This window comes from Pezoporus flaviventris, unplaced genomic scaffold (genome assembly GCF_033815535.1).
Source record: "Pezoporus flaviventris isolate CSIRO_AGI_PZ_B2104156 unplaced genomic scaffold, CSIRO_AGI_Pfla_v1 ptg000066l, whole genome shotgun sequence".
NCBI lineage: Eukaryota > Metazoa > Chordata > Aves > Psittaciformes > Psittacidae > Pezoporus > Pezoporus flaviventris.
The window spans coordinates 14,264,314-14,408,492 of record NW_026892614.1 but is presented as its reverse complement, the minus strand read 5'-3'; the positions used below and the strand labels follow the sequence as shown (position 1 = coordinate 14,408,492).

At 41.7% G+C, this 144,179-nt stretch overlaps 2 protein-coding genes and 2 long non-coding RNA genes across 8 annotated transcripts in view; 1 reads left to right on the top strand and 3 right to left on the bottom strand.

Annotated features, from left to right (window-relative positions):
- The window catches only part of LOC133278430 (uncharacterized), a 1,351-nt gene extending 7 nt beyond the window's left edge, over positions 1–1,344 (bottom strand). Inside the window, exons 1-2 of the long non-coding RNA XR_009746553.1 lie at positions 1,120–1,344; positions 1–221 (exon numbers count right to left, since the gene is read on the bottom strand). The exon at positions 1–221 is cut by the window's left edge and continues 7 nt beyond it. This is a non-coding gene — a long non-coding RNA (uncharacterized LOC133278430). The remainder of the gene's footprint in view (positions 222–1,119) is intronic.
- A 25,762-nt stretch (positions 1,345–27,106) lies between these two features.
- LOC133278292 (uncharacterized) lies at positions 27,107–31,372 on the bottom strand. Its single transcript, XR_009746499.1, has 3 exons — positions 31,123–31,372; positions 29,999–30,161; positions 27,107–27,903 (listed from the first exon to the last, which is right to left on the bottom strand). It is a non-coding gene; the product is annotated as an uncharacterized LOC133278292 (long non-coding RNA).
- A 33,326-nt stretch (positions 31,373–64,698) lies between these two features.
- On the bottom strand, positions 64,699–74,001 carry DLL1 (delta like canonical Notch ligand 1). Its single transcript, XM_061471334.1, has 11 exons — positions 72,605–74,001; positions 72,077–72,388; positions 71,738–71,798; positions 71,208–71,465; positions 68,716–68,776; positions 68,113–68,243; positions 67,819–67,988; positions 67,463–67,679; positions 65,952–66,744; positions 65,720–65,834; positions 64,699–65,339 (listed from the first exon to the last, which is right to left on the bottom strand). The coding sequence occupies exons 1-11, from the start codon at positions 72,662–72,664 to the stop codon at positions 65,334–65,336; spliced, it is 2,184 nt and encodes a 727-aa protein (XP_061327318.1). The 5' UTR covers positions 72,665–74,001; the 3' UTR covers positions 64,699–65,333.
- Positions 74,002–79,830: 5,829 nt separating this feature from the next.
- FAM120B (family with sequence similarity 120 member B) lies at positions 79,831–132,578 on the top strand. 5 transcript variants are annotated; one of them, XM_061471330.1, is made up of 11 exons: positions 79,831–79,888; positions 82,866–83,911; positions 86,903–87,083; positions 93,885–93,977; positions 100,022–100,194; positions 104,297–104,389; positions 121,068–121,274; positions 124,205–124,313; positions 125,558–125,671; positions 129,149–129,227; positions 131,388–132,578. In XM_061471330.1, exons 2-10 carry the CDS (start codon positions 82,892–82,894, stop codon positions 129,208–129,210), a joined length of 2,052 nt encoding a protein of 683 aa, XP_061327314.1. In that variant the 5' UTR covers positions 79,831–79,888; positions 82,866–82,891; the 3' UTR covers positions 129,211–129,227; positions 131,388–132,578. The 5 variants fall into 5 exon arrangements, with proteins under 5 accessions (XP_061327314.1, XP_061327317.1, XP_061327316.1 ...); XM_061471333.1 differs by lacking the exon at positions 82,866–83,911 and having other exon boundaries at positions 79,841–79,888; XM_061471331.1 differs by lacking the exon at positions 79,831–79,888 and having other exon boundaries at positions 82,542–83,911; positions 129,149–129,206.
- The last annotated feature ends 11,601 nt before the right edge of the window (positions 132,579–144,179 follow it).

Here is a 144,179-nt window from a genome sequence, read left to right as displayed (position 1 = left end):
TTAGTCCCGGTGTCTCTTTTCACAAACCACGGGAAGCAATAAACCACAAACCACAGAGAGTGTAACAAAATTCAAGCAGGCTACCAGTTTAAACCTTGGAGCAGGCAGGGAGACATTCTATTTATCCTGGCACTCGCGAGATCAGCATCTCAACCTGTTTCTTTCTCAGCAGCCTGCTAGGTGTGATCAGAGTTCACACATGGGATTTGCTGCTTTTAGTGCTGTAAAATAAAGTGCAGAAAAGCAAGTACAAAAGTCACACACAGACACAAGAAAGAAAGGCAAGATCATTTACTATAACCAAAACTTTGCACTTCTTGTCACCAAGTGGACTTGTCAGTCTCACGTGCATAGCCAAGGAAATCAACCCTAGACCCCAGAAATTATGCTGTGTATCATATGACCTACTGGCATATTAATACCCTTTCCTTTTTAAATCTTTGCTCTCCCTTTGGAGCCTGCCCTCTCAGTGGGGATCAGGCTGACACATTATAGGCTCAGTTTTCTTTCTGAGCTGACAACTCATCCAGGAAGAGCTGGCTTGGATGTCAGTCTTCGGAGGATACATAGAAAATTCCAATGTGTAATTTGCATATCATCACTTTACTGGAAAGTATCGTAAAAAGAAATAAATATTTCTCTCTTTCAGGGCAATACCTTCAGCTTTTAGCCAGCATGTCATACTTGAAATAAAAACAGCCTATGCACGAGTTTCACCGGGTGACAGTCTTCTCAATAATGCTGAGCTGAGGAAAAGCCAGTGCAGAGACAGCCCCTCTGGTCATCTTGCTCGTCCCTTCTTCCCGCATCTATTTATGGAAATATTTGAAAATTGCAGTATAGTCCTTATTTTAGGTGACTCCAGTTGTTACCTTTGGAAACCTTCCTGGAAGGCTGCCTTCCTAAAAGAGCTCGTTATAAAATGCAGTCTAGAAAGACAGCATAGGAAACAAAAAGCCTGAGAAACAGATTAGTTTCTTCCATCATCTTCCCCATAGATAGACTGTGATAGTAGGAAAACCACACCTGAATTCAGTATTGGGTGGCCTCATTACTGAAAATGTTAATTTTCTTTTAAGTAGAGCAGATGATTACGTAATTATGGCAATATAATATTACCTTGTAGTTATACAAGAATGATCATCTCATGAGTGTTTTTACTATGCAACAGGGGCTTCATTTCCCAAATCATGTTGTAATTATACACTGCATGGATAATACATCTAGAGGAAGAGCTGCACCTGGACAACAGAAACCATATAATCATACCAGTGAACTTCTCAAGGCAGCCCTCTTGTTGGAGCCCAGATTGACTGCTGTTTGGAAAACATATGCCTCTCTTCTCCACAGCTGGGTCCTCTAACTTCGCAATGAGACTCAAGTGCATATACAGGCCAGCTACTAGTAGTGCCTAATTTAGAAATAAGCCTTTGGACAATGTCATGGTCAAGATGGGAACGAGTAAAAATCTTCTCTTCCAGTGCTGTCCTGCCTCAACCGAGAGAATTGGTCCTGGGACCCCAGCAGGCCTAGCAGGTAGCCCAGTAATGTAGGGAGACGGGAAAGCACCACCAGCAGCCATGGAAGGAACATGCTCAAGTGCAGAAACCTTGATAGCTCTTTTTGAGTAGTGTCCACTGCAGCTGATGCCAAAAAAGAACAAGGTTATGATCTGTCATTTTCCACAATCCCCTGCCTTGTACCACACTGGAAAGACAAACTGCTCTCTCCTGCTGAAGAATAGATGTGAAAACAGGGGTTATTTGCACCTTCTCAGACACCACCATGTACCCCCATAAAACCTGTCACAATACAGCCCTCAGTGACCTAATTTACAAGGGGCAGGATACAGAAGTGTTAAAAAGTGAAGAATTTGGGAAGCTACCTACGTCTGTGCTTATTCTGTCATCTGCTTGTACATGTTTTGGAGCTCCTTTCAGTGGAAACCCAGAGACTTGCCACCAGAACAGCAAGCTCTTCAAGCAGCACAGATGAAGGATCAGAAGTGTATGAACTCTTTGCCCCCAGCTTTTGTTGAGCAAATTAATTTCTTCTATTGTTACTTGCAGAAGTGGTTCTGGGTAACTGTTTGCAGAGACCTTGCTACTGGAGAGCAATGCCCACATGAACACAGGAGTCCCAGTCTGCTTAAAAGACCAGCATGACTTACATCAAGGAGAGACCGCTGTGTGTCCAAGAACAGTTTCTTATGGTTTGCTTCTTAAAAGGAAGGTCAGTCTTCAAAAACATGATGTGCTCAATGTTAAACCCTTACCTGTGTATCCTTCTATCCATAAAGCAGAAAGTAAGCAGGCTGTGGCTCCTTAAAGCAGCTTTAAGTACAGACATAATCCTCCAAGGCTGGGACCATCAAGGGGCTTTTAGTCCTGCAGTTTTAAATCTGCCTGCCTCAGTGGCTTTGTCCACACCGGTCTTGACATGTTTTTGCTGCAGTCCTGGCCAGCTGAGGGACCGACGTGTCAGACAAAAGCACTCTAAAACCTCATTCCAAGCTTCTGTAGGCCATGCTGTACGCTGCTACTGCAGTGATAAGAGCAGAGTTAGGTGGACAAGGACAGAGCTACAAGCTGATGACAGAATCTCTCATTCACTGAATACTGGAAAAGTCCATGTCTCTTCAGCAAGCACCCAGGTAATTTCATTGTGAGAAGGCTTTTTTCCTCTAAGATTAAACAAAAATTAACCCAAGTCAATTAACTGACTGGTAATAAATGTACCTTTCTTGCAGTTTCTTTCCTATTATGCCCAGTTTCTTTTCCCATGATGCCCTTGCAGCTTCTTTTCCCATTCATTGCAGAAAGAAGCCATGCAGATGGGCAGATTTATTTAGGTTGAATAAAATGTTGTGGAAAGACCCATATCCATGACATTGCCGTTGTTCTCCAAAGACCCCTTTCAGAGGTCCTCTTAATGTTAAAGTTGCATCCTTCAGGTTTGGGGAAGGGTATGTTAGCAGCACAACTTTGAGATACTTCCTTCCTCTGACTTCTGTTAAAGTTGACCAAAGAGTCCACAGGGGCCAAGATGTCAAGGCAACATCACCCCATGCTGCTCTGCCTGAAGCCACTCCAATAGTAGGATAAAATCACATCTGTCAGAATTGCTACTGAAGAGAGAGCCCAAAGAATATCTGAGGAGAAAGCCATATACCTTGCTTTTTTTTTTTTTTTTTTTTTACCAGGAAGCATGAGAAATGCCTGCAGTTTCTTGGGTCATTTTAACTCCTTCTTTAGAGCTTGCCATGTTAATAGGCAAAGGAAGTTCAGCTTTGATTGCCTGACACCTGGAAGCCCAGCAGAGGAGCACTTTAAACTGCAGGCTGTCAGATTGCCACCAACATACAGTGCTCCACCTCCAAAACTGATAGGCGTCACCAGCCTGCATTTTGTGTGTTTGTTTTTTCCTAGAGGACATAACCTGGTCTGTGGTGTTTTCCCTGTACAGTAAGCTCACACCATGTTTGAGGAGGAGCTGTGATTTCAGTCAGGAAATCTCTGAACAGTAACTAAGTACTTCCTACATTGGCTATGGTTGGCTCTGTAGTTTCATTTACAGATGAATCATCCTCAAGAATAAACACCCTGGGTGGGGCATGGATGGGTCTCCCTCCTTGCCCCCACCCCCAGTGCTTTGAATACTGCAGTGTTTTGATTTTTAAAACATATGTCTAACAAATGTAGCAGTGATAATGAGGAACATGTCAATCTGCCATGCTTCCTGTTCAAATTTCTGTTTTCTTTTCTAAGGTTCAAGTACATCTTAATCCCCACGAGATAAATGTGAGCAAGTACAACAGAAGTGTAGAGCGGAGAAGAGGTGAGAGCTCAGAGCCGCAATGAAAAGCATTGCACATGACAGCTGGGGTCTGCTACGGGGTAAGGCTGGTCCAGCAGTCCTATCTCACCCTGATGGACCAGTTGGTCAAAGGACCTGACCCCCACTTTTGGAAGAGCCTGTGCACTGCCCCAGTGGTGTCTGACAAATTTGCTTTCTGCTGCCAAAGAGACAGTGAAAGTTTCTGTGGCCAAACTCTCCATGTCTCTCTCCTTTCCAGACTGCATCTAACAATTCTGTCAAACTTTTTTGACTGCTGAAGGCCACATAAACTATTGTTTTACATGTCTGAACTGCCCTGTGCTATGTCTTCTGCTGCCCAGATCCCTGCCTGCCTCAGTGGATGGTGCTGAGACCTCACAACTACAACAGGACATTGCCACAGATTACATAAACATGCACACTATCCTTCCATGCAGGAAGGGAGATGTTTCAGATGCTTCAGGAGAGATAATTTACTCTTTTTCATACACAGCATGCATGGAGCACCCTTCTCTATCACCAGCCTCACAGCTAAAATTTTACCTGAAATAGCCTGAAAATGCTATTCCAGCCTCTTAGCATTCACTCTTTGGTTTTTATAGTACAAAAAGAGCACTTTGACTCATTCTTTCATTCACAGGCCAGTATCTAGATTTTGTGAGTCAATTCAGATCAGTCCATCCTGACAGACTTTTGTCTGATATTTATTCTAAGAACATCTTTACTAACTTTCAGATTAGAAATTACAAGAAATACAAAAATCATGGGGGGAAGGGGAAAGGAAGAGAAAGAAGATCATTATCTAGGGTTGTATGATAACATTTCAGAGATTTCCAAAAAGTGGCAAACAGACCTACAGAAAAGCTGACTGGTTTTGCCAAAAACTTTACTGAAAAAAGGACAGTCCATATGTCATGCAATTAAAGGCAAGGAGATAAAACATGGGAGTGCTATAAAGAGATGACATTTGACATGAAATCTCATCCTGCTTCCCATTCATGAGGAGTTAAATTAGGCAACCAAATTCTGGCTATGACCAACAGGTTGGTATAGATATGGACAGTTCACTTTAGCTATTGTCCATCTGTTCATGGACATGAACATATTTGAGACCAGCCAACCCACTGATAAACAACATGACTTACTTCCATAAGCTCCTCCTAGCTCTTGTCATAAGCATGTGTTTCATTATGTAGGAAAAAGTCAAGAGACACCCTTGACCACAGTGCCAGACAGCATTTAGAGTTACCTCTTCCTCCAAAGGAGGCTCAGCCATTATTGACAGTTTCAGCAATCCTCCAACTTCATGTGATTAGAGAGGGTTTCCACTGACCCGCTATCCTCAGCTGCAGCTAGTGAACAAGCCTAACAAAGCCATATAACCAGTCTAACAAACAGTTTAAACACATTTGTCCTCTACCTCAACTTCACCAGTGCTGTGATTTTGCCACACTTCTCAAAATTGGGCCACTAGCTTAGGTCTAACACATAGATGTCCAGTGCCATTTTGGATGTCTTTGGGTTTCTAGAACAAGCAGGGGAGAGCTGCACCATTTAGGAGTGGGAGCTGGGTGCCAGGAGGGTGTGGAGAAGTGCGCTGAGTGCCTTTGTGTAGGCACCATATTGCTTCCTCCCTCTGGGCTGTGGTACCAGTCTCTAAGTAACCACACTTGCTTTTCCTAGTCTAAAAATGCTGATGTTGTCTTTAATTAAAAACAGTTGTACTTCAGAATAATCTTATCTGATAGACCTTGGCAAGCCATGATTAAGCATTTTCTCCCCTGTATCACCATGGGGAAATGGTAAACACCAAGAGAGCAAGTCCCAAGACAAAACTGCAGAATCTGGTAAGGGAGCACCCAAAGCAACATCCATTTAATGCACCAGCTATTGTATTAGCAATAAACTTTCGTCTGGCAAATTTTTAAAATACACAGCACTCATAATGATGCTGATTACTAATTAGAAATGCACCAGCAACCAGGTGTTAATCATTGCATAGTAATTTATCAACAAATACTTCAGCTGGGGAAAGGGAAGCATCATTTAAAATGCTGGATGCTGTGACAGTTGGGCTGGCAGGGGACAGCCTGGCTGCCTCTTGCCTAAGGTTGAGCAGACTGATCAAGTGTCACACTCTAGGTCACCCTGCAAGCCCATGGCTCAGGAGGGATTACAGCATGGCAAGATCCTTTGTGACACCCGCTTTTGCCCTCTGACCTCTAGACCTCATGGCTCCTCATCAAAATATGACCTGCTTAGATAAAAATATCCAGTATTGTTTCACTCTCGAGCAACTGGTATGCAAAATGACTACAGCCTGTTTTTGCTTTGCTCTCAGTGAGCAGCACAGGTTTTCTGCCCTGCCTGTGCTACTTCCATCATGGTGTTACTGGCAAAATTACACAGCTAAATTGCTAGCCAGAATCAATAGAAATAAGAATAAGCCCAATCAGCATATATTGACATAAACACACCTCACCATGTCATCAACATCTGGTAAGATCAAACCAGTCAATCCTTACAGAAAAATCTGGCTGAGAGCACAGGAGGAGGCAGGCAGCACACTGGGCTCACTGGGATTAGGGTGCCTCAAAAAGTGCTGGCATCACAAGCTGTGTGCATGCGCACTGAACAGATCAAGTTTTGTGAGCAAGCAGTTCAAGGGTTCAGACACACAGTCTGTGTACAGGGCTTAAGGAGTTACTATACGTCAGCCAAACCTCTGTAACTGTCCATGTCTGCACTTTTAATCTGTTTCAGTCTAAGCTTCTTTCATCAGGTTTTCAGCTAAGTGGCATTACCTCACATCTAGGGCAGACCAAGAGCATACATGACAAACAGCTACTGAGGCTACCACGACTCAGCTGACACATGGTGATTTGCTGTGCCACTGTTACTTGCTTGTATGGAGGAGCATTATGTATAGGAGACTCACACAGTTAGCCGAAAACAAAGAGTGGTGGGTGCAAACTACCTCACTCCTTTGATATTTTCTTTCTGAAATTCAGAAGGCTCGGGAAGTTTCTTTAACAAAGTATAGATCTTTGGAGTGGGAATCAAATCTCAGGTTGGGTTATTAAGATGATGCTACTCAAATGCATTTTCAGCATGAAATCTTCCAATAGAAGTTTTGCTGCCTGGAACTAGAGAGACCTAAGAGCTGGTAGTGTGTAGTGACGTACTCCCTGTCTCAAAGAAAAGCACTCTGCGGAGTGTTTAATGTGTAATGGGTGATCTTTACAATGAAGTCGTAAACCTAAAGACATTGAACTTCGGGGCTCCACAGGAACTGAGTCCTCAAGAGGCACTCACGACTGATTACAAAAAACAGCTGATGTCATGACATTTCTGAATTTCCTCTAAAATGCTCAGTTTTGACTAAGGCTGCAATACAGCCCATGCATCAACAGTGACTTCCTGTAAGTGAGAAGTACTCATGGCAATTCAAAGCTCAAGAAGAGACCATCACTCTGCCAGGAGGAGTTTAATAGAACTGTACTATTATCTGAGGACAAGGGAGCTTGAAGAGGCTGTTTAAGCTGGAAAGAGATCATTCATTTCTCACCCAAAACACCTAGGAGTCTCAAATGTGGAAGTCTCTTTAGCTTTCATCTGCTTTCAGGGATTACTGCAATCACAGCTCCTCACCACAACTTTAAGAACTCACTTTTCTTTCTGTACTTTGACATCCCTTCTCTAAAGGGAAAAGCAGTAACTCTAGAAATCCCCATTGGAGGTGTTCAGAGGTTTGTTTTATGCCTGCTCAGAAGCTTAAGGCCTTCAGATGGAAACTGAAAAGAAACACAAAGGAGGGTCGTTATTAACAGGTATGGTCCCCTTGTGGCAGAATATCTTCTGCTACAGAAAAAACCTCTGCACTTTCTAACTGTTATTACTTGAAGTTATGACGTAGTATGGAGCTCCTGATTTTCTCAGAAGTTAAATCTCAGCTCTTACCAAAAACATTCCCATGGTGGAGGAACAAACACAAATACCTAGTGCTTTACTAGCAAAAAAAAAAGAAGCGTTTGCTAGCAAGGCTTTGAACAACAGGCTGAAAATGTACTTGGTTAAACCAACACATTGTGGTGTGATAAAGACAGTTGAGTATTCAAAAACTGAAACAAATGGGGTTGGTTTTTTTTCCTTCTCTTTAGACCTGCACATTCTGGTGATGAGAAAGCCACCTGAGGTGAAAAGAATCATAACAGGGCCTCCATTAGCTTTGGGTTCCTGACACGATCTCCCTCTTTCATGTTCTACTACTCTGTCACTCTCATAACAGAGCAATGTGGAGCCAGCCCAGTCAGTAGGTTTTGCCAGCCAGAGAAACTGAGGTATCCTCCCAGAGCATCCCAAGCCAAGGGCTGTGCTGGATCCAGTTGTCCAAGGAGTCAAACAGAAAAAAGACTGTTTTTGTCAAAGCATCTGGTTAGTGGCAAGGTGAACCACCTTAATTCCTCAAAAAAGAGCTCATGAACACTGTCTCAGGGTACCCCAGTACAGGTTTCTGGCTGGCAATAAGGTCACAGCTTCTTTATACCTCATCAAAAATGTGGCCTTGTGCCACCAACATTGTCAACAGTCCTTATCACTTCCACCAGGACTGACCAAAACATGCAGAGCCTCCATTCAGCCACACTCTGCCTTTCCCCAAGGCAATCACCCATCTCTTCAAGCATTTCAGGAACGCAATAAGTCATTCTAGACAAGCTTTACTATCCAGCTAAAGAAATGACCCCTTCTGAGCACCAAGCAAAATAAGGGCTTGGGAACAATTGGAGGAAGTGCACTAAACAGACACTCCTGCAGTAATTATCATCATTCACTTGGGGAGAGGGGGAGCAGGAGAGCACCCTAGCTAGGACCACCCTCTCCTCTGAGGCAGGGGTCTGCTCCCATTGTTCTCACCTAGAGCCATGCCACCGCCTCCAGCAGGAGCAGGAGCAGGCCTTTAATCCTCATTTCCTCTTGGCCGAATGAACTGCAGTGTATGCCAGTGACAGCTAAATGAAGGATTCCTTTTTCCAGAGGACCGGCAACAGCTCTTAACTCATAAACTCAAGGTAATTGACATTACAAACAAGCTTTACCCACAGGGACCCCAGAGCAGTCAACAATTGTGCTTTAATGAGTAGGAAGGGAGAAGGGGGGAAGTCTTTGCACGCCGCAGTAGGACATTCTAAGAAAAGCTCTTTCCCTTTTCCAGGCAAGGCAATGATTAAAGTCTGTGCACGAAACCCGGCAAGGAGGGAGGCCTTGCTGAAAAGGCCTTTCTTCCTGGCTTTCCTGTGGAAAAAACCAAGGGGGATGAAAAATGGTTACTGGGACTTGAGAAGGATGACAGCAGTCAGTTAACAAACCCAAACAATGAAAGAGGAAGCCAAGCTTAGATGAAAAAGTTGAAGATCCCAGAGCTCTGGAGTTTTGCATACAAAGGACATCTAACAGAATTGGAATACTAGCATGGACTGCCACAGAAGGGCAGAATGTAGGGTAGAAGTGCCAACCCAGCTATTTTATGAACTCAACAAACCAACTTAAGAGGTATCCTGCCTCTCATTCCCTCTTCTGTTTCTCCTCCTGACTCTCATTCCCTCTTCTGTTTCTCCTCCTGACTCAGGAAAGCCATGGTTGGTTGGGAGCGCTGTATAAGCGCTTCACAGAGTAACACTGGTCCTGACCACAGAAGGGAAATGAAGTAAAAGAGCGGTACACTAGACCATTGCTGTTTGCAGGACTGCACTTATCAATGTTTACACGGCACTACTCAATCTCCATTTAACCTGTTGGGCACAAAAACACATTCGTACTTCATAAGGATGTGTTTGTTTGAATGGCTTCTTCTCCTGAAAGCCTAAATCAAAGAGAGCTGACCCAGAAACTGACGAAATATTTAAGCATATATTCCATTCTACATATTACCAATTTATTGGAAAAAGAATGGCATAATGAAAAATACTATTGTTCATCTTTATCAAAATGTTAGTGTTGCTGACCATGAGGGTCCCTGCCTAGCAGGATTTTCACTTAGATTAGGAATGACGGGGAGATATAGACAGAGGCAGAGAAGCAGAGGACAGCTGGGGTAATGGGCAGTGGCCTTAGCCCACCAGCTACCTAATGGATATTGTTCTCTGAAGAAAACGCTGTTTGTTTTTTTTTTTGAGAATTAGCAAATATTCAGTCAGGACAAACTTTACTGAATGACGTAACTGAGATTTGGTCACTTCCAGGGGGCTGAGGGGCAAAGACAGACTGCACAAATGGCATGAATGGTTTTGGAAAGCGGGAAGCAGACCACAGCTATTACAAATGCTGTGTGCTGGCTGATGGTAACAGATCAACACCAGGCAACTGTGGCCAGTAACAGCAGTTTTCTGGGTTGATATGGCTATTTGGCAGATGTAATGGACATCTGTTTGCTCCACCAGAACTGAGGTCAGTGGCAGGACCATCATGTTCAGTGAAGGTAGCTAGGGCTGATGTAGCACCATACCTTTGCTAGCATTGTGCTCTAAATACAGCAACCCTGCGCAGAGCAAATGAGAGGCAAATGTACAGCATACAATCTATTGTACAAAAAAAGACTGTGAATTACCTAGACGGGTAATATCATTTTGCTTGAGACCTCAAACTGAACCCAGACATCCCTTACAACTTTGAAAGGCCAGTGCATTATCTGCTAAGCCACCCATCCTACTGGAAAATCTTCTCCATGTTCATGCAAAAGGAAAACAAAACCCAGACTGCTCTGGGCTCTAAGCCAAATCTGAACACAACACACACACTCCCCAATAGGCAGGGAAAGTGCTGCACTAGGGTTTGACTTATGAACAGGCATTGATGGTTGCAAACTAGGATTTGCCACAAAAGCCTTTGTGGACAGCCTGGGTTTGTAAGCTGCAGGTACATTTCCTTACTAGTGCTATTGTATTCCTCCAGAAGGGAAGGCAAAGCTGGAGTATACCAGCCTTCAGTGGATCAGCGGCATTTGCAAAGAGACTCCTGGAATGCAGGGCACTATCTTGTTTGTACCTTTATTCTCTGCTCTTACACATTTTGTTTTATGAAAACAGGTACAGAGAGCAGCCAGGCACTCAGAACAAGATTTTCTCTTGCTTTGTTCCTTGCTTTGTAACCTCTGGTCACTGCAGTCACCTGTGAAAACTGTTTCCCACATTCCACCATGGGACCTTCCTCTTAGTTGGTGTTCAGCTGTTCCTCAACAACATACCCATGTGAGGACCCATCATATTGTAGATCTGTTGCTGCTTATATCTTAATGATTTCTTGGTTTGTTCCATACCAAAGCAAGGCACTGTTTATTACCCTTTACCTATATGCAAGACTCCCCTTGAGGTCACAAAAGAACGTGTCCATAGTCAGCTGAGTTATATTGCAAATAAGCTGCTGCAGCACCAATGCTTTGGTTAATAGTGCTGGGCTGGCACTTACAGAATTGGGTTACTGAAGAAGGACCCTGGGTTTCCTAGCTAGTCCTTGAGCCGGAAGCTGAGGACATCTGTGTCTATCCCTGACTCTGACAAAGATTTCTGACTTGACTATTGAACAATTGCTATGTTAACCCTGCACAAACTGTAAGAACAAAGTAAACAATATTAATCTACCTGAGCTGAGGATCAGAAGAGTCCAGTCATCATGGCTGGCAACATGGGTTCCAGTCTTCACATGAAGGTTAGTGCAGGTGCCACTGTACATCCCTGTCAGGAAAACCAGGGAGTCCCACCGCAACAGCAGGGGCCACTTTCCCTAGGGAGAGTGAGAGTTTCTCAGCTCAGTTTATCAGGGCATTAACACAGGCTTCCCCAAATTCTGCTTCAGAAAAAAACAGACCCATTGATCTTCCTAGTGGTATGTCCAAGGAAAACAGCCACAGTAATGAGGGATGGCAACATCTGTGGGGCTGAAGGCAAACCCCTGCAAATGAACCACCTCCATCGGCACCAGAGGGTACCATCTTCATGGTCACATAATGACTTCTGATGGGATTTGTTTATCATGGAAAGACTTTTCCATAAAGGTAAACTAGGTGCATACACAGTGCTGGAAGAAGCCTGCCAGTATCACAAATAGCAGAATGGAGGGGTTATTTTTTGGATCCATGAATAAAGACTAAGCCACGGAAAGAGCAGGAGCTGTTCGCATCTTTGAAAGAACTGCAGTACTGTTCTGCATTAATCGTATTTATATTTATACAGCACAGACATCCTGGAAGGCTTGAAAATTCATGCATAACATTGCACATTGCGTATCAAGAAAGCTAAGGAGCTGAAGTCAAAGTGCATGCAGCAGACGAGCCTGATTCAGAGAAAAAGAAATTTACTCAGAGGCCTTCCAATTAAACCTCTATAAGAAACGCATGAACTACATGTATCAGCCACTTCTGCATAGCAAACTGCTCGGTTTATCAGTTTCAGAGTGGTGGAAGGCAGTATTAGTTCTGTCTAGATTTATATCTACAGCCCCAGAATAGAGAGATAAAACAAACTTCTGTTTAGATTGCAAGGCCAATACCTTTCCTCTCTTATTAAAGTTATTGGATCTTTTACCATTTACGCATTGCATGAAAGAGATGACACTGTTTCAAAAACCATTAAAATGCACATTAGTAAGCAGCGGACATCATCACTGAAGCTGTACCTGTGGGTTCTTTGTTCACGCTGAAAGAGTAACGTGAGGCCTTAAGGCTTGTCAGGGGAAGTGAGATGCTTCCCAGGCACCTATGCTTGGAAGAGAAGTGAGTTTGCATCTGGCAGAGTGGAAACCTTCCTAAACCTTGGCATTTGGGAACACTGACCCCCAACCAATCTTTGCTGCTCACTGGGAAATAGCTACTAGCTTGGGAATTGCCACAGATTAGTCCCCTGGAGCACAGTTCCCATTGGGAGTGTCTTCGTGTACTACCTCATTTGAATTTCTTGCATCCTTGGAGACAGAGAGTCCTATGGGTGGAACTCACCTGGCCTGCCCCTGGCTGCTGGATGTGCTTGGGCTGGGCGTAGGTCCAACAGGGATGGACTTGAGAGAGCCCACAGATCTTTGGCATTTCCAGATCTCTGACCAGTGACTCCCAAATCCAGGCCAAGCTTCCATCCTGGTAATGCAGGAAACAGCAAATGCTGCATACCACTTGCATGTACCTTCACCCAGGCTTGAAGTCTGGAACAGGACCAGCTTTACAGGGATTCAGCAATAGGCTGCTTTAGATGAATATGATTTTAAAAGAGGGCTCCCTTCCTTCTCCGAAATACAGCTTGTTCCCTGAGATCCCGGGCAGAAACAAAGTAAGTTTCCTCATCTTCCTGCCCATCACTAAGTAATCCTGTGGTTACCTAAGAAAGGCTTCAGTTTCTCAGAGCCACTGAAGAGTCCCTGTGTCTGCTCTGAGCAGTGGCAACCATAGGCACTCAGCACCTGAATCATATGGATTTAGGAGCCTAACCGTTGTTCCCTGTGATCAATCATTTTAACCCAGCCACAGCGTACAGAGACTTAGCTGGACGGGCATGCACCAAATAGGGATCAGGCTTCTGTGTGCTGCAGCTTCCACAATGGAGCATGTAAATGTCTCATCAGCAATGTGAGCTATATAAAACTGATGCAGACATTTGGAGAAAAAGAGAACAGCAGTTTGAAATCAGCATCTTCTGCTGACCATGCTGGGCCAGCACAGTGCTGGTGCATACTCCACTGCCGCTCATCAGCCACGAGATGCACGCACTGCCTGCAAGAGCAACTGCTATTCAGAGAGATGGAAGGAGCCATTTCTTTGTCATTAATAAAAGGCAGAGTGTCTATTAAAAAATAAAAGGCATCACAAAACAAACAAAATGATTCATTGGGATTTTAGAACTCACCTCCAGACACAGCAGGAGGGGAAGAGCTTGGCATTGCCCATTCTGGCTGCAGAATGGGATCAGCCCAAGAAAAATCATGTTCCCACAGTAGACAGTTTGAGCTTGTTTTGTCAGACACTGAGGTTCAAATGACCTTTCTTTTTTGGCACAGAATTTTGGCAGCCTGGAGAGTGCTGGTGCTAAATAACAGTAACATCAGCTTTTCCCTGGTACCACATACAGTAAACAATGCAAACAGTGTTTCAGGGACTTGGTGGGGCCGAGTTGCTGATTGGGATCCAGAGATGGATCAAACTTTGGTTGGCAAATGAATAGCTCCTATTTACTCGTAATCTCCCATCATCGTGGGGGATACAAATACACACGAGAATAACTTCTTCTGCAAAAAAATTTTTCACCTTTCTTGTGATCGTGCTCTGCTTCTTCAAATGCCCTCTTAGATGGCATCTCTACAGCTAATATGTCATGTAGAAAAGGTATCCAGTCACAGGAACACTATTGAGAAGCAAATGTACACTGTTAACAGCTACAGGAAAAGCAACCATAATACTGCACTGCAGGTTTTCTAGTGGAAATTACCTTTTAGTTCAGCTGTTGTCTGCTTGTGTCTTTATGTCAACTTTTTGTTTAACAACTTTTGAATACATAGGACAATTTCAAGGAATTTTGACAGAGGGATAGAGATATTTTGCACATAACCTTCTCACAAGGTTTGTGAAAAGCTGTGTGAGGAAATAGTCCTTCTTAAGGGCTGATACAGAAGGATCTCACTGTCTGGAGTCTCTCAATCATTATTAGTCATTAAAGAGCCCAAGAAGAGGCTGGGTCAGCATCCTGCCTGGTCAGGGTCTTACTGAATGGTGCTCCACTCCAGAAGACTCAGCATGCAGGTACCTGCAGCTCACTCAGCTTCCTACCAGGAGCAGACATCTCAGAAGACCAACAGAAAGCAAGAGCAGACATTTCAGTTGGAAAAAAAAAAAAAATAATCAATCAAAAAAGCTAAGTGGCATTATCTGTTGATCAGCTTAGCTTTAGATTTGCCCCAGGCAGCAGGGCAAAAGGTCTGCTAGGAACCCTCAAAGACACAATAAAGGTATTGCATGGCTAAATGTCACCTGGAAATGTTTGATTGCCTAAAGACACTGTCCCTCTCAAATACTCCAACAGGTTTACTTCCCATTTGGCTGAATTTCAGACTGCTCTGCTCCCAACCTCGCTGCTAAAAGACACCTTTCTAATTAATCGTTTTACACATCATTACAAAGTTTAAATGATTCCAGGTGGGAGCTCTCAAAGGAGCTGAAGGTGGAAAGTCAACACCTCATTTCCTTTTAGAACCTTTGAAGATCACATCTAATGGAGCCTGAGGATTTTAAAAGTTGAAAACAAAATTGTAAATAGTCCAACATACTCTCTCAGTTCAGTACTCAACAAAGCTAGAGCCCAGAAGGCAGATTTGCAGTACCTGAGTCGTTGACTGAATTTAGGAAAGTGTCAGAGGACATGAAGATAGCTACAGTCTGTCTGCATGTGGGTTTACATCCAATCGCCTAAAGTTTACACCACCTTGTATTTGTGTTCTGCTTTTGCTATAAAGTCACAGCAGTATGGTGAAAACTTGGCATCCTATGGAGGCAGTCCTGGAGATGTGAACCGTAACACCACTCTGACCATCTTCTAGAGAGGGAGCGTGTCATCCCCATCATATCCATCACCCATCCTCATACCTAGTGGTAAGTCAGCTTGACACTGCTGGTTGGAAGGCAGGTCCACCTTTCCAGCCAAAGGTCATGGCCCTTGACAGCACTGATCAGTGTTGGATCACTACTGGTGACCTAAACTGGGTCACACTGCCAGGCAGAAGCGTCTCCCTTATGCCTCCTCCTGGGATGCTTCTGCCTGCGGATGTACCTACGCATCTGGGTCTCCTGTGGGGCTTGGCAGTGGGAGGTGTTTGCATGTTTGCTGAGTGGTTTGTGTCTGGGCACTCAGCTTTATTATGCATTTTGAAAAGGAAATATGTAAAAGAACTGTTTTCTAGCATGTGGTACTTGGACCCCTCCAACTCTGAATTAAAAACAGCAGAAGAGAGACCAGTGCCAGGCCTCATCTGTCCGGTGTACCTCTTGGCAAAGGAGAGAGAAGGAGCAGGGAACACACCAGCACCTTCCACTTTCCACAGAGAAATCAGATGTGAAAGTCCTCCTTTGAAAGTGAAATTTCTTTTTGTATTGACCTGAAATATAGTGAGGCACATCAGGAGGTATTTGTCTTCTGCTGAAAACTGATGGTACTATTTTTTCCACAGAGAGCACATATGTGCATTACTACTTTTGATCTGCTCAAGTATAACAAATACTGCCTTAACCCCGTGGCAGAAAAAAACGTTAAGATTCATTTAAGAAAAACTTGCACAGGATCAAACCCCACTACATCCTGCATAACTTCTAAGGAAGGTACTTATTTTGCAATACCAAACCACTGCTCCTTCTCACAACATAAAATTATTTTTCTGAGAATAGTGAGTGCCAGGCATTTCTTATAATCTGGCCATAGATTATCTCTCTGTGTATCTTTCTGTCTGTCCATCTACTGATCTATGTGGTACTATTCATGTAGAACTAGTCATGTCTCACCACTGAGATAATTGTAACACCTCAAATATAAATAACCTAAAACACCTCAGAAAGGTGAGAGCAACACATGCTCTTCCTTGGTGAGAAACACCAGTTCCCTTCTGTGGATACAGCTTTCATGAGGTAGAGCACTGAACAGAATCATCCAGGAGTCCCACTGGCAGTGGAATCAGAAGGGAGCTATACTAAATGAAATAACATATTTTTCTATTTGTCTGATAGAAAGCACAAAAAGGAAAGGCCAGAGGCTATCTGTGGGATCAGGTAGACCATGGGTCAACTTAGCTAACAACAGACATTCGGTCATCTTATGTAAAAATAAGTCACTCATATTCAGAAATGTAAGCAAAAACATCATCTCAGAAAATAGCTCTCTTATCAAACCGTGGTGCAGGCACAGTGTGTCCACATAGAAGTCAGCAGCACAGGTCGCATTTGCTTGGGTATGGTCAGATGAGTCAGGAGTATGAGCAATAAATTTTCAGGACCAAAGGGGTACTGGAGGTGGCTTGGTCAGGTGTTAAGCCACAGCCCATTCAAATGCTAAGAGAGCATTTGAACATTCCTTCAATTAAACCCAACCAACACTTCCTCTGTTTTCTCCTCTGCTTTCCACCCAAACACAGCCTGATCCCTCCTGCACCCATTTTGCCTAGCCCTGTCCCCAGCTCCCAGTGAGTGATATAATTGCATCCAATCCCTCTTGTTCTTGTCTGTAACCTACCATTCTCTCTGTTTCATCTTCTGTGAACTCCTGCCAGTTAGCCCTCATCCTAGCCCAAAGCTGCTGTAAACATTAGGTCATCCTTCCCAACACACCAGCAAACCAACTGTGGTGAAAACATCCCGCCAGGTTGATGATCCCTGTGCCGCAGACACCACGCTCAGTGTCTCCTGCCTCATCCACAGGGATGAGACCACTTGAAGTCGCTTGGGACCCCCAGAGGAAAGAGGTGGAGGTGTCCGGAGGATTACCTTAATTGTTGCTTTGGGTGTTACAATGAGCTGCTTGTCCTGCCCTTGCCCTGGCCTCTGTTATTCTCAGCATGCTGGCCATACTTTAATTTGGATTGTCATTTATACTTGGTGTCTCGGTATGACCCTGTAAAATTCAAGTTCCTGTTGTGAGCAGTACGCCGCATGTTTATGGAGATAAGTTGCAAGGCACTCATCGACAGATGCTTGTTGCTCAGGCTGGCAAATGATGTCTGAGATCGTACACTGTGTTTTGGCTATGGTTTTTTATTCAGTCTCAATTCAAGATGACTTTTTGCCAGTTTCAAAACACAGCTGAACTACCAGAGGGACTCGTGCTTCACTTGGGTATATTTACTGTTGAGTATACAATTATAGCTCCTGTTTTTATAAATTCTCTGACCTTGTGCATTTCTCTTGATTAAGGAGCCTCTCCAAATATTCTTCTGTTTTGAAAGAGATGTTCAAGGGGAATAGGAGCTCTTAAATGCTCTAGTGAGACTTAGTCGTCTCTGAGTCCTGTTTAAAGAAGTTACCCTGCAGACTCTTCTGGTATAAGCAGAGAGTCTGGCTCCAGCATCATGCCCTCCCAATGGCAGGGCCAAAGCAAGAAGTGATGGTCAGCTGCTTGGCCAAGGACTTTCAGCTAGCCACGTCAGGATTTCTCCAGCCACATGCATTTCTAGTCAGCACCGGAGAAGTAACAAAATCCTGTCTCAGCACAGGGAATGTTTAAGTCTTCCAAAGAGTTTGTTTAGTTTTACAATTCTGCAAGAAAAACATGGGGGGTTGACCTATTTCACGTTGCTTCTTCTGTATTTTTCTATCAGCTGTTCTTCCGTTACATGCTGTTGCTCGATCAGCAAAGTTTCTCCATTGAAAGAATGTCATTATCATTTCTGCAGCCTGACCAGGCTCCTTTCTCTTTGTTGCAATGTGCCCCACCAGGAACTGGGAGGATGAGCTCCACGGCAGGACCCCTGCCCAGAAAGCACCGGGGTGCACGTGTGCATGAGCGTGTGTGCAGAAAGGGAATGCGAGAGGGAGAAAACGTGTGTGTCCTCAGTTTAATTAGAAAATTTAATTGGATGGAGTTTGGGTCATTTCCCCCCTACCCCCCTTTAGAGCTGGCTGCAATAAACAGACTTTTCTCTTTCCCTTTCATCCTTCAGTGGTTTGTAGTTCTGCATCTGCTCTGCTGGCATTGTCTCCGCTAACGGCCATACCGATCAGGAAGCCAGAGCCAGGAGGCAAATGAAGGGACTGCATTGATACCACTGATCACTGAGCCCCACATAACTGGCAACTGTTTCTGTCTTTTACCTCTGGAGATGAGTTGAACAGATTGTGTAAAATTTGGTGGCTTCCAGAAAAGAAAAAGGGGGTTGGTTAAGAGAAGGAACATCTCACTGCCTCAGCCCTCTCATTACCTGGTACCCAGGGGTCTGCTGGAAAAACATCCTCAGCACAGGAAGCAGAAGTGAAAAATTCATGGAAGTGAGCAAATCCGCTGATTTCAGGGAATGTTTGTACAAAAGAGTGAGAGACTAAACACACTGCGCCCTTTTCTCTAGGGGCGGATGCTACAGGCTTAAATCCTACTGAACAACCATCTACCTCCCAGCTCTGGCTCTTCTGTGGCAAGAGAGCAGGCAAAGCCTTGCACCGTATGCTCAGGAGAGCGCTCAGCTTGGACACAGGGGACATGGTGCCAGGAACAGTGACTAATATTTGAGAGAGGCTGAAGATGTGGGACACTTCTCACAGATGCCATTCTCCCTTGCTCAGCAGCATCTCATCACACAGGATATGGGACACACTCATAAAGTGAGATGGGTATTTGTCATCTCTACCCAGAAAAGTTGGCCTGGGGAAGCTGACTGATGGGTTTCTCCCTCACCACGTCCTGCCACCTTTCTGCACGTGTTCACAGCTCTCCTAGTGTTTGGCATGTGCTTGGGTATGCAGGTGAATGACATGTAGGTGGATGTTTGCCCATCATTGCCTGGCTTTGAGAAGGATTATGATAAAACAAACCTGTAATACAGGACAAATTTTGAAGCAAACAGTTTCTTCCTCCTAATTTTAGGATGACAGGAACAAGGTGGGCCCCCACCGCATCATCCTGCTGGTTCCTCAAGTGGATCAGGTTCAGACACAGGCATTATAGAGTCCGCACACCCTATAATCTCTTTTTCTTTTTCTTCTTGCTCTCCCTCCCCCCCACTACACCACATTACACAGTCAGGCTGGGATCAAATTCAGCTTACTTGAATGTATATCATTTCCAAGTTGAAGTCTAATCTGCAGCCTTGTCCCCAGTGAGATACTCAGTTTACCCCTCCTGTAACTAAAGCTCATTGTTACGCCTATAATAATCAAATGTATCATTTTCCTAAAGGATACTTCTGGTCAATGTTTTGCATTTTCAATGAAGTTTTCTATAAAACTCTTCTCTTTGTTATGTCACACGCAGGCTTCCCTCTCCATTCAACCTTGCTTTTTATTTCGGTGTCCCATTCATTAGCCAATGTGGAGGAAAAAAAATAATTATATTTCCCCTTGGAAGAATCAAAACCATTCATGTCTATGAAAGAATAATAGCATGACCAGGGGACTACAGATCAATGTTATCCATCCATTCCACTTAAATGGAAATCACTCCGCATGAAAAATTCACGATGCCCTCTATCCTTTACATAGATAATGGGGACATCTGGTTACAGCAGTCAGAATCATTTTACCTATGTATATACGTGAGATACACACTTGTGTGCTTTCGGTGCAATTCAGATAATGACTCACATTGCCAGAATTAGTTATTTTGTAACCACTTTGAGAAGTCTAATGCACCTTCTTCTAATGAACACAAGTCCCTAATAGGAGCAGCAACAGAGATAAGATACTGAGCTAGATAAGATCACTGGTGAGACCCCGTGATGCCTGTGGATTACCTGCTGCTATATTTTTACTGATGTTTTTAATATTGATAAAAGGCTTGGTGGCCAATCCTCCTGACCATTCATGTCTCTGTCTTTGATCTCAGCTTGGGTGAGGTTTCCACTGCCCTGGGAATCTTGGCATCACTGCACAAAGAAGGAGGGATCGATCACAGAGCCTCTCCATGCTGCAACCACTTTGCACGCCTTTTGCCCACTGGTGGCAAAAGCAGTTTATGCTGTGGCAGCTTTACAAAGCAGCTAGTGGAAAACTGGGGAAACGCAAGTGTATCCTAAATCTTTAAAGGCATACTCAAGTCTCAATTTCTCAGCCCTATCCCACTGTGGATTTATACTTAACATGATATGGTCTTTGGACAGAAGTTGCTAGTTCTGATTTGTGATGGGGATATCTCCGTCTTTAGCTAGGCTTTTGGAAAAGATATTAGGCTTATATTGTATTTCCTCTCACAAAACACAGCTACTTCAGTCTTGTCTGAAAACACATCAGAAGTTTAAGGAAATCAGTGATCTTTCCTCCTCTTTCTTGGGAATTCAGGGGTCAGTGTGCAGTTCTGCATAGCACCCCAGAGTCCAGGGAGCATCTCCTGCCCATACCCACCAGCAGCCAAGGCCAGAGAACAAGAGGAAAATTTCCATGTCTGTGAAGGGGAACAGCAGCACCCTTGTCAGCATGCAGTACCACAGAGAAAGGAAAGGTGGGCAGCTATGCCACTTTTAGTTTCTGGGCATGAAATGTGAAGACAGAGGCCAGAATGGAAAGAAGAGTGATCCAAGTGGTTTCAGGATATACATATGCAAAGGTGCACATATGTTAGCATTAGAGATTAATGCAAAAAACTGTCTCATACATAGAGAAAAGACATGAACAAAAGAAGTACAAACTCAGCAATCTAGGGATTGACATGGTAACAGATGAATCAAGATTATCTCCCACTATAGAGGAAAATTAAGTTGTATATTAGCTGTTCAAGACAATGATATATCAGCATATGCTTTTATTATCTATATATTTAGCTGTCTTGTGTAATACAACCACATTAGATCAGCAGATGAGGATCCCATACTACGTACTTATGTCCTAATAAATATGCACAAGAACTACTTCACACACTGCTTAGGCCAGAAGCTGCTCTCTCCATTGCCATTAATATTGATTGGCGGTTAAGTGGATCTCACTGTCAGTCCATTGCACCAACTCTAACGTGACAGCCACGGTTTGTGCAATTTCTGTTTTTAACACAGACTTTAACCTTTCTGAACTTCCTGATTCCTTCTGTCTCCTCAGGAGTGCTGCCTCAATCAAATGAAGGCCCATGAAGCAGTTTACAGAAAAGAGATGAGAATTTTTTTACATGAAGAACATAAAATTTTTCCCCACCACTCACATCATTTTAAACATTCAAATGAGGAAATTAACTGTTGAGTGGTACGGACTAGATCTAGTCTCATTAATCCAACAATAATTGAAATACAGGACTTCCCCTGAGGCCATGGATTAATGACCAGCTAGGTGGAGCTGCTGACATGAAGCACAGCCAAGTGCCATTAACCCCAGCCAGGCATTATTTAATCCCAGAGGAAATGTCCTGTGCAAACTTTGTTACCACTCGAGTGAGAGGAAGAGGGAGGAGAGGGTTCACGTGGGCTGGGTGCATGGAGAGCACCCTTCCGCTTACCACCCACGGGGCATCCCCGCATGCGCTCCTCATCTCCTGGCATCCCATTCATCAACCTGCATCTCCGCAGCTCCCGCTGACCAGTGGACACATAATTAAAAGGACTTAATGATCTGAAGCAGAAACTGTGTTTAATGAAGCCCCACTCAGACTTGTGTGCCAATGCCAACCCTGTTTGCTGACAAATATTTGCTAACCCTCTGTGCACCTGCCTTCCCCACTCATTACGTCTCCCTAAGTCTAAAGGTAGCACTGTCTGGTTAGACCTGCAAAGTCCAAGCCACTTGAGGGGCTCATAAATGTCTCTGACAAAGCTGAGTCAGATCTGCCAAGCTCCATTTGTTTCAGTCTCCTTCTTTTTTAACACCAGCCATTGTTCACTTCCTACATGTAAACTCAACTAAATGCTGTTGCCTCTTTTAGCATAAGAGGTAATTTCCTGGCTAAAGGTTCCCACCAAAATAATTTCTGTCTTCCAGCCAGGAATTGGAAATCCCTGAAGCCGCTTATGTTCCTCTCAGCCTTTACAAAATGCTCTAAAGAAGAAAAGAAATAGGTAATAAATCATATTATTAGTAGTAATAGCGATATACTAGCAATACTAGTAATAGCTGTAGTAGACATAGTAGTCATAGCCATAGTAATTAGCATCATTGTAATGAGATTAATAATAGTAATGGTTTAAGAGCCTACTCTTGCTTTCACTGAACTTGATGAGAGTTTCAGGATTTACTACAATGGGAACAGGGTCAGATCCTAAACAAGCAAGGGTTAGGCTACAGAAAAAAAAAGGAAGTGGTATAGGATTATGTCTCCCTCCCCTTTCCACTCCAAGTAAAGAAAACCAGGGAAGATTAGAAAGCTGTAAGGAAGACAGACAAGCAAGAGACAAGCAGAGGTTAAAAAGCAAACAAAGCTGCACACACAGCTCTGGGTGGTGCCCCTATTCACACCAGTAAGGGAATGTCCACCTGAGCCACCACAGCAGAATTGGGCTGGCAAGCCATTCCTTACCAATGAGAGTGAGAGATTCCACACACAGTTCATCTGAAAGAATAAGTATGTGCCTCACATTTCACCTCTCTGCTTTGACACTGCACTGAGATGTTAGATGCTCCTACACATTCAAGCTGCCCGTCCATCCCAACATGTGAATGCAGGAAGATCTGGCATCCACAGGAGGAGACAACGATCCCACACAGGGAGGGAACTTCTCCTTTGGCACATGGGTTGGAGCTTCCTGGACACAGACAAGCAGCCACACCAAGGTGAGCAACTACAGCTTGAATGTTCAAGTGACACCAACCAACCGAACACATCTTTCTGTACAGCAGGCCAAGTCTGAGCTCACAACAGCCAAAGCTGAACCACATAGGACCCTGTCAGAGGCCAGGAATAAGACCCCTACAGGCAGCCCTTGCTCACACTGCATCATGCTCTGCGCAATTTTAGGGAAGCTAGACTCAGAGGGGAAACTCTGGCAATGGAGGTAGACTGAATAATACAATCCTGGTGAGAGAAGGAAGAATGGTTTTGAGCGCAAAATGCACTCTGATCCTGCCACTGGCCACAAAACATTCTGTTTCACATCCGTATTTTTCTGGGAATGGCATGACACAAAGCAAAGTCCCATAGTATTACAAGGTCATAAAAAAAAAAAAAAAAAAAGAGTAAGAAAAAAATGCTCAGCCTGCTTGTTCCTCCATCTAACCATAGCCAAACATTAACAACCGATTGTTCCTTTGTAGATAGTTGGCTGCTTCCAGTCCTGACGTGTAATTGCTTTCTGGTCTCCCACCCGACAAAGCACAGTGTGAAAGGATGTACACATGAAAGCTAGGGTAAATTCAAAAACATCAGTCCCAGGCTGCAAGGGAGCTGAATTCAATATCAGCAAAACATACAGGAAAGGACAATGTATAATGGAAGTGGAGGGGGACGGAGGGGGGAGTGTGCAGGGGGAGGGGATAATGTAAACATTCACGCATGAAAATATTAGATTATTCTTGTTGCACAGTGACTTGAATTCCAAGTATTTATGTGGTCATTTCCATTTCTTTTCCCAAGAGGGTGCTGCGACTGGCATGGCTGTCAGAGGAGTGTGAGAAGATGCCAGCACAGGCAAGCAGTTTCCAAGGCAGAACTACAGCAATGCCTGATATTGTATTAATGTGAGTGCTGGCCATCTGGCCATTAGGGACAAGCTGCTGCCAGGGTGTCTCTCTTTTTCCATCTCATTTCAGAAGCTCTGGAGCCTAGGACTGAGACCCCTAGGGAGATTCTGGCTAAAGATCATTCCAGCATCCACTCAGATGTTGTAGAGAAAGGGCCAGAGAGCTGATAAGGCAGGATAATGTGCTCACACCCACACAGAAAAAAACAACGGAGAATAACACTGAATGGGGGGGAGCTAGAGGCAGAAAGAAAATGAGAGCAGATGAACAAGGGAATGGTTTAAACAAATAAGAGGGAGGAAGCAGGCAAAGGAAAAGAAAAACAAGAGGCACAGCACTGCTCAAAGGAGGCCTTAAAAGGAGGTGAGAGGAACAGAGAAGAAAAGGAATAGAAAGGGCTCAATAAGGAGAAATGGCTATCATTAAAGAGGCAGGGGTTATGAAAGGACTACTAGCACAATGCACCTTTTCGGATTTTAACTACTCAGGGCTAAAGTAAGGGCTTTGAGTTCACCCTCTTGAATAGTACCTTGTCCCAGGCCTGCTGAAGTCAGTGCTCAGCAAAAGGGATCAGGGAGCGTGGGTAAAGGTGCCAAAACTTTGTCTTGTCAAAATAAATGCTCTCCCTTATGCTTGTTTATCTATTTTTTATTGCCCATTGGAGATGCTTAGACTAATCCCTTGGATTTTTTTAAATGTACAGAAAGCTTAATACAAAGTTAAGAGTCACCATTTTATATCGATATGGAAGATTACATTCCTGGAAATGTCAGCAGCTTTACCAGATTGCTGCTAAATCAGCAAACTGAAAGGAAGAAATGAGGGCACTCAGCTTTTCTGTAAAAGAAAGCAAAACATCTGCCTACAATATAAATCTCATCTAATGGGTGAGGAAGTGGCATGGAAGAGCGAGAGTACTAAAATGACAGCCTGTGAAGCCTCGCTTCCTTCAAAAGCTGCTCAAGAACCAGTGTTATAGTGTGATTTCCTGAGTATATTACTGAAAAGCAGGCATCATACGCAACTGTTATTTCTGTTGCTGTTATTATTATACCACTGTTATTTGGATCCATATCCTCCAAGAGGATCTGAGGGCGGATCTGGAAGTCTGAAAACAGGATCCCTTCTGAGATTTCCCATACTTCCTCATTTTACCTAAAGTTTGTTTGATGACATTTAAGGGATGCCTTTCATGAAGATGTTTCTGGCATGAAAGCTGGGGTATTAACTCCACACTGAAGAACCTAAATACATCTCTGGGTCAGGCCATACTAGGGGAGGGGAATATGAACTGCACCACTGCACAAAGGAAGTGCAGGTTTGGGTAGCGAGTCTGGTGTGGATCTCACAGCTAGGACTTACCCGTAGCTTCAGAGAAAGCAGATTGCAAGAACCTTTCTGTAAGGGGATCTGCAGGGCCTCACCTTTCACATCAGCAACTTGTGCCACATGGAACACTACCAGTCGTTACAAAACTGAGTGCAGGGAGGCAACTCAATAAGAAATGATTTCAGAAGAAAAAATAGTTGACAGCATTTGGTATGGGAGTGGCTGTTTGTGTACATGACACTTACTTGAATTTAGAGCAATAGAAATACTTGATGTCCATTGCTAATTAAAACCAAACCAAATTAAGTACTAGTATAGTATTACCCTGGAGCTAAACCAGTGTAAAGGGGACCAAACCCGAGGTTATGTTACTGCAAACCCTCCCATGCAAGTCATTCTTGTTCACCAGAGCAACCCACTTACTTGTGATTACTTGTACTACTTCCCCTAAGTGAAGCAGCAGAGAAGCACGTCCTTAATGAATAACAAGATGTTTTTCTGGACCTTTTGGAGTATGGAGTGGGTTTTTTTACATTCAACTAGACATTCCTACCATAGCTTCCGTGTAGCAGAAGTGAAGGTTGTTGGCAGCGGGCATGGGGCTGTGAGGGACAATGCTGCGGAGCTGCAAAGCTGGGACTGGTAGCTGATCAGGTCACCTCTCAAAGGCAGCCAAGAGCCCCTGTCCCAGGGGAGGCAGCTTTGGAGGAAGGCGTCTTGACAAAGAACCTCAAACAATGCTGAGGAGGGGAAGTAGGATGGCCAGAAACCTACTTGTGTCCGTGGAGCACAGCTATGTGCTGTATCATACAGGGGAAACGGGGTTTCTCCAGTGAAACCATGTTACAACACACTTATTCTAACAATTTGTTCTGTGATCATTTCTTTTAAAAAGATTTTCCAGCCACCTACACAGATTTCAGTGGGAAAAAAAAATCTACAGGAAGCATACTGATCATTGCATTCATTCCCATTAAAATGCTCATCTAATTTAGAGTGCCTTTGCAGGGATAGCCCCCTCACTAAAACACTGAGGGATGATCCTGGTCAGCAGTCTTAAGTAGACATAGAAAATGAAATATTTCAAAGAGAGGTAAACTGATTGAAATGAACTGAAATAAAACCGATCTCAATGTCTTTACTTTCCTGAGTATTTTTAATGCTGCAGAGGGAGTGCCTTAGCTCCCTTTATCTTTTATTTTATTAGCCAAAGTGAAATTGATAGCACTCATAAAGATTTTATATCTTTTTAACGTCCATAATTACTTCTGTGAAAAATTGTCCTGGCTGGGAGAAAGCCTACTATAGGAAGATACAGGGCAGGAAGAGGAAAAAATTCTCTGTCTCCCACAAAAAGAAGAACAAAATGACATCAAAGGTTTTCTTCACTTCTAGATTCTAAGATTCAATCTATCCACTTTACATTTCTCAAGCAGAAGTGACCAAAACTTGGGAAAATGATTTTACTAAATAGGAATGCAAATCAAAACTGGGTTTGGTTTACAGAATTTTCAGTAGATATCTTCTGGCCCATTTTGCTAGGATATTTTTCAGATATTCTTTTTTGTATCAAAATTTTTACAAAGTTTTTAGCTGAAGGTAGATTTTTATAATTCCAAATTCAAAAAAATTGTTGGATGAAAAGTTATTTTCGACTGAGAAAACCCATTGTGGTTGGTCTAAAAAAAAATCAATTATAGTTCTGATAAGAAATACTGGAGAAGAATCTTGCAGAGTCAGACCATTCTGACAACGATTTGGGGTTTTCATCATGTTTAAAAAGCTTTGAAAATAAAAATATGTAGCCTGAGAATTAGAAAAAATGCTTTCTAGGACTAGCTTCTTCAATTCTACCTTCATGCAAGAACATAACAGCTCCCATGTGGCCATGCTTTCTTTCTCTATTGTTTGAAACAACCATGGATTAGAAAACAGTGCATTGTGAGGGAGGGATGTGAGTTATTAATCAAGTATCACCGTTTGTATTTTCTCACTGTATTAAATCACAGGCACCCAGGAAGCTATTTCATCTGTTGACATCTAAGTGGGATGATAGAAAAAATAAGACAAGTCAGTGCAGAAGGCCAGGACAAAGACCTATGTGGCTAATGGAGTGCAACCCTTGCACACGGGGATTGAGGAGGAATCAAGTGGCAGGGGGACGCAGTGCTGTATCCTCTGCACAGGGCTGGACTTCACTTCTGGCAACAGAGGCAGCAGGGAAAGGCCAGGTGGCACTCAGCAGGCTTCCTCGGCTCCCCACCTGCACAGGTGAATGCATGGTGCTCCTGTTCCTTCTGATGACACCAGGCAGCCACTACTGCTCTGTGGCAGCGGTCACTCAGCTGGGGCACAGATACTGTTGTTTGCTTTGCAGGAGTCCACTTTTTTGCAGCTGTGGGGGAAACAGCTCTCTCTTGCCTCATCTGCTTGAGACAGCAAAGAGAACGAGCAGAAGAAGGAGCAGAAGTGAGATGCAGACAAATTGCAGGAAAATAGACCAGAATCCAGCCAGGGCCTACTAAAAGAGGAATCCGCAATGGAAGTTTTGCAGAGCAGCCCTAAAAGTGGTTTTAAGACCTTATCAGTGTGGTCCTGCAATCTTGGCTGGACACAGAAATATGACACAGAAAGCAGTGACAAAGCTCTCCACAAGGTCAGTTGCATTAGGTCAGGTCCACAGCACAGGTGAAAGCTGAGGATCATTCTGCAGGAAAGCACAAGCCTCTATGTAACAGTTAGTGCTGAAGCCAGCTTTACAATATCTACACCCCATGATTATGATATTCCCTGGATAGAAGAACCAGCTAACAGATGGGTAAATAATGGATTACACCTACTGCTTGGGATTTGATTTTACCCAGTCCTGTGAAGGCAGAAAAACTATGCACTTTGAAGAATTTCTTGTTTGGAAATAATATAATTCACATTCAAAGAAAATCAAGCCCAGTGCAAACATTTGCAAATAAATATGACCTTCTTCATAAAATGCACTTTAACATTAGAGCCCAACCTTGGCAAGTCCTGAAAAACCGAGTTCTTCAAAAACTAAAGGTTCTCATTACCTTTCAGGACCAGCCCTTAACCTCGGTCTCTCCTCAATGTCCATATGGAACTTTCTTCCCTTTTAGGCTTATTTTTGTTTTTAACCAAGAGCCAATTAGACAGATTTTGAATAAGGCTGGAGCACTTTTTGTTCAAATGAGAAATTTTAGTCCCTTGAAGTATAATGGTTTTTCAATAGAAATCCTCTCCTGCTGTGCATTGATCAGCTATTGATTGGTGAGGGTTTAAACCAAATTATCACTGCCAAATAAAAGACCTTCAGGATGAAGGAACTGAGCTGAGCACACTGTTATATGAAAAGTAAGCCAATCCTTTGTGGTGGAATCGAAAGGCCCTGGTCACTCTTGAAGAAAAAAAATGTTAATTGAAAAATTCCTTAAATAGGTAACAGCTCTGAAAGTCTGCTTTACATAAAAGATATGAAATCACAATCAGCCAACAAGGAGAAAAGGATCCTGGAGCTCAAGTGGTTTTTCTCTCTAAATGGTGCTGATTACTTTCCCATTCATGGATGACATGGAGTGATGGAAATTAGTCATTTCAGAAGAAAGGACTAATGACAGCTGAATTTGTGGGCACTGGGGGAAGTTTGACGATTGGCTCCTCGAGACAGAAAGTTAAAACAAATGAACTTCCTATTGGGTGGAAAGATTTATCCCAAACCTAGCAGGAAAAGAGATACACAAACTTGATCGGGCTTTGAAAGATCCAATGTTTTTCATTTCTGCTCTCACTAGCAGTAGCAAGGGTTTTGAACTTTGTTGAAAGAACAATGAAGGAGAAATGTGATGATTACACAAAATTGGCTAGTAATAAGAAATAAATTCCCAAACAAGTCTTTTCCTTTACAATTTGGAAATTAACAGAATGCATCTTACTGATCCTCTTAGGCAGGTGTGGGAGGTGGAAGCTCCATCCAGCTGTTGGAATTCCAACCAAAGGTCCACAGAGGCATTAGAAAGCTTTTGGTAGGCTCCATATAAGTTAAAAGAGATGTCAGCACTCTTAAGGTCAGGCCAGATCTTTGAGGAGCTAACTCTATATACCAGTATCTCAACATGTGCAGGACTGCAAGAATGAGGCAGGATTATACCCTGCCAGAGCCACAGAACACTGCAGTCCAAGTTGCTCCAAAGTCTCCAAAGCTGCAGTCCCCCTGGATCATGGACATGTCTTGCCTTGGCCACATCTGTGCCTGCACTCAGCTCTGCCTCCACACTGAGAAACTCACCTGCATCACCCTGGCATGGCTCTGTCTCTTCTGCTGGGAGAGCAGAAGTCTCTTCTCCTTTCTTAAGGATCAGGTGCCAAGTACTTTATATATAGCATTTTTCTTAGCATGTCAGAAAGCAACACGGAATAGGATCATTTAGCCATCATGTTTAAGTGTGACATTATATTACAAAGGTATTTCAGGAAAACTAACCTATAACCCCGTTTGCAAGATTTCAGTACCTTAAAGTTCAGGATTGTTCAGTTTCAGGGACAGGTTTTTCCCACTCCTGAATAGCTGGCTCCATAACTAAACTCATATTCCAAAACATCACCATTCAAATTCGTATCTGCAGGGCTCTGTAGTGTCTGGTTCAGGGGTCAGTTTAGTTTGTTTTCCAGATCTCTTGGAAGAGAAAGGTCTGGTTAGGACTCCATGAAAATTCACTTTGTACAACAAAATCATGTGTATTTCAAGACTTTAAAGAAGTCAGAGCCAATATGGTTGCTTGACTTCTTTCAGTGAGAAGAACCATATTTATTTAGTAAAAGCACTCTCTTTGATTATGCTACTCTGTAGGCATTTAGCTGCTGGTAGTTGTAAATTGAGCTCTTGCCCAGATTTTGATGATACAAACATTTCATCCAACATGATCCAACAGAGGTCTGCCATACCTTCTTTGTCAAGCAGGATACCACAGCAGTAACAGAGTAAATATGTTTGTCATGACTTTGCTAGTATAGTAAATACGGTGGCCAACGCCAGAGACTACAAAAGGTCAACAAAATGCCTCATAAAACCCCCAGTTTTGTAACTGTAGATACCTTGAATGTTAATGTCCCAGCAGAGCTTTATCATTCTTAACCAAAGACCAGATAGATGGAATTCATGTGGGTAATATTTTTATCTATACAGATGAATATTGTTTTTTCTTTATTTTATTTATTAATATCCCAGAGCTGAGAGTTTCATCAGATAACCACATGTGCATCAGCCAAGCACAAGATATGCTTTAGGCAAGCGTGCATTCAACCAGGCTTGAAAGAGAGGTAACTGGGAAAAATGTAGTCATTTCTGATAAACAGGAGGTTAAACTAAGTTGCCTAGTTGTCACAACAGGCTCAGAGTTAAGTGAAATAACTTAGCATAAAGAAAGAATTGTGCCTTTCCATTCCTTTTACACCTGCAGCCTTTTGACTGAGAGAATTCCTCGGTGTGAAAAAGTAAGTAGGAAGTAACATATAACTCCAGTGCAATCTGCTGTTGAACACACAAATTTCCCCATTTCTGTTAAATAATTACCATGGAAGAGTATATTGGATAACGAAAGCACAGTCTTCTTACCATTTCAGTGGTGATGAGTCACCTGGCTTTGGTAGGAGAAAGATCAGTCCATAGACTGAGAGGCAAAGAAATCTGATGATGCTGAAGATAGCAATCTGGGAGAAGGAAAACTTATGCAGAAGAGCCTAGAAATATTTTCTTTGCCTGTTGCCCACAGAATATCTTCTTCATCTTTGCTCAACCTAGTGTATTTATACAACAGATTAATACATTAAATAGTGCCTCCCTAATCTCCAGTTTATCGCCAACATATGGATACAAGATGCTTCAAGTCCTAATTCACTGATAATTAGGTTGAATTTTACAGTAAGAATTCAAGGAAAAACCTCTAATAAAGGTGTAGAAGTTTATCATTCACAAAACAAATATCTAATATCAAATATTGCATAAAGTAAAATCTAGTGTTTTGATTGGAGGACCTGATTTGACCCACAACTTCTTGCCAGATTCTCTGTTATGTCTCTAGAGAATCAGTGCTTTGGGTGGCCAGAAAGGTCCACTGGCTTGAAAAGGCAGGGTGCTGCAGCAATGCTGGGCTGCTTCCCAGAATTCACAGCACAAGCCTAGGACCAGAGCTTCCAAACAGAAATTGAGTAAAGAGAAGTCAGGTCTCACCTCTCCTGCACCCTGAATTTCAGAACTTACATTTTATGTGTCAAAGTTTCATATTACAACCACCAAACTGTCAGACTTTGGCATCTGACACAACATGCCTACTGGGCATGTTTTTCAGACTCCACAAACTCACTGGGCAAATGAAGAATAATTTGTTTAACCATCCACACTTCTCCTTTGATGCAGGTATAATGAAAATCTCTGTTTCATAACAGAGAAAACGGAGCAATGGAAAAAATATCACCTACCTAAGGTGAGGAAACCAGCCTCACAGACAATGCTAGAACACAGATTGTCTAATTACTAGGCTGTGTTCTCCTAATTGCCAAATAAACCCATAACCCTGGCAGAAGAATGATTACGCCTTCATCACCATCCTGTTTACTCAACAGTCCAGTAATAGAGCAATGGCTGGGAGAAAATGCATTCTGGTTTTGCAAAACTGTCTCAGAGATTTGACAAGTCATCACACAGAGACCTGTAATGAGTTCAAACCGCTCTTAAAGTAAAACTAAAATCTGAAACAAACTTCTGAAAAGGAATCTGTGTCACTTTCTGATACAAACTGTTCATTTACATTCCTTTAATGATCTGACTGTATTGAACCCAACGCACAGAGCAACACATGCAAGAAAGCTCATTTACACTTCCAACTTTGTTTTTCCAAGGGAGCTGTATTATTTACCTCCTCATTTCCTTTGCAGCATTTACAACAGGAGCTATAAGCTAAATGTTCGAGCAATAGATGGAAGATGAAAGGTGACCAAATATATTCAAGCCAATAATAAACAGAGAGCGTTTGTAGGTGAAAACAACCAGCTTGGCACAAGAGAGAGAGAGATAATGCAGTGGGTTTAATAGGAGGCTTTTAACGTTTCCTGTTCGGGATTGGCTGGCTTATTAATGATTTAAGCACAAATTGAATTAACCAAATATTGAACATATGTTCTTTTAAACTCTCTTAAATCTACTAGAGCATTACACGAGAGAGCTATGCGGCCATGCTGTTGAAGTGGGGGGGGGAGGATGACAAGGGATATTGAGGGTAACTGGGTAAGTAAAACATAACCTGAAGGTGGTCAATTTAATGCTGTGTTAGTGGCCTGAACTTTCAGTTCCCAAAGGGAAAGGATGATTAATGCCACTACCAAATGTATACCCATACCTGACCCTGATCTCATCAAATCCTGCTGCCACCATCTGCTGTTTTTAATTCCTCTGCAATATTTGTATTTGCTACCTCCCTCCTACAAAGAGAGGGAGAAAAAAAAATGTTCCCTGCTTATGAATGGTGTGATCTGGTTGTACTGGCTGAACGCTGGCCAGGAGGCATCTGTTGCTTATAGTCCTGACAGCATCTGCTACTATTTCTCACTTTTCCCAGCATGCTGTGAGATATGGTTTCTCCCAAAGGTGGCCTTTGTATGCACCATTGTCAATTCCATCATTGTCTGCCACAGCCTGTTCCCACGATGCAGTGATAGTTATTACCACGCTGCAAAACCTTTTCTTGCAGGCTATCTGTAATCTAAGATATTGTGTGATTGAGTTATGCAGTTAACCCTTTTCCTATGCATCAAACCATTAAAATAAAAAGAAACAGGCTGGACCATTTTTAGAAGGAAAACCTTCAGGACTTGCAATAGATGGGAAAGTGAAACTTTTTTTTTTATTATTTTTATTTTTTTTTGTTTTAGAATAGTAAATTTGGCAATAACTACACTCAAGGTTTAAAAACAAACAAACAAAAAGACTAAAAGCAAAAGTTGTCCTAACTAGCTGTTTTAATTCCTTTAAAAATACTATAAAGGATGCATTGTTTTTTCTCCTGATTCCTGATACGGCTATTAAGCATTGTAACCAAATGTGTGTGAATGCTATTATTTATGTGTCTGATCTTTAAATACCCTTTGCTAGTGGGATACAGACTGAGACTTCTGATGGACATAGGCGTCCCAAGCTGTCATCTTGGCCTTGTCCTTCTGTCAAAGAGTTAGTATGTCAAACGCTTCTCCTGGGAACTTTTAGGGTAAGAGACTGTAAGCACAGAACAGCCCGGTCTCCAGAGAGCAACTTTTAACTCGCGACAATATCCTTGGTGTCAGCTCAGAATAGCCCACTATGGGGCAAGGAGAAAGAAAGCGCAACAGATGTTACTAGTAAAACCATGTTTACAATTCTGTAAAGTTATTGCCCTTATGTATGTACCTTCTGACCAAAACCCACTTAAAAGATGGCCATGTTCCTAGTGGTTGGATTTTTAAGTCAATTCTGTTCAAGTAAATCTTCACATAGAGAATCAGTGCAATTAAAATAGGCATCACATCTAGCACGTGTATGAGCTCCCCCCATTCCCCCTAGATCATCTGTAACAGTGTGGACTCTCAAATAACAGTTATCACTTCCAGACGTATTTATGGCAATTTCTATTTCTGCATAACAATTGTTTTATCCCTCCTTATATATATATCCCTGAATAGCCCTCCTGAAAATACACAAAACATGAGTGATATTTTATCTCCCCAAATGCATTCATATATCCTTTATCTTCTTTTTCTAACTCTTCTTTATAACTTTTCATTAATTTGTGGCTATTTATTACATACAGAATCATACCTAAATCCCCTTAAAGGTACTTCCACAATTTTGCAATAGTTAAAGTAAGCAAGTTATCTGGAAACAATAATGATAATTAGCTGATTTTTTTTAAATCTATCTTATGCCAAAATATTGGCAAAAAAAATGGAGGGGAAAGAACCATGGAACTTGTGAAGCAGGATTTTAAAATTATGCCCCCCTCAAAATCCGCATCTCTCCTTCTGCCCAGTCCTGAGGATCTCTCGGGTGGTGCAATACAGCACTTGGTGACAGAGCAAATATCAAGAAAGCATTTACAAGACTACATTTGGCTACTGTTCCCCTGTTAGCCTCATTTCTGTTATATTTCTCATCACCTATATTACATTTTTGGGGAGGAGGGCTTCTGTGGAAGGGGAATATTGTGTTATTTTATACCTCTGTGATTCCTATTTTAAGTGGGGACTCATGTTTTTTCAACTGTGGGTTTATGCTGTCTCCTCTAGTAATGCCAAATGTAGTACCAGCATGGAAGGAACATAAAGACCATGTACTCTACAGAGGTACTACTGTCTTCGGCACCAGCTCATCTTGCCTTCACACTTTTGCTAGTTATTTAAAGTCCATTTTCAGTGTTATCATAAATTTAAACGAGGAATTCTGATTTAAAACTGTTTCACTTTCTCTCTGTGCACATAAAAGTTTAGGGAGAATAAGTTACTTTACATGCTAAGCCAGGTATGACGTTAGATAACAGATCTGCTGAGCTGCCATTGGTAAGGACTGTTAAAAATATATTGTTGAATCCAAGAATTCCTCTCTGCACCCTGAAATCCTTTCTCCAGAAGCAACAGATAACAAGGAAAACCATGTCTGGGTGACTCACTTGCAATCTTCTATCTCTAAGGCAGGATGAGGCCAGGGAAGCAAAGAAAGTACCTAGAGGTGGACCACTGTACTTGTAGCACCTGGTCTCCATGCTGGCTGCAAATTCTGCACAGGCAGATTTTTGTGGAGAAATTTAAGATTTCATAAAAAAGAAAGAACGGAGCATGTGCCTCTGAAGAAATCCATAGGTACAAATTGTGTGTGGTATCTATAGATGGAAAGCAATAAAATTATCCTAGCAGCCAGATAACATGATTTGTAACAGAATCATTGTGCAGAACCACGATATACAAATGCTCTGAACAACACATTTCAAACTACAGATTGCACCCAAGTTGGCTGTGGAAGCTCAACTGCTGCAAACTTACCACCATTTCTGAGTCTGTAGTTCCCTGAGGCACTACCTTATCCTTTGCTATTTCCATTAGGATATAATATCCTTTACTGACAGCTTTTTTGCAGGAGGAGCTGTGTGTTTATCATTTCCTGTAACAAGGTGAACCAAGGTAAAAGCTACCATGAAGGGCACTATGATCTCCCTGAGATCTTCAGTAAGATACAGCAAACCCTAGGTGTGAGGTAAGGAGACACAAAAGCACTGCCTTCAACAGAGATCTGCACACTAACGGCATAACATGGCTTAGACAAGCCTCACTGAATATTTGTTCCTATTTCAGGTGAATCACAAGGGCTCTGTTGCTCTCCTTTGACTCTGCTCGTGGTCTGGACGAAGAACAGTGGATGGCTCCTGTGAGAAGCGGTAGGTGCACTCTGCCCCTCTGACACCCAAGCCTCACCAGGGTTATAAACCAGAACTAGCTTCAGGCCTGCCAGCAGGGTCCCTCAATGAAAAGCAGCACTGGCACGTTTACAGACAAGCGTGTGTGTTTTCCTGCATCAGGAAATACTGCGAGGAGGCAGCAATATTTCTTTCCCTGTTTGTTACAACAACAGGAACAAGTATGGACAAAAATCCTTTATTATGGGTGAGCAGGGTATTTAGGCTAGGATCTGTTGCTCCTCTTCTCCCTCCAGTGTTATTGTTAGCAGATCAGTTTGCAAACTAAACTCCTGCCGTGTGCAGGTAGGTTTTGATAGCATGAGCTGGAAGCTGCTCTCACTCACCCACTCTTTGTTTATAATTTAGCCAGGCAGCTATAGCTCCCACCATGCAAAACAGATGCTAAAATAAAGCAAAGCAGAGGCAGGAGTACTCAGATGGGGATGGGTTTACTGGAGGAGGAGATCACACACCAGGGGAGATCAGCCACTGGACCTCAGCAGCGTGCCCCAAGCCTCACGGCCACGAGTGACCTGCTCCCCACTACCTGCCGGCTGCACCGCGCCATTGCCTCGTGCCTGGGTCTGCTGTCATCCAGTCTCCCTTCCCCGGCCTCCCTGCCCTGCTCTGGCCTTTCCTGGCCTTCCCCGGCCTCTTCCGGGCCTTCCTTCCCTGGCAACAGCGGTGCGGCAGCCAATGGGGCCAGGCCAGGTCAGGGCGGCACAGCGGCGGCAGCAGCGGCGGCGTGGGCCTTTGTGCGGGGTGGCAGGTGACCACGGCGGGGGAACAAAGAGGGGTCAGGGCGGGAGCCGGGTCCCTTTTCTCAGGCCCATGTTCTCCACTCCTCACAATCTGTCTGAATTTAACTTGCCATTGAGGGCCCTGGCTGTAGAAAACAGCTTTATGTCGACTAATCCAGGCAGAAGTAAGGGTAGACACAGAGACAGGTTTGAAGGCGGGGCCGTGGCTATTCTGCTGCCTCTTTCTTTTTTTTTTTTTGGCTTTTTTTTTCCCTCCCCCTCCCTTCCCCTCTGCCTCCAGTGAAAAGTTTTCTGAACAAAAAAAAAATGGTGACAAGATTAATCAGCCCGTGGAGCTGAAACACATGCTTGACTTAAACAACCTCTTTGCTGTTATTAACAACTGCTCCAGCATTTCTCTTGTTATGCTAATGGTACAGATTAGAGTAAAATCTATTCCTTCTTTGCTGAACAGGCCAATTGGTAGAGGCTGATCTATTTTTCTGCCCCGTTTTAATTCTTTTTTCTCCAGGCACAAGTGTTTGCAGCAGCAAGAACAACAGAACGTGAAAAAGAAATAAAAATAAGAGGGAAGAAAAACCTGCATACAGAAGTGACTAGCCCCCACAAGCACTAAAATCATTAATAAATACAAATCTATACTAGCCTGGAAAGAATGTCTGGGTGTTGTAAGATAGGATGACCACAAAAGACAGGAAATTCAACACAGTGGCCGATGATTTACCTTTAACTCATTCCTTTTTTTTTCTCTTTCCTGCGCAGACACCGAGTGCCCAGTAAAGGAGACAGTTTAGTTTTCATACATTCCTGGGCTGAAAAATGAAGGAACAAGGAGCATTGCTGGCAAGTCATGAAGAGGGCAACTTGACTCAACAGCACATCACATGCTGGAGCATCGTACGCATGGAATGAGACTGTCCTGTTGCCATCACAGGCCATAGGACTGTTTGCTCTGTGGCATCTAGGGAGCAGGATAGGTGCTTGGTAGTTTGTGCTTCCTGTTAGCTTGGGTCAGGTCCTAAACATTCTTGAGTTGTTCTGTATTTACCCCCAGCTTTTTAGTAGTTAAAGACTACTAATATAGTCAAAGTTTCCAAAAGTAGTCAAAGACAAGTACCCTTTTCACACACAATAGCAAAGATGACATTGCAACCTATGAGTTTATGATATGCTAAATATTTAAAAGCCTAATATGTCTGACATCTCAGAGAGGAGCTTTCAACAGGTAGTAGCCACTGAGAGAGAATGAATGCACCATCAACTTCCATGTGGAGCACTCATATAGTGTTTATATTAAAGCCTGCATCACTTCCTCTGGATTTGAATTGTTCCTATATAAATAAGTGGAAACAGCATGATTCTGGTTCTGCCTCATCCTAAGCCAACTTAAGTTAGTGAGACTCTTCCCATTGATTTTGCTGATTTCAACATTTAGCCTCTGCCGCTGTCTCTATACAGTCACTGCCAAGCAGCAAACATCTGCTGCTGTTACCACCTTCTTCAGCCTCCCCAGACCCATTCACAGTTGGTTAGTGCTGTAAACTTGTCTGAGTTCAACGCTGTATGATTTCAGTGAGTTCAGTGGATTTCCAGGATCCACTTGTGAAGCTTGCAGTAAAAGCAGTAACATCTAGAGATACTAAGGACTCTCCTGGGTCAAACCTGGATTTGGATATCAGCACTTTGCCAGCACTAAATTTTATCGAACAGATTTCATAATTTCAGAACCAAAGACCTAGGGGATTGTTAGATCATCTGCTCTGACTTTCTGCCTACCATATGCCATCATACTTTGCCCAGTTATTCCCATATTGAGCCTAATTACCTGTACTTGATTAAAACAGATCACCCATCCTGTCCTAATGAAATGAAATGTAAAAATGGGAAGCTACTACCTCCTGTAGTAGTTTGCACCAGTATTTGAATGACCTTCATTCTTTAAAAACATGTGCCTAGCTTCTCATTTCAGTAAGCCTGGCTTCAATGTTTGGTTTTGACAGATTTGGCTCTACTGGAGTAAAAGAGCCTTCCTGAACATGGTATTTTCATCTTGTGAAAGAATGTCTTTGCAATCTTTGTGTCTTTATGCCTTTTTTATTTTCTTTAATATATAAACTGGTTGAACTCCTTAGGGTGTTCACTGCAAGCCACTTTCTTGATCTTTCTTTGCTGTTAATTGGAAATTGCCTACTCTCACTTGCTAATCTGTCCTGTAGTGACAGGACAAGGGGTAACAGGTTAAACCTTAAACAGGGGAAGTTTAGATTGGATATAAGGAGGAAATTCTTTCCTGTTAGGGTGGTGAGGCACTGGAGTAGGTTGCCAAGGGAGGTTGTGAATGCTCCATCCCTGGCAGTGTTCAAGACCAGGCTGGATAAAGCCTTGGGTGAGATGGTTTAGTGTGAGGTGTTCCTGCCCATTGCAGGGGGCTTGGAACTAGATGATCTTAAGGTCCTTTCCAACCCTAACCATTCTATGATTCTATGAATCCTGTGCAAGCACCCAAGGACTGCTTTGACCCATTTACCATAGCCATGCTCAGGCAGCTTGTTTACTGCCAGCCCTCTCCAAAATTGCCATATTGCAGGAGGTAACCTCACTTTCTCAAGGAGTGGTCTTACTTCCTTGCTCCTAAGTGTGCACCATTTTGCAGCTTTAAACACCTTGTGTTTTTCAGACACATGATCATATTGCTGCATGTAACTGCTGTGTCCTCAACCATTCTGCTGATCTTTGTATGTAACTATATTTAGAAGGCTAATTATTTTCACTCCAAGATGAGCAGGATGAGGCTTGCATCTGGCTGCTGTCAAGCACACTTGGAATAATCTCATTGAAAGAAAATTACCCAGGGATAACTTCTCTTCAACACAGGCTAGTTTCCAGCTATTAACTTATTTATCCCATGGTCGAGTGGTATTTTAAATAAATTTAGGTTCCCTTAGCATGAATCCTGCATGAAGTATATCTCTGTAGTTATCTTTAAAAGTTGAACCTTGAAACTCATTGAGGAAGGAGTTGGCAGTTAGTTGACAAGATCAGCCTTCTTTGGTGTCATTGATCCAAAGGTATATCCATCTCCTAATTCTTTATTGATTAAAATCTATATCAGTCTAAGCATTATTTCCCCTCAGATAAATGGTATGCTAATTGGGTCACTGTTACTTGGGTCACCATTACTTGGATCACCCTACTTGCCCTCCTTGAATATCAGCAGGCCATTTCCACTCTGTACAGCTGGAGTATCCTTGGTACTCTGATATGAATTGAATACCAACAAGCTGAAGATTTCCTCAGTCAATGATTTCTGAACTTCCAGGTATAAGTTACTGAGCCCTGATGGTTTATAAATGATTGTCACTAAAAGATGATGCCTTGTTTTCCTTCCAGTAACTCAGTGTCTGAAAGGAGTTTCTGTGATATTCATAAAATAGAAATATATCAGGAAAAGAAAAAAAAAAAAAAACAGTGAAATATCTATTTTTCCACATCCAGAGAATCTTTTCTTGTAATCTCCAGCTGCTAATACTTATATCCCATCATTAGGATTTATTTTATTCCTACTGTAGTTTAAAAAATATTGCTGTTCATGGTCTTCAGAAACTCCAGATAGGGATTTACCCAACTTTGGCTTTCACTTACCATTTTTGCATTTCACCCCTTATTATAGCCTTTGCTATCAATTTTATCTTTTTCATCACACTTTCTTATTTCTGACTTCTGTTTTCAATATTTTTCCAATGCTTTGTTTATTCCTCTTATAAGTGCACAGTTACAGTAAAATATCACTTCTAACCAGAACAAATATGACAATGCGCTGCATTTTTAGCATATCAACCCTGTGATAGACTCCCTAAAGAAAATGAAAGAAATAACAGACTTTAAAGTCCAAAGCACTGCACCACTGCATTGGTGCAAAAAGGTGTGACAGAGACAGGGCCTACAGCTGGTTTAGGGTACTGCCACTCCTTCTTCTCACCCCAAAGTAGGTAGGCTTGGCTTCCCCACATTTCATGTGTGAAATGAGCATCAGAGCACATTTTGTATTAGCTGGGTTTTAATCAGAGAGAGAAATCCAGGCATTTTGAGCCACCTACTAGGTAAAAGAAGTTTTTATTCTGCACTGAAGAAACAGTGTTCCCAGGAGAAATATCCTCCCTTAAACTCAATTAACAATTCAATAACAAAAATAAACTAGAATAAACATTTCTGATATTCAGCCTTTTTTTTTTTCACCCTGAATTCATGGGCTTTTTAAACAGGATTTCATTATCTAGTTGCAATTCATTTATTTCTGTCAGTGAAAACTCCTTTCTGTACAGCACTAGGCCTGTTAGTTCTACCATAGGCCATTTTTTCTCCCCTCACTTGGAACATATAGGTTGTCATTATTTTTTGTTTCAGTTTAGCTGGTGGGGAGCAGTGGAGGAAAAGTGAGAGGAGAAACATGTTAGGCTCTGATGCCAAATCCCTGGGTCTGAGCTTCATGGAAACAATGCCAAAATACAGATTAGGCGATACAGGAGCCAAGATGCTGTGCAGGAACTCAGTGCCAGATTTTAAATAAAACTACTGCACTTTGAGAAGAAACTATTAGACTTTAAGAAGAATTACCACATAGTCCAGCACTAATGCATCTTAAAGCCAGTAACTGCAACCCAACATAGCATTACAAAAGGGTAGAAGCCAGCTATTCTTGCAGATCAGTGAGGAAAGAGCAAAAGTGGTATATTTCCTGATTTTATTACTATTATTATTGCATAATTTTCTATTCCTAATACTGCAGCCAGACAGTGAACTTCCTTTCACAGCAGATAGATAGTCAAATGAGCTGACAAAACTCTGCAGTTTTCTTTTACCAGCATTCACACAATTTGCTTTGGTCCACATACCATGCAATCCCTGGTTTACCCAGAAATATCTTGAAGACAGAAGCTGTGTCTAAAAATAAGCCAGCAAAGGAACTGAACACAGTAATAGAGACTTTGTTGATGTGCAACATTTTCAGAGAATTGCACAATATCTAGCAAGAAATACTTCTCCAAGCTGTAACAACTCCATCATTAGTTGTGTTGTGCACTGCCTCTTCTGTTGTTGTTCATATTTCTGCAGTATCATAGTCCTATTTGTGGACCCATCCTATTTAGGCATCAGTACTGTGTTGAATGGTAACAGATTTTGTGTTCTTGCAAAACAGCTACTGGTTGGAGAATAAGTGGTGCAGAGTGTAGGTATTTTCTCACTGTGGGAGTTATCTGGCTTTCAGAGACTTGTGACATTCAGATTTCTGCCTGTCATGAGGTACCTTAACTATTCACCTTTTAGCTGAAATTCACTCTAAAGGGAAGATAGTTCCATAAACCAGCTCCCTTGACAGCCGATGGTGTACTGCACTCAGGCTGGAAAACAACTGGTTAGACAGTATTTCAGAAAAGCTCCAGGGGCCAGAGTTTTGAAATGAATCAGAACGTATTAAAGAAATATCTAGAGTCTGCATCACTGTCTTAGGGTTTGGCTGCAAATAATAGCTTTGTAGGCTGACACAAGCTCACTCTGCCCACACTCCAGGCAAGCACAAACTCTTTCCACCCTAGTCAAAACCAAGAAAATTTTGTTCTAGAGGCCATGCAGCTGTAATAGTGCTTCAGGGATCCAAAGTGGTTTCTCCTGCATCTCTCAGCAGGACTTCCTAGCAAAGGCTCAGCATGCCTCTAGCCACAGCTTCCAGTATGGTGCTGTCATGGGACCAGCTACCTCAATGAACAAGCAAAGTACCACACAGCCATTGCACCATACAACAATAATGTGTTCAGTATACTCTGTGTGCATGTAAGATGGCAAAAAACACTCAAAAGTCCATTGTCTGAGATGTCTCAGCAAAAAATAGTGATACACAATTCAGCAGAAACAATCCTGTTTCTAGAATTCGTTCTAGTTAGACAAAAACAGGAATCTTAACCTTCTAATGCTGGAAGTGAATTCTCCAGGGCGTGTGGCAACTTGACTAGCAGTTTTTCAAGGACAGAATAGCCTTTTCAAGGACAGAATAGCCTTCTTCCTAAGAAAAACAACTGGTAAAGCCACAAGTGCCAGCCCCATGCTAGGACTGTACCAGACTGCAGTTACTGTATGCCTTTAATGAATGATGCAGCTGCTATATTAATTTGGCTTCCATAAACATTAGAAAATAGTATATCTATTTTCATAAATACACTTAAAGTTATGATATACCATATATGTTATAGGCATGTATTGACCTTACAGCAGGTATCGTCAGTGTATGACAGTCCTGTACTTAGCTCACCATTGATTTTCTGTGCAAATTTGAGTATCGCTGTTGAAGCAAGATGCACAGAAATTGGAGAAAGCCCAGACAAGATGAGATAAGATTGAAAAAGCCCAGACAAGATGAAATAAGGTTGAACAACTTGGGATAGGCACATTCAGAAAAGTCTTAGGAACACCAGGTCTTCAAATATGTGAAAGGCTGCCAGTGAAAAAGAAGAGAATAACCTGACCTCCTTGTCCACAAGTCAGGAGCTCGTTCAGACATTAGGAAAACTTTCTGACAGTTGTGACAGTGAAGCACCCAACTGGATCACTGGGAGAGACTGCAGGATCTGTGTCACTGAAGGTCTTAAAAAAGCAGTTAGAAAATAACTCTCAGGAAGAGAGAAAGATAGGTAGAGCTGATCCTGCCTTGGTGCAGGGCCATGAACTTTGAAGACCATTTCTCTGGAGCATGTATTTTCAGTATTACCCCCTGAATGAAAAGGGCTCATTCTCAAAAGCAAGCAAGAATTCTCCCTCTAAAGACCAAAAGACCAGTGCTAGTCAGTGGTAAAAGCTTCAGAATGAGGGTTGGTGTCTGCAGACTTCTGTGTAGTAAATGCAAGTGTCTGGAGGAATTGGCCACTGCCCATTCCTGGTCTTCAACCATCACCCATGTACTGGAAATGCAACAGCAGACATGACAAAGGAGCAATTATCCCAACAAAATCAGTTATTACCAGTGATTCATATGGTAATGAAGGTGGTGAGGATGATGATGATACTGCTCAACTGTAGCAAGGATGATAATAACCAGTGTTTTAGGGGACGGATTACAGGTTTAATCAAAATGAATAGTTTATCATAGATAATGAATTTTACAGGGGAATATGGTCCTAGGAAAATGTCTTGTTCTGAATGCCTGAAAATTACATTGATTTAAGTAGTGGGCTAACATATTTGCACTATTCATTTAGGAAAAGGGAGAACATAGCATTTTAATGTAGATTTTTTTTGCCATTCTTTAAAAATGGGTGTTAATGTCATGATCATGGTAAGCGGAGCCATTACAGAGTCACACATGTTTATTGGTGCAATTTTTATAAGCTCTAACATTTACCCAGGTCGCATTTATATCATCTTTGTTTTGTCCCTAGCATAGAAGGAAAAAACTATCCATGTGCTGAAAACAAACTGAGACTTGTGAGCATCTTGTGAAATTCATAAACAACAAAAATCCTAATTCAGGAAAATGTTGAGACTCCTGTTACTACAGTGTGACTTAAACACAAGCATAGATGAGAAGGAAGATCTCTCAAAGACAGGATAAATGGAGAACGTCTGAAACAGTATATTAGCACTAAAAAAAAAATTGTCAGGCATATTCATTTCCCAGTATGTGTCCTTTTTCCTAACAAAAAACAGAAGGTTAGAATGGTGCACGTTGTAGAGAGAGGCTAGGGAACAAAAACTGAGAGAAAATTGTGATAAGATAGAATTAAAGAGTTGCCCATGTCTTAAAATGAATTGAGAAATTTCAGACCCAAGAGAACATTACCTTATTCCCCAAAAGAAGCACATCTTTGCTACCATTGTATCTCCTTTCCCATACATTTAACTTTCCCTTGTATAGTTTGCATATTGAATTCTCTGTAAGATTGTTCTTGATACTGTTGATTCTATTTTGCTATCACTTTTGATTTCAAACCAGGCTCTGTTTTACTTCACAGAGTGCCCTCTAAACCCAAACAAGCTGCAGAAATACTGAAATCAATACATGCTTCTTGGAGGATAGATCTTTTGTAACACAAAGGAGAGAATGACTAATAGATTACTGAAGCCTTAACAAAACCTCAACAGATCCCCATATGGTGCATTGCAATTAAAAGAGTAGAGGATGGATTTATAATTTTTGGGGTGGAGAAAAGAAAAAGAAAAGAGTTTTGGACAAGAAAATGAGTGAGGTGGAGACAGAAGTGATGTGTGACCATACACAAGATAGAAACCCTTCTTTCTGAGCCTTTCATCTCTGGGTCACTGGTTCCAATCGAGCCCAGGTCGATAGTGAACAAAAATCATTTTAATCTGATGGCTGTTTGCTGACCTATGTGAAATGAACTGGTTGTGTCAGTCCACTTCCCATCTGACAGCTTTCCCCATCATCAAGGCCATTGCTACAAGTGGCAGTAATTGGTACTTTTTTGAGGCCAGCTCAGCTAAAAGGCTGAAGAATTGAAAAAGCAGTAGGGCTGAACCAACTCCTCCTCTTGTTCAGCTGCTGCCTCCAGGTGAGTGCTGGGGGACGCTGGGGGAAGCTGGCACTGCTGTTGTCTGCACATCTGCTCTTTAAACCAACAAAAGGCTTCAGGGCAAAGGGGAGTCCTCTGAAGTGGTAAAGACCTCTTGTGAACACAGATTTCTTGGGGAGGATGCAAGGTATTAAGGCCCCACTAAAGCCTGCAGTGCATTGCAGGTGGATGCCATTGTTTGTTGGTGACCCCTGGGTGGGTGTCTGTGCAAGCATGGGTCTCTGAAAGGACCTTTTAGGCTACCGAGCCCAGTCCCCAGTGCCTGATGGTCCATAGTTACAATTCCACCTGCAAAAACAGGAGCAAGAAGGCCTAAATCCAACTTCCACTGATGTCAGTGGAAGCACATCTGGGCTCACTCGCATGCAGGTACATCCAAAGGACTTTAATTACATTTTCAGTTATTCAGAATTTCAGTTTTTCATGAAACAAGCTCTTGTGAGGGGAACCTGAAAAACTGAGCTGAGCCTAAGATGTTAAAATAATAAAGGAAGAAATTTAAGATGAACTTCAAGAGCTTAATAAAAACTAATGCCCTGGAGAGGACAGCTTTAATCATTAATTTTATCAGTGTTTCTCTAGGCTGCTGATACCTCCTCTATCATGAGGAGATAATGTATTATGAAGAGGATATTATGAAAGGGACTTTCAATTACACTGTAAGCCACAGCCACCTTGTCTGACCCAGATTCCTCCTGGGAACAGCGATTTTGCCATGGGACACCAGAGATGCAGGGGTGGTCTGCCTAACTAGGACACCAACATATGCTTCAAAGTCTGGCCAGATGGTGCTGGCCAGTGATGTTTTCTACAAGGTAAATTTGTGCCTGCCACTGCAGACAAGAGGGAAAACAGTGAAGGGTGTCAGAACCACTGGCAAAGCAGTGAAGCCTCGCAAAGTGGGAAATCCACCTTTCAGGAATACAAGCAGAAGCATAAGAAGGTCAGGTCCCATCAGGCACTTTCCAGGTGGAAGGATACATGCTGCAAGTGGATTCTTGACATCTGAAAGAGCTAATTCCGGCACTGCACTTCACAAGCAGGTTGTGTGATATTATAGCTGTGAGACATAGGTGCATGGGATAAGGACAAGGAGGAAATTAAGTCTGAAAAGATTAGGAGGAACCTGTTTTTTGCAAGTCATGCCTTTTGCAATTGAATCTTTGCCATACATAAATCTCCATACATCTCCTCTTTTACATATACACAATTGTCCTTTTCAACACCCACGTCAAGCATCTCTGTTACTTGGCAGACTTGGCACTAAGAAAAAGCAACACCCCAGTTCTCAAAGCAGGGGCAAAAAAAGAGACACGATGCTCTTTCCTGTGGTACCCTTCTAAGCTCCCACCATTCCCTTTCTGTCATCAGAGAGACCATGGGTAGGGGCAATCTGTGTGGAAGGATGGCAGTGTACTCTCTACTTCATTTCTCCAGAGCTGGAGAGAAGTAAGTAAGTGATGTGTCTGCATGGAAGAAATTCCTCTTCAGTTTACATTGGTGATCCCCCATCTTACTGCCAAGAAAAGATATCACCTGAAAACTTTCAGCAGCTGCAGTCTGGACACTAATAAATGTCAACTGCTAACAAATCTGTCTATGTACACTAAATTCCCTTGTAGCTCAGAGTCTGAAGACTGGGAATACTTAAGAGTATCTCCAAAATCTAAAATGGAGTTGTTGCATTCCCAGTAGCTGAAATTATTTGGAAGGCTGTAGGAAGAGGTAATCGTCTAACAGGCACTAGTCCCAGCTCAGCCTGAGTCAGTCCTTAGGCAGGAAGATGAAAAGAGAGCACTCAGAGAACTGCAAGTGAGAGATGCATGTTATGACAACTGAGCTAGCTGAGCTTTGGCTGGAGTCTCTTACTCCCTAGGATTCTTTCTCTGTTTCATCCAAGTTAAACTCACTTTGCTCAAAGGTTTGCCAGTAGCGTAGGTGCTCAGTGAGTTTTGCTGCCGTGGATAAAGAGCTGGGGAGAATGTTCTGCCACAGGTAAGGAAGAGAAAGGGAGAAGCTTGGATGGAGAGTCTATGGAATGAGTCTATCTCCACAGTATGCTGTGGGGTATAAGATTAGTGATTCACAGAAGAGTGAGGAATTTCAGAGGAATATCATTCATGTAGCATCAGTTGGTAAACTAAAATATACATGCATGCTGTATGATAGTCCTCATCTCTTAGAATAAAAACCAGAACAAAATATTCAGGGCCAAAAGAAACATCTTCCAGAGGTGAATTGCACCTGTGAGCAATTCTCTGACCTTCCTCTGAATAATTTGGTCTTTTTAGAAATTAGATCAATACTAAATAAATAGGCTGCAAACAGAAGAATGCTATTTTGGTTGGAAACAGAGAAATTTCCACAGTAGCCCAGACCTCTAGTCCATTTAATTTGGGCTCCACCAGCACATAGCTTGTTCAGAAGCTGTTAGGCCCCTTTAATAGACAGTTATGTGAATATATGCCTATTTTGAGCTCTTTCTATCTAAATACCGCAATATTGTCACCTCTTCAGAATTTGGGTGAGCCTCAGTGAATATTGGGTGAGCTATGGGGTTTAGGGGTTTGGAGTTTTGCAGTAATTGGGAATTACATGAGACCACCTAGTTCATTAAAACAAAATGAAAGACAGAGTCAAAGCCAGGCCTGCAAAGGTAAACAGTGCATGAATTCACTGCCTCCATATTTAAAGCCTTCAAAGCCTTTCAGTTAAAATCCTTTTCCGCTCTGGATCTCAGCATGAGTCTGGCTGCGGGGAGGTTTTGTGTGGTGGCCTGTCAGCTTCCATCTCCAACACAGTGAAATTCAACTAATTGTAAGTGCACATTGCTCCAGGCGCATACTGCACACTGCCACTCGGGCCATGCACACGCGCTGTGACCCCTTCTACCTACTGTAAAATATGGTATTCTCTCACCACACACACTCTTTTCTTGATTTTTACTTGTAATCAACAAAAAGGTGGGAGGCCAGAGCAAGGAGCAGAGATCTCATTGTGTTTCTGCAAAAGTCGGTGTGGAGGGATTCAGTCCCACCACTGCGTGTGTGCCAAGAATTGCAGCAATCATTGGATTGTGCCTCCATTAATGAAAAAGGGTTGGCCAGAGAGCACAGTGTGGGACTGCATCTGTCTTCGGACTTTGACCTCACTGCCACGTCAGGCTCTCTGCATTGCAGCTGAGGGTCAGAAAGCATCAGGAGGAAAAGAGGAATAGAAAAATAGGAAATACCTTACAGTTGAAGACCCTCTGTGACCCAAAATAGTCTCTGCTAGTGCTAATCCTCAATTTCTTGTGAGGTTCTGCAAGGTCAAGCCTAATTTGCTCCTTATGCAAAACTGTTTCGTTCCTGAGCTTTCATGGCGCATGTGTATAGTCACAGATGACTGGCATGTGATGTTCCCAGAAGGCTTTTTTTTTTCAGCACATTCTCATTCTTCAGAATTTGAAATCTGAACTTCACTGAAGTCATCAGAGTTTGTTTCTGTTTCTGGTTTTGGTAGGCCAGGTTTTACTTCCATCAAACTAGGGCTTGTTTTCTTACTCCTTAAACTATTATTTTTGGCTATCAGCTTGTCCATCACAGATTTTTAGTGATGTACTAGTCGCATGAATGCCATCTTCTTCAACTTGACTCTCTTCTGGAGGTACGATGTAGGAGTATGTTTAGCTTTCCCCCACAAATTTCCTAACTTCCCAACTGAGAGGATAATTTGCATCACTTTTGCTTCTGCCAGTTGATTGACAGACTATTATGGCTGCAAACCATACATTTCACCTTTCCACACTTACTTTTGTTGTCTGTCTTTGTGCACTCAGTAAGGTGTACAGTCACTTGCTCCACCACACCTAGCATCATTTTTAAGGGCCTTGATGCTCTTCAGTGCATTATGCACAATCCAGATTCACCAAGAGATCAGCTCTGTCAGGGTACTCAGGCAGAGCATAGATGTCTCCAAAATCCAATGAACTTGGCCTGGAGGCAGATGCCTGCCCCCAGGATCCTAAAGCTCCTGTGGTGATGAGGGAATTCCAGGGAACTTTGTGATCCAAAGCTCAGAAGCTAAATGATTCTAGGTGCTGCCCCAGAAATGGGAAACTGGATTTCTGAATTAATCTCTTTGTGCCTCAATCTTGTTTAGCTCTTGTATAATTTTCTGAAGATGTTGTTTCAATCCCACCCTGTGTTTTTGTTTCAATCCCACCCTGTAGCACTCAAGGTGCTACAGCTAAATGAGTCATATAAATAAAGATTAATATTCAGTTAGTTGTTAGCACAACTCACCTTTCAGGCTGATCCTCATGAAGTTCTGAGCAGCCTTCCTGATGTGACTAGCTTAATTTTCATACTGCAGAAGTGTTTCTTGTCCTTCAGATCACCTGCTAACTCTGCTCTCATGTTCAGTCAACCTATGAGACTCTATAATTTAATGCTGCTTCAGTGACAATAACATTGAAATTCAACCGCACAAGATCAACAATTTAAATAAATAGTTCTGACTGCTCTCGAAGAACTTGGAATCCAAAAGACTTTCACTGCCACTCACACTGAACCTCACCACTTAGGCTCACCTGATCATACAACACTTTTCTTCCCAAGCCATTGCACCTGAAGTGCTGGTTATACTGTAGTTGAAGTGCTGTGTGCTCTGAATGGTTGTTTGTGGTCTCTGTGAGGTTGCCACTTGGTTCTTGATAGAAGCAATCCCATTGCTATTTCTACTTCATTTTGGAGGCAATGATTGAGGAATTCATCGACAACACCACAAGAAGCACACCAGTTCCCTTTTTGGAGATGGATACGTTAAAGGAAAGCACTAGCCAAAAATCGTATCCTCATTTCTGGGCAGTGTGAAAATTATGATCCAGGAGTGCCAGACCCCTCTCCTGGCTGTGGGAGTACCCTTCTCGGAGAGTAAACACTAGGCAGGGGAGCCCAGAGGAAGATAACAGCTGCCACTAGCTGCCTGAGGAATTAATTTGTTAGAGAGAAGACAGTCTCAAAAATGCTTGAAGGAACAATTTAGTTTCATTAAATAATTTAAAAAATCTTAGAAGAGTTAATAGAAACAGAGTATGATGATGTATGTGGTATATGTGTGCATGGGCGTCAGATATAGATAAGGATACACATATGGCTATAGATACAGATATAGATGTAAAGAGATGTATATACAGTTTCTTCCTAACTGAAGTATTCTCATTAGTTTTATTACTTCATTTCTCTATTTCTAGGCGTTTTTGTAATTTTTTTTTTTTTTTTAAAGAGGTCATTTCAAATAATAGAGTCAAGGGGGACCGTTCCTTGGACCTTTTAAGGTTGATTCAGAATGCACTGACTTTTTCTCATAGAGCAAAGGCAGCAGCTGCACATAAAGCCAGAAGAAACCAGTGTGCCAATGAAGTCCTTTTTTGAGGACTTAAATGAAGAGGAGATACGGCTTTTTACTGTTCTTCTGCAAGACATTGATTCCATACACAAGGCTTCACAAGGTAAAAAGTGGTGCCATAGCAAACTGGAGGCACAAGTATACCTCTCCTCACTTGGCCTTAAACGTCTTACACATTTGAACTCGCATTTCCAAGAAGAGATTACAGCTAGGAAGAAGCTGATTAGATAGAATTGAGTGGCTCAGCTGATCCTGACATGTATTCTGATACGTTTTGTGTTTCTGGAAGTAGCTATTCAAGAGAGTTGGGGCTTCTTCCTTTAATGGAGACTGTAGGTCTGTTGTATCAGATGCGTTGTCTCAGAGCACCTCACCCACCTTGTGGGCAGAGAGCCAGTCTCTAACACCAAAGCACAGAGGGAAATGTTGGCAACACGGCCCAAAGGAATGAAGAAAATAAATAGCGCGCCCTCACATGTCCTTCCTTACAGAAGGACTCAAGAAGGGCCAGACCCACAGTTCTCACAGATTTCTGAGTCCTGGCTCCCATTTCCTGCCTTCACACTGTTTTTTGCAAAAAACATGAAATTTTGCCAGCCAGAAAACTCTCAGAGGATGTCCTCTTCTGCCAGCTGCGCCACTGCTGGGGACCAAATGGATTCCCACATTTTGAATTCACAGATCATCTGTGTACAGTATAGCCTGGATTTTTCCTTGAGCATTCTGGATATAAAGTCAAAGCATTTTCTCCCAGCAGTATGAATTTGCTTGCCTTTTTTTCCCTGCAGTTGCCCTATGGTTTCTCTGAGGAACCAGAAATGCTTAGAGCAATTGCTAGGATGGTTGATTTTTGCCATATTGCCAGTGATAGTCATTAGTAAGCAAATACTGGATTCCTCATGTTGCAACTTTCTCTTGCAGCTTAAAGACATTACTGATTTCCCTGCTTTCTTTCCTGCTATGCTTCTTCTGAGTTACGTATACGGTACAAAACTCACAATTATTCTATCATTCTTCTATTCCTCATGTTAATAAGCAGTAACAGCTGACATGTAGGGATTATTTTTGAAGAGTTACTGACAAGTCAGGAGGAGCTGTTGGTTTGAGGTGGAGCAGAAAATCGTTAACCTTCAGCTAGTCGTTAATCCCCAGGAAATGTCCACCCTGCAAGTCATTACTGCTTTTAGGATGAAAAGTGTGATATAAAAGCAGAGTATTATTATGAGGTGCGAAGAGAGAGGAGAGGATGTTTTTCTGAGGGTAAGTGGCCTCCTAAGTTTATTTGGGTTTGATTTCATTTTCCTTACAGTTAAATTTCAGCAGAATGAGCACTGAGTTGCTTTAAACCATCTCTTCCCTCATATGTAACTCAGTTTGCGCAGGCATGTATATTTTTATTTTTTCTTTTTCTCTGAATACTGTTTATTTAAGTAATTGTTGGCTCTTTTCCTGTCCTTTGTTGACCCCAGGAAACAACTTTTTTTATGTGTTTCCATTCTGGGATTTCTATTATCTACTGACTTGAGCTGGGTGTACCTCCTTGAAAAGGTCCAGAAGAGGAGAGAGCTGAAGTTACTCTTGAACTGAAGTCAACCTGTCGTCCAGTCTGAGGCCCGAGAAAACCATCATTTAGAAGGTAGTTTACAAGTCTATTCCCCAAGAAGAAATCATGGTGCAACATTATCACCTTCATGAAGTTCAAGGAGGTGGTTTTACAATTTAGTGGAAAGAAGTCATGCTGTTAATTAGTCACATTTATTTGACCAAAAAAAAAAAAAGGTGGAGGGTGAAAAGGGGAAAGGAAGTTGGGAAAGCAAAACAGAACAGAAGGGAAAAAATCTTTATGATGAGGTGCTCGGCAGGATGAAGGAACAAAAGGAAGGCTTTCTGCCTGTCTCCTGATATTTTCCAACTCAGCAAAAAAATCCATTGTGTAGCTTAAGGGGAAAAAAATGTTAAAGTTGAAAGCTTAGTGTGTGAAAGCGACTGCTCAACCATTGTGTAATATGGGCTAATGTAATGTCACTGTTTCCCCATGATGTAAGTTGCAATTTTTGTTCCAGTTGCTGTGGTCAATGTTATCGCTTTCACTTTTCAAAAGGGGGCAAAGGGGTGCATGGATATGGTATTTCTTTATACCCCCACCACCCCTTCCCCACCCGAAACAAATACTTCTGTTAGGAAATATCAGTGCTGACCAGATGTCACTGACTTCTCCTTCTTTTTTTTTTTTTTGCATGTGTCCCTTAACAGCTGGCAAGAATATCAGCTCAAATTATTCACCACAAGCACACTCTTTCTGTTTGCCTCCAGATAAAGGGATTTGAAATCCTGGTTGTCAGAGAGGGATGCTGAAAACTGTGGAATGGATTTCTTTGGGCAGAGGGAATACTTCTTGAAGATCTTGAAACCAGTCAGGGATGGTCATGTCTAGTATGCAAAACCAAACAGATCCATTAGGGTTGGCACCTCATGTTCTCAGAATCTGTTTTAGCTCAGGATGTGTTCTTGGAACCTCTGTGAAGTGGCTTGCTCATAACAATCGATAAATCTAAATGTAGAGGCACTTTCTGTTTCAGTCATGTCAGCTGAAAAAAAAATTAGATGTGGTTACAGATGAGAAATACAGTAGGAGGATGATAAAAACAGACTGCTGTGCATGGATGCTCTAGAATTGCTTAGGACCATAGCCATGTGTCTGTGCTACCTTGAACTACAATCTCTACATCTGGCAAATGGGCTGAGGGCACAAGACAGCCCTAGGTTTGTAGTGGGACTGCTCCACACACTTCGTTCTTTGCACTGAAGGGCTCAAGAGGATGGCAGTGGTGATGCAGTAAGTGGCACTCACTGCACATCCTGGAACCACACTCAGTGGGTACCACTGTCCACAGTGGAGAACAGGAGGTGATTTAACCTCATAGTCATAAGTTAATGGTCCTTGTCACCCATGTCAGTAAGGACCATTGCCTTCTGCCTAACCATAACTTTCTCCTTCTCCCCCCATATTTACAGTTATACATGCTTTTCAAATCTATCAAATCTGTACAACTGGTGTTGTATAGAATACTGCTAGGTTCTTCCCCAGTTATGGCTCCATTGCAAAGTGTGTTTTCCTTATATGAGCAAAGAAAGATAATTGAGGAGCTCGGTACATGAAAGTCATAGCATGATAGCATTATTTTTAACATCAAATGAAGACAACTCAGAATTTCTGACAACTCCCAGACAGCAGGGAAGCAAATCTCCGTTCTTCACTTCAGTTCTGTCTCTAAACAGTAACAAATCACTGTGTTTATTTAATACTGGTTTTAAATAGTCACTTTAAAAGAAAAAGGCAAAGATTTTTAATGAACAGTAAGGACGGCAACTAACCTTGGAAGAGTATGTAACACATGACATGGCCCAGGTATGGCAATGCTATGCTTCGCATATTAAGGTTTGTATTCTGTTACTTATCATCTCTAATGTAGCTGCAGAGATCCTCATTACTATTTGACCAACAATGCTCATCTAAACCATACTAAGGTCTTTAAATTACATCACTGGCACTAAATTCCACTGGTGAGTAAACCACATGTATTCAAATCCTCTTATTTTGCCCTTTTACAGCAAGCAAGTAGAAGCCAATTTACTGTTCCATATTTATGGTAAGAAACCCTATCATTTTATCATGACAAGGAAGCCTTTCCATATGCCTCATCACCTCCACTGTCAGTCTCTGCAATTCATTCAGCTTTGAGCCTACCTGTTCTGAAATGCAGAGACAGGAACTGACTGTGGCTTTCTCTTCAGTTCAGGATGCAGGGAAATGGGGCTCTAGACTAGTGGAAAGGCCTCTTTGGGTTGCCTTGATTTCAGTAAGAAATCCTTGCTCCATCTGAGTCAATACCAGTATAGCCATTGACTTCAAAGGGGCCAAGATAGCATCCTCCTGTGCCTTTATTTTTGTGCTGAAAAATGGGATATTATGCTACTTGCCATTGTTTCTGAAGTGGGTTAAGATGCATGTAAAAAATAAGCTATTAAATTTAAAAAAATATATAATTATTACAGCATTTTCCATATTGTTTTCCATCATACTATTTTGTTTGCTTCTCTGATGGCCCCAAGGCACAGAGCAGATGTTTTCATTGAGCTGTCCTCAATTACTTTTAAATTACTTCATCATTGAAAAACGGCAACAGTGCCAGTCTTTCTGTAACATTCAGTCTCATCAGCCCTCATACGCTTATAAAAGGCAACTTCGGGGACATACATACATGGCATCAGAATCACCATCTTCAGATAACTCAGGCAAACAGTAGGAGGGAGATGGAGAGGTAAAGGTAGGCAGGGTAGACTTAGAGAACACAAGATGGAAATGAGCAGAAAGAAAGAAAGGGACAAAAGGCAAGTCACTTGTACAATTGAGAAGCATTATAGTTTAGGTTTTCCTCAACTATTGGTGGCCTGAAACCCAATATTGATTTAGCTTGATTCTTGAATCTGTTTTGCCTTAGAAATAATGAGGGAGCACTTTATTAGAAAAAGGAAAAATCATTCCTCAAATGTCTGACAATGGAGCATTACTGAAAACTTCTGATTCCCCCCAACAGAAAACCTCCTTTAAAAAAGACAAGTCATTAATCAGTAACAGAGGCTCCCAGAACCTGTTATTTATTCCCATCATTAACACTTCCTTTAACATTTCTGACAGAAATGGGTATCTTTTCAATCTAATAGAAAAGTGCTCTTTGGAATATCCCCAGAACTTGGTGGCTGTGTTGGATCTACACTGTGTGTTTACAGCTTATCCCAGCGTGATATCGTTTCTTTTTCAATTGTGGGTTGGGTTTTTTTCTTTATTGTAACTGCAGATTTAAAAAGCACTGAACATTCCATATCTTGTACTGGATGCTTGTGCAACCTCTAAACTTTGGTATACCCTGGCCAAGTGGTTACAGGGGCAGGAGCACACAGTGACTGTGGGGTGTGTACAGGTGCCAAAGGACTCCCAGGCACCACAGCTCCCCTATGCCTAAATCTCACGGAGGCAAATGGAAACTCAGAGGGCTTACAAGCTGGGATTTCAGTGCTACAGGTCTTGTAATGTTTCTGTGTCAGTTTCGCCTTCTTTTGCAGCCTTCATCTCCCTGCTGAGATCAAGCCAAGCCATGGTCCCCTGCAGAGCTGGCGTGGAGGTTTCTCATCTGCCTTCACCCACCAGCACAGCTCTGTGAGCCCCTCCCCAGCTCCCCACTGGCATCAGTGGATCCATAGCGGCATCCCCAAGCACAGCCATGCCCTGCCTTACATCTTCCTGCAACAGCCCCTGGATGCCTCTTGCCCCTTCCCTTCCCAGTGCAGGAGGCACCCAAACCTCTCCTCACGTAGCAGAAGGAAACGGAGAAGATTAAACAGCAACAAGCATTGTTTAGAGGCACCTTTCCTTTATATTAATTACCTGCAGGCTTCCAGCACCAAAGATCAGTGTGGGAAGTCCTGCTTTTCACCATCATCCAAAACCCTCCTGTGCACGTGCAGAAGTGAGCTCTGAAAGGCCAGCTGGTTCTAGCAATCCTGGTTTGAAAACCATATGATAAACACTAGTATATACTATAAAAGACGTGCAGATGTGGTGCTTAGGGACATGTTTTAGTGGTGGATTTAGCAGTGTTAGGTTAACAGTTGGACTCGATGACCTTAAGGGTCGTTTCCAACCTAAATGATTCTATGATTCTGTATTTCTGAATATAGCTAAACACATCAGCAGCAGTGAAGACATGCAAGCGTATCTGTTATATTGCTGCTCATTGTTTCCTTTTTTTTTCCAACTCTCTCTTTCTGCTTAATAAATATCTGCCAAATCTGTTTCACGCTTATTCACACTTTAAACATTGAGATTTGTAGTGGTTTCCTACCACTGGTAGATGTTTTTCATCTGAAAGCCACTGTTCTCATTTAGGCCTGTTGAAAGCGTGGCAACATTTCTGTTAGTCTTGGGGTTTATAATGTTGTTTTAGTGAAAAGCATGCATGGGTTTGGATTTAGGAGAACATTGTCTCTTTAATACAGATAGATAAAGAAAGCAGTGTATTGTATTTATCAAAAGGAAATGTCAGCAGAACTTTATAGTCTGGTAATTAGATAACGCAGATAAGTCTGCTGAGTTTGTGTGCTCACAACTGCCGTTCCAGATAACACTTCCTGAAGTCAATTATAAGAACTTACTTACTCAATATGGTAAATTTTTTTGTGGCTACTTTAAACTGTACTAAAACTGAGAAAGAAAGAGAGAAAGAGAGAAAGGAAAGAAGAAAGAAAGAGGGAGGGAAGGAGAAAAAAGAAGGGAGGGGAAGGGAAGGGAAGGGAAGGGAAGGGAAGGGAAGGGAAGGGAAGGGACAAGAAAGAAAAAGGAAAGGAAAGAAAAGGGAAAAGAAAAGAAAAGAGAAAACAAAAAAAGAGAAAAGAAAAAAGCAAAGCAAAGAAAGATATGAAAAGAAAAGAAAAAGAAAAAAGAAAAGAAAAGAAAAGAAAAGAAAAGAAAAGAAAAGAAAAGAAAAGAAAAGAAAAGAAAAGAAAAGAAAAGAAAAAGAGAAAAGGAAAAGAGGAAAAGGAAAAAGAACAAGATTAGAAAAGAAAAGGAAAGAAAAATGAAAATGAAGATACAGGCTATGACAAGCACCATATGTAGTCTTTCCACGTTAGCTTTTCGCTCTGAACAATCCTGCTTGCTTTGAGCTTTGAGAAAAAGCACTGGGCACCTGACTTTTCAAAAGACGCCCACAATCTCGGCAGCAGCAGCAACAGCAACAGCTGTGCCAAACCATCACCATTGCAGGCAATGGAGAATTCCACGGGCCCTTTGATTCAAACCGAGGTAAAACCAGACCGAAGCAAGGGGCTTACATTTTTCAGACAGGTGGCCTTTGTAAACACCCATGTTTGCATGTATGGGAAAACTTGTAAAGGAAAATCTTAGTGCCTTGAGCAGGAAAGTACACAAAGCCAAATTATCTTGGATGCAGAACTTGGATCCACAGTTGGAGGCCTGATTCTGCTCTGTACAATTTTTCTTTTCAATGTAGACAAGGTATTTTGACTCTATGCCTATTAAATAAGTTCTGAAGAGGTTTAATTTTTTTGTATTAATGGTCTTAAAAATAGCCTTTTATGCTAGGAGTTCACATTCTTTGTGCCTCATTTAGTTAGTTGTTCTTGAGGATACCAGTTTTCTGTGTGCAGGTTACCATTAAAAGTATTTTCTGACATACAGCCAAATCCTGCAGTTTGCTTGTGGTAAATACAACCTTCCTCAGGCCACTAAAATGCTACTTAGGGCTAGAAAATGGGACAAGAGGGAGAACTTACCCTTGAAGATGTTCACATTCTAAGGCAAAATCAAAAGTAAAATGCACAAAATTGTAATGACATGAGATTCCAAGATAAATTCCATTTCTGGGAAAAATAAAGAAAAGGAAAGGAAGTTTTCAGCTAATTTGCTGTCTGCCAGGAAATACACACTTGTGATTTTGCTCTATTGCTTCACAGAGAAAGTGAAACTCACAAGAGCTTTTCAACATGGTATTTCGGTTTACCATAGCTGAAAATCTCCTTCATAAATATCTTGACTTTGAAGTGTTTTGAAAAAAAAAAATGTAGTTTTCTGTTGGGTAAAAGTTCTGAATAGAAACAATCGTCCATTGTGAACATCCAGGCAGCGGTGGGAGCTGGGTGCAGAAATGGCTTTGCAGTACAAGTCCTCCCCACATGAAGCGCTGGTCAGAGTTGTCTATCTGCTCTGTCTTTTCCCATAGAATGCGCTGCCCTCACAAAGTTCTATTTTCATGTTACAAAAGAGAACACAGGAGACCCCCATCCTGATCCTTTCTCCTGCTCGGTCTTCAACACCCTGGGAAATTACACTGTGGAGATACACAAGCTAACCACGAGTCCTGAGCCAGCACAGCTGTAAGTGCTTGAGCCTTGTCCAAACAGCTATGTATTTTCTTAATTATACCTGCATGTATACAGCCACATAGCCATGCTCTGCAAAACACAATGGTATAATACTGTGTGTGGAACAGTGAGAAAACGTGTGGAGAACACAACAGCAACATGTGCTCGCAGCCCAGAAAGCCAACTGTATCTTGGGCTGCATCTAAAGAAGCACAGCCAGCAGGTCAGTGGAGGTCATTCTGCCCCTCTGCTGTGGTGAGACCACACCTGGAGTACTGTGTTCAGTTCTGGAGTCCTCAACACAGAAAAGACATAGACCTGCTGGAGTGGGTCTGGAGAAAGGCCACAAAAATTATCAGAGGGATGGAGCACCTCTCCTGTAGAGCAGGCTGAGACAGCTGGGGTTGCTCAGCCTGGAGAAAAGACTCTGTGAAGACCTCAATTGCAGCCTTTTAGTTATTAAGAGGGGTCTACAAGAAAAACAGGGACAGACTTTTTAGCAGGGCTTGTTCTGATAGGATGAGGGGTGATGGGTTTAAACTGAAAGAGGGGAGATTCAGAATAGACATGAAGAAATTTTTTACAATGAGGGTGGTAAAAGAGTGGTGCAGGATGCCCAGAGAGGTGGTGGATGCACCATCCCAGGAGACATTCAAGGCCAGGCTGGATGTGATTCTGGGCAACCTGGTCTAGTTGTAGATGTCCCGGCTCACTGCAGGGGGGTTGAAATAGATGACCTTTGAAGGTGCCTTCCAACCCATGCTATTCTATGAGTCTGTGATTCTTCTACTAGCTCGGTTTGGATAGACAAATAAGGGAAGGTATCTGCACTGATGTACATGATCTTTTTTTGATGTAGCTGCATCTACACGGGCCGTTTAACTGGTATAGTTTTATACCATGTAAAAAAGAAACTCGCCTGGACATATATAACCCATGCACAGAGGAGGCTTTAAAGTAAGCAATGCTAGTTTATATAGTTGCCCCTAGTAGGTGACATGAGTCTGCACTGACACTCACAGTTACCCCCACAGCTAACACATGAGTTCCTCATCTATGCCAAGGAGTAAAGCATTCCTGAACATGACACTAAGATGCCCTGGATACACCTGTGCTAGGAAATTAAACAGCTCCTGGCCTCAATCATCTGTATTATTGTGTTGCTACAGGGGTCCCTGCCATGCTTGTGTCCCCACAGTTTGCAGTGTCCCAGGTTCTTCCTAGGCACAAAGCATGGGCCATCCCCAACAGGCAGTGTGGTTGTGAGCAGTCAGTTTGGGAGAGTAAGGCAGTTTAACACTATGGACATAGACTGGTCCATACTGACTGGCTCTGCAGGGCCAGAGAGCAGCCCCAACAGCCTCAAATGTATTGGTGCAGAAGATGAGGCTGCAGCAGCAGGAGAAAAGAGCAGGGATGTTTCTTCCTAAGAAAAAAACCCAACCTGTCATGAGGATGCTGTGGCCTCAGCCAGATCTCCCTTGCCTCCCTGCCCCATTGACCAAGCAGCAGCCCCACACAGCAGTGGGGCTGTTGTCCACCTCTGCCCCACTGCAAGCAGGAGAATCAGCCATCAAATTTTCACAACAGGCCCCATGATTCATCTGAAAATATGCCTCATAGAGCACATTGAGTCTTTCCTGGTCAGCTTCTTGATTTCTCTGACTTGCACAGTAGGTAGCAGAGACACAGTCAGGTGAAGGTAGTGGCTCCTGAAGAGGGGAGGGAATGCAGAGGTTCCCCATTCATCTGTCACGAGTACATGTCAGCATCAGGACAGGCTGCTACTCAGTCTGGAATCTGGGCGAGAAGTAGTTCTCAGGCCATTTTGTTTGAAATACATGACTTTGAATGTTAAGCCATACAAAGGGAGGTTTCCCAAGGTGTGCATCATTCCTGCAGCTTTCCTCCTTGTCCCTCATAGTCTTAAACCAAGTTGTATCTGTATCTCTACCTGCAAAATGGTTTTCCTGGAAGATGGATGGCTACAGCAGAGAGCCAGCTATAGCAGAGAGCTTGAGTGCTAATCTGTGAGAGGAGGCTGACGGCACCATGGCCCCCCATGTCAACACTGCCGTGTGTGGCATCCTTTCTGTGCCATTGGCCTGCAGCTGCATCACATCCCCCCTGCACACACCAACAGAGCTGCCTCGCTCTGGGTTGTCTCCTTGATGCCAGTGCAGGCATATCCTCCCTGCGATGATGGATGTTTCAATTGTGAGAGGGGTCTTCATTCCATACAAACATCTGAAAGGGCTTTGCAAAAAATAGCTCCCCATCTCACAGACAAGCAATCTGACATGCAGAGATAGGAAATAGCCTTACTCACCTTGGAAGGTATTTTAACATTCACCACCACGGTATCCTCTCACACACACAGATGACCTCCTCCTGTTAGCACAACCAGGAGGCCCCCACTTTCCTAAGGTCTTGGAAAGATTAAGTGACACAGGTCCAAGGTTGCACAGGAAGTCTGGAGGGAAAGCTGGAAATAGAAGGTGGCCCTTCTGAGTCCCTCGACAGCGCCTTGACCACAAGACCATCCTTCCTCTCCCAAGGTTATACATTAGGTCTGTGATGGAGACAGGAATAGTACCCAGGTTTCCTGACACCCAAATTGTCCTGCTGCACTGTGTACAAAGTAAACACAAATATCAATTTAAACCAATTTATAAGCCTGTGTCTTGCAATTAAAAGGAAGACATGCTGTCTGAACCCAAAGCTTCCTATGTTTCAAAAGCTGTAGCACACTTCAATTAAAAAGTCCCCTTGCACAAGCACAGCTGCTATTATCTCCCCACAGCTAACCTCTGCTGCTGTTTCAGTGCCTCTAAGTTCCTAACATGTCCCATGCATACCAACTTTGCCAATGCCACTTGCCACAGAGATACTGATTTGCAGGCAGAGACATGGGGTGACGGGTGCCCTCTCCAGCCACCCTGTTGAGACCTGGCACTGAATGAGGCCAAGCCCTCCCTGGCTGCTCCAGGGCGGAGAGAAGAAGATGTTGCAGGTCAAGGTGGGAACATGAAGGGATGGTGCCACAGCAATGGCCTGGGGAGGGACCCCAGGCACCTGAGGTCCTGGCACAGTGGACAGACTAGCACCTGGGGTATGATCCACCCAGGAGGCAGACCTGGGTACACCAGCCATGGTCTTTCACGTCTCCTGCTGCACCAGTATGTGCAGCTTTCCCGGGGAGAGCCAGAGATGTGCTGTGTCAGGAGCGGCACGGTGCCATGTGTCCCCGCAGCTCATTGGAGTCTTTCCATTAACTTAATGGGCTTTGGATCAGGCCCTGAATTCTCAGCTGTCCTGGCTAAACGGCCTCCCCAGGCAGGCTCTCCTCTCATTTCAGAACCAAGAGGCCTTTCGGAGACCCTGCTGACAGGGAGGTTCCTGCCGCTTTCTGGCAGCAGAGCTCGATCTGCAGGCAAGCACTGCCCTGTCAGGGCTGAGGCAGGCAGGCACCCTCGCTGCCCCTTGCCCATGGTGTGCACCTCCTGCGTCACAACACGGTACCTGCACATGCCACCCTACCTCAAACGAACACACACGACTTCCCCCTGCCAGATCATCCAGTTTTTTCCCCAGAAAGGCCCAGGTACTAAATGTGAGGAGTGTGGATCCATTGCTCCACGCTACATAATTAAGCCTGCTATGGCCACCAAAAGCCCCTGTATACACACACAAACACACTAAGGTTTGGGGGAATTACTAATTCTGTACTAGAGATAAATCCTGCAGTGTGGCAGTAGCCTCAACCGTGCTCATGACAGAAATGCGAGAAGCCGTTGGGCTCATCTGTGTAGCAATCATTTCAGAAGGTGCTCTAGGAGGACAAGACAATGGATTCATAGAATCATAGAATAGTTAGGGTTGGAAAAGACCTTAAGATCATCAAGTTCCAATCCCCTTCCCATGTGCAGGGACACTTCACCCTAGACCATGTCAGACAAGGCTTTGTCCAACCTGGCCTTGAACACTGCCAGAGATGGAGCATTAACAACTTCTTCGGGCAACCTGTGCCAGTGCCTCAGCACCCTCACAGTAAAGAACTCCTTCCTTATATCTAACCTGAACTTCCCCTGTTTAAGTTTGAACCCATTGTCCTATCAATATAGTCCCTAATGGAGAGTCCCTCTCTAGCATCGCTGGCCTTCTCTTTGCCCACAGTACATTTTCCTTCACTCACCAAGCTCAGCACTTCTGGTAATTAGCACACTTGGACAAACTGAGCTTTCTGAAGCTTTTATATTTTTAAGCAAAGTTAGACAGATGCTAATGTTGTGCCTCCAGTGTGCTTTTCCAGACCTTTACCTGACTTCATATTAAAGTAGCACTTGCTATAGCACTGAAGACTTGTATTATAGAAGCACTCAGCCATCAATGACCTTCCATTCATTACTGCTATTTCTACAGAAGCAGCATTAAGAGGACCCAGCTGAGACCATGGCACTGACTGCACAAAGTGCAGTGCATCATAGGAGGCAAGCCTGCTCCAAAAAGCCTGGGAAGAAGAGGAAAGAGGGAGAAATAAAGTGATTTGCCCAAGGTTCAAGAGCAACTCATCTCTCAGCAACAGAGATGGCAATAAAGCCCGCCAATGCTCCCTCGTTTGTCCAGCCTGTGAGATTATGTTGCTGTGTGAACACCTGCTGCCATACACACTGTTGTGCCTCGTTTAATATATGATGCATTGACTGGTTATCAGCAGATTGTTATGTTACTGCTCAGGTGGAAAGCGCTGTTCAGACCATCACTGACAGGCTGGTTTTTAACACCTCGCATCACTCTCATGGAAGCTTTCCCTAAACAGACACTTTGGGATAAATGAAGAGGCTGACCCTGCTGGGTCACTTCATGAGAAGTGAGTTAGTAGATCTTGTCTAAGGTTTGGCTTAGCGAGAAAGCTTTATAGGCAGACAAGCTCCTGCAGTCAGTTTTCCATTGACCTCACACCAAAGTCCAACTTCAGTGGTTCATGCACTTATATATGCTGGAACAAGGGGAGTACATATATACTTTACAGTTGTAGATCACCAGCTGAGATAATAGCTTGATTATATCTGCTTTCTCACTCTGTATTTTGGATAGCATCCCCCTCTCCTGAAGTAAATGGGAACAGAGGATTTTCATCTGCTCCCTGAAGCTGCAGGAGGTGGACCACAATGTTTTGGGTTCAGATTTAATGGGGCAAAAAGGAAATTATTTCCTAGGTTTTCCTTTTTTTTCCTGAAGTGGAAGAACACTTTGCTTGTTTCTGAAGAGCAATTAATGTGCAGTGCAGCCTGAAGGACTTAGGGCAAACTAAATTGGGGAAATTGCCTTAGCATTGGAGCCAAGCCACAGGATGGGATCACCCTGCCCTTATATGAAAGCAGCAGGCACAAGGGGCAGAGTGAAAACCAAAGATGCAACTAATCCTTCAGACAGGTATCATAGCCAGGAGAGTTGTGGCCACCATTCAATTGTCAGTCTTTCCTGGAGAAGGAAGAGCCGCCCCCCAAGCAGGCGTGACTGGGGGAGCTCATATCCCATGGGCATACACTAAGGACCTGAACCAGGGACACTCGCTGGCATGCCCTGTGTGTCCCAAACTTGCCTGGACTCCAGGCAAGTGTTTGGGGTTGGAAGGAATGAAGAGCTGAGTCATGATGAGCCCTACATCTGGACTGTGATGGAGCACACTCCTATGGCTCTTCCTCTGGAAGTGAAGCCTTATATTTATACATACACTGCTGAACACGAATGAGCAAACATTACTGTGGGTTCTAACAGACATTTGCCTTTGGGGTAATAGGGAGCACAACCTTGGGGTCAACAGTTTAGAAGGTTATGAGGGGGAAGAGCAGGGTCTACACAGAGCAAGTTGTTCCCCACTCTTTGTGATAGGTCTTGGTACTATCCCATCCACCTGCAAATCCATGGAAGTCTGTCAGATGCCTGTTCGCAAGGTTCAATCAGTGCACCATTGGTTACAGAACATACAGAGCACTCTGGTTATCATTAATAATATTTATTTTGGAAAAATATTTTAAAAATGAATCTTCATTAACAAAACGGTAAAAAAAACTCAAATAACATTTGCACAATATTCCATAAATACATTTATATACAAAAAAATATAGTCACATAGACCCGAAGTGCCTTTGTACATATTTACCAAAAAATTTAAATTATAAAAAAATGAACATCACAAAATACTCAAACTTTACAATTATCATGAAAATATTTTTACAGATTCAAAAAAATAACACACTTTTTCTCGCCTAGTAAAAACACATTTTAGTATCAAAAAAGACAATAAAGGCAGTGTTTGTGTCTCTAATTCAAGAAAAGACTGGCTCATAAGAATCCAAAATATACACTTCAGGCAGTGCATGCTTCTTATGTAGTAATTAAGTCCATTCATTTAAATATATATAGAAAAGCAACTGACCATAGTGCAATGATAAAATTCATAAAAGGCAGTGCAACAGTAATCTTTGAACACAGACCCTTGCCTGGTGTCCATCTTGTTTCTTTATTTTGCAGTCACTTTGCTAACTTCAGTAGAGAACCAGCTCAAGCCTGAATTTAGTTTCTCAGCAGCAGTCAGTGAAGGAATCTATATCCCATTCCTCTTTCAGCAGCATTCATCGGGGCACATCTCCTCTGAAATTGTTCTGAAAAACCACCTTGCCATATCGCCTCTGGTTTACACCTGGTGAGACAGAACATGAGCAGAGGTCATGAGATGGTAACAGAAAGTAAGAAGAGGGCTGTAAGGCTGCAGAGCACTCTGTCTTTACACAGGGCAAGAATGGACCGGGCATGAAACACACTAAAGGGTTGGTCAGAAGACCACAACCACACTGTCACTGTACCCTTGTCTGCAAAGTCATCGTACATGTAACATCCACAGCAGCAAGCCACTGAGCTTGTCTTTATAACATCCACAGCACGACAAACTTGAGCTGGCTAGATTTCAACAGGTATGAATCACTATGGTACGATGGAAAAGGGTTTTGCTGCCCTGACGTGTTAGATGAGGTCTGTACATCAAGACTCCTCTGCTGCTCAAGGGCAAGGCAGTATACTAACCTCAGTTGCTATGATGCACTCATCTTTCTCTTCTGATATGACATACACCGACTGGTACTTTGTGTCCTTTGAAGTGGAATATACTGAATCTGGTCTTTTTCTTTCAGAAGTATCACTATTGAAGACAAAAAGAGACAACACAGGTCAGATGGCTGTTGCTTAACGCTACCTCTGAGACACACACACATCTTTCTGAGTCAAGCCACCCCACCTGCTCAGATGTGAGACATACCTCTTTAGTTGTACTGCACTTTTCTCCTCTGCCTCTGAATCATATGTTTCACACTTGGCTTCACATTTGCTGTGCTCCTCTTTAACAGAGTCCTCATTCTTGAGTTCATGCACCAAATTGTAATCCACTGATGGGTATCTGACTTTGTAGCCATTTTTATCAGAGTTATCACTGTGAAAGTCTACTTTCTTATTCGTGTTCTTTATCTGAGTGGCACCAATGACACTTATGGATATGTCCTTCTCGCGCTGGCAGTTGGCTAGGTTGTTCATGGTCTCGGTCTCACTCCTGCAGGCATCAGGCTGGTGGTGCCTCTTCTGCACTCTGAGCCTGACGCAGACGACCATAGCAGCACACCCCAGCAGCAGCATGAGGACCAGGATAATCCCAGCGCAGACAGCGATCCAGGGGAACTGGGCATTCTGGCCTTCCGTGTACTTCTCAGTGAAGTCCACGATGACCGGTCCCTGCGGTGGCTCGGGGAGCAGGAACTGGCAGTTGAGCCCACCGTACCCCCGGGCGCACTCACAGACGTAGCGGTTGTTTCTTTCATGGCAGGTGGCCCCGTTGTGGCAGGGGCTGTGTTCGCATCTGCTCACTGGGGTGCTGCAGTTCTTCCCATTGTATCCCGGGGGGCAGGTGCAGGAATAGTCATTGATGCCATCCTGACAGGTCCCTCCATTCACGCAGGGGAAGGAGGCACAGTCGTCCACGTTGTCATCACAGTGTCGCCCAGTGAAGCCAGCCTGGCACTGGCATATGTAGGAGTTCCCCAGATCAACGCACTGGGCTCCTACAAGACATCAAGGGGACAAGTGCTGAGCAGTGGACAGAAAGACCCAACAGCCTCCCACCTCCTGCTTTTCGGGGACTGTCACAACCAGCAGCTGAGAAAAGCTTTGGTTTTAAGAGGTTAGCTCAACCATGGCCAAATCTGATCCACCATAAAAAGTACAGGGTGTTTTTTTTTAAGGAAGATATTTGTTAATCAGATCTATGTTTCATTCTCCATCCTATTCCCTTTTTAACATTTCACTTATCTCGGACAACAAAGCTAGTCCAGATCAGGTTAATATCACAATCTCACATTACAGAGTTTGAGTGGCAACGAATAAGGAAGACTGCTGTAAAGAAAGTCTTCACTAGTTTAATGAGAACAGGAAGATTACTGTCAATAGATTACAAGTAATAATATTTAACGCTTGCATGGCATTTTGCATCCACAGACCTCAGAGTTTTCGCAAAACATCTGCAAGTATAATCCTTCAGGGTTTTGTGCAAGAAGCTTCAGCCCAATTTACCTGCCCAGAGCCACACTTTGAAAAAATGGGATCTTCACCAGTGGCCCAAACAACACCATTACTTTTAAAGTACAGATCCTCCATCAAGTACACCATCAACGTGTCATGGGTCACGATTGATCAGTGGGCCTGGTTATCAACTCCAGACCAGAAGCCAAAGCAACTGGATGGTCTCCTTTTAGAAGGTCACTGTAGAATATTTGACCTTACCATTAGCACAAGGGCTGGAGCTGCAGTAATCGATTTTCTTCTCACAGTTGAACCCAGAATAACCCAGTGGGCAGCGGCAGCTGTATCCCCCATCAGGGTTGTCGGTGCATCGCCCACCATTGAAGCACGGTCCATCAGCACAAGTCATCGCGCTCAGCTCACAGTTTTTACCATAGAATCCTGGGGGGCATGTGCAGGAGTAGCTGTTCTCAAGATCCTGGGGGAAAGAAATGAGAAATGGTCAAAACATTTACCTGAAGCTGCTCTGAAATTCACAAAGGGATTCTGAAAAATCAGTAAAACTGATGTTAACTCCTCCCTTGGGGGTTCAGATGTCACAAGCAACTCAAACTTACAGTGCAGCTTCCACCATTCTTGCAAGGGTTGGCATCACACTCGTTGATTTCAATCTCACAGTTGGAGCCTGTGTACCCAGGTCGGCAAGAACATGTGTAGCTCCCCTGTCCAGTGTTGGTGCATGTGGCACCGTTCTTGCAGGGCTTGTGGTGGGTGCAGTAGTTCAGGTCTGTAAAAGAGGACAGTCAAGACACTTGCTAGTCTATAAGGCTAGCACAGGGTGAGGGAGCTCAAAAGAGCCACTTGCTCTCTGTGTTTTAAAATAGACACTCAGGCAAGGGCTGAGAACTCACCTTGGTTGCAGAAAAGGCCACCCCAGCCTTCCTGGCAGTTGCACTGCCACGGCTGCTGACAAGTACCATGAAGGCACCCTGGGTATCGGATGCACTCATCACAGTACCGGCCCTGCCAACCCACTCTGCATCTGGAAAAAAAAAGACCAACAACAAAGTCTCGTCAGATTTAGACTTCTCACAGTTGGAAACCCTATCGGAAACTCTGCAAACACACTGATGCCAGGAATCAAGTTTCTTAAAAGCCCTCAGTGATCCTTCATGTGAGAAAGTCACCGAGTCCAACCATAGCATCAGCTTTCATCAGCCCCAGCTATTTCTTCCATTTCCTTAGATAGAACCATGGTTCCAGGTAGTTAATTTGTTTACTCTAACAACAAACAGCTAAACCTGACACACAGCACTGTAAACTCATCAGGTTAAGCACTGTTGTTTGACTTGTAGATTAATACTTTGATCTGGCATCACCTGGATTTCTCAAATTACCATCTAATATGAAGAAAGGCATTTAAACCAACCCTCCAAATGACCAATAGCTTATTTAACACCATAGCATCAACATTACAGACAAAGAAGGGAGCAGGAGGAGAGTGGAAAACTTACTTGCATTCCCCAGGTTTGTCGCAGAAGCCATGCTGCTCATCGCATCCAGGCAAACAAATCGCTGTAAACAAAGCAAGCAGGGAAAGACATCAGCACTGGGGCCAAATACCGCCCTTTTCCAAGTCCAATCCTGAGAGCACCTTGCAGGTGGGGAGCGAGCCCCTTTTACTAGGTCGGGGCAGTTAAGCACAGCTGAGTTAATCTCTGGAGTCTGCAGGAGTATTGATCTCGCCCTGTAACTGGGTACTTTACTTATCGCCAGGGATGAGCATTCTTCTTAATACAGTTGCACACAGACAAAAGAGGGCTCACAATTGCTCCCTTCCCCACAGCCCCCCACCCCCCTTCACTTCCCAGTGAGGGTCAGAAGTCCTTTTTTCCAATTCTATGCACACAGCTCCACCTCTTAATATCCCCCAAAAGTGTGTGTGCAGATAAGAGTGGACAGCTGGTGTGCAGGGTGCCAGTGCAAGACAGCTGCTCTATTGTCTATTCTCTCCCAGCAGCTGCCCCACTGCAACAATACCCCGGTCCCAGAGCCAATGGGGCCAGCGGCCGGCGGCCGGGCAGCCTATCCCTGCCCACAGCTAATCTATGGCACGCGCGTGATTTCGCTGCAAAAAAACTTTTTTTGTTGTTTCGTATTCAAATAAATAAGTCTAAAGTTCTTCCTCCCTCCTTCCCCCCCTCCTCCACCCCTCTCCGAAAAGGGGCGGGCGGCTGGGTGCAGCCCTGTTAAAAGAGGTAAGCGAGCCAGCGGGAGGGAGGATGAGGGAAGGGAAAAAAGGGACTTCTGCTCATTACTTCGCCTGGTTATGGAACTCATTAAGCAGGCACTGCAAAGTTTTAATTCAACAAAGCCTGCCGGAGACAATGGCATGCGAGGGAAAGAGGGGGAGGAGAAAAAGAAAGAAAGAATCAGTGCTGATAATCAGATCGCCTCCAAGTTAGAAAGAATGGAGCTGGGGGCAAGGCAACGGGAAGCAAACTGCGACTGGCGGCTCCGCTCACTAACGGCAAAACATTCTTTTTGCATGCACACATAAACACATCTCCCCTGCCTAGTATTGCTCCTATAAGCTGTTTTGTTTTTTGTTTTTTTTTTCTGAGAGGAAAAGTAGAGTGAAGAGCCTACGTAACGAATCAAGAAGGACAGACAGCCTTCTACTTTTCCATGGGGAGAGCAGCGATGTACAGGCATCCAAAAGTGCTGACAGCCCCGAAAGAGCTCATTATCAAAATGCTTCCTTTTTCCCCACCCCTTGACACAGCTGGGCTAGGCACTTTTGATCATGGGAAAGGTTATAGTTCCTATTTAAAACACTATCAAAGGAAACGTGAGCCTCTCTGCCTGCTGTTTATTGTGCAGCTCTGTACCGTGAACTGCTAAAAGCATCCTAGCAGTCACTAACAGTGTGAATAGTCAGTTTTGGCTCAGTTGGTAGCAGCTCAGCTGAGACCACAGTGTAGGTGGGCTTTAAGAAAAACAAAAACACAACATGGAGAAAACTGAGAGGCTGCTTTACAGCCTGTAACAGTTTCCTCCCTGCCTGCCTGGCTCTTTGGTGACTGAGAGGAGCACTCACCCAGTACGTCATCCGTCAGCGTACTTCGGATCCATGTACACACACAAACAGAGAATGCCATCACACACTGCAGCAGGAGCTGTGTGCGTGTTTGGGTGTACACCGCTGGGTATCTACAAAAGGGTATCTGACAACCCTGACTATCCTTGCTGTGATCTGTTCACTGTCCCAGCTTTTCCTGCTGTATCAACACATCACATTCCTCAACAACTTCAAGCTCAGGCATACTTTGAAACTCATATCCCTCACTACTTTATTAGTAGTAATGATCATGGCAATCGCACAGAAGAGAGATGGGGAAGTAGTTGAATGTTCTCGTGGCTCCAGGTGCAACAATGTCTGTTAGTGACAGTTTATGAGTACCCCAAATGAGAAATGTACGGTCTAGAGGCCACAGAGATTATCTTGCCCTCCCAATACTTTTCTCAGCACAAGGTGACAAGACATCAGACCATAATAAGCCTACCAATAAGCCTGCTGCATGGATGTTTCCACAGCCTACCTCCCTCTCCTGAAGCCATGTACCCTGTAGATAATAATATTGGTGTACCATGGTTGAAGGGGTGGCTACATATAAAAAGTAAGCCTGATATATTTTAATAAATCCTTGAGCAACTGCTAAACATTTTGCTATCAGATTTGCTGTCTACAGCAATGAGCAGGAGTGTAATGCTGGCACTGACATTTTATTAGCTTGAGAAGGGGCTGCCTAGGTTAACTTCCTTTGGCAATGCTGAAGGCCTCCTGTCCCCTGCACCAGCAAAGCGTGTACACAGCATCAGACCTTCACTCACTGTAGCTTGGTTCCCCTCTTCCATGGGGCCTGATGTCAGAGAAATACCCCACAAGAGCTCAGAGAACCCTGCTGTAACCAGCACCCAGGGAGACAAGAAGGTAGACACTCACGCTCAGTGCAGTACTGGCCTTTCCAGCCCGGGTTGCAGACTTTCTCGCCGCGCTCTCCACAAGTGAAGTGACCAAAGGCATCATCTCGGGGGCGGCAGAAGACAGAGCAGCCTTCTCCATAGTAGTGCTCATCGCACACAAAGCGATAGGAGTACTTGAGGTCAGTGCGGCCACTGCTGTGCAGGTCCTGGGACCACTCTTCCCCTACTGCCAAGTGCCTCTGGGTGGCCAGGCGGCTGATGAGGCGCTCGGGATTTTCTGTGTGGAAGTGGAGAGGAGAGGTGTGATTAGGGAACCCGAAGCAGGCAGGGGCACAGGAAGATGCTCAACTGGGGGTCTCTGGTGGGAGGGGAACAGCAGAGGCAGGATGATAGGGCTGTGTGCCAACAGGTTGGCCTTTTTTCCCACGGCCTTCTGAAGAGGAGCAGGGATGGGATGAGGGGAATATGCTTTATACTGCAGAAAGAAGGGGAAAGTAGGACTGCAAGGCTGGGATTATTCTGGGCAAGAGTCTGTTTCAAGATGGTTACCTGTGGTGAGGTCATCAGGAGAGTCCGTATGCAGAGCTTCAATGATGAGTGAGAAGGTGCCCTGGGGAAAGGAGCAGAGATAAGCCACCGGGAGAGCATGAGAGCAGGTAAGGCCAGAAGGCAGCATCCCAAGCACCCAGGAACTATCAGTTCCCACCCCTGGGGGGATCAGTGGTCCCTTGGAAAGGGTCTTACCCAGCTAGGGTGGCCCAGGGGGATGGGATGGGATGGGATGGGATGGGATGGGATGGGATGGGATGGGATGGGATGGGATGGGATGGGACGGGGTGGGAGGGGATGGGTTGTGGACCGTCCCCTCCCTTGCCATCCCCCACTTACGGGCCAGGTGAAGCCGAAGGGGAAGCGGATAGGGTTACTGAAGGCCGGGTCCGCGCCCCCCGCGCCGTCGGGAACGCTGAAAGAGTTGGCACCGAGGACGGGGGTGATGGCGCTGCCGTAGGTGCAGGGCGGCTCGGGGGAGACGCTGGCCTGGTAGTGCTTGAGGCAGACGCGGAAGAAGGTCTTGCAGTCGCACTGCTGCAGCCCGCCGCCGCCGGGGCCGCCGCCGCGGCAGCAGTTGCGGTTGCTGAGCAGCCCCTTCTTATTGACAAACTCCTGCAGCTTCAGCTCGAAGACCCCGGAGCAGCCGACCTGCGGGGCGGGGACAGCGGCCGTCAGACCTCCGAGCATCCCGCTCCCCCGGCCCGAGCCTGGGCACCGGCGGGACCGACACCCCCTCCTCCCCGCCTCCTCGGGAGCCGGCTGCAACAGGCAGTGGTAGTGCCCGGCACCGCCTCAGGACCAGCTCCCTCCGGAGCAGGGAGCGCTGAAGGTATTCCTGCCTCCCCTTTCCCCGCGGGCACCTACCTGGCAGCGGCTCAGCAGCACAGAGAGGAGGGCCAGTGTCAGCAGGACCCGACCTCCCATTTTGGAGGGGCAGCTCTGGTGCCCTCGCTTTCCTCCCCCTTGTCTTCTCCTCAGAGGGGAAAGGGGACAGTGTCTCTCGGGGGAAGAGTAAAACACAGCGGCCAGAGCCGCTCGCCCCAGCAGAGCTGGAAGAGTTAGTGTCACGGTCTCCTCCTTTCAGGAGAGCCTCTGACTTTTTGTCCCCCCTCTGTCGATAGCTCTAGGTGTAGCCTGTCGGTGGCTGACAGCTCTTTGGGATAGCAAAAGATTTAAAAAAGGAAGAAAAAAAAGAAAAAAATTGTTACGATTAATCTGCTAAATTCTTTTTCTTTCCCAATCCACGATGCTCCTCCTTTTCTCCAGGAAGAAAAAAAAAATAAAAATAAAAAATTTGTTAAAAAGGCAACTTAATTCCCAAGAGAGGCAGAGAAAAGGCTTCCCAATGAAGATCAAAAATCGGCGATCTGGAAATCCCTGCGGCAGCGGCGGCAGCGGCGGTAATTCCCGGTGCGGTGCGGTGCGGGAGCGGCTCTGCGCGGCTGCGCTTGCCCTGCGCCCGTCGGGGCTGGTAGGTGTCAAACGGCAGCAGGTCACGTCGGAGCCTTGATCCCTTTTTGTGTTTTTCTTTTTTTCCTTTTTATTTTATTATTTTTTCAGAAGCAGCGGAGCTCTCTCCTTGTTGTGGGCTCACTTTTGTTTTTAGAGGAATCCCAGCCAACAAAAACAAGCTCGTGTCTCAACAGCGGCGCGCTGAGCGTGTCCGGGTGTGCTCCTACGGGGGACTGGGGGGGGGGGGGGGGGGGAGGGTTGGGGGCTGCTCCGCGCTGCTCCGCTCCGCGCCGCGGTTCGGCGGCTCTCTCCGAGGGGGAAGCGCTAAGGATCTGCCTCTCCTTGGGTGCCTGCCTCCCTTATATCCCGCCAGCCGCCTGCATGCCTAATGAGATGCAAATGAGCAGCCCCCCAATCTGGCTAGCGCTGTCACAAAGGAGCCACTTTTCCAAACCCTCCTCTCAATGGATCGCCAAATGGTCAGTGAGCTGTAAAATGTGCAACCCTCCTCCCCCTCCCCTCCTCGCTCACAAAACGTGCTCATTTACATTCCTGCAAATTTGGTAACCGCAAGAATCCCCCTTCTGCTCCGGGGAGAGGTAACACCGCGCCGCACCGAGCAGCGGCAGCGCAACGCGCTCCGCCGTGGAAACGGCCCCGGGGACGGCGGCTGGAATTACCTCTCCAAACGTGCAAAGCTACCGCCGTGCCCCCCAAAAGTAACTCGCTGACTGTGACCACTTCCAAGGGGCATCTTCGGCTTTAACGGGAAGAGGGAGGTGGGAGCCAGCGAGCCGCAGCAAGGGGGATCTGATCCCTCGAAATGCACGCCGTGTTTCCCTTGGCATAACCGGGATAATTGGAGGGGAGTGGTGGTGATGAATTTGGGAGAACCGAGCAGGGGCTCGGTCTTCCCTTGGCTCCGCTCACACCGCCAGTCCCGCCGGCGGAGGGAAGAGAGGTCCCGAGAATCGCGGCGGCGCGGGAGGGTGCGGGCTGGTTGGCGGGTGGGGGGGACCCACGGAGGGGACCAGGCTGCGGGGCTCCGCGGGTCCCGTCCCCGACACCACCACTGCCGGAGAGAGCCACCGCTCCGCCCGGGTCTCGCACCCCTCTATGATTATTATCATCATCGTCCCCACCAACCTCTCCCTCTCTCTCTCTTTTTTCCTCCTTCAGCTTAGTAAAAAGTGAGTTTGGTGTGTGTCGTTCGCGTGGCTGTCATTAAGGCCGTTTGTTATTGTGTGAGGGCTGAATCAGTTAGCTCTTTGTGCTCTCAGCTGTATGGTAATGTAGACAGCACCTGCTCCCTGCACAATGCGAGGGAGAGAAAGAGCTCCCCTCGGCGCACGCTACTGCCTCTACAACAATGTCCGCACATTTTTTAAAGAAATCCCTTCCAGCACTTCCCCTCTCCGTAGAAAAAAAAAAAAAAAAATACCCCCACCAACCCCACAACTTTGCACAAACCGGAAACTTATTATTATTATTTTATATATCACACGCTAGATCTTCAAAACGTGGAAAGGAGTACACTGATGCGGTGAAAAAGGGATACAGATGATGACTATTTGAGTAGTATTTTAATGCTGGATGGAAGCGGGGGATAAAAGTCGGAGGGCGACTCTGGCACGTCCCTCCAAGCGGGGTTTTCCATTTTGCTCGGACCCCCTGTTTAAACACCTTCGGTAGGCGCAGGCGGATTCATTAGGATGCAAGGTGTAACTGTCTCTGTAAATGTCATTTTAATTGTAACAGATCATTTCAGCGCAGATTAAGCTTGTGTGCGAAAGGAGAGGATTTGGCCACAATAACCTCACTGTAGGTATGCCGTGCTAAAAGCCTTATTATGGCGACTTCATTGGGTTGAAACGTGCATTTGCATGGCAAAATGTGACTTTCATTGAAGCAGATGTCTTGATCACAAATTATCTTACAATGCGCTAGGAAAAAAAAAAATATCTTAAAGACTTCTTAAAGTAAACGCATTGGGTAATACCAATTAAAAGAAAATCACTAATGAGTTCATTCAGCCCAGCTCTTCTTGACTGTTCAGGACTGTAGATGCCAGCGTTCATTTACTGGGTGTTGGTGGCATATACCCCAAACCCGAACAGGTACCCTCGGTACTTTAACAAATATACAGACTTCTGCAACTCAGTGTGTGATCCTCTACATCTAATTTTGGTCGAACCAGGGGCTTGCTTACAGGTACTCTTCTCCCTTCACCCCGCCCCTCGACGCTTAAGGGAAATCTTAAATGTACAGGAATGTTTGGGGGTTGCGTTTGGGGTTTCCCACCACCCCTGAGGTATATCTAGGCAAAGAGGGGAGCAGCGATCCCGCAGGCACCATGCGAGGGAGAGGGGAAGGTGGCGGGTCTAAGGCGGACCGGCCGCACCGCGCATCCCCCCCCCCCCCCCGCCCCCCGCCTCCCGCTCGGTGCCCATCCTCGGCTGCGGCGGGGACCGGGACACACAAGCACGACACCCGGGAGCAACGCCGGATTGAACTGTACATTACTTTTGCCACCTAGCGTCAGCATCTTTACAAGTGGCTTGCTGCTGCTTCTCAAATTTGGCTGCGGCGTTATCCCCGGGAAAGCGGGGCGGGGGGGGGGGGGGGGGGGGGGAAATCACTTCGTATAGGAGATACAAAGCGAGTGGGGCGGAGGGGGCCTTGATATTTGCGGGTAGCCCCTCGGTGGAGGAGAGAAATGATATATCACGGCGAATCTTTTAATCTGCGAGAAATAGAAAGCTGGTCCATTAGCATCTTCTTGCTTAAAAAAATGGAAATAAAAAGTTACACGCGCGAGGGCTTTAACCCAGGGATAGGGAAAAAAAAAAAGAAAAGACCCGAAAAAACTTGCCCCCAAATCCTTAACAACCCCCCTTCGGTACCGGGTATTTGTTAAATTGACGTGGCACAGATTTCTCGATTACCGCTGCTGAGCGTGACTGAAAGGCGCCGTGAGAGCCGGCAGGATCCTGCCCACGGCGCTCATTCTTCTCCCGCTTAATTTATGCCACGCGATTCTGTATTGGGGAAATCAAGCAGAAAGCTCCTTTTTCTGCTTTTTTCCCCCCTCTCCCTCTCTCTTTCAGATGCTGGGCTAACGGGGAGACTGTTTAACTTAAGTGTTTCTATAGGAGGCTGTTGTAGTTTAACTCCTGCCCACCAGTAGCTGAGGCGAACAAAGGAGGGACTCGAGGTCCAACTATTCATCCATTCTCTGCACTTTAATTTTCATTGATTTCGAAGACAAGGGGAGCCCTTAGGGATTCTCGCTGAAGGGGGATGACACGCCTTTAGACGCGATCAGCCCCCCAGCCAGCCATCTGCTCCCAACCAAATGGCGCTTTTTCGCTCCCAACCGCGTGTCTCCGCACCGCGCTCGCCCGCCGCCCCCCGCGCCTCCCTGGCGCTGGTAACCGCGCACTGACACCAACCCCCACGCACGGTGATGGGCCATCTCTCCCACACCTTCGCCCGAGGCTCGGCCGCGCTAGCCCCACCGGGGACAACCGGCGGCGGGACCCCCGGGGGCAGAATGCTATGACCCCGCACGGCCGGGATACGGTGGGCCCTGCCACGGGTGGCAGCGACTCGCTGGGGCGGGTGGGGTATTGTGCTCTCCCTCCTGCCCTAATCGATACCCTCCCTGCAACCACTCCCCTGCTCTGCCCCGGGCGCGGGGGATTTACGGGGCGCCGCGCAGCACCGCGGCCGAGAGCGCCCGTCAGCAGAGGCCCTTATTTCTAAGCGAGCCAGATGATGGGAAAAGTCACTTCAAAAGGATGTGCGTGTATGTGTGTTAATTAGGGCGACGCTCTGCCATCGCTGGCGCGCAACCCTGATTTTTCCCGGGACGGAGGGCTCCGGGCATATGGCGAACGGTGCGCCGGCGGAGGGACGTGTACGTGTGGAGCTATGTGTAGTCGAGTGTGCATAATATTTTAATTAGGTCTATAGTCCCTACGGAGGTATGTGTGAGCTGCTGCCCCTCCGCCGCAGCCCTCCCTACACGCCCCCTTCACCTGTCCCCCCGGGACGGGATGGGAGTGGAGGGCAGGGCGGGGCAGGCGGGGCGCCGCCGGGCCTGGGCTCTGCCTCCCCCTCGGGCCCCGCGCTCGGCGGCGTGCACGGGGTGTGGGCTCTGGCCGGGGCCCCGCCGCCGAGCGCCCCAACCCGACCCGAGTCGAGAGGGCGGGGAGCGCGGAGATGCCGCAAGGGAGCTCTGCCGGCCTTGCCGTGTGCAGGGAGGGGGATTAAGAAGTTTAGCGTGTAGGTTAGCCCAAAGTTGCAAAGGCATGTGCTGATTAGAATAAGAAAGAGCAGTCGCGTGGCTCAGCTGGCACACAGCGAGGCCAGATGATAGATAAGCAGCTCTGGGCCTGCCCTCCCCCCCCCCCCCCCCCCCCCAGCCCCCTTTTCAAATCGCAAATCATCTGCTCCGGCCCTATCCTAGCCCCTCATTTTCATGACAATGGTTGTGTGTTTACCTGTGATCCTGGGACGGGGCATTCCTTTGTCTCCCGAGGAGATTACCGCAGCCAGCTGCTCTGCAACCCTGTCCCTGGGCAAATCCCGAAGTGGCCCCTATATGTGTTTTACTGATTGCACACGAGGAGAACGCGAAAACCCCCGTCCCGTCCCGTCCGGTTCCCCTGCGCTACTTGTTTGTTGGGGTTTGCTCCCTGGCTTGCTTCCGACGGGACTTCCTTCGTGGGAAACTACGAGGGATAAAATTGGTCACTCGTTTGCGTAAACTGCCGTTGCTCCGGGAGCAGAGGAGCACCGCCCGCTCGAGGGGGCAGAGCCGTGGGGCCTCCCCGCGACGAGGGTACATCAGGGGCTCGGGGGAAGGAGGCTTCCCCCGCCTTGCTCCCCTCGGTCAGGAATAGCACCCTGCGCTGAAGCCTCTCGTGGGTGCCCCCGGCCGGGCGCTCCCGCCGCCTCCCCCACTTCCTAGTCTCTGCTCCGGGATGCAGCGATTCAAACGTTCCCAACACCCGCACCCTTGCCCCGCCAGGGAGAAGCGCGGCCTCGCGTTCTGGGGAGCTCTTTGCCCCCCTTGAACTCCAAGGACACCAGCGATCTTCTGTACACTAGAACCCACGGATCGCGTTTGCATTCCTCCCGTGGTCCTGAGATCTGCCCTGTGCCCCAGCACCCATCACCCCGTTAGGCAAGCCTGGCAAAACCCTGTGCAGCACAGGGGCCTGGTTGGTCTTGGCCATGGTGTCACAGCGCAGGAAGGGTGAACAGTCATGCTCCCGTCATATACATGGGATAAAAAAAACATGATGACACTTCTCAGAAAAATACTTTGCATTCCGGCAATGAGATTCCACTGGATGGCTGGAAAGATTCCCTTCTGCTACTAACCTTGGTAGCAATATTCACTGTGTTCACCAGTTCTCATAGGGAAAAACCCTCTTCTCTTTTCCCTGGTTTTATTAATCATCATCTTAAGCCAGAACTCTATCATCGTAGCTTTAAACCACCACTCCAGAGTAGCTGCACAGGCCCCTCTCATTCTGCGACACCAGCCCAGCATTCTGCTGTACTGTACTGCTTTTCATGCGTGAAGGGGTTTTCTGTTCCCCTGTGGCCTGCAGCCCCCTTGGCATGGTGTGCACATCTTGTTGCTGTGCAAAACCTGCTGCTAATAAACTCTGGGGGTGGAGGGTGCAGTCTGAGTGTATGTTTCCAGGGCTTTCCAAGCCACTTCCAATTTGAGTCTTTTTTATTTCTTTCCTCATCTCTCCGTGTGAGGGGAAGGGGGGGGGGAAGGAGAGGGTGGGGGCAGAAACTCTTCTGCAGAAGGTGATTATGAGAAAGAGGATGGGTATGGATGGGGCGGGCCCAAGCTTTTGGAAATGCTCTCCCCTTTTCTGAGAGCATCTGCCCGGAGATGAACAGATGTGGGCACCTGCGGTGACAGGCCACATATGCTCCATCCTATTCACAGGCATTCAGACACGGCCACAATGGTGAGGCTTTGTGCACGCCGAGTCACCAAATATATTAATCTGCACTCCCCAGAGCACTGCTCTGTTTAATTTTTCACCGGCAATAACATCTAATCCCCCACCGACTCCCCTGTGTCCCTCTTCCCCCCGAGAAGATGTGGAGTTATTCAGGTCTCCCCACCTGTTGCTGGCGGGGTGGAAGCGGGTCGTGCTCCCCGCATGCCTGCAGCCAGGCCAGTGCCCGGGGGAAACGGGGCGCCCCTCCGCCGGCGAGGGCCGAGCAAAGCCAAGCCAAGGCCCCGGCTGCCGGGGCAGCTTTGTCTACCCGATGCCAGCGCCACGGGGCCACATAAACCTCCGCTGGACGACTCGGTGGCTCGCAGTGTCGGTGCGCGACTCTTTCATCTCCCCCCGTGTGTCTCCCGCCCGGTCCCGACATGCTCGGTACAACGGTCCCTCCGGCCCTACTGTGGCCATACAAAGCCGAGGGACACCGGGTCGCGGGCGGGGCTCAAACCATCCCGGCCACCGTGGCCCCGCGTCGCTGCCATGTGGAGGAACCCGCTGCACGGGGGTGGCTCAGACCGGGAAAGGCCGGGGAACCGCTACCAGCACAACTATAACACCACCTACAGCCCTGCCGCCTCAAGCACCTCAGAGCCCTGCCGCCAAGCGCATGCGTAGCCCCACCCCGCGGGAAGCCGGAGCGCAGGCTCGGGTCAGTGTCGGGGTGCTGTTCGGAGGGGCAGGCGGCTGCTTCATGGGCACGGAGGGCGGGGCCGGGGGAAGCGGGTGGGAGCTGGGGCTGTCTGTGGGCGGTGAGGGTCACTGGAGCCCTGGTTCTCGCTCGTAACGTGGCCCGGGTGCTGCATGGCCTCGCGGGGTGCAGGCCTCGGCCCACGCCTGTGAGGCTGCCCGGGACCGCAGGCTCCGGCCCTTCAAGGCAGCGGGACTGCGGGCCTGGCTGTACGTCAGAGGAGAGGGCTTTGCGCCTCGTCGCTTGTGGGGCGCTTGTGAGGCGCTTGTGACTGTTGTGAGGGCTGAAACTTACTGTGAACGTTGCTGCTAACAGCCCTTCGCAGTACTGTGTGTTCCCATGGGTGTAATAAACTTTGTGTTGTGATGGTTGGTTGCTGACAAAGTGAAATCTAAGGGTATCATGAGGTAGGGGTCATCTCTCCAAAGTTTTGTGTCTGTATAAAACTGGGAATGAGAGGGAATGTTTTTGGTTATTTCAGTTCATGGAGAAAATACACCCTCCTTCCCCACTCTTATGCTTTCAATGTGTTTGCTAGTAATATTAAAATGCAAGTAGTGGCCAAGGTGCTTGCTTATTGTTTGGATGTGAACTTGCTATTGACTAAACTAAAATGGATTATTTTTTTTTCCTGATGAACTGTATCTATAAACTTGTTTAAATTGTTAGGCAAGAGGACTGCATCAAATACATGTGTGAGGATGTGGAAAAATGTTTGTTTCCACTTATTACAGTATGGTAGGTAACTGTATAGTAACTTACAGCTGGTAGTTGTTTACCACACTTATTGCTAGAGTCATGTTGCTACTATGGGCAGAATCATAACTAAAGTTTGCTCAGACATGGCGTCTGATCATTTCGTCCGACAGCGTGTGTTAATGTCTGAAAGATGATGGCCTTCATACCCACTGCTAGGTCTCCATGAAAAGTAATAAGAACCAATAGCCTACCAGTGCTCAAAACTGTTCTGAGTTAGAGGTGCAGCTTTCCTGGAAAAGCAAATGTCTGGAGCCTTAAGGACACCCAGGTAACACTGAAAGTAACATTGTAGAGAGAGCAGGGTCCTAGCTTGTATCCATGTGCAGCTATGATTTGCATTCATACCTGTTTAATTCTGATTTTGTAACAGTGAGGTCTGCTGTACACTCTCAGCTTTATTTTCTATTTATTTCATATTACACTGCATAAGGAAGGCATTTTTTTTATGATGAGGGTGGTGAAGCTCTGAAAGTTGCCTGCATTGCCGGTAGATGTCACAGCCTTGGAAACATTCGAGGTGAGGCTGCCCAGGGCTCTGAGCAACATGATCTGGTTGAAGGTGTCCTGGCTCATTGCATTGGGGGTTGAACCAGGTAACCTTTAAAAGGTCCCTTCCAACTCAAACTACTCTATGATCCTGTGATTAAAGATGATGGTATTCAAAAACTTTATCTGGAGATTATTAGTTGTTTAACCTCTGCAGGCTCAGGAGTACCTTTAAAAGCTATCTGTTCACAATGTTTTTGTGAATTCAGCTTCCTTTTTTTTTCTTTTTGAAAACCGTAAGTGTGTATCTTGTAATGTAACACTCCGGAGACAACCTGTTCTTGAAATGTCAGAAATTCATAGTGTGAAAACCAGGAAAAATCTGACCTGTTTAATTAAAACGTAGTGAAATCCTTCACTGTTTAGCTGAGAAAAGGATTTGACTTTTGAATAAAATCAAAATAAGCCCAAAATATTTTCTGAGAATAAAGAAGAAAACAAAGCTTGATGGAGCTTGTTACTTCTATTTTTCATTGGAAGGACCTGTAAAATAAAATAGTGCTGTGGTAGAGGAGACTGATGCTGTGGTAAAGGGAGGAGCACATCTGTGGTGGAGGTTGTGCCAAACTTGTGTTGTGATTTCTAGAAATAAAAATGGAGGTCATCAACGTTTTCATTTTATCCCACAACTTGCTCTACAGAACCCATAAATTGGTTCATTTGGTACGCTATTAAGTTTTACCACAGAATTCAGAGACTCTCTTCTTCAGTCTTTTGATATTTCCCAAACTGAAAATAAGCTTATTCCATTTGTAATTGTTTAATGTCTAGCTAATGTTTATATGCGTGCCTTTTAAAATAGATTGGTTCAAAATGCTGTGTGTATTAGAAATCCCATTTAATATATTAACCTATTAATTTTATTATTAATAATAACCAGATTTGTAGATTCACAAAATATAGGTAAACGTCTAATTCTTTAAACAGGTCTTGAAAATTATGTCTTCAAATGACAGAATGGTACAATGGATTGAGCTTCTGATTTGAAGCAGAACTGATACTACTAAAACCATTGCAGAAGCAGAGGTATTGCAGCTAGTGCCATATCAGTGCACTACTGTCTATAAGCTCAGATGGTAACTGAGCCATTTGCATAATCAAGGCACAAGACTGATTACCAAAGCTACTAGTATTTTCCCACTGACTTCAGTTAAAGACATTTGTATACTATTTACTGTGAAAATCAAGCCGTTAATTCCTGTGTTGTACACTCAGGTAAGATGTTATATAGGTTTTAATTATGTCTGTACTTGGTTTTCTAGCAGTTTCTATATTTCTAAATTTCTATTTTTTTTCTGTTAATCTGAATTTGAGTTGTACGTAAGAAAACCTTTAGATATTTATAGTCTTCAGTGATAGAAAAACAGAATTGGAAGGCAAAGTGAATGGGCACTTACATTCAGTTTGTTGATGGGAAGAAAACTGGTTCAAACTGTGTAAAGGCCAGGGCAACAAAGCAAACTATCAGCAAAAGCAGAAAAGTAACAGTTCCGTTTCTGTGCTGTTTGGTTGTTATTTTTTGTTTGTTTGCCATGTGTTTTGTTTTGCTGTATGTTTTTGTTTGTTATTGTATAATTCTGTTATGTTTCTCAGTATTGCATTTAGAATATTGTTTTTCTTCTTCTTCTTTCAGACTGCTGTGAGTTTCAGATATCAGCCATGGGCATTAAAGGTTTGCAGGGGTTTGTGGAGAGAGTTTGCCCTGATGCATGCAGGACTGTAGATCTGAGAGAAATGGCACAAAAACATTGCATCGATCGTCCTGATTCTCCACCTGTTATCGTAGTAGATGCCATGAGTTGTGTTAGATACTGGTACACACCAGAATCCTGGGTGTGTGGTGGCCAGTGGCGGGAGTTCCTTGCCGTTTTAGAGGATTTTATTAAAGTTTTCATGGCAGCTGGTATCAAGTTGGTGTTTTTCTTTGACGGAGTGGTAGAATCAAAAAAGAGAGATGAGTGGATCAAACGGAGGTTGCAGAATAACAAGGAGATAGCCAGAGTATTTCAGTTTATCAAGACTCACAGAAAACAACCAGGGAGAGAAATGTTTGTGATGCCTTCAGCTTTGCCTACTTTTACACGTTTTGCCCTGAAGTCACTTGGTCAAGAAACAGTATGTACGTTGCAGGAGGCAGACTTTGAGGTGGCTGTATACGGTTTGCAACATAACTGCATAGGAATTCTTGGGCAAGATAGTGACTACCTCATCTATAATACATGCCCCTACTTTTCCATTGGGAAGCTCCGTTTGGACAGGCTGGTCACTGTTATGTACTCTCGAGAAGATCTTTGTCGTGCATTGGGTCTTAGTTTGACACACCTCCCTCTCTTTGCTTGCTTGCTTGGCAATGATGTTGTTCCAGAAAACTTGTTGGAAGGCTTTTGGCATAAATGTTTGGTCAGCAGTCCCCATAAGAATAACAGCTACAACAGAAGAACAAACATATTTTTTGCTGTAGCAAATTACATCTCAAAGGTTCCACAGTCATACAGCAGCCTGAAACACTTAGAAGACATTCTGCCTCTGGGATCAGACAAGACATTGCTTTACAGAGGAGTGGAGTGCTATCTTTTACCTGGGCAGCAGTCTCCATGGATTCCTCCCAAAGTAGCAAGTTGCCAAATGTTTTCCCTTCAACAAGAAACAGCCATGTGTCAAGATAAAGAAGTCTTTCAGGTACCTTGTTTTTTAAAGCTTCATGGTCACTTGATGCCATGACTATTTAGTGGAAGTCAGTATTGAGTACACCAAACCTATTGATTGAAATTTGCTTGAGCAAAATCTATTGTCTGTTAAGTATAGCCATGGTTAGGACTGTTACATGCATCACCATGAAAGCAGATGATTCCTCTCTTTTTGAAGCATCAAGCAGTTCAAATAATGGGGAGCAGCTTCTGTATAGGCCTATAGATGAGCATAGGGAGTACTTCCCATGTGTTGCACAATGTAATGATACAGTTATTCTTTGGGCATCCAAAAGTCAGCTACAGCTGTTTAGTGGTCTGCTTGGCTGTACCTGGTACATGCAGTCAAAATACCAAAGGGAGCTCTGCTAAGAATGCAGAAGTTGAAATTGTTCTTGTGGAGGAGATGAGGAGACTTCCTATAAATCTGTATTTTGTGATTTTTGGATCAGGTTAATGATCATTCAGATTTATTGTCCCTGAAGGAGCCAAAAGCACTTGGAGGGGCTTGTTAATTCTAGGACAGAGATGCACTATCAAGTTTCACTAATGGCTTCACATATGGGCAGAGAGGCTCTGCTGTATTTTAGATCCTATATTAGTCACCTGTTGCTCCCTGTTTTGTTAGGTCCGTACAGACTGCAAATAGAGCACCTTGTTTTTCTGTCTGTTATGTTGAATATTTTCTTTAAAATTAGTTTTTCTGTTTTCTCATATTACTCTAATCTTAAAATTTACAATTTTTTTTCTAAAAATATTTTAAAACTGCATTGTAACTTATGCAATGCTCATTTCAGCTAAGTTGAAGATAGATTTGGGTGTTTTTATTAGCCACACATAGGCACAATACATGTCACTTTCAACTGAAATCGTTAAATAAAGATGTTATTAAAAAAAAACCCAAACCCAAGCAACAGCCCTGCATCTTAATAAAGTGTTGAAAAATACTGTTTACAATTGAAGTGCAAGGAAAATTTGGCCAGAATGTAATTATCTAGGTTGGATTGTGGCTAGAACAATAGTGGTAATATCCTTACTCCTTAAGAAAATGAGCCATGCGGTCTTTATGACAAGTGGTCATTATTTCTAGCCTTGATCTTTCATTTGAAGACTACAGTTCTCTAGTGTCATGCTGAGCTACTGCTGTAATAAAATAATAATGTTTAGAAACTCCACTGAAGAATGCCTCACTGCATAATTCCTATGTTAAGCCAACCCTTTGGCCAGGGAAATTGCAGGCAGAGTTGTAAGCATGTTAACTTGTCGTTTGGTTTTGTTACAGGTGGTTAAATATTGTATGTGTAATGGGTGTGCTTTGCTGCATATTTTGAAAACCATATGTAATTCTGCTTACCTTGCACATAATCTGAGCTGCATGTAAATGACATACACAGCTCAGTTCCAACTTTGATGACACATTCCTGCTTCTCCCTGCAAAGAATATAACTTTCCGCCTGACTGTAGGTGTAAATCAGAAATATTTTTCAAGATACAGGATTGAATACAGCAGTTCTTCTGAAATCAGCTTATATTTTTTCACTACCTAAGGATGTGTAAATTATTGACAAACTTGTATTTTCAGATGATGATAAAAACATCTCATGGTTTATATGAAATGGTTCAATGCTTCCTTCAAATGATGCTTAGAAATACTTAACTATTTGGTTTTTGTTTTATACAAAAGTAGATTTGAGGGATTATATTGTTTACATATAGTAAGAATGAAGAAGTATTTATTCCACAGCAACCATTAATTTATTACTATAAAAAAAAAAGTTTTGTTGATTGGCATTATGTACGGAAGCCTACAATTGATTTTATATGAGAATTTCTTCTGAAAGTATGACATTTCAATAGAATAAGTTTTGATCAGTAATGACCCATTAATCGACTGCAGCTTTGACCTGCTGGGTTCTCAGGTTTGCGGATATTGGATTTCTGCAGGAATGGTGAATTTTGAGCTGGCCAGTGGTCTGGTAATTTCTAGTGGCATAGCTGTATGGATGGCACAACCCAAATAATTCAAATAAGGTGACACATACTGGGAATGGAGAGCAGAGAAACTTCTGTGCCTGCTCACCATATAGCACGGGTCCTGGAGAATTTATTAGTGGTACTCCATGGAAAAAATTGGCTCAGCTCAACTGTTTGAACACTCCCATGGTTTTGGTCTGAGGTTGTGAAATAGAAAGTCTGGCTCTGCGCTTGGCCAGTCCAACTTACAAGTGTTCTTGGTTGAAATTCTGTGCTGAGAGTAGCATTGTTGCTTCTGCGCCAGTGCCGCTTCAGACCAGTGGTCCCTGAGGCTGCTTGTAGCCAGCTGCTGTAGCCAGATGTATCTGCATGCGGTGCATGGTTAATATGCAGCCTGGGTGATGCTACAATTCTGCTTTTCAGCAACAGCCTGCAGGCCTGGTGTTCCTCACTAGAGTAGATTGTATTTCTTTTCTTGGGGAAAAGCTATTGCAAAGTAAAAGTGTGGTGAAGGTAAGCATACTAATTTCACCACAATGTATACTATGCAAAGTCAGCTCAGGAAAGAAATGGAGTTGTCTTACGTATTTCATCTTGCAATAAGTTTGGGTGACAAAAGTTTGTTGTGCCTTCAGTCACTATTTAAAGAGGGAACATACGTTTTCAGATGACTAAAGGAGGGCAGCTCATTTCTCTGTGTCTGAATTCAGAATTCATTTTAAGAATAATTACTCTTTAAAAAAATGTCATTAACTCCCCCAAGTTTTAAGAATTCAGGGAGGGCCTAAGAAAGGCAATGATGGTTCTCCTGGGGATTCCTGTCCCCGGAAAGGTAGATGTCTGAAAGTATACTATACTGGTGTTACCTCACAAAGCACTTGTTCCAACCCTGCATTCGCTCCATTTACGCTGCTAGAAAAAGTACTGTTTCCTTGAATAGTGAATACATTTTGTTAGTTTTTTATCCTCTTTAATTTTGGAGATAATGCCTCCTTCTTTCTTTGAACAGTTAGCTAAAGAACAGCATGTCCAGTCTGAAAATTACACGATCTTCAATATCCTGAGTAAGGGAGAGATTGAATGCAGCAACTCTTTGGAAGATGAATCTGATACAGAAATTCCTGGACAGGCACTTATCTACCGCCCTGCTCGTCAGCATATTTATTCTATCTTGTTGGAATCTAGAGAAGGTAAAGATTAAACTACTTATACCACTATTCAAGTATACTTTCAGTTTTGAAATATGAAATCTTGAGTTTATTTTTTCAGTGGCTACATCAACATGGAATTTAGGATAAAAACTGTGGGCAGCTGAATGCACTAATTCTTAAGGAATAAAGAGAAAATGTGACAATGAGATTGCAGGTTTTCTAAATGCTGTTCAATTTCAGTGATTTTAAGGAATTTTTTTTTTAAATTGGGTTTTTTTGCTTGTTAAATGGGAAGCTGTCAGTGTTGTTAATGAGCAACAGATTGAGCAGAACAGTGACATTTAGAAGATTTTAAAAGTTTGAGAGAATGTGAAACCTTATGTTGTATTGATAAGTGTAGCTCCTGATGAATTAGTGAGTTGTTTGCACTTCTGCAAAACAGTAATGCACTGATAGAGTCTTACCTTCTGTTGATTTTAAATCTGCAATTTTAAGAACAGTGGATAGTCAAATATAGTTACTGTCGTAACACTAATGCAAGTAGTCAGGCCAGTGATTATTAATTCTTTTATCAAAGTACAAGAAAATACGGTTTCTTTATCCAGTGTATAAGTAGCAGTTTTGTAGCAGTTGTGTGTATATGTGTGCTTCCATTCTTCAGCTTTAAGACAGAGAAACCTTTATTCACATCTTGAAGAAATTTTATGTTCTTAAGACTCCCATTAGTTAAACGTTATCTTTACAGTGTCTTTTAGGCAGTGAGTTGAAAATTAAAAATGCATTGAACTTTTATTCTTTTGAATATGTTGTTTCTTCTTGGTAGTCGCTTTACATTTTATTGATGAAAGTGCACTGCCATCAAACCTGATATTCAAACTATGTGCTTAGAAAGCCACAGAAAGGTAATTAAATACCTGGCTTGCTTCAGCAGCTAGAGGTTGAAGTTGTTCCATAATAGGAAAAAAACCCACCAAACCCAAACAATAGGAAATGCTGAATCAGAGTTTACATAGTAGGGATCTTGGTAGATGAGAAGCTCAACATGAGCAGCTTCCATTACTTAAAGGAGGCCTACAAGAGAGCTGGAGAGGAGCTTTGTATAAAGGCCTGTAGTAATAGGACAAGGGGAATGGCTTTAATCTGAATGAAAGTAGATTTAGATTAGATACTAGGGTGAAATTCTTCACCATGACAGTGGTGAGACATTGGCGCAGGTTGCCCAGAGAAGTTGTGAATGTCCCATTCCTGGCAGTGTCAAGGCCAGGCTGCATGGGTCTTTGAGCAACTTGGTCTTGTGGGAAGTATCCCTGCCCATGACAGGGGGGTTGGAATTAGATGAGCTTTAAGGTCCCTTCCAAGCCAAACCATTCTATGATTCTATGATAGCCATTTGGAGACAGTAACAGAAATCGCAGCAGTAATCATGCACATCTGTCATTTCTCATTTTTCGGCCTACTGCCTCTAAATTTTGTAGATAATTATAACTTGGTTGGGTTTTATTTATTCTTCTAAGTAGTAGGATATTCATTGATGCTTTCAGAAACATCCACACCAAAACTGCTAATTAACAATCGTTGCTGGCAGGGTAGTAGGCAGATTTGCATTTATGTTATAGTGTTTGTAGTACTCAGATAAAGAAGATTAGAATTGAAATACTGAAACATTAATTTATAATCTTGTTGAAAAGAAATTTGCATGGGAAAGAGGTCTTCTTTTATGAAAGTGATTTTAGAATAAAATCACAGTTAACATGTATTATTTGTTCTCAGTTTGCTTCAAATTCCAGAGTTAATTTTCTAAAGTAAATCATACTTGTGCACCCTCAGTCCTTAACCCTTCCCAAAAGGTAGGTAGAGTGTGTCTGCATGGGCACTCCTATTAAATTTGCATTTTTAGTGCATGTATTTACCTCTGTTTTAACGACATCAGTTCCTAGGAGTTCATGGGTTGTTTTTCTGTTCCAGTGTATAGTTGTTTCTAAGTCAAGTGTGTATGTCATTAATCAGAGCCTGTGTGAGAATTCATAAGTAAATGTAATAATTTTTTATTTATGAACTTGCTGATGGACCTACATGGAATTTTTGTTCTTAAAGTAAGTAGAATCCTTTGCCAGTTTCCCTTAGATGAGATTAAGTTGACTTTTGTAATTCAGTGAGGGGTAGGAGGGGAAGAAATAATTTACACTGTATGTAGGTTGTCGTATAATGTAAAAATACTTTGAATTAGCATTAAAAGAAGCTTGTTGGAAGGAGTCAGCCAATTAAATTAGTGCACGTGGAGTCTGCTGCCATTGTGATAGAGTTGCTAACATAGATCATTTGAAGCTATCTTGGCTAACTCTATACAGTGTTCTAGTTTGCAGTGGAGATGTGTTAGTGATCCTCATTTCTATTCCTTAAGATTCCTCAATTACAAGATTGCAGTGCTGGAAAATGACTTCCTTTCAGTTTGCAAGTCTGCTTATTTACTGTTGAGTACTGTTGAATAGGGATAGCAAAGCAAGATAGTAAAAGCAGCAGTTACAGTTTTAGTAAGAACAGGCTAAAAGTAATGTAAACTGTTCCCTCTGTCCTGAAACAAGAAACCATTGGTTTTGAATGTCTAGGTTGAGAGTGCCTAAGAAACCCAAAAATCCACAGGAGATGGTTGTTGTCATATCCTTTGAAATCACCCATCTAGATCAAACCACTTTGCCTGGAGCCATAGCTTGATGCGCATTTCTATTACTGTCAGTGCCATTGCTGTCAGTGCCAGTTTAGGTAAGTCTTTTGCACAGACTCTTCAGTCTCCATGCAACCTCTCAGTTGTGCTGGTGCAGCTGTTTGTGCAGCTATGTGATAGCCCAGTTTGAGAACTAAAAATAGTTCCTCTCCTCTGTCTCTTCTCTCCCTTTCTTGCAGTCAGGTAACTAACATGCTTCTGTTTCCCCATCTGACTCTGTGTAGCCACAAACAGCTGTGGTGAAACAGCCCAAGGGAATGGCAGGGAGTGGGAGTGAGCAAATCAGTGTCAAGTCACCTATAAAAGGTAGCAGTGCTGCTGAAAGAATTGCTTGTGAAACTATGCCTTTAGTGTAGTTTGGTATATGGTAAGCATGTGCATACCTTTACTCATGGAAATGTTAGAATCACAGCTTTATTTTTGATCCTACAAAAATAAATAAGGGGTTGATGGTGATCCTGATAACATGGTATTTGTTGCCTGTGTAATTTTAAAAGTATCTTCAAAATGAATTGAGTCATTTCTGATCATTATGTGGAATATTGCATATAGTGATATATAAATTGTCAACTTTTAGCATCTTTCCCAGAAAAATAGTACTATTAGAAAAGTTCAAGAAGGAGGGGAAAATAACAGTAAATAATGCACCTTGATAGTCCAGCCAGGCTTGCTGTTTTGTGTGCGAAAAATTCAGAAGAAAGCCAGCAGGTTTAGGCACTATCGCAGTCCATGGAAGAAATACCTGCGCCTGCATGACTGATGCCAATCAGGCGGTTATGTAATGCCCCTCATGCCGCCATTGGCTTCTCATGGCCAGCTCCTGGAAGTTCTGTCATCATTCCCAGGTTTAATGTTAGCAGGCCACACTGATCCTCACTTGGACACTGTCAAAACCAGTCCATTAGCAGAATTTTTGCCAGTCACCACCAGTGACTTAGGAGGGTTTCAGGTGTAGAGGAGCACACATAACAGTATTTCCAACTTCCCGTGTCTGGATTTCTTCACATGGTTGAAATTTGCAGCTTCCACAGGTAGTTAGTTTAGAATCTATTTAAAGAAAGGAACTGATGGTTTTTGAATTTCACTGGTGATAACTCCGTATGTGCATTGTAGGAAAAGAAGTTTGAAAAATTGTTGAGGTTTTTTTTTGTTTGTTTTTTTTTTCCCAGAGATATTTCCATGCAGGGAGGGTTGGCATTTAGTAGTCGTGTCTGTGTTTTGTTCTTGGTATGTTAATGTGCTGTCAGTTTGCAGGACCTTGCTTTCCACTATATTTAATTGGCTACTTACGTGAACAGTAATGTACTTTTGTTACTAATGGACTGTAATAGTGAAAAGCACTCTGCTGATGGGGTGTTATGTCCTGTACCAATATTCACATACATTAAAAGAGCAAAACTAGAGGTTTCCTTCTGACTTCTGTATTGTGCTTGAGCTAAATGGTGATGTAAAAATAGCTGTAGGAATTTGGAATTGAGAGAAATTTTGATAAGTTGTTCTGAGTTGTGGAACTTACAAAGAGTGGCTCTCCATGCCAGCTTCCCCTAGCCATTTCTTCCTAGCCTCATCTTCCTAGCCTCATCTTCCTAGCCTCATCTTCCTAGCCTCATCTTCCTAGCCTCATCTTCCTAGCCTCATCTTCCTAGCCTCATCTTCCTAGCCTCATCTTCCTAGCCTCATCTTCCTAGCCTCATCTTCCTAGCCTCATCTTCCTAGCCTCATCTTCCTAGCCTCATCTTCCTAGCCTCATCTTCCTAGCCTCATCTTCCTAGCCTCATCTTCCTAGCCTCATCTTCCTAGCCTCATCTTCCTAGCCTCATCTTCCTAGCCTCATCTTCCTAGCCTCATCTTCCTAGCCTCATCTTCCTAGCCTCATCTTCCTAGCCTCATCTTCCTAGCCTCATCTTCCTAGCCTCATCTTCCTAGCATCCCCATGTCTTTGACAAATCCCTCCAGCAATATATGGTGTTTCTAAGTATGTTCCCTATTGCCTTCTGCTCTCCCCTAATGCCACCTACCTTTTTACTCAGCTCTATAACTGCTTGTATATTGATTTGCCATACATTCAGTGCATTTGGATTCAACAGGTGACTTGAGTTTCCTATTTTTCTTTCAGTTGCTGTTCTAACAGGATCTATGACAGCTGAGTCACTAGTTTCACAACATGTTTAGGATTTTAACACATTTGAAATCTCTTCTCCTCTGTCAGGCTTAGTTGAAACAGAGCAGTGCATCCATGAATTAATTATAAGACAGATGTCCTAATTGTATTAGGTTTGCTTCTGTAAGAAGCCAGGCTAAAATTTGAGAGGCTGAGTGAGCTGAATAGATTGAATAAAGCAGAATAATTTACATGATAAATCTTAAACCAGAATGCTAAAATATCAAAATGTTTCTGAAAGTGACTTCAGGGTATTAAATTGGAGGTTTGGTTGTTTTTTTTAATGAAATGGCATTATCATAGGCAATGATTTATATTCAAGATGTGAGACTATTCAGCTACTGAAATGTGCCATTGAAGGCTTTTTTTTTTTTTCCTCAGTGCAAGCGTTTTTCATTTTATTCTTAATGTCATCAGTTTTTGAACAGTGAAGCATGGCAAGCCAGGTGTAATGCTGTCCCTTAGAGTCCAGCAGTTGGTTCTTCAGCCCTCACCTTTATTGGGAGTTTGTGCTGCAGGTCAATGGGGAGGGAAGAAGAAGGGCTGTAAACCAGATTTTGTTGTGTTCTTCTCCTCTGCCTCATTTATCCCTTACACTACAACTCCATCTGAGGCATTTCTGCTTATTCATTCATGCCAACAGTCATTTGAGGTGTTGACCTATGAATGAGATCAGGAAATTAACGTGACTGAACTTTTTGGGTGGTGGAGGGAAAGGAAGGAGAGTGTTGGAGAGGTTTGGTTTATTTTAAGCTAGGTGAAGTTTTTCATTAGGGTTCATAATGTGGCATCAGAAATAATTGTGCAATAAAGTGCAGGGTGGTTGGAATTGATGATAAAAGGCAGAAATTGTAAAGAGTGGCCTCAGCACTGGGCAAGAGCTGGAAGGAATTAGATACAACTCTGTGAATCTGGAAAGTGACAAGGGTGGGAAAGCTTTAAGATTTGCCTGGAAAAGATTTGAAAACACTACTCCAAGTGCCCAGGACTAGCTAAATCTGTCTGCTTCATACTGTTTACCAGACTACAGAGAGTGGAAATTTAGGGCACTATAACAAGGTTACCATAAGCAGTATCTGTACAGAATGCAGAAGCACCATTCATAGCAACGATAATTATTCTAGGGTTTTTTAAGGGTGACTTGCATTGGAATGATTATGAGCTGACTACTGGAAATTAGGTAGGTTGCATTTCAAAAATTCTTAAATGTTTTAGTTTTTTCTGAGGATATTTTCTTTCCTTTTTTATTTTTTTCTTCCCTAAGCATCAAATAGTTAGATGCACAACTCAAGCAGTGAAATTTTTAATTTAAAAGGCTCCCTACTCTTTATTGGGGGTTGGGGTAGAGTTGAAGTTAGGGGGTAGGAAACCACTTAAGCTATTATGCATAAATGATCCCTTTATACTAGATAAAAGGTCTGGAACAATGAGCTGTAAAAGCTCTGCCTCTGATGGTGGGATGACTCCATTGCTGTCAGATTTCAAATAGCCATCAAGGCCTTATAAAGATTTTGTCTTAAACCCTGACTCAGGAAACATCAGGGCAAGTTGGGAGGAGAATCGTATTAAGGACTGACTGCAATATGTGGCAGTGTGACAGCCCTGAGAGACTGAGACAGCTCACATAGGTCCCTAAGCTATGTCAGATGCCTCCATAGCTTCCTGAACTGTCTTGAAATGGGTAGGCCTAAAATTGGCTGTAAGCTGTTTTAGAATGTTTTCCACAGATTAGTACTTACATTTACTCATGTTTATAGTGCATAATTCAAAGTTGCTTCATTTGTTCTGATCATTTGTTGCAAAGATGCTAAAACTATTTTTTTGGTTTTTTAAGCTGAGCAAATAAGTAATTTCAAATGTCTTCCATTACTTTCGAATCCTTATCACTACTGCTTCCAACTTTTACACTAGTGTCAATACTTGCATTTGACTTACTGATCCAATTCTGTCTTTTTAGGTGGAGCCTATTCTTTCGTGAAAGAGTGGTTTGTCTTTTTTGGAAATCCTCTCAAACAGCCAGAGCTCATACAGCCTGTACAACCTATTCCAGGTAGAATAAAATGTGTTTAAATCTGAACTGAAATAATGCCATCACTACAATAAGGTTAGGCAATCAATCATCACATGTTTGATACAGAATCCAAAACATCTGTGAAGAACAAGGAGCTAAAGTAGAAATGCTGCATGCGTGTAATTGCTTTTAATTACCCTGTGTAATTGTAACAGGATTCAGCTTTGACCTACATGTTATTACTGTGTCCCGTCAAATCCAGTGCTAATTCAGACATCAGTTCTAAAATGCAAACAATTTCTTAGAGGTTCTAAATACTGCTTTGACGCTGGGATAAGTGGTATGTGGGGCCATATGAAAATTCTTCTGTTAAGCTGCTTGAGAGAATGTGTTAAGAAGACTGGCAGAGAAGATAAAAAGGGTCATTTTTAGATCACCTGTGACAACCCAGAAGGAGAATCCAGCTTTCAATAAAAATGTAACTAGGCTACTGAAGCTGTTTCTACTGTCTTAAGCATCAAGTGTTTTGTGTGTCTTTTACCTTCTTTCCTTTGGTAAAGGATGCATGAACACTCTTAATGAAATTAATGGAATGCGTTGCATTTACAAGGAAGTATCTTGCACTTTAGTGAAAAGATTGGGCACTGTATACGTCACCAAATTGTATCATGCAATGTAAATTTAAGACAGGAAGTAAACAATACTGTATCAATTTTGTTATTTCAGAAAGAAAATTGTCTTAATTGTTCATTTGATCATCCTGTGGTAGTCATAACCCCTCTACCTCTACTGTTGCAGTACTCTCTGTTCATCTGCTTTTATGTGGATCAGGAGCTCAGAGGTTTTTAGTCTTTCGTATGAATTTAATTAATTCCATTGATACACAATACCATTGATATCTTGTTAAGAAAAAATATTATCTATTAACTTTTTTAGAGTAATTACCAATGCTTCTTTCTTCAGTATCCAGATATTTCTGTAGCAGTTCTTATGTTGTTTTTTTTTTTTTTTGGGAGGGGGAGGGGGTTGTGTTTTGGTGTGGTGTTTTTGGTTTTTTTTTTTGTTTGTTTGTTTGTTTGTTTTTGTTAGGGATTGCTTTAGAACCTACTTAGTTTTCATTTTCTAGAATTATAGTAAATTTTTTTTTAAGGTACCCGAAGATTGTACATTTATCTTCATATTTGAAACTTGTATATTTAATAAGAGTCTTCAAATTCAAGGCTTAAGGAAAACCAATTGATCTTTAGCTATCAGCCTTTTCAAAATCCTTTTGAAAGAAACTGGAAAGAAATGAGTTATGTAGACAAAGTACAAACAAGGTTTCATTTGATATACAGTAGTTTCCCTGTCCAGTACCCTGATACAATATGAAGAGAGTGATTATCTAATTGACTTGATGATAGCATGAAATTGCTGTGAAATTTTCCAAATGGATATGAATATGCAGGGTAAAAATTGATTGGTCTGTGCTTTTCAACTGTGTTATTTCAGCATACAGTGGTCTGGTAACATGCATTTGTAAAACAAGCAAGCAAAACCCAACATAGTATAAACATGCCTAAGTACCTGCATTTCAGTTTACATAGCAAATATATTTTATTTGTTGTGAATTTTTCCTTCCCAGATAGTATAGTACCTTCCTCCCTTGCTGGAGAGGAATCCACTTAGTCTTATGTACTTTGGTTCTACTGCTCTGCAAACATGATACACATAGAACCCACCCTCATGTTGACAATAAACAGGATTTAAAATCACTCTGCATGTTTGTTTATAGCAACCACATAAGAAGAGTTTATAAAAACAGCATCCTCTCAGCCATAATCTTTACTTACTCTGAAATGAAAGGCTGTTCAAGCAGACTATTAAAAAAGGGGAGGAGGACTTGTAGTGTTTATTTTTAGTGCTCTGTTGTCATTCCTTCAGTGCACAAATATTTTTCTAAAATTTTTACAGTCCATATTAGTATGCCTTACATTCACTCATGCATCTTTTATTTTCCACAGCAGGACTTTCTAGTTCACCAAATAAGGTTCTCAACAGCACATCAGATTTTTCAGACAGGGATCATATTAAGAGCTAAATTTAAAGAAGTTGTTATAGGAAGTTAGAGTTCAAAGCTGTCAATCAAGATCAGGTTACTCAAAAAGAGGAAAAACCTTACCAGAAACTATTTAAAAAGTCACAGGTGCAATTAATCTGGGAAGGCTCTGCTTTATCTTTTGGGGAAAATATAACCTCATCGTTGCAACTACTTCACAAATGTGCTGAGAATACATGGGAAATCCTGACTATTCAATTTGATTTAGATTTAAAAGTCTGAAGAAAGAATATTTGATCTAAACTTCAAACTGCAGCGCACATAACCATAACTATCTTATATTTTGCATTGATGTAAAAAAAACCCAGAAAAGTAGAATTCCCACTGATTTTGTGTGTGTGTGTGTGTGTGTGTGTGTGTGTTTGTGTGTATATAAACCGGCAGAACTGTCTTCCATCTGAAAAGCTTGTGGGCAATAGATTCAATGTTAGCTTTTCTTAAAAATGAAATATCGAATCCTAAAGGCTGTAAGATAATAAAATATATTTAAAATACAGTGTGTATTATGTATATATTATTTTTCTGGAGAGACAGTCTTCTGAACTGGCATCTATGCTTGCTTGCCTTCTCTCTGTTCTTCTCTTCCAGAATGTTTCTTTTCAGTTGAATGAATGTGATTGTTATGCTTCCCACACATTGACAGAGCAGCACGTAAATGATAAAAAAGTCTCTGAGAAGTGAAATTTCTTAGAAGGCCTATGAGCCAAGAAAATACTGTTCAACATCCATATGTTGTGAACATAGCAGATCTATTTGTGCAGTTTATATGGAACAGAAAAAGTTTTAAAGTAAAGTATTTACTGGAATTGTGTGAATTCTGGTTTTCATTTTATTTCTGAAAATGTGTAGGATGTTGTAGCTTCATACCACAGGACTTTGGATGTACATTCACTATTTTAATCATTGCATCTTACAGGAATATGTCATGAATATGCTTATGTTCAAAATGCAGTTTCTGAAATACTTCTTTAAAGGTCAGATTTAATTGGCATTTGAGTTTATGGCATCTTTAAAACTAGCCACAATTGTTAACAAGTTAAGGTTCAGTGTTCCTAGCAAGTACATTTTTATAAACTTATTTTTATTGCTCAGTATTTACATGAATTTGTAAAGCAATGAAATATAAAAGTTCTGTTCCTGGTGTTATAAAATGGAATTTCAATAGTCATTATTTTAACTACGCATAAATAGTTGATATTATACTTTTATATCTATGTACACAATGATGACATAAGTTGGTATACATGTGAGGATCCCCTTTGTGTAAGCCTTGAGTTCAATAATATCCTGGTATTAATGCATTCCACAACTTTTGCATGCATTGCATATTCATAAATCAGTAATTGAGGCTCAAACAAATGAAATATTTATGTATTCCCTTGAAGTGCTCATGTTATCATGATGCTTTCTATATGACAGTGTCTCTAAATGTGAGTAAAAAGGAAAATGGGGAAAAAAAATAATGTTTTTTTCTTTTAACTTGCTGGTTATCCGTTTTTGTTTTTAGGCAAATAATATCTGTTGATTTCCAATGGAGGTTTTTGTGATGCTGTTCTTCTTGGAGTTCCCAAGGACTACAGTTTACATAGTACTGAATACAGTTTTCACAGTTTTATGCATGTTGATAATGACCATAAGCATATGCAGTGTTTGAGGTTCTCTCTGTAATTCATAGGAACGTGTGGTTTCTACAACCCCAGTAGGAAGGATAATTTTCTCATGATTGACCTTTACAGTAAGGGTGTATCAATTATAAATATCTAGTATGTTTAATTCTGTTTCCCTTTTGGTGCTTAGTTTGGTTTTTTTTTTTAGGTTAATTTAGTAAAGTAAATTTCTCTCAGCAATTTTCTAATTGCTGTAAAGTGTATGATGAGGGAACTAAAGCAGAGAACAGTTTTTGAGGACTACTGTAGGTCTCTTGTTGACGCAGTGATGGGAGAGTCATTTAACAGTGTAATTGTTTCTTTGTTTTACTTTCATTTAAGGGTTAATATAATGGATTGATCTTAGTTATTACATGAAATTTAATTACTTGTAGAAGAAATCCTTTCAGAAAAACACTTTTGGTTGGTATGTTCCAAGAGGAGATTGTGTTAAGTCTTCTTTTCCAGAGTAAATAACTCATAATTCAACAGTACCTCTTTTTCCCAGGAGCAAGTAGATGTTGTTCCTGAAAGAGTAAGAAACTGTTTATAGAAGAGATGTCTTGAATTTTTTGTTGAGCTCTCTCTACATAGATATGTAATGTTGATTATTGATGTGGTTCATGGTTTTATTCTGAAAAAAGAGATCTATTATTAGGTATACGCCTGGATGCAGGTCATTTAAAGAAACAGCTGTACAGATGGAAAAAGTACTTTCCTTTAACTGGCTCTTGGCATATCTTTTCATATGCAGCTGATTGGGAAGCTTCTAGAAAGCAGAAACCATCACAACTAAATGAGTTTACATATATAAAAATTGTTTCACACATTAAAGTTGCTTAGCCTTGATAGGAAAAGTTGGCTTTGCTCTGCTTTTATGCATGTTATGTTTACTTTTCTTCTTGGGAATCAGTCTCTGCTTTTCTTTTATTAAAGCAGCAATTACCAGTATCAAAACCAGTAATCTGAGTCTTACTGTGCTGTCTGTACTGGACCACTCACTGCCAATATTTATGTTATCACTGACCTGTATTTCGAACTAAAATCAAGCAACTCGTATTTTTTCATAATATATATATATATCTCCCTATAAAAGAATGTTTGAATCTCTTACAGTTGTGTGATGGTGGTTTTTTACATGGTAAAAACTTTTGATGAGAGAGTTAGACTTAAAAATAGTAAAGGAAGCATCCATCACGGGGATGAAAAAAGAAAATCCTACCTTCTAGTTTTCCCCTCTCCAAAGAATTAGTACCATTTGGTTAATGGGCTTTCTTGGCTAAATAAACATTGTCTATGTAGATTTCAGCACCTTGTCACTTTAACCATTTATTATCACCAAGTGTTCCTAACTGGGCTACAGCTGCTGCCTGTCACACAAAAAAGGAAAAGGTGTTACCAAATGTAGCTTAATTAGTCCACACTTAAAATTCACACCTCATTTTATTAAACTACAGAAGCAGCAGTATTTTATGGGAGGATTCTGTCTTTAATTGGGATTCTTAGGCATAAATAGTTAGCTGTTCTGTTAATTCACGTGCATTAGTGTTTATTTTCATAATGGATTAAATGTAATTTAAATGGGGAGCAAATTTTACATTTGTTCACAAGTTGGGGATGGCAACATGGGATAAATATTAAGGATTTAGAGACCACTGTGAATAATACTATAGGAAGTCTGGAAGATATGTTGTACATAACTGATGGCAATTCTTCTGTGTGTGTTTGCAGCAGTGTTTTATGCAGTAGCCTAGGGAGTGCAAAATACCAGAGAGCCTTGTTTTCTATTCCCAAACTGAAACCTACTGCAGAGGAGCCGTACAAGCACAGTGTTTTGTGTAGGATGTATTTGCCAGCAAATGCCATAGGTGACCAGTTGTTCATTAAAACAGGTGGTTATTAGGGAAGCAGTGTGAGGATCCTCAAGGACCCCTGAGAGAGAAAGAGAGAAGAAACGTATGGTCGTTTTTGTCGGGTTTTTGCTGAATCGCTGTTTTATGATGAACCTAACCTTATTTAATGCTGTGAACCCCCAAGGAAAGAGTACACTTGTGGGCAGACCTTTTGCCTGCTGTCTCAAAGTTGTCTGCGTCTTTGTAACAATTGAATTCAGCCCACTCTGCTTAAACATGCCTGTATTCAATACAACTTGTTTAAATTACAGGCCTTTTTTTTTTTTTTTTTTCTCCACAAATGCCAAGTTTTGTCAAATACATTTCATTTTCAATTCTGTCATTGCAAGTGCCAAGAGCAGATCAGTTGTTTCCTTTCAGATTGTAATGAGGTAGGCATGTTTTATCTTGTTGCTGCCAAGATAGAATAATGGATTTCTTTTGTAGGTGGAACACCTAATTTGAAAACACTGTGGTTTGCCAAAGGACCTGATGTGGAAAAGCAGCGATATAGTACATTTCTGGCATGCTTTCACCTTCACGATGGGATGGAATATCTCCAAGGTCTAGAAGCACCTGTTGCAGCATTCTGTTGCTTGCTGGTCTATCTTATGATGCAGGTAACTGGGACAGTTGCTTTTTCTTCAGCTGTCATCCCTGATAGTTGTGATTGACTAATGAATTGTTTCTTGCTAGTCTGTGCTGGATTTTTCTCTTAATCTTTACCATAGGCATAGATGCTCAAGTATAATAATACTGCATTACAGTATTTTTAATTACTTCATTTAACATGTGTCATCCTGTTCAAGAAACACTTGTGTTTTTTAGTAGCTAATCATAACTTCCACATGCCCATGACAAAGCCCCTTGGGCAGTTTAACAAAGAGTATAAACTGAGGGATTTCCCCTGCGTTTGTGGTCCTATTTGTAAATTAAAGCTTCTCTTTTTGTGTTTCCTTTGTGTCAACCAAAGAAGACATTCCCTCAGGTGACTATGCAGTCTGTGCCAACAGACTATATAAATATTTAGTCAGCTGTCACTACTTTTTCACACCATCTTGCCAATCTACTCAGTTTCAAGCCAGAATTGAGGATATGGCTCTTCTCATTAAATTCTGAGTAATAGGTGATCATTAGGTAGCAGTTCTAATTCCAAGCATTTGCCAGCCTGCAGACTACCTTAATTGTAACATAAAGGAACACTAGGTGAAATAAAATATTGCTTCATTATTTACATTTCTCTTAGGTATTTAATATATTGTCTGTACTTGCCACTTTTCAAGTGTTGATCTCACAAGATTTTCCTCTTTGAGGATGAGAAAATTATAATGCCTTTATCAAATCTGATAAGCTCTGTTGTACTTTTCCTTACACTGCACTGCATTTTGTCTTTCGGTTTGTTTTTCTCTTAGACTTTGCTTCCCTCAATAACAGATTTATACTGGTATATGTTGCATGACGACAAGTTCTCCCTGCCTTTTCCTTTCTTCTTCCTTTTTACAAGTTTGCTCAAAGTCAATGCATTGAGGAAGTATGTATGGGAACTATACAAATTATCTATATAGCTCTTTTTTATTAATTATTATTTTTTGCATAGCAGAATATAAATGGAAAGTTTTTTAAAGATAAAATTTATTAAACATAATTTCATGGCTTGCAGTTTCAATTCAGCAAGATATGTATCATATACTAAGCTTTTAAATTCCTCTTAAGTGTTTTTTGTATTTGGATATGAAACCATAGTTTCATTTATCTGTTTTCAATCTTTCATTTATTTATTGTGATATCCTGTATAACCTTTCATAGTATGATTGCTAAATTATTTTGGAGGGGTTTCTTTAGTGGGATTAAGAAGAAGAGTAACAGGATAGAACACCTACAGAAATGTGGATTTACTGAGCCTTGATCACAGCAAAATTAATAAAGTGGAAAAAAAACCAGCTTGTTAGGGATTTGGTTTTCGGAACTTAGTATTTCAATGATGAATGCTAAAAACAAAGATGAAAACAGTTTTGCAGCTGATATTTTCAGTAAGAATAATAGCAGAGGACTTAGCAATAGCAATAGCAGAGGACATGCAATGGACTTAGTTTCATGGAATATTTTTCATGGCATTGCCAGCTTCTCAACACCTGTTCCATTTTCCTGAGTCTCTTCTGCCCTCTGAATTTCACTGATACCATCTACCTTGTGAACCAGACTAGGGAACTGATTTGGATTAAACTGTTTCTCACTGATGAGTTGTTTCATGTGTTGCTTAGTTGTCCATTTGTTTTCTTGGGTGTTTAAGAGGAAAATGTGAGAGCAAGCGTGCCAGCATCCATGTTTCAAGCTAGCCATACTGCTTCCATTTGTTTTATAGCTAAGAAAACAGTGCTTGTCTAACTGTGGCCTAATTCTTGTCTTTACTTAACACTTTAGCCTTACATTTATATTAGAGAAGGAGGGCAGAATTTTACCCCAAAGGTGATTTAAGATGAGCAACTGAAGGTTGCCTTGAAGCAGGCTAACATTATTTCCTTCAGCTCATGTAAGAGAGAAGTATACTTCTTAAAAATGTCATTACTTATCATCTAATCTGAGTTTTGCAGGAGCCAGCATACTGACCTACCCATCTGGCTTCCTCAAAATGCATGTGCAAGTATTTAATGAAAACTTAAGATGCAAGTTTGGGTTTTTTTCCAAACAATAAAAAAATGTGAAATAAACAAATCTTAGCAATGTAAAGAAAGTGTCATTTTGAAGAGTAATCTTTTCCATGAGGGTTCTTTTCAAATATCCTCCAAATTAAGAACAGAAATAGTGAAAAAATTACAAAATAATAGGTCTATCTTTAAAGTTGTTGAAATTCATTCATTCATTCAAATACCAAACTGTGGAGCCTGCAAAGAAAGGGGAAATTTTTCTTTCAAGCTCTTGCAGTTTTGGAAGAAATCTGACACTGGAACTACGACAACCTACCCACCTTGGTGACTGAATAAAATATTTCTCAAAAGAAGTGTTTTGGTATTTGTAAGTCTTTTGGCTTATCTGCTCTGTTAGAGGCATTTCCTTGCTGTTGTACTTGCAAGCAGTCTTGGACTTATTTTTCTTAGGACACAATTGTACAAGTATTAAGGGTTGTTTTGTGAGGAAAGTCACTTTTTCTGTTATTGCAATGCATACAATGTACAGGTTTAGTAAACCTCTCTTGTTGCCATCTACACAAAGGTGACATCTGACTTAAAATACAGGGTAAAGTAGGGCCATTATCAGATCTTAGCAGCCTGGTGGAGTTAATGAATACCAAGAAGCATTTAGAATGCTTGAAGTTTTTCTGATACCCCTCACATTGGTGTGCTTGATGCAAATTTTAACAGCGTTGTAGAAGGGAAAGTATTTTACAGTAGAACAAGCAGCAAGGTATGATTTAAAAAAGAATTCTCAGTAATGGCCAAATAATTTTTATCTTCAGCAGGAAAGAATGGGTCACTGTTCCTAAACAAAGTCATTCTAGATGTCTGCTTATTGTTTGGGGCTTTCTTGTTTGTTTTGTTGTTGTTTGGTTTTGGGTTTCTTGTGGGGTTTCTTTTTTTCTTTTCCTACTGATCTAAATTTTTTTTTATCCCCTTCATTTTTTTCTGTCACTTTTTGATTTTTAATAGCCTCAATAGAAACTCTTACCAGTTTGAAATGGGATGTACATAACATTCCCCAAAAATAAAGTAAGTGCAGAGTTTTAGGCAACCTTTTAACTACTGTAAGCCCACAATGCACATTTATGCACTTTGCAACAGAAACCTTCCCTCAAGTTCCAGCTGATAAAAGAATTGTAATGCTTTATGGATCTCACTTAGAGACCTCTTTATAGCCTCAACATTTGTAACAGATCTTTGGTCCTGGTGCACATGTATTATCTATAGTGTTCTTGGTAGAGGAAGCAAATGATCAGAAATGGACTGGTAATCTCAGGGAATCAGCCCAGCTGGTCTAGAGGCACTGTCTTTCTCCTGAGTTGATAATGTACCTCTGTAGAATCTCAGACTACTTTTTCACAACAGTAAATGCTTCCATTCTCCTTTTTCTTATAGAAGTATTAGAGCGAACTGTTAATGCAAAGTTAGGATTTTTCCTCATGTTTTTCCCCTTGAACATTTTAGGTTTAGTTTTCTTATAGTTTTGACTTCTTCCAGCTTAAGTATGCAGCCTAAAACCTTAAATGAATCCAAATATGATTTTTTTATATTTTAAAATTTAGCTTAAAGTGGGTAAGTGAAATATTTTAGATTATTTTAAAGGTTCCAACAGATAACCACGTAAACCTTTGAAAAAAATCCTAAGGGTGGTCGCGTCTGTGGTTCACTGAGGTGGTTTTCATTCTGAGTCTTGATTATAAAGAAATTTATATTTTTTTAACTATGCTTAGTGTTATGGAGATGAAGAAATTTCTTGTCATTAAGAAACTCCAAGGGAAGAGAAGGGAATACACGAAGGTGGGCATTTTGTTTGCTGAGTGGCAGTCCATGTGTACGCACTTTACACAGGTATTGGGGTATGTGCTTTGTTCAAGTTGTGAAAGTATTTTGTTCCATTTAAGTGTCTTCTTAGATGATATATTCATGGTGGTCATAATTTCATGAGGTTGTTGATTTATATTTGATGTGCTTGAGCAAGAGGAGTTGATTTTCAGAAAGTTCCTCTTCAGAGCTTTCAGATAATGTGTTATTTTTTCATCTGTTTTAGGTCAGTAGCCTCTCTATGGAGGACTTAAATGCATTTGTGGCACTCGTTCTCTGCCTCAAAGGGAAGTCAGCTGCTGAACTGGCAAGTTTGCAGGTATGGACTGGATTAATTGAATAGCAAAAAAATGTTAATGGTAACTGTGCGATAAATATCTGGGGGGGAAGTTCTTCTACACTAAGTTTTTTTCAGATACAAGAACTCGGTGTCGTGGTAAATATGTAGGCTTTTAATGTGCTACAGTTCATATGAATACTTACATTTGTTGATCAGATAAAAAAAGTAAACTACAAATGACATTGTCTGGTGATTGCAGTCCTCTCAGATTTTTTCCTGACTTGGCTTCCAGACTTCCAGCTGATGGAAAATTTGTAATGGTGAATCCTGTCGTGCACCATTGCTTCATTCTTTTTTTCTTGAGGATAGTGTTTGGGACATAATTTGTATGAAAATCACTGTATCACATAAGGTTTAGTACTACTACTTGTGGGAGAACATAAACATAACAGAAACTAAAGCAAAAAAAATGTCGTTACCTAATGTGGCCTAATGTAGTGAATATCTTTTGTATCACACTATTCCATAATTTTTCAGGAGTTCTTTTTAATATTTTTATATACTTTCTGCAATCTGGTTCTTTTTTTCATTTTCTGTCTTCTTGAATCCATACGTGGAAAAACAGGTTCCTAGTGGGTTATTGCAGTAGAAACATCTAAATAGTTGTTGTTGCATATCTAATTATACAAGAGTATTTTCAATTGTATTCAAAGTATTAGCAGCTTACAGCACAGAGTGCACATGTCAATGGCTGTTTGAGTTGTAGGCGTACTTAAAAGTAAGGGGGAAAGGGTTAGAAATGGTTGGAACCTTAACACATTTTCACTCTGAAAATCTTCGTCAGCTTTCCAGTAAGTTCTCTGTTACTTTGAAGAGTCCATGTTAAGAGTTGTAAAAGTGCTTTTTGTTGATTGTACTTTTTGTTGATTTTTGTTGATTGTGGTTGGTAACCCAACCACTCCCATTACTATCAATTCGTTCCTAGGGCACAGGAACCAAAATAACAAAACCAGTCTGATTCCCATTTCGTTATTTGGGGCATTATAACAGACAAAGTCCAGTCTCCTATGAATTTTTTCAGAATTGATCACAAATTTATTCTACAGCTGATCAAGTATTAGGTCTGTGTAACAAAAAAGAAGAAATGAGTTGAAAGCAATATGGAAAACAGCAAAAATGTAAGATTTATTTCTGTTGAAGACATTATTGCACAGTGTTGCACTAAACATTGAGTATATCATCATTTTATCAAGTCTGTAATGATAGTCATTCAGTAAAAGCATAAAGGAAGGCAAGAATAAGCAGGAAGTGTTGAAACAATTTGTTTATAAGTGCACTCACAGATACTATTTTGTAAATGTTTGAAGTGCTTGGAAGTTTATTCTGTTTGAATTAGATGTCTTTGCATGATTCATTTGTGTTGTGGTTCTATGAAATTATAAATCTGAGTGTTGTATCTGAACACATAATATTAATCCGTGTATACTGCTTATCAGCAGTCATTCTGCTAATTCAAAGCTGTTCACAAATTTTGTAAGTTTCCCAGATTGTGAATAGGGCATAACACTTTCAGAACTTTCCCCCATTGCTTTCAGATTAACCTCGCTTTCTGTGTTTTGGTGACCTGGATGTCCCAGAGGAGAATAGTTGCTGTTTCTCAGTTGGTTGTGTATCTCTGGCTTGTCGAGCTATATTAAGAGAAGATGTTACATTGTATTAATTGTCATAAAAATACTTCTTTTTCTTTATATATGTCACCTATAATTTTGTGGTAGCACCTGGATTAAGTTGAAGATTCATATGAGGTTAATCTCACTTCAGAAGAAGAGTAAAAAGTGGTTTATTTCTTGTTTCTGTGCTTCTGAAATGTGTGGAGATGAAGTTGATAATGTCCTTTGAAATTTGTTTTCGAAAGGCCAGAGATTAAACTAATAGAATAATATATATAAATATTCTAAAAATAATGATCAGTAAAGCAAGCTTTCTGAGCACTGTAATTCAAGCATCTCATTTTCATGATTCCATCCCAGAATAGCTTTAACTGGTTTTATTTATTACTATGTTTATTTGGTAGTTTTATAAAATTGAGTTATGCTGTTAAATTATTTTAATAATTAGTAAATATGGTACCAGTAGGTATTTAACAGCTTAATTTTCTATTTATTTGTGTTTAAAATTGAAGGATCCAAGTGCAGTTAATTACACTAACACATATCTGATTAGTATATTAGTTCTATAGTAGGAAAATAGAGGAATAGTCTGTTTACCATACGTGTTATTCTCCACTGAGAAGTTAAACTTGATCCCTAGAACTTAATAACTGAGCTTTCATGGAAGTTATGTTAAACTTAGTAAGCATCTGCAAAATTTTCAGTGTATGCTTACTCATTTGCAGTTTTGGACTTAACACTGCATTATTATTTTAAATGTAGGAAAAAATGTTTACTCCTTGTAGACAGTTCTGTGAAGAACATTGATTTGATAAAAAAGTTGTTCTGTTCCTACAAAGGAATCCATTAGCAAATATGTTTTAGCAAAAGAAAGCCAAGCTTCCACTGTGAAGTATGAGAGAAAATGTGAATAGAGCCTGTTCTCCTGATAAGGCTGAACAGTTCTCTTCATCCTCACTTTCAAATCTACTTTCTGATGTAGTATCCATATTTCATAGTTAATGAGATCAATAAACCTGCAAATTTATGAAACGTAAATGTTCATGGTTTGAATAAAGTGAGTTGAAGCCAGAAAAATCCGTAGTTTAAATCATGCTGAAAGAAAGTGGGCTGTGGACATACAACTAAAATTCACATTAAATAGTATTTTCTGACAATAACATAATGTATATACATGAAGATTTGATTAGTTTTCAAGACTGACGGTTTCGAAATACCAAAATGTATTTTTTCCCCCCGGGTTGCCCTGTGCCTCCCTTATATGGTAGATTAACATTCTGCTTTGCCCAGGCCTCCCATAGAGCTTATACATAAGGTCAGAATGAAATTTTAGACCCCAGGTTGCCTATTTCCCTCCTATTTTAAATTGGTGTGTGGTGCTGGCAAAAAGCCCAGAGAGCCATCAGTCTAACTTTGAGGCCATTGTTGAAGAACAGAGACACCAGCAGTCACGCTTGCAGTCGTGTTTCTTGTACTGTGCTGGCCCTGGTTGTTTACAAGTGCGATTATAGATCATCTTTACCTGTAATGAATGTAAAATACTGGCCAAACAGGACAGACCATAATGACTTATAAACACAAGAACATTTTTTCTAAGGTTTTTCTAAATACATGAATATAGGAGAAAATTGTATTGGAGGTGCAAAGCTGTGAGTCACATCTTTTCTGAAAGTCGTGGCCAAAGATGAGATGGAAAGATTCCGTTAAAAAGGAAATATACCTGGAAATTGGTAGATGAAATTTGGGTCCAATTAAATGCTTTTAAAAGTAAAATGTATGTCAGAGAATATGAACTCAAAAGTTAACAGCAGATGCATGGCTGGACATAAATATCACTGCTGGAATTTATGGCATTTGCAAGCTCTTTATAGCTTTGCCATAAAAAATAAAAATAAAAAATCCAGTTATGCCAGAATATCTGCTTTGGAGTAATTGCATCTTTTGTGCCACTTGTAAAAGGAACAGTTTGGCCATATATGCGGTATAAGAAAGTCAAGCACTGAAGTGTATTCCTTCAAGTTTTCAAATGCCTTCAGTTATTTAAAAAGTATTACTGATGCAAGATGAGCAGTCATTTTAGATCTTAAATGGTAAGCTCCAGAGAGTCTTTGCAATTTGATTGCACAAAATACGTGTTAAGTATTACTTAGAATCATAAAATCATAAAATCATAGCATGGGTTGGAAAGGATCGTCCTTTCCTTAAGATCATCCATTTCCATCCCTTCAGCCATGGTCAGGGACACCTTCCACTAGAACATGTTGCTCAAAGCCCCATCCAACCTAGCCTTGAACACTCCCAGGGATCGAACATTCACAGCCTCTTTGGGCAACCTGTTCCAGTGCCTCACCACTCTCACAGTAAGGAACTTCTTCCTTATATCTAACCTAAATCTCCCCTAGCTTTTGGAATGATAATAATAGAACAAATACTCAGCAAGCTAGTTAAATAGTTTGATGGGCAGAAATAGCTTTACCAAGAGTTGTAGTTCCATGGGATATTCAACTCTTTTGCATTGTACAATGCCATGGAAGCAAAATTAGCTTGGTAGTAGCATTATACTAATATTGCACAAGATTTTTTCTCTGAATATTTTTCTGAGGGATACTTAGCCGCATTCATGTAATAAAGCACAACGTTTTAGAGCAGTGTGTGGGTATCTTGGTTTGGGTCCCTCAAATTTCAGAAAGATTCTGCTAAATCTATTCTGTATTTTTAAACTTGATATCCTTTATTCCTTGCCTTGTGGACAGAAAAATGTAAATTATACCCAGATTCTGAACATTCCAGAATTTCAGTCTTCTGACCTAGATAAGATAGCCAAGATAAGTTTGTCAACACTGTTAGATGGGATACTTTTAAGACAGACTCCAAACAGCCTTTGTGAGTTATCTGTATTTTTCAAAATATAATTGCGTAAAAAAAATAAAAATCCTTTCTTCCCCAGGGAGTGTGTTTATTGTGTCTGTGTGACTGTTTCCTAATAAATATTTGCTTAAAGTCTAATTGGACTGGGTAAAACAGAAATTACAGGTAAGAATATTGTAAAGATCTCACAGATAAACCTCTCTTACATACTTAAGACCTGCTTCTGTGATGTACATTAGTATTAACTAAAGTGGAAATCAGGTGCATTGTGAATGCTTTATTAAGTCAGGATCCGTAATCCCACAACATCTGCATCTGTGAAAGGTGTTTTTAAAATGACAGGTGAGATTGTAACTGGCAGAGTGTTGGAAATGTCAGGGATCAAAAATCAGTGCAAATGCAATTATATCTTAGGAGCTGAAGTTACTCACTGCTTACAGCATTGCTGAAAGTCCCATCTCTACATTTGTGGCTATTTTCATAAGCATCTTTTGAAGTTCTGAAGAAATCCAAGTTTTCTTGGTCTTGTTGCATGGACAACTGTTCCTTTGCTGTCATTGGTTCGTAAATATATAAAAACTATTTTTTAGGCTTACATATTCAACTTCCAGACAAAATTGCTGTTCTGCCCCATTCTCCCCCATTTTTGTCTTTACCAAATTTGGTATATTTATTAGTATTGTTACAGTGTATTTCCCTGAACATTTTTTACAGTTGACATATACTCTGGTATCAGGATTCACATAACTCTATGAATTTTGTTATGTGTCACTGACACAAATACAAACCCCAGCATGACTAGATCAGCTCGTTTGCTTTCTGAGAAAAATGCATTCATTTAGTTGGATTCAGTTTGCTTATGGCAAAAATTTTGGGCAAGAGTTTGAGCAAGAGCCTTAAAGGAGAGGATTTCTATTCCTTTTGTGGAGGATGATGTTGCATTTTCCCTCAATAATTGTGTAAATTTGCTCTGCTTTTTTGTGAGTTTCCCCTTTTACTACCCTGTAGCTCATTATTAACAAGGTTTCAACAAGGAAATACCAGCAGTGTTTCAGTTATAAACACTTTTACAGTTTATATAGCATAAAGAATTTTTCAGGACGTTTCAGGTAAAAGACACTGGAATTTAAGATAACAAAATTACTGTTAATTTTTAATCCATACATAATAATATTGCAGGAAATGAAACATAATTATTTAATAGTGAGGATAATAAAGTGCTCCCAAAATGTTAAGCAAACTGACAGCTTTGAAAAAATCAGAGATCACTTATTATAGAGAGGAAAAATAAGAATAATTTCTGGTATCAGCTGACATTTTCCTGCCAAGTTTGTGTTGGTCAAAGTGTGTGTTTACTCCTGAGATAAGTAGTTTTCAATTCCTTGCGTATTGTATGTTAGAAGAATCAAGCAGTACCTGATGGTTGGAGGTGGTGTTTGCATGGTGTAGGTGGGGTTGCTCTCCATTAAATTTAAGGGGTGACCTGTATCCCCACAGGGCAGGCGACGTGCAGGGGCTGGAGCCAGAGCAGGGAAGGGAGCATGCCATCAGGAAGCGGAGGCACGCATGCACCTGCCTGTCATCTGCTCAGGGCTGCCTGCACCTGCCTCTGTGCCCCTGTCACGCCTGAGCAGGAATGTGAGCTGCACATCTGTCTTGACTTTCCCTGGAGAAGCAGATGGCTATGTGTAACTTCAGAGAAGCAAAAATGGTTTCTGAAATGACCTAATGAGCCATTTATAGGTGGATGGAGAAAGAAGATAAAACAAGCCTTTAGGCATATGATTACAGTGCTTTGTAGAATGTACAGGAATTTTTCAAATTGCCATAGTAGAAACGTTCATCTAGAAGATATGAGAAACAGCCAGGCTGACTAAGAACTGATTAGTTCTCTTTCTTTTCAAGTGTATTCTTGACTGACGTTATCATTGTCCAGGGGTTAAAAGTCAAAATGGTGTCCAGTTCCTATTTGTTGCTTTCTTTGTGGCTTTGGTCAAACTGTTCAGTTCTTCGTTGTGTGTTAGTTCTTACTTGTAACACTCATGCACCAGTACTTGCAATAATAGAAGTTCTGTAGCGAAAAGTGCTGTATAAATGTAATTTTTTTTTATACATTCTTAACATTAATATTGATGTCACGTGCATATTTTCTTCCCCTTCACCTCTTTTTTTTGGATTATTTCATTTGACATTCACTGAACAATAGCTGAGATGTAGTTAAAGTAGCTTTTTATAAAGAAATGGAACTGTGTTAGGAGGAAAGCGGTACATGTACATTGTAACATCTCCTACCAGCATTATATCTTAGCACCTCAAGACATCATTGCCCATTAAGACAATCCTATCCCAGTGTTGGAAACAAAACACAGGGATGATAAACACTAGCTGTGTAAAGGTGGTTGTGTGTTATTTCAAAAAGAATAATTAATGATTTATGGGGACATTTAGTTAATTGTTTAGGAATCTAATCAGATTGTTTATTGTCACTCCAGCACAGGCACATGTAGGAAGCATAAGCACATTAACAAGACAGGTATATTACATTTAGCTAGGCTGCTATATATTCCCTGATAGATAAAAGAAGAGACATTCAGTTCTTTGCCAAATAGAAAGTTATGTGTGTATTGGTTTTAGTAAAGGCAGTTAATGAATACCTAAGTATAATTTCCTATTTATCAGTAGTTTTCTATTTACTTTCTGCATATAAGACACAAAAATACATCTTGGCAGAAAACATTCTATGCTAGGACTGAAGTCCCATAAATTCCTACTAAAGTCAGTGAGAGCTTTGCTACTGAATCTCGTAAAAACAGGGCTGTGCCAATACACTTTTGTAAAACCATCCCTCAGTCTTCTCAGTGTTACTTACTTTTTAGCAAAATTATGGAATTGTTGTATGTTGTATTTGTACCCTGAAGCGCAATACAACAGAGGCATGCTTTGGTCTAGCAACAATGGCAAGCAATATTTTTCTATTATAGGAGACTAAATGCGCAGTGGTTCTGCAGGAAGTTTGTTTTGGCACAGCATCTTGTGCCAAAAAAAAAAAAAAAATAAAAAATGGGTACCTTTTGTTTTAAAATGGCTGTGGATCAGTTCCTGGGGCTGCAATGTCAGTAAATGCTTGTTTCATCAGCAAAGTGCCTGCAGAGTCCAGTGCTGGCTTAAGTGCTGCCATCCCAAAGTTTGGCTGATTACAGAGCGTGCATTTTCTTTTAAACAGCATTCTTCATTTTAAGTACACCTTTAAAAATGGCTGTTACTCTCACATATACCAATTCCCTGTTTGTATCAATTTGCTCTGATAGAGTGCTGATACAAGGAAATGTAGAATATTACACATAAGTAATGATATTTTCTTTAAAACCTTTATTTGTAGTTAGTTCTTGAATGGCTCAGAAAACCATCTGTATGTAATAGCTGTGTGCACCAAACAGGGATTCTCTGATTTCACTGTATGTGTTCATCTGAACGATAACATAGAGTTGATGTTCTTATGCCAAAAGATAGCAGCTTTCAAGTATGGCAGTTTTCCCTTCCAAAAGAAATAGGTATCTTGCAAGTGGTACTCTCACAACCTAATTACAGATCAGTTGTTTGTGTCTTGAACATACCTGATCACAGATTGCAGGTTGGCAGTTCTTTTCATAGGTCATCTGTGTTACTACTTTATTGATTCATGTTTGATTTGTCTTGGAACTCGAGATTGTTGTGAAATAGAAGCATACTGGTTCTTTTCTTCCTCAACTTGTGGACTTAACAGCTAGAAAACTGCTTAGCCAAAACTGTTTACCTTGGACCATATCACTTCAAAAGGTGAACTGTAGTATCAACAATCTTATTGTGCAGCTGCTTTGCAGTACAAAGAAACCTGAGAAGGAAAACCAAAACCAACAAACAACAAAGCCTATATTGCAAACAGTATTTGTTCTCCTGGATTTCTCTGTGCTAACCATCTTCACACAATGACGGTTTTATTTGAAGAGCCATGATAATATACCAGCCATGACATCAGTAACAGTCATCATAATGTTTCTGGAAGGTTCAGATATATTAAATTTTGCCTAATGTAGTTCTGCTGAGGTTCGCTGGATCAGGCTCTTAAAAAGTATATACTCAAAACAGGTTGAGAAAGGGAATGGTCATACATTAGGACAATTATATAGATCTTGAACAGCTACTCTGATTCTGGGGAGGAAAAAAACCTCATTTTTAAGCTTGCTTAATTAAACCTTGGACAGTTTTAGTAATGAACTCCCATCTATCAAAATTTCTTTGTAGTCATAATGATGTCTTATTCCACAGCAGTGGTTTCATGGTACGCTATAAAAAATGTCCACAAGATAGTCCACCAGATAGCAGCACGCTGAGCAGTGGCACGCCTAACCAGCTACCATTTGCCAGTATAATCTGCGGCTGTGAAAGGGCACACTGCATTAGCAAACGTAGCCAAGTATGGTCTGCTGAGTAGTTGTGTTGGTGCAAGGTTGTGTTGGTGGCAGGGTTTTTGCTCCCAAAACTTTTTTCCATGGATGAGTCCTGTAATTAAGGAGAAGGAAAGGGCTGAGCTAAGGTGTGGATAAGGACTTTAAATCAGGAGTATGGTCAATTTGCAGGTAGTGGCAAATGAAGCCCCTCATTTTAAAGATTTTGGTAAAGGAGCTAATCACTGTAGAGTAGAATACAGAAATATATATAGTGAGTGTCAGAAAGTAAAGGAGTGTGTTGTAGTTTAACACTGGCAGAGCATGGGAAATTGAAAAGTTGTTGACTTAGGGTACTTAGCAACAACTAAAACATCGGTGTGTTATCAGCATTATTCTTAGACTAAAGCAAAAATACAGCACTGCACCAACTACTAAGAAAATTAACTCTATCCCAGCCAAAACCAGGACAGAGCGGAATAAGTTTGATATGTGGGGGCTTACAATGGAAAGTTACTGGTAATAAGAGAGGGAAGTGACCTTTTGCAAGCATTTGAAGTTATTCTCTATGTCCCCTAATAACTCTTAATATGTTGGCTAATTTCAGCCACATTTGACAGAGATGTAGGAGTCTCTGAGAGAAGTAAGTTACTGCCGGTTGTTTTAAATAGACAGCTGGGGATAAGGAGAAGACGCTTTAAATTGCCTAACAGGAGGAACCTTTAATGTGTCATCATGTTATTAGGGCATCCATGTGAGAGGGAGACATTGCTACAGGCATGGGAAAAAAATTCAGATAATTACTGAACCATTTCAGATGCAGTTCCTGGTTCAGCCATACCAGGAGTCTGTTAGCACTTTGTCTTTCATCGGGGACAAACTTTATTAGCTGCAAGGCAGATGGAGCTACCGGTACTTCCCCCTCTCATAATTCCAGAACATTGAACTATGTTTTGGCGAAAAACAAAAAATGAAAAAGAAAATGTGATCTTAAGAGTTTTCAGAGTCCCAAACAAATTAAATGTATTTTGCTACCAAATAAATTCAGTATTATCTATATGAAAGAAGGGTAAGGAGGTTCAAAGGTTTGTCACCAAAAACACAAGCATGTATTTAAGGCAGTAAAAATTAAAATCCTAATGAATCCATTCAGTTTTATAGAAGGGACAAATGGCTGCTGGCTGGGCTACAGTCAGATGTTAGACTGATGACTGTAGCTCAAAATTTATGCAAATGTTCTGTAAATATCCCATGTATTATCTACTGTAATTAGCCCAGTAATCATTTAGATCAGAGGCAGGCAGTTGTGGCTAAAGAAAGAAAGATAATGTTATTTTAATCTTTTTTTGCAGGTGCTAGTGTGGTGTCTAATACATAACTGTGCACAAATAAGCTGAAGGGACTAAACTTTTTAACTGGTGACACTTATCATCAGAGAAATGTCATTTATGCTGGGGTTCATTGTAGATATGATTAAGAGCTCTGATAAAGGCTGGTATTTTTGAAAACCAAACAAGAAATGAGAAGCAGGCTTTTTAGAACTGAAGGAGATTTTTATCTGCTTGCAGATTGGTTAGCAGTAGTACTTCTGTGTTGTTACTTTTGAGGGTGCTAAAGGTAAAAGAAATTTGTAAGCTTTTTTTAGGACGACTACTTTGGAGTTTTTGGCTTAATATAAATAACAGTGTTGTTCCACAGAGAGGTATCATTTTACATCAAACTCCTGATAAAATCCAGTCAATAAACTTTCCTCAACATATAAATACTAAACAGTTGGGTTCTTTACTGGTAAATATTTACTGCAAAGCCTTAGAAGTGTTTAAAAACTGGTTTATCTAGTTTCTGTTGCAGCAGATGCCCTCATAGGATCTCTTTTCAATCCTCATTTTCCTTCACACACACCTTGCTTAAGCAGGAAGAGCTTAATTTAAGCTGTAATCTTTTATCAGGATAAACCTTAGTTGTGTTTTCAAAATACTGGTGCTCTTCTCCCCACTCAATTTGCCAGGTCAAGGAAGCAGGTGATGTACTACACTCCCAGCAGCCTATTGCTTAAAGCTGATTGATGCCAAGTAAATGTACTGTTTCACCAGCCCATCTCTGTAGGATAACAGTCCTTCGGCTTACTACCGTTGCACTACTTTAGGTTACCTTTGCTGAAGAACAAAGCATATAGCTCCAGTGCACAACATCGTTTGACAACTCACACCAGGAATTTGGTGGGGGGTGAGGGATTGGAACTAGATGTTCTTGAGATCCTTTCCAGTCCAAACCATTCTGTGATTCTTTGTTTCTATATTAATGGCTGAAGGCAGGAAGATTTGGAATACAAGAAAGCAGTCTGTATTTTGGTTGAAAGAATCTTTTATTGATACTTTCTATTACAGTGAATTTAACTTTAGTGAAGTTGTCATCAGTTGACAGTTTTTATATTTGGAGCACAGTGTGTCTTACCTCTCCCAGGCAAAGCTAAGCCTTACTGTTTTAATGACAAGTTCCTGAGATAGGATCTACCTGCTGCCTCTATTGCTCAAGCATAAACTGCCTATGGTTAAATATTTGATCATTTAAAATACAGGTGGGTTTGGGGAGGTAATGTAAGAAGTAGTATACTGATAATAAACTAACTGAGTTCAAATGAATTTAAAATAAACTGGTTAAACTAGAGAAGTATTCAGATTATTGCTTGGGTCAGCTTCCATTGATTTTTAATTATTGTTCTTCAGTTTATTAATTTTAATAAGAAATTAGCAAATAATACCCTGTCCTTAAGTGTTGTGTTTTGTAACAGAGGGTGGCTGGGCTGAGGAAGGGGGGAGTAGGATAAAAATGCCTTATGTAATTTTAAAGTTATTTTAAAATTTGTATTTCAAAATGTTAGTCATAGTCATATCTTCAATATTCAGCTCAACCACAGGCAGAAGGCGACAGGGAAAAAATGCATAAAACCAACTTTCACCTAAGTAACAGTTATTAATCCAAGTTTTTTTCATTGATAAAGTGTGTCCCTAGAATGTTGTTGAAAATCTTACTAAGAGAACCAGTTTTAAAGTGAATGTGTTCAGTGCATCAAGGTATGGATGATGTGTGAAGTAGCAGAAGTAAAGAACTGTAAAATTATTGTCATATATTTACCTTTCTCCTTGGTTTCTAGAAATGAAGATAGTGAGGTAGCTTTGCCAGTGGGTATGGTTCTGGCCTTCATCTGTGTCTGCTGACAGTTTAGATACTTGCCCTCCCATTTCAACTGTGGTAGAATCTATTAATCCTTTAACAGAATTTGAACCCTCTGAACTCCCTACTGTAGAGTGGTGAAGTTGCGGGGTTTTTTAGTATGTTCCTGAAAGGAGGTTGTGCATCTTTCAAAATGCATAGGATAAAGTTTACACCTCTATCAAAAAATCATTTGTGAATCCACAAAGTCTTGGAGGACCAGTAGTATTGCCTTAAAGCATAAAGGTATTTTAACATCCTGATTTTTTTATTATTATTATTATAGTTAGATGTAATTTGACCTTGAAATTCATGTTTTGCATACAAGATCTACGTATTTTCTTCCTGTAAGTAAAATCTCTTCAGCAGGATATACAGTCTCTGGGTCTAGATTTGCCAACTGCTCCTGGAGCGAACACTTTCCTTCTTGCAAAGTCTCCTTCTGCAGTTAGGGAGAATGCAGTTCAGCCTGAACTTGTGGTCGACAAGCCAAAGCCTTGTGTTTCTAGAGCAGAAAAAGGTATGATATGTCTATGAGGATGGCTCTGCTAGCAAAGACATTTCTCAGATTGATAGGATAAAAACCAGATATATTAGTGATGTGCGTGCTGCAGCCCTTCTCTCGCTCTTTTCAAGTGGGCTTTACCCAGTTCAGTTCAAGCCTTCTGTGCACAGTGTCACTAACCTCTGCTTCAGTGATACTAGAGAGGACTGTGAAGTTTGAGTTCTCTTCTCAGTCTTCAGTTAATGTTGGAAAATAGGAAAAGTAATCTTTTTCCCCAAATGCTAAGAGGATGGGGAGCTGCTGCTGTACAATCAGCAGCAGGGGCACAGCGCAGGCAGCTGGTGCAGGAGGAGCAGTTCTCACGCACTCCCTTGTCTCTCTCTCTCACAAATGTCATCAGCTGGTGGTAAGAGTAGCAGCAGCAGGATCACAGGGGTATATCTCACATGATTCACTGGGGTCCTGAGTTTATAAAAATAGTAGAAAGAACAGACACAATTTCCACTAAGAAGTAATCTCTAGGGTGTAATGCCCTGGAAGGCAAGCCTTCTTTTCTTTCGGAATTTTCCACTTCTCATCGTGACGTCTTTGCATCGCAGACACCAAGCAGTTGTGAGCATTCCCATGGCAAAGCAAGTCTGTGGTTTGCCATGTGCACAGACTCATTGTTATAGACTCACTGTGCTTTCGTTTTCTTTGCTTTTCATTGCCAGACGTGGAAAATAGAAACTGTCCTTTAGTGAATGTATTTCCCGTCTTATTAAAATAAAGAAATCATTGTTCATAGTTCTTGCCTTGGTCTTGCTAATATTCATTTCCATTGAAAAACAAGCCTTACCTGATAACCACTCCCCCACACGTGACACTTTAATGCTTTAGGAAAGTTCTGGATTGATATCCCTAGACAGTGAAGCCTTCTACCTGTAAAACCTGTCACCAGCAACATCACTCTATCTTCTTAATCAGTATGTCTCAAGTGTAGTTGAAAAGATCAGTGTTTCAGATTCTCATTTGTGCACTTGTTCTGCAAAACCGCATGCATTTATTTTGCACTAACTTGAATAACGTTACTGGAGAAAGTTGCGTTAATCACATATTTGGGTTGGTTCTGTGCTTAGCTTTATAATAAAGATATGAAAGCTTTATTTTAAGATTTGTGGTCCAGATGGCATTCAACATTCACATATAGTATTAGTAATCTGTTCTAACAGCTGTTTTACGTCCTTGGAACCAGTGGGATTAAAAAGGGCAGTATAAGCATCTTTGCCAATAAATGATAAAAAAGTATGAATTAACAGTCATGTGGGTCACAGCCATTATATTAGAAGATGGGAAATTGCTTGCTGCAGATGACAGCATTTACTCTTTTCAACAGCTTAAATATTTAATTATTCTTCATCAAAGTTTGTTTTCAGCAATTAAATCTTTTGATGTTATGCGTACTTGCTGATAATTCAGTGACAGAAGATACTGATTTGTTTGACACGAAATTTCAGTCTGGTTTTGTACTGATCTATAACAAAGAGGCTACTGGTGGTATAAATCATATTGATATGAGTTTGGTCAAGTTTGATTCAGTGTTGGTGTGCTGCTGTTGCTGGCCCCTACTGCTAATTGTAGCTTGACATCCATTTTCCTTGTAGCTTAATAGGAAAGCTGTACTGCTTGTCAAAATCCTCTATTTTATTGAAGTTATTTGATGTTCAGTTTATTGTTGCATTGTGAACAAGACCAGGATGCGTAAATTCTGAGAGAGTTCCCTAGCTGGATTAGTTAACAAAAAAAAAAAGGGGGGGGGGAGAATTCTGAGGATTCCCAGCAGTTCTTTCTCTTTGCATTTCCTGCTTGTAAAGTTTCACTGTGTGATCACAAACCAATCAGATTCCATTTTAAAGCTTGTAATGATGTGGACTCATTTCCTTAGCAGGTCTTAAGGTTTGATCAGAAACAGTCTGGCTAGTGCAACATAAGAATCTTTCAGATGCAACGTGGTAACTGGCTGTGTGTGCTCTTGCAGTCTACTTTAGTACCAGTAATATTGGCTCACTTAAACCTCATTCCTCTTTCAAGTACCTTTCAGCATTGTTAAATGGTTTTCAAAGGCCTGCTTTGCTTGCCAGAGCAAGAGAGTTATGAGTGTGCATGTAGTTACTAGTGTCAGCCAGCAAAATGACAGCTTACATCTGGAGACAGTAACTTCCTGAAACTCAATAGCCTGATCCCATACTGAAAATACTTTTGTTTTAAAGGATGGGGAGAAGAAGGTCACTTTTACTCAAGTATGAAGTGTCATGGTCAGAAAACGAATAGGCCTTTCGTATTCTAAGTGGATGCACAAATTAGCTTACATTGTCTACATTTATCTGGATGTCAGTGGTTGTCTTCAGTTATCTGTATTAGGTGAATTTCAAGTATTGAGTGTTGTGTTGGGTCAGTGCCCTGGTGGCCAGCTTGTTGCCTTTCCAGGAATCACTAGAAGCAGAAATTCTTCCCAGAGAGCTCTTAACCACCCTTCCTGGTATCTTTTGCCTGCATTGTCATCTCTAGGTCCTCTTTGCTTTTGCACAGTGGAAAAAACATCCAGTGGAAGTACACCTCATATCTTCAAGTCACCTTAAGAGAACCCTACTGCCCCTTGCCTGTGGTTAGTGGGAGCCCTCTCACAGAAGCCAGTTTCACATAGTCAAATTATACAACAGACTTCAGCTCATTTAATAATACAGAAAACCTAAGTCCTTGACCAGGGTCTAGCTATATTCTCCAAATAATTTATTGTTTGTCTCTTTTGGTGCAAGCTTTGTAGCTCCATGATGGTAGCAAAGATTTCCTGATTTTATGCAGGCCTTAGGAAGGAAAATGTTCTGATCTGTTAGTACATTTCTTGTTGTCTGCTATTACTTGCCATTTTTTTTTAAATAGGGCACTGGTGCTGTATGTGCATACCTTTAAGTCCTTTGGGGGTCTTTCAAGATACAAGATGTTGATTTTGTTAGTAATGGGCCAACCCTTTCCAGTGCATTTCAAGCAAACACTTCAGAGTTCTCCAGGAGTTCGACTAAGACAAACTTGAGCCACATTTTTGTCCTTTCTGTTCCAGACTATTTTGAATGCTGTTCTATTCCTAGTATAATTTATACTGAAAGGAAAACTGTACTGTAAGGGTACAACAATTGCCACAGATGACAGTATTGATGGCCACACTGTTATGAATCCCTCCTGGTCTTGACAAACTGCTTCAGTACAGACTGTGGAAGAGGCATTCCCCACTGAGGAGCTTTGTACAATTTACACAGTACTTAAAATCACAGTTTTCCCCATATTGAATTCAAGGCTTTTATAGTTTGCTGTTCTTTGCCACAGCAGGATGTTAAATTCACCCATCAAGTTTATTTTGGCCATGAGTTTTAATTGTGTTGTTGAGTTTCACATTTTGTATTTTCTGGATGTCTTCACACTGTTCCAGTATTTCTTCTGGAGACATCCATGTTGAAGTGAAATAATTTGACTTTCAGACTACAGTCAGAGGAAATTTTAGAGTGTTTAAAAAAAAAGCCTGGGCACAACAAACTTTGTTCTGTCAAATCTCATAATTTAAATGATGTCTAAGTTCTGTAACATTTCCTGCCTGGTCAAACTTTGGAAGGTCAAGTGGATCACTGTATACATCATTTTATACTCCCAGCTCATGTTTTACATTCTGCTAGCAGAATTCTTCGGGGGGGAACTGCTAATTCTTCAGAAATGCTGTGGAGAATAGCCATTTATTTGTCTTTCCATTTTCATTCTGACTATTTCTGTCTTAAAAACTTGAATAAGATGCTGTATTTATTAAAACAAACTTCACTTCCATTTTATTAAATAAACCTAGGTACAGAATCCTTTGATGAATTCTACTGTTCAGTAGAGGACCATCATTGTCACAACTTTGGGACTGTTTATCGTTGCTCTTCTGCTTGCATGGGTATATGTGGTGGTAGGTTTGCTTATATTTCCTGATTTGTGAGGTCTCCCTTTTTTGGTTTCTCTTATGTGCACAGCTTGCGCAAGTGGACTCCAGAGGTGTGCATCTTGGTGCTGTCATTGTGCGTGGCCTTTCAACTTTGCTGATGGCCAATAGTGCCTGTGGCTTTCCATTCAGAATGGATGATTTGATGCCTTGGCAGGTGTTTGATGGAAAACTTTTCCAAGAAAAATACCAGCAGTCACATCGAGGTTGCTCTTTGGAGGAGCTTTTGGAAGGCAATGTGAGTAATTGCATCCTCTTAAACAGTTCTGTATTCTTTGATAAATGTACCTGTCCATGTTTGTTTATTGTTTTAATATTCATGTTTACACTGGTCCACTTTCTTTGTATTTTTCCTCTCTTCCTTATTCCTTTTTCATCCTCTCCACTGACAAAAAAAAAACTAAGAAGATAGAAATACTGAGACTATGAAGAAAGCTATGATTTTACCTTTATTTTTGTTTCTGTTGCTCAGAAAAATAATATAAGGAAGTGTCAAAATGCTTGTCATATTTCAAAATATGATAATTCCTGTAATAGTTTTCTCATACTAAGATATTAAGAGATCTTTTTCCTTTAAGATTTTAGGCAACATACTAAGAATGTCTTTCAGTAAACATACTGGGTGTAATTGTTAAAGTGTTTAAGAGTGTTATTAAGGAGCCTAAAATTCTATTCGAAGGTTTGGTGAATTCAAAGAGGAACTGGAAACTGGAGGAAGGTAGGTATCTAGGTATTTTTTCAGAATCTCACCAGGTACCTTCTTGTACCTCCAAGTACTTACGTAGCTCTCAATCCTACTTTGACAGGCTAGAGATTTGTGCAATTTGCATGCTATATTACCATAAAAACAGTATTATTTAAAACATATCTGCCCAGGCCAGGGACATAGCAGCAGAGTCTTGCTGGATATGGGCCACATCTGGTTGTGTTAGGGTGGCATCCTGGCCAGGCTCAGAGGTAGGGTCTGCTAGACTTTGGACAAGGTGGTAGGAATATGCTGGTGAAGCCTTGGACGAGACCTGGCTCATGCTCCACTGGCACAGAGTATGTGGAGAGATGCTTGGGTAGATCTGTACTCATCGGTGTAGATAGCTCTTAAGACCTTTGATTAATGTGATTCTTTTCAGTGTGGTACTGAAAATCCTGTATCATTTAGTTACTTTTGAAAATTTTATCTTTGAAATGTTTTTACCTGCTGTTACATGTATCACTTGAGGTTAAAATAAATAAAAGTGATTACAGACACAGCATTTTTCAGTTTTCAATGATTTTAATCTCATGCATTCAATACTAGTTGTACAATTAGTTTTCTTTTCTAATTTTGTGTCCAGTTACATACCATCTGGATCTGCAATGATGAGTGGGACATGTGTGGGTGGGTGGAATGTATGTGTTTTTAGCATGGAGGAGAAGGAGGATAATATTTTCCATATGAAATCAATCATATGATTAGGACTATAGCCTCTACCCAGATCCTGTGGCTCCCATTAATTGGTCAGTTGATTTCAGTAGATTTTGAATTGGGCCAGTGCTTCCTCCAGTTTTTCATGTAGGACTTTTGCAGTGCAGTAGAGTGTCCAAAGAATAAATGGGAAAATATGAACCTGTACAGATCTATGTGAACCTGATAATTCTTTTCCATTTGGGTAGAATTCAGGTTAGTAAATAACTTTTACAATATGTGTCTATATCTGTAGAAAATTGATATTCCCTGAGAGGTTTTTTTAAATGTGCTAGATCGCATGTTTTAGCCAGCATTTGAAAATATCTTGATATGATCAGGTTAAAGGAAGGAAGGTGCTTAGATCTCTAGAACAGAGTTGGAAATTTTCTTGATCAACTAAAATATCTGGGTTAGGGTTTTGAAAGCCTGATACTCTAGTTTAAACAAACCCCAGATAAACGGTTCTGTTGTGGGAAAGAACAGCCTAGCCCTGTGAATTTTTAGAGTAGCTTAAATACCTTTTTCTTTTTTAGGTACAATTTTATGGTACATATATGGCAGAGATAGCTCCCAGACCAATAAAATAGCTTTCCGTCTTATCAGTTCGAGACAAGAACTGTTTGGGGGAGAATTGCCAAGAGATGCCAGTTTAGCTAGGGACACTGGCAAGGCAACAAGCATATGTCATTGGTTTTTCCTATTATTATAAGTTCAGCTGGTACTTAGTCTCTGGCAGAGCTTAATGTACTGGTGGAAGCCAAGATCTTTCAGCACTTCTGTGTTAACAATCTGCCCTTGAGCACCATAAATCTAATCTGATGATAGTGACAGCATTGTTTTCAGAAAACAGATATTCTACATGGGATTTTTTTATTTTAGAAAAGATAAGTAATAGGATAAGAAGAAATTACTCCTTTTGGTGTTTGGTGCTTGTCTTCTAACTCCTAAGGCCCCTTCTCTATGATCTGGATAGTTACATTACTTCAGGGAGATCTCAGAATCATTGTTTGGATTATGATGGGCTTAAATTCATTTTATAGCTTTATGAAAATTGCAGTAGAAATACAATCTTGGTTAAACATTTACATGTATACCAGAAATTTTGAACATTTTAGGGTTTACTTCCAGCAGATTCTTTTACCAAAAGAAGAAAATGTATAAATTACATGCAGTTGATATATTTGTGGACCGGTTTTTGTGTAGCTGAGCTCTTTGTAGCCTAGCAGCTATTAAAGATAAAAAATGGATAGCTTCTGATAAGAATCAAAAATAGAACCATCTTGCTTTAAAAAAAAATATGCTAAGCTCATCTTATCTAGTTCTCTGTTTTTCATAACAGTAATCATATTAGTTTGTTTATCCACACAGAAAATTGGATATAATAGTCTCATAAAGCAGTGAGGCAATGATGTTATCACATTGTTAGCCTTCTTATTGTGCTTCTCAGTAATGAATATGTTCATGATCAATTTTTTTAAATTAAAACCGAATTAGCTAATGGGGTCAGTGTAGATGGTATGGTTTCTCCTCTACTCATCTCTCCAAGAATCCACTTTTAATACAAAATATTTGAACTTTGTTTCCTGAAAAAAAAATGTGAACCAGATCTACCACTTTCATATATACATGAGTGTGGCTAAGTTGTGGTATATGTGATTTATTTGTGCTGCACCTGAAGAGAGAAAAGCAGCACATCCATTGATTTTTAACCCTCTTGTCTGCAGGAATCTTTGTATACACCCTTTGAGAATCTGAAGTCTTTCATTTGCAAGGCTTGCATGGCAAAGAAAAGAACAATACACAGCAGACCAAGAGGGAATGGATTTATCACAGGTTGGCATTGTGTTGATTTTCTCGATAAGTCAATATATTGATAAGCTCAATTATCTTTCAACAGCAGCAGCATTTACATAGGCAGCCCATCAAGCCAATGAAATTGTAAGATCTTTCTCCAAGAAACCAAAGGAGAGATCTGGGAAAATATTTCGTGGTTTCAGGAATTTACGTGACTCGGATTACCCAAGTTTGAATAGAATAGTATTTCCATCTAGCTACACAGGTAGTGAGATATATGCAGTAAATAAAATATCTTTCACTGACTGAAACATCACTGCTATTTACTCAGTGACTAAAGTTAATTTATAGAAGGAATTAGATGACTCAGAGGTTTTTTTTTCTTCTTTCCCTCAGGGAAGCTATTTTAATGTTCATAGTTAAAGGTCCAAGTGAGGCACTGAAGAGAGAATACTCTTTATTGGACTGACTGATACAGGCTTTTGGGCAACCTGGACAATGCCTTTTTTTTTCCCTCTGCCCAAGACTTTGCTTCCACCCCTGTCAACTTTATGGCTCAGTTTACTAAAGACATTTGGTTTTCCCACTTCATCTGCCTGACTTTTAGGGGGGAAAAACATCTGAAAGGTTTTTAGCACCATTCACTGATCACTCTGAATGTTAGGGATTTTGAGGCTTCAAAATAATTCATACTGAATCACAGTGCTTATGCTGCTATTAAGTTTATTACCTGCTTAATACCTGATCAGTTGTGTCTGTGAAGATAAAAATTACCCCTTCAAAATTCCTTGAGCAAATTAAACAAGAGTGATTTTCTGTTAGTTCAGTACTTTGCATTACGTGTCAGTGATACTTCTGCTGTGGTACTACACCATACTGGTGCTGGACATCCAAAACTAAAGGTATCTGTTGGTAATTTATGATACCAGACCTTGTTAGCATCTGCTATTGCTTGAGAGCTGTACTTAACCATTATAGTTATGATTTGTGATTTCAATTTGGACAGAGATTTCTGTTTGTTGTAATGACTGCAGTCTCCAAATCTGTGTCATATAATTTTGATCTGGTTTCCAGATACACTTGTTAACAGCTTGTAATCATGATGTGCATGGACGGAAGGACAGACCCATGCTTATTAGTCTAACTTTAGTTTGGAGAAATTGTAATTGTGCATAAGTATTTTGGCATAAAACTAAGAAATGTTGTTTCCAAAAAAAGAATGGTCTCTCTTTTATTTCCTTTAATCTTACAGTTAGAGTTGCTTAGTAAATACTGTTTTTCAGGAACACCGCAAAGAGAATTTAATCCCAGGTTCCAACAAATACACAGAAGTTCTTTTGTTCCTCCATATCATAACCAGACGAGGGGGTTCCTGTGGAGAAATCCTCAACCACAAGGTAAAAAAAAGGTGTGCACATGTGTGTATTTCGAATTGTCTCTATCAACACTGTGACAGCTCTGTGTCTATATCAGATTGCATTTGTATGTATGCAGTTATCCTGTGACTACAGCAATCTGTAACAAAACTTGTATCAGCTATAGTTGTGTACTGCCATTAGCAAAAACTAACTCTGCAAGGTGAGGAAGAGTGTAGCATTATAATCTGGAGTCATCTTCTACTCACAATGTTCTGGCAAAAAAAAAACTTTTATGTATTTAAACTTTCCATGCTTGGTCTCAGCTGAATTATATTTAAAATCATAATAGTTGTAAAGCAAATTGGTACAGCTGCATGGAAGTGTCTGTCTGAAGTCTTTAGCTGCAGATCGTAGTTCATACTTCAACAAAACATTGAAGCATGTGAATAAAGTTAAAAACATTCTGGAGTGGTTTTCTAGATCAGGGTGTCAGCTTCCAGATCATTGCCTAAGTAGTGCAAACGCAAGTTCTGTCTTATCTTGGCATTAATCTTAAATTATCCACCAATCTCACTTCTTGAACAGAACAATCATTTCAGTGGAGCATCACTGTGGATAACACTGTGGAGCTGTCATAATTCAGTTTTTTTCTCATTATTATGAGTTAAAGCATATACATATAGATTAACAAAAATAAAAGAAAGTGTCTAACAAAGGCCAAATATTTTATTAAGTTTGTAGAGCTTAAATTTCTTCTGTGTTTCTGGGTGAAGTTTGCCGAGATTTATGATATAACTAAAGAAGGCTAAATAATAAAAAAATCCAATAAAGTTTAATTCAGCTGCCACTGTTGTAGACTTGAGAGATACTATCATTTGATTCACAGAAAAAGACTGATCATGTATGTAAAATGTAAAGCTAAAATACAGAGTATGTATGCTGACCAGGAGCAGAAACAAAACTGATCATTGGTATCATGTTCATCTCAAGAAGCCTGCTGTTCAGGGGTTGGGTCATCTCTGACCAGCTCCAGAGATATTATAACTATATGTATTTCACAAAGCATGTTCCACAGTAACTGTGCTGAACAGTGTTATGAATGTGTTTCAGTAGCATTATTAAAACATCTTGGCTTCTTCTACACTAGACCTATTTACTACCCTCAGGATACTCTTAAAACATGATCCCATAAGTGCAGTCAAATTGCCTCTGTTGTAATTAACACAGATTTATTGGGAAAATGTATCTGTCCTTACAAAAGAGCGCTGCGATGTTTTAGAGCTCCTTTTAAGCTGATCTGCCAAGATGACTCATTTTGACGAAGTTTTTTTCCTGGGTTTGCTAATATTAAGACAGCAGTTGCAATGAGTTGGTTATGAAGCAATGAGTTGCTTCATTATGTAGCTTTTTCTCTGCTATATGTATGTGTCTCACTAAAGAGAGAGAAAAAAGAATGAAAAAGTAGTGATTTTGTGTTCCATGATAGCTTATGTGATAAAACTTCCTAGTAAAATTACCTATCTGTCCCATCCTTTATGTACATTCCCATGGTATATTGTTATGGTTCCTGCTGTTGCATAGTATACATAAATCATCGGATTAAATGCAGTAAAAATTAAAGGACGGGACCCATATCTTCTGTGTCAGAAGCGTACCTAACCATTACGCAGCCTTTGCTCTCTCTTATCTGTTAATGTTTAAGGATTTTGTGACATGGTCTCAACTTTTAACAGTGGAGGAAAGAGAGCCTCCACCCAGAAAGCATAAAGCTTAGAAGCACTGGTATTTCTCTGAAATGATGTTTTGATTCTGCTTAGGCAGAATGAGAACTGAACATAGGCTTCCCTCATTTTATGGTGAATACTAAACTCTGATTTGTTGTAATTAACATCTCATCCTCTGCCTGTATTTTGAGAGAATGGAGTTCAGCTGTGGGATTTTTCTGGTTTTGGGGGAATGGGGTGGTTTGGGGGTTTTAAAGATTTATTTATTTTAAGTTCTTTTCATAAATTTCTTGTATGTATGTGTGTCACAAATGGAGAGTGTATCCATGTAACCCAGAGCAGAAGATCTAAGCCTTACAGGGAGGGAGATTTTCCTTTAGTGTTTCTTGTTTATTAATTTGGAAGACTTCCTATTTAGCATGTTGGCTGTTGTGTATCCTATTCTGAGTGTCTGTCCTTTTCTGATGCTTGTTAGACAGATCTTAGGTATCTAATTTAAATTTAAGGTTAGGCTTCTGTTACTGAGATATGAAACTGCATTGCAGCACTTCATAATCTTTGAGTTTCAAAGCCTTGCCCAAGGTAGCATAGACGTCTGTAGCAAACCATGACTTTACAGATTCTAGTTTCATGGTTGAAACACCACATTTTATGCCATATAGCCTATTGGCAGACAAAACTTCATTAATTAGAAGTTAAAATCACTAATACATTATTTTGAATCACATTGTTACCTCATTCTACAAATAGCTGAAAATAAACTGAGCACTAACAACTGTGGAAATCATGATATCGGCTATTATGTGTCTTTGCCACTCTTCCACAGTCCAGCTGATAAACACCTAGAGTGTTTGTCATAGCATATAAATTACCCCCTAGATCTAAATTAACATAAAAAAGAAAGGGAAAAAAAAATCATTTGCTATAAAAGGGGCTTATAAGAAAGATGGGCCTTTTGCAATAGGGTGAGGGGTGATGGTTTTAAACTGAAAGAGAGGAGGTTCAGACTAGATGTGAGGACAAAATTTTTTACAATGAGGGTGGTCAAATTCTGGCACAGGTTGCCCAGAGAGGTGGTGGATGCACCATCCCTGGAGACATTCAAGGCCAGGCTGGATGTGGTTCTGGGCAACCTTATCTAGTTGAAGGATGTCCCTGCTGATTTCAGGGGGGTTGGACTAGATGACCTTTGAAGGTCCCTTCCAACTCAATCTATTCTATGATTTTATGTATTTAATCAAGGCTTCCACACTTACGCTGCATACTCTGTGTTCAAGCATATTTCTGGTTAACAAGATTTTGATGGAACTGGAAAGTAGGTGGGACTTGGCAGAATTTTGGTGCTGAAAAAAGATTTCATTTTGAGTTTTGAGTACTGCTTTGCTTATAGAAATCTAACTGAAGCAGCACTGTACACAGGCACACTTAAACCAGTATGAAAACGTTTGTTAATACAGCTTAAGTCTGACTCTAAATAGTATATTTTACTTTACTGAATTCACGTGGTCTGATCTGTCAGCCACAGTGTATGACCTGTATGATTCACTATCCCAACCCATGAGTTGGACTAGATTTAACAGTTGCAGTGGGCCAAGTGCTTTAAGAGCAATGCTGCCAGGGACTGTGCTCCAACATCTCAAAATATAGCCATAACTATACATGAACTGGAAAGGGACATGTTCTTTTTTTAATATTTTTATAAATGTAGTTTTTCTTTCAGACTATCTGAATAAGCTCTTATATTCTTGCTTTAATGTTAATTAAAAACATTTAAATCCTCCCCTCCCTCCAGGTAGAGAGTATAGATCATGTCATCCAGACCGAAGGAGAAGATTCCATGTTCCTTCTCGGTGAGGAGTACAAGTGTACAGGTAGCAAACTGAGATGATGGGGTAGTTACCATTGAGATATTTTTTGTTTATGAGATTGTCTTTTCATGGACTTTACGGAATAACTGAACCATGTGATTGTGGAGGAAATAACTCAAAGCTGAGGCTATTCAGCTTGTTAATCACTTGTTACATTAGGTCTAAGCTTGCTATGAGATCAGAATCATTAAAACTGAAGTTAAAGGCACCAGCTGAAGCAAAATAGCATCCCAGTATAGCTATATTTTTTTGTCCATTTGGCACTTCAAAGTCTGAAGTGGTTTTATATTGTTAGATATTCCTGATTGCAAGCTTTAAGACTTAAACTATAAGGTTTGCATATTTTTGTTATAGACGTGTATTACAAGAGTTTACTTACCATGAATATCCCTGCTGAATTGTGGTTCATGTTAATTCACAGCAGTTTGTGTCTTAATTGTGGATTATATCTTTAAGTGTTACACCATTGTTACCGAAACCCATTGAAAAATTTGAAACATGATATTACTGATGTCAACATCATCTACCAATGAACCAAGATCACCTTCCTGTAAAATGCAAAAAAAAATTGCTATTACTTTTGGCACTTCTAGTTAAATACCTTTGTGTATCTCAGCTGACTGAGAACCACAGGGACCCACATCACTGCTGAGGAGAGAAAGAATCTGTCATACTTACTTCTGTAAACTTACTTAAGAGAGCTAAGTCTTCTTTCCTGTCCAGAATTCTAATTTAAACACCTTCAGAATTATTTCTTAAAAGTTGCTCTATTTCACTTTGTGATTTCATTTCATGGATGTGTGTGTTTTATTATAAAATTAATTCATTATAAATGGAGTTATATAAATAATGCTAAAGAACTGTAAAATAACAGAGCACATGCAATTTTTAACAGCACCATAGGATCATATGTTGGTAAATTGGTACTACAAAAGCCCCTCTTCAAGTCATTACTTGTGTTTATTAAGGAACTGTTTTAGAGATTGCAACAACGTTCTTATGTCTTCCATTCGCATACCCATTCGGCTAAAAATAATCAGAGGTACTTTACTTAATTATTATCTTCAGGCTAAAAATATTAGGCAGTTATGTAGAAATCCCATTTTAAATCATGAAGTATAAAAATTGTGCTAGAGGAAGAAAGTGTCAACAACACTTTATGTCACATAGAAAGTGGGTGACACACTTAGAACTGTGTTTATCTCTTTACTGATCTTCATCTCAACCTAATTGATAATTGTCTCCATCTAGGTAATCTTCAACAATTTCATGCTTTTCTTAGATTTTTAGCAAGCTTTGAATGGGGTTGGCTCAAGCAGATGTTTATGGAACTGATGGGGTTTCAGCTATTTATGTGCTTTGGAATTGCAGTATCTTTAGTTTTGACTTCAGCATTTTCAGTGCGTGAAGTTATGTAAGAACATCTCTTCTTCTCATACAGGAGGTATAAGATGAAAGAGAAATGAAAGTTTGGTGTCCCATTCCTTCTCTCAAAAAAAAAAAAAATATATGCAGCCGAAAAAGGGGATATCCAAAGATAGAGGCAAAATGTTAAGAGCAAGATTTGAAATTTGATACAGTGTGCAGATTTTCCTAAGACCATGTTGAGTCACTGATGATGATAATTCAAACGGTAAAGTCAGTGGTGTTGCATGTGAACAAAATCTTGTATTTCCACAGAAAACTGTGGCCTTAATGTTTATCATGTTGGAAAATCCACTCTTTTGGACTATTTTTCTTTTGAATAATACTGACCAATATCTTGTTAGTGTAGCTCTCATAATGATCATTCTAGATTTTACTGATACAGAAACTGTATCTCACTCTTAGCCTTCTTATTATATATAATTGTATTTATTTTTATAAGCATTTGAAAATTAAATCTAAAAACTATCTCATGACCAATCCTGACAGAGAGTAGCAGATGCTGTGAAACTTAGTGCTTGTGTTAAGACTTGCAGAACTTCAGATGCTGATTTGGATAATTAATACATTGATCACTAAACCTAGAATGCGTCCTTGTGGTAGTTTAATCAGCTGTGTAATACGGATCACTAAATCTTACACTGCAACAGGCTATAACTTCTAAAATTGTTTCAGTGTTGATGTTCATGTGTTCTCTTCATGTTCTCCTCACAACTGTTTGGTTTTTAAATCACCCAGGTGATCCTGCTCATTACTGGAAGTGGATGAAAATGGCTAAGAGAACAAGATGTGTTATGAATTGCTGTATGCTGAAAATCATTAAAACTTCATCAGTGTTTCAAAACTGGTGGTGGGAGAGTCTAATCAGAAGTTTATCATGCCTCATTTTCAGTTCCATTTTATTTTTATACTTTTTTGCTTCTAGCCTGTAGCTTAGAGAAGTAAATTATGGAGTGTTGTGAAACAATTATTATATAGTTTAAGTTCCACAAAGTATTATTTGGGGCACTTTGCAAAAACCTGGTTGACATGCTTATAAAAAATGATCATCAAAAAGTTACATGTAAAAAATAGAGGGCAGTCCTAGGTATTGAAGAAGGCTACAAAATTTTAATCAATTCATTTGGTTCTGTTGTGAAAACTGTTATGCCTCTTCTGTTAAACCTTTATGCTATTCTATTAACAGTTTGAACAGACACCATTTTTACACAGCACAGTGTCTGATTTGCATTCCAGGGATTTTGTCGTGAAAGGGACATTCCTACTGCCTTTTTCTATTGATTTAGAATTTCCTCCAAAGTTATACTGGCCAGAGGCTTAGTCTAAGTCTTAGTGTGTCTTAAGACACTTAGACTTTGAGGCTAAAGACAGATAAACCTTAAATACTTCATAAATGACTCACTGCATATGGAAGAGAATTCTAGGTATTCCAGAAGAGGACTATCCATTTGACTCAGCTCTGAAAGGCCCCAAAATAATAGGACATTAAAGCTATAGCAGTTTTGTACATAGAAACTGATTTTATAACTTTCTGGAATCTTTTAGGTACCCTTTTCTCATTCTCTGAGACTGAGAAACTATGAAAGTAAGCCACATGGTAGAAAAGTAACATTTTTTAACTGTAACATGATTGTAAACACTTTAGAAGAACCCCTTTTTACCCAAGACTGGGCACTTTCAGCCTCAAATAGCATAAAGGTTAATTGTACAACCGCTTTTTTCTTTTTCTTTTCTTCCCCCTTAAAATCTCTTAGAATAATGTGATCCGACTTTTATGGAAAGTTCTCTAGTTTCAGGAATCTCATGATGTATAATAGTGTATTTGAAAAGAATGTAATTGTGTGCCAGAATTTGTTGGTAATTTCCCCTTCAGGCTTTGATATGAGAAAAGATTTTGGTTGGCCTCAATAAATAAAGTTAAATACTGTTGGAGTGGGAGTTTTGCTGTGCTAGTTGTGGTATGTTATGAATTGTTGGTAATAATTACCCTGACTACTGAAGAATTGTTAGCTTCTCTGTGAGGCTTTTTTTTTTCTTTCTAATGTTAGACCATAAGCAGAAGCTGCTTATTATTATTTCCATGCCAAAGGTTTTTTTCCCACCAGGAATCATAAAGTGAAAGGAGAAGCATGAAGTCAAAACAAAGTTGCTACTTTCCTGTCACCATGAACCTTAAATTGGTCACAGTACCATAAAGCTTATGGACTGTAGAAGGAAACAATATACAAGAACATGACCTTAAAGGTTCCATTCTAATAGGGTTTCCTTAATATGTGGACTACAGGGTTACTTTGCATGGGTAGGTGGATTTGAAGTGAAGGAACCTCCATTTGTGAGGAAAAACTTTCTTTCTTCTTGTTTGGCTATACTGCTTACTGTCTTCTGTATCCAATGCACTGGGTAGCTGCCTTTCATCAAATGTTCAGTAAAATTGTAGACTTATATATTAGCTTTATTTCTGGAATGGGATTCAGAGAACATTCAGTAGCATCCATAACTTTGTCAACTGTGACTCAACAGAAACTGTGACATGGTCATTGCAAGAGTGGCTCACAGAAAGACATTTATCAACTTTCATCTTTTTATTTATTATGTACCCTTCATCTTACATTACTTTGCTCATTTGTGACACTATCAGGCTGGGAATCTGTCTGAGTTGCAGAAAACACTGAAACACTGAGTTAATCTTATGATGCTATGGCACTGTAAGTATCAAAACATACAGATTATGTTTGTTTTATATAACAGGAAACAACAGTTTTAATTGCTGTGCTAGCTTAGCAAGTGCTATGGTGAGGTGGAGGGGAACAGCAGTGCCAAAGCTCTGCAAATAATTTTTCACCACGCTTCTAAACGTAGGTCGTTCAGACTTGCTGAGGTTGCTCAGAACAGGGCTCAATGATGGTGAATATACAAGCTCCAGTGTTTCCTGGTGTCCCAGGTGCACAGGTGTTTGACAGCCATATGGCTGGCTGCACCCTGTATGCTCTACCAGGCTGTCCTCCTGCCCCCGATGGGGTATAGCTGCCTGCAGCTGGGTGACCCTGGATTCAGCTGGTGTATAGGAAAGATCTGCGTGAGAGATCTATAAAAAGTCTCATGGGAGGCCTCTGCCCCCCGGCTCAAGTGTTCCATTTAAGCTCAGGTCCCTGCCTAATCTGCTTTGCAGGTATGGCTGTGTCCAGCCTGGCACCTTGGCTTCCTGATTTGACTTCCTGGTTTGACTTGGAACATCCTTCATCTCCACAGACTTGTCCAGTGGTCACAGGACTCTTGTGTGAACCGGGTTACCGTCATCAGACCTGTTCTGCTCTTGTTCAGGTACCATGGGACTGGGCCCTCACAAGGAAAGTGATGCCCTACCTGTGTTGCCATTCAGATGCTGTCTTGCCTGCCTTTGTGGAGCAGCCCACCCTTCCTGCTCCATGACAATGGGTTATAAGGCCCTGAGAGCAAGGTGGTAAGAAATTTTAGCTGGAACTACAACAGTAATTGGACAGTGTCAAAACAATAGATATGGTCCATGGGATTACTTGCTGCTGGAAACATAGTTGAAAAACTGAAAACAGCTACAACCAGCACAGTGCCTTTGTGTATCTCTGTGCAATTAGGACCTTGCATTCACTGATTTCCTAGATCTCACAGCTGACATCCAGACCTTTCTCACCCATAATCAAGCTACTGAGAGCAGAGCTCAGAAAAAACACACTGTATTTTACTACAGTGTATTTTAACATTATAATACACTGTATTTTAATGTTAATACACTGTATTTTAATGTTACACACCACAAGTGAGAAGCTGCCTCTGAACATGGAAGCTCATTTGTTAAAGAGTACGTTCCTACAAGTGATACTCCTACAGCTCTGCTGGCTTCTACTGCTTTTAAAGTCCTACGTAGGACATAAGTGTTAAGTGTTATTACAGTGTCTTGGCTAGGGCTTTTCACCTGGAAGTATGTAGTCCTCTTAGGGCTCTGTAGTTGAGACAACACATGGTGAGTTGGTTATCTGTAAAAGACAGAGAGGCAGCTGACGGTATAGTCTGTCTGAGTACTCACCAGCTTAAATGTGTTATTTAATCTTATTACAAAATTAAGGATTGATGTTTGGTATTGAAGAACCTATTACTAGTAGTGGTCAAATGCATGAAGGGATATATTCAATGATGTTAATGCATTTTATCTAGACATGAATTTCAGTATGAAATATGTTGATGTTTCAGATGTATTCATCATCTCTTTTTCATGCCAGAAGACACAAGAAATACTAGGCACAGAAACCAATTCTGGGTATAAGCCCTCTGAAAATGCTTGAAAACTGAAGGTTTTTTTAATAGAGAGTGATGCCCCCTGTCTTAAAAATTAGGTAGCCAAGTATGCAGCTGGCCTTTGGACTCTTTTTAAAGAGCAAAACTATTGTAAAGAGCTGTTCTGATCTCATATATGATTTCTAAATATGCTGTAGGTAACTCAGGAAGTCATTCTTCAGTGAAAGAAATCAATTTTTTAGGAAAGTAATGAGAGATTTGTATGCTGTTTCTGGCATTTGGAAAATTTAAGTCAAGGTAACCATTCAGGAGTTAGTTTTATCAGATCCACCTATTTTAGTCAAGGGTTTCTTTGTTTGATTATTTGTTTGTTTGTTTGTTAGTTAATAGCACAGGCCCAGCAAGTTCTATTTACTTCCTGAGACTACTTAAATTTTCATTTGTGATGATGATGCAGCTCATCTGAAAGGACAATTCTGTAATGTGCTGTTCTGATACTCCTCTGGTTTAATTGCCCATCAGATCCTCTAGTTCTCCTGATCTGTGTTCTGCTGGAGGGGTTTCAATTTAAGTGAAGTTCACCCAAGTCTGAGGCACGCTGGTGATAAAGCCAGGCCTCTTGTTATGTAATATGCATATGAAAGATCACCACATTTAAATATGGATAAAAGGCTTACTCTGAATCTTAACCATCTTTGGGCAAATTGCAGCACTTCTCTCTTAAACAAAGCCTTCTTTTTGTAGGTGTGATCTAATTTCTACTCTATGTTCCTTGTGCAGAGGGGAGATTCCGCAAAGGAGCAAATATGAGGGGTTAAAAAAAATCCACTGGTGACATTGCATTGTTAAGCAGAAGAGGCATTGCAGCTACACAGTCGATGCACCGCAGCACAGAGCATTACAAAGGTGGACAGTGCATCTAGGCTAAAAGTCCCAGGTTTTAAAAATGATTCAGAAAACTAGGGCATACTGTGCTTCCATCATGGTTGCAATAACCTTAATGCAGTTGTATTTTTTTTATTGACTACCTGCATATCTGGGCTCATTTTGCAACTGTGTGACACCTCTACAAGTCTATACAGTGATTGTGGCTTATGCTTTGCATAAGGTTACATTTTCAATGATTTCCTGAAGTGGCCAAGAAAAAGAAGTAATTATTAACATGCAAATTCATCCACCTGTTATTTTGAAGAGGGAATTCTTTTACTTCTTTGCATTACTGATTACTACATGAAGTCCTGGCAACAAATAGTGCTGTAAGAAACTTTTGGTCTAAGCAAGTTAAAAACTAGCATCAAAGAGAAAAATGCTAAGTGCTGTTAAGAGCCAGTTTGTGTGTCCTAACAATTACTTGTTGGGAGTAGGAAAGAAATCCCAAATTTGTCGTTGTGCATTTGTTTACCCTCACGTTACTGCTTAATCAATCCACTATCCCTCTCCCTGATAAACCCTCCATATGTCCATAGAGGGAGCCCAACCTAGCAAGGCTGATCTTGGTTTAGAAATTAGGATTGGAGGATGATGGGGCTTCTTTTCTGTTACTTGTGCTCCAGGAGTGCAGTGCTTCAGGGGATTGTTAACTGCCCTCTGTAATGCTCACTAGGGCTACAACTGGTGCCAGCCTGCAGCATTTAGATTTTGAGAAGATGAGTGTCCAGGCTGCTGGAGGATGCTATGCATTTGCCTTTCTATGTGCTGGATATGATATATCCTTCAAGAAGGAATAGTTTCAACCTCAAAATAGTTGCACTTCTAGGTATGTGAGGGTAGTATGTGCGAAGTTTCTGCAAGAGACTCTGTAGCATTTTTCTCTTAAACAATTTTTTTCCTCTTTGTATGACTTCAGTTAAATCTCTGAAGGGCCAGAGGGAAGGTTTTTTTCCCCTGAATTCTGTTGGTTTAAAATTGGGCCCACCAGAAAGGGAGAAAAATCAGTTTAAAGGTAACTTTACAGAAGATTAAGAGGATATGAGAATTGCTTGGAGAAAAAAAACAGAAATTAAGGGCTATGTTTTGTCTTAGGTGGCTTGCGGAACTGATTTCAGATTAACTGCACCCTTTTAGAAGTGTTAGACTGACAGTGCTGGGAAATTAGCCCAGGCCTTCTGACTTCTGGTAGCTTTCCTGACTGCTGGACTACAAACTTGCATGACAGATTGCATCCAGCACAGTAGGCTGCAGAAAATAGTTAATGGAAAATAGGCTGCTTTGATGTTCACTTCTGGTGGGCCGATCCTCTGGTTTAAAGGCTAAACATCTATTGTCCTCAGTAGGAGTTTTTGTTACAAAAAACTTTCACAAAATCTGTAATTTCCCATTTTGTTTTCTGAGTCTGTGGTTTGCTCTATTTCTACATTCAGTAGCCAGCAAGTATTTTCAAGAGCAATTTGCGATTTTTGGGTCGCTATCTTCAGATGCCACAGACAGGACCTTATTTCTCAGAAATTGCTAAGCATCTGTCCTCTACTGCTAAAGCAGATGTCTCTGAAGTATTTCCATTAGAGCACCAGAAACGAAGGCACCTAAACACGCTGCCTACTTTCCTGAAAAATGGATCTAAGCACTGCAGAGATGCACCTTAGAAAACAGGCTCGGCTAGAATTAAAACGAGGGGGGGGGGGGGGGGGGAGGGTGAGGAGAGTGAGAGCAAATACAGTAACAGCCTATGATTAGAAATCTGAACAATGACAGTGAGTTCTGTTTAATTTCTAACTGCTTAAAAGCAGGCCTGGGGAAATGCTCTGCTTAGAAATGTCATGGAAAGTGCAGCTGGTCCATGGGCTTTATCTTGAAAAGCAAAGTATCTTTCCCATTTTGCAGTAACACTGCCATTTACTGGGCCATACCACTAGCAATTTGCAACAATAGGAGGGAAAAAAGCTGCCATTTGACCTAGAATGCAATTTTCAACTAATTAATAAAGTGACCATTAGTGCCCGAGGGGATAATAACAGGAATAAGAACAAATTACTGTGGGGTGCAAAGGAGGCTTGGGCATTGTATTGCAAATTTCTTATGGCACTATTCTTCTTTTTTTCCTCACTAATACTTTTAAAGTGCCCCCACTCAACACTTGCTCCTTGTAGGACCCTTGCAAACCACATAAGAATTAGCCCTTCAAAGATCAATCAGGATCTAATTGTTGTTAACAAAGTGCCACCTGGAGAGAAATGTTACAATATACCTTCATTACAAAGCATTCAATCTCTCTCACGCTCACAAGTCCTGGCTACAGTACAGACAAAAAAGAAGGGTTGCTAGCATTAAGATCAGGCACCTGCAATGGCTTGTAAAACACTGCCAGTCCCTGCACAGATATGCTCCTAGCATTGCATGAGCCTCATTAGAACTGCTCTGTTTCTGCTTCCTCTGAGCAAATTTTGCTAAGGTCTCTCTATTTGTGATGCTTTAACATATCACTGAAGCACTCATACTGATGGGGACATTAGGCAAAGCGACTATACCATTTGCTGTGCTCTTTCGTAGGCTCCAGGATCTGCTCTCAGGAAGCATTCTTCTGTATTTTTTGGGTCCTGCTCTCCATGCCCCAAAGGCAAATGTTCAGGAAGCCCCAGTGCACTGACTTTATGCCCTGGTTTTGTTTCTCCGCCCTGTCAGAGGTTTTACTTGTATAGAGCGTCTGCTGTAGGTCCTACCTGTGCTAGCGATTTGCAGCTTTGATGGCTAAAATTCAAAATAATACCCACATTGCCCAGTGTCTGCCACTTTATTTTTGGACACTTTTGTGGATACATGTCCACAGAAGTTGAAGTCAACTGATGTTACTGTAATTTGTCCTGAAAATTTCCAGTGGACTGCTTTGTAGCAAATTGAAAACTGCTGTCCACAGACTTGCTTTGCTCATGCCTTGTTTACAAAGTCAAGGAGTTGTCTGGACTGAAAGCTAGCCTGCTCAAGAAACTACAAATAAGTACTAGGTTTTGCTCAGTTACTCAGTCTTCTTGCTGTGGATGCATAAAAGCTAGCATCAGGACAAAGGAGGGGCTGAAACTGGTAGCTGGGAGCAGGTATGGGAGCCCAGAACCTTCCCTTTAATGGTAGGACTTGTTCCACATCAGGGGGAATCCAGCCTCTCTTTCTAAAAGCATTTTTTAAGCATTGGGAAATACAGAATCACAGAACAGCCCAGGTTGGAAAGGGCCTCAAAAGATCACCTGGCCCAGCCTTTCACAGGAAAGTCCAGGTGAGATTTTCTAGCACCTCTCCAGTCACATCTTTGAAACCTTCAGTGATGAGACACTACCATGTCCCTGGCGAGGTTGTTCCAGTGAATGGTCTCTCTGTAAAGAAGAAAACTTTCAACCTCTTTATAGCTGCCCTTTAAGTACTGGAATACTGTGATGAGGTTTCCCCCTGAGCCTTCTCTTCTCCAGGGAGAAAAGACCTAACTCCTTCAGCCTGTCCTGTTCTCCAGCCCTTTGATGATCTTCATGGCCTCCTTTGGACTCTCTCCAATCTGTCACTGTCTTTCTTGCATTATGGGGACCAGAACTGGACACAGAACTCGAGGTGTGGCCTGACAAGTGGGATGATCGTGTCTCTGTTTCTGCTAGTAATGCACCTGCCAATGCAGCCCAGCATCAGATTAGCCTTTGTTGCTGCAGCAGCATATTACTGACTCCTGTTCAGTTAGCTGTCCACAAGGTTCCTTTCAGCAAGGCTGTGCCCCAGCCACACACATCCTGGTCTGGACTGTGTACTTGGGTTATGTTGTCCCAAGTGCAGGACTTTGCTCTTGCCTTTGCTGAACTTCGTACTGTTCTTTCAAGCCCACTCTTCTAGAGTGTCCAAGTCTTTCTGAAAGACAACTCTCCTTTATGACACGTCCATCTCACCACCCAGTTTAGTGTCATCAGCATTATAGATTAGCATTTGACAAGCAAATGCCTTACATTATGAATGAAGACTACAGTGAGTTGGAAAGAAGGAAGCAAACAGGAAAGAGCATAAACTTTATTTCACCAAACATGAATGAGGTAATTCTGAGGATAAGGAAGTTGGAGAATAAAGGAGAGGTAGAAGCTATCTCATCTGTTCCTTGCTCAGATTAGCTACCTGTCCAAGCCTTTATCCGTAATATTGCAAAGAACTGAGGCAATCACTGGCAGGGAGTGCTCAGGTACCTTGGCCAGGTTGACTCTTTAATGGATATACATGGACGCAGGAATCTTGTGGAGATGTAGGCAATGCTAAACAGCCTGAGACTGCTGGTTTTATTAGAGAAATTGCCTCTGTCCAGGTTCTGTCTTATATATACGCACATGGGGAGAAACAGCACACTTAGAACCTGCCTTGTTGGATAACTAATCCCAGTGCCCTGCTTCCCTCATATTTTGGAACATATGTAGTGCAAATAGAGATACAGAATATATTTTTTCATTATACAAAACCAGACATTCTGGATCCCGAAAGGCTTGATTTGTTAAATTAATTCCAAATGTCCTTAACTGGCAGATACTAGCTGTATGTTGTTCTACGACCAGCCAGCGTTATTGCCACAATTAAAACACATGCTTTGATTTTTTTCATTTTAACTTTGTGTATCTTTGACCATCTTCAACTTCCACATAAGAAGACCATTAATCATAACGGATCTGTGCTGCTTGGACCTCGGTGAAGATTTGCTGAAGAACTAAATGGTGATTGAAATACAAAGTCTTTAGTGTAATCAGGACAGTGAGGCTGCACCAAACTAGTAAGTGTGTATAAGCTTTGCTTAAATGTGCTGAAGGAAAGGAACAAACATCCGCTATGACTGGAAGAGTGTCCCCCAAACATCACTGAAAGAGGTAGGCCCTAAAAGCACAGTCCCAAACTTGCAGATTGTCTATTTGATACACTAAAAGTCATTGAGGGCATAAAGCAGCCCAGAGCATAAATTGGGCACCTCTCAGCAGCTGGGCATCCTTGTGCTGGAAATGAATCAAAAATGGTTCGGATACTCAGTCTTTTCAGGTTGAAAGTGTTCTCAATTGGCTTTATTGGAGTGACACTGCTTGTCTGTAGAAGTTAACAAGTGTGCATGCCTTGGGCGCTTTGATACTCAGGCAGAAATCTGCAGTTTGAGTGTGATTGCCTGTCTGCTCATTGACATACATCATTAGTTAGGGAGTTCTCACTGAATGCATCTTTTCAGTTGATGAGTATCTAATTTGGTCTGCTGTAAGGGGGTTCTGTCTAATTGGTAGGGTATGGGACAGAGTTAGGAAACCTGATTAATTCCCCTGCACCTTCCTAGGCCTGTCATTTAGTAACTCTGTGACCTTGGTCAAGACATAACGGTATCTTGTGACACTCATTGTCTTCTGCTGGAGCACAGCCTGCCATCTTTAGAAGTCTTTATGAAGCTTAGCTCCTTTGGGCGATTGCTGTAGTGGGTGGACACTAAATGTGTGCAATATTACCCCTAATAACTCTGTAATGCTGAGGCCAGATACCAAGGTGTGCAAAACCAGAAGCTGCTTTGAAAATATTGACAATTGACCCCCTGTGCTGCTTTTTGCTAAAAGACAGTTGATGACATTCCCCTCTCAGAAAGATTATAGTTTGAAGAATGGCAGGAGAGCCTTATGTCAATGGGCTATGGGACTGCATAGTATCCGGGGTAAAGCTTCAGAGAAAGGACTCTGTGAATAAACTGGGGGGTGCACAGGGGATTATCCAGACTGCAAATCTCTGATCAAATTCACACTCTCCAAAGAAAGGCACAGGGAACAGAGATGGAAGGGTTTGCCATTCCCAAAACAGCTTGGCAGTCCCCCAGGACTGTAGACTGGCTTCGCTGGAGGGTCTGTTCTGCTGACACGAGAGATGGATGTACATATAAGTCCTATTAGCATTGAAGGGAGGTGCCTGCTAAACTTTCCCACGGGTTAGCAAAGCAAAAGACTTCTAAAGGTATCTCACGAGGTAACAGAAGGTTGTTGCTGCACATGTTGCATTTCTTTAATATTTGCCTGTCATACAGCTATATGCTTGCATCGTTTGGATGCATCTACTCAACATCTCGTTGTCTGTTACAAAGAGGCATTTTGGAGGCGTCCTGCATGCTTTTCCATTATCCTCAATGCAAGTCTATAAATATACAACTTGTCTGTAACCTGTTTGCATACTGATTCTCTGTGTCCCAGATCAATCTGTTGTTGATTTCCAAGGACTATAGTCTCCTTTGATTCCTAGTTTTTATTGAATACTCATCAGCGGGGATATATGCTTGATTTTCTCTTTTTTTTCCTTCTGTGGCTGTCTTTCTGTCTTTTGTAGCAACCATTAAAGTTTATTTGTGGGCTGAGAAAAGTTATACCCTTTGTGACAATGTGTTGTAGGGCTTTATTTAATCCTGTGGGGTATTTGGGTGCATTCTGTTGGGGGAGGGCTGGAAGGAGGAAAAGAAAAAGCTGTAGAAATCAGTGGAACTGGAGATGTAGAGTCCTGGAAGGTGGCAATCTGTTAATTAGTGTTCTTGGGAAAACCCGCCTGTGATGAAAATAAAGCCCCATCGTTAAAACCTACTGCATTTTCCTTTTCTGCCCCTGAATGTTGTTAACAATGTTGCACTCTGGTTAAGTAAAAATCTAAAACTGCAGTGAAGTGTTAGTAATCAGTTCCTGAGCAGATTCCCTAATGCTATTCACTTTTCCCTGCTAATCTTCCTGTGTGAGTTATAACAATGCAGCACCAAATGAGAAGGAAATGTCAGGTTATGTTTCAGGGCCAGCCTCCTGCCCACCCTCCATCTGTGCTGATGTCAGTGCTTATTGGAACATATGCTGCCTGTTGCTCACTGACCATCTGTTAGCTGAGCTGATGAAGTGTTCCCGTTGCTGGGACAACCCAGCCCTTGATTGCCAGTGGCACCGCAAACATTTTCCGCTCAGGTTTCACTTTTATCTGTGCTCTGGAATGGCAGCCCTGATGTCGCATGGGTTACCCCAGCCCTGCCTTTTCCCTCTCTCGCAGGGGGAGCAAAATACAAGTTACAAGTTTTAGGGCAATGTAAAAGGCTGTTGCAGAGTTAACATGCCTGTGATACACTGTTGGCAGCACAGGCTCAGACATAGCAGCAGGCATGTTTTCTGATGGGACCCCAGGGTCGAGGGAGCACGTCTGGTGGGGGTTAGAAAGTCTGTGTGATGAGACTGTGACTAGCATCATGCAGAAATACTGATAGCCCTGAAGATACATGAGGCTACAGGGAGATTTTTGGAGCTAAGCAAAAGGCAAGAGATGGGCAACTTTTCCCTTGGTTAAAAGTCACTTACTCTGTAATTGCTGTGTGTTGTAGTTGTGCCTGAGAGACACAAATCTTTCAGACACAACTGAATCCGAATGTAACTCGTCCTTTATGGTGCAGGCCTCTGTGGAGTGAAGGTGATGCTAAGCTCTAGAAGTGCTAATAAAACTGTTTGCCTGCATGCAGCCTTTTTGCAGCTCTGTCTGGTGAGCTCTCCGGCTCTCTTAAAAATGTCCACAAGCATTAATCAATCCTCATGACAAGCCTGTGGGGCTGGCAGGTGGTATTCCCATTTTAAAGAGGGAGAAGCAAAGTGTGAGAGCTGGCACAAGAAGCATGGCATGCCCACCTCCCAGCCCTCGCCTGCTGAGATCGCTAGACCATATTGCCCTTCGTTACACACCAAGAGCCCCAGCGCAGCCATGGTGCCAACAGGAGCTGCATACCAGACACGAGGGCTGAGTAGACAGTGTCCTGTGGTTCTTTCCATGTTACATGTGAAGGGAATAAAGCAGCATCTGATAAATGAACTTTGTTGGTGAAACCGACCACAATGGGTAGGGTAATCAGTGGCGGCCTTTAGGGTGCTCGGTAGTGTTAAATCCATCCTGGCTGATATCTGTACCACCATTTCATGAGGCTAAGTTGCAATCTCTTCAGAAAAAGGGCTATTTAGTTTTCACCCCATGCATCAACTATTGTTTTAATGGAATGACTGAATAGTACAATAATCCTGTGTGCTCAGATACTAGATGACGTGTGTGGTAGAGCTGGATGAGATATGATGCATACTGACATAATCCTAGGTGTTAATAATAACATACATACGACTTCAGCATATGTTGGTATTTCAGGATGTTCTGGCACAACAGGCTGGTTTTATTCACCCTGGGGATGAGTACACGAACAAATAAACCACAAGGCCAGAAGGGTGGGGATTTACATTGCCTCATCTGTTTTGTGGCGTGTGCCTGGGTGTTGGGCCTTTTCCGTGGCACGTGTGAGGT

Bases quoted from the DNA above. Each gene is read 5' to 3' on its own strand.
- FAM120B (XM_061471330.1), top strand. From the start codon at position 82,892: ATGGGCATTAAAGGTTTGCAGGGGTTTGTGGAGAGAGTTTGCCCTGAT. The intron at 104,390-121,067 runs GTATGGACTGGA...TTATGTGCACAG, and splicing joins CTGAACTGGCAAGTTTGCAG to CTTGCGCAAGTGGACTCCAG. The intron at 121,275-124,204 runs GTGAGTAATTGC...TCTTGTCTGCAG, and splicing joins AGGAGCTTTTGGAAGGCAAT to GAATCTTTGTATACACCCTT.
- DLL1 (XM_061471334.1), bottom strand. From the start codon at position 72,664: ATGGGAGGTCGGGTCCTGCTGACACTGGCCCTCCTCTCTGTGCTGCTG. The intron at 67,680-67,818 runs GTAAGTTTGAGT...TCTTTCCCCCAG, and splicing joins AGAATGGTGGAAGCTGCACT to GATCTTGAGAACAGCTACTC. The intron at 66,745-67,462 runs GTAAGGTCAAAT...GATGTCTTGTAG, and splicing joins CTCCAGCCCTTGTGCTAATG to GAGCCCAGTGCGTTGATCTG.